This window comes from Rutidosis leptorrhynchoides, chromosome 11, assembly GCF_046630445.1.
Source record: "Rutidosis leptorrhynchoides isolate AG116_Rl617_1_P2 chromosome 11, CSIRO_AGI_Rlap_v1, whole genome shotgun sequence".
NCBI classification, from domain to species: Eukaryota; Viridiplantae; Streptophyta; class Magnoliopsida; order Asterales; family Asteraceae; genus Rutidosis; species Rutidosis leptorrhynchoides.
The window spans coordinates 148,727,406-148,871,584 of NC_092343.1; the positions used below are offsets into that span (position 1 = coordinate 148,727,406).

The 144,179-nt window shown below is 34.0% G+C and overlaps 1 protein-coding gene across 1 annotated transcript; it reads left to right on the forward strand.

Moving 5' to 3' along the window:
- Nucleotides 1-5,217: 5,217 nt before the first annotated feature.
- Nucleotides 5,218-6,760, forward strand: LOC139875053 (disease resistance-like protein DSC1). Its single transcript, XM_071862427.1, has 2 exons — nt 5,218-5,772; nt 6,419-6,760. The coding sequence occupies exons 1-2, from the start codon at nt 5,218-5,220 to the stop codon at nt 6,758-6,760; spliced, it is 897 nt and encodes a 298-aa protein (XP_071718528.1).
- The last annotated feature ends 137,419 nt before the right edge of the window (nt 6,761-144,179 follow it).

Genomic DNA, 144,179 nt, shown 5'->3' on the forward strand with positions numbered 1-144,179 from the left:
CAAAGTTTGAATATGAATATTACCTTGAATTAGAAAGATAACCTAATGTAAATAACAAAGGTTCCTTGATCTTAGATGATTACTTGGAATGGATTAGAAAGCTTGGAAGTAGACTTGCAAACTTGGAAGTATTCTTGATTTTTATGAAACTATACTTATGGAATTTATGAAGAACACTTAGAACTTGAAGATGGAACTTGAGAGAGATCAATTAGATGAAGAAAATTGAAGAATGAAAGTGTTTGTAGGTGTTTTTAGTCGTTGGTATATGGATTAGATATAAAGGATATGTAATTTTGTTTTCATGTAAATAAGTCATGAATGATTACTAATATTTTTGTAATTTTATGAGATATTTCATGCTAGTTTCCAAATGATGGTTCCCACATGTGTTAGGTGACTCAAATGGGCTACTAAGAGCTGATAATTTGAGTGTATATACCAATAGTACATACATCTAAAAGTCGTGTATTATACGAGTACGAATACGGGTGTATACGAGTAGAATTGTTGATGAAACTGAAGGAGGATGTAATTGTAAGCATTTTTATTAAGTAGAAGTACTTTGATATGTGTCTTAAAGTCTTTCAAAAGTGTATGAATACATATTAAAAAAACTACATGTATATACATTTTAACCGAGTCGTTAAGTCATCGTTAGTCGTTACATGTAAATGTTGATTTGAAACCTTTAAGTTAACGATCTTGTTAAATGTTGTTAACCCAATGTTTATTATATCTAATGAGATGTTAAATTATTATATTATTATGATATTATGATATATTAATATATCTTAATATGATATATATACATTTAAATGTCGTTACAACGATAATCGTTACATATAAGTCTCGTTTCGTAATTCTTGAGTTAGCAGTCTTGTTTTTACATATGTAGTTCATTGTTAACACACTTAATGATATATTTAAATATAATTTTTTCATGTTAAATATAGTGTATCAATATCTTAATATGATACATATGTATTTAGTAGACGTTATCATAACGATAATCGTTATATATATCATTTCGAGTTTCTTAACTTAATAGTCTCATTTTTATGTATATAACTCATTGTTAAAATACCTAATGAGATACTTAATTATAATAAAATCATGTTAACTATATATATAACCATATATATGTCATCGTATAGTTTTTACAAGTTTTAACGTTCGTGAATCACCGGTCAACTTGGGTGATCAATTGTCTATATGAAACTTATTTCATTTAATTAAGTCTTAACAAGTTTGATTGCTTAACATGTTGGAAACATTTAATCATGTAGATAACAATTTCATTTAATATATATAAACATGGAAAAGTTCGGGTCAGTACACTAACTGCCCAAGAGGCGTTGACGAAATAGATGGGAGTAGTCACTGTTAAGAGTGAAGAGGAGGCACTCTACGTCAATAAAGGGAAGTGGAATTCGAAGCAGAAAAATGGATGGAAAAAGACTGATGAAAAAGCTAAGACTCAAGATGGTGGCAAAAGTAGTCGATCAGATGAAGGTTCAAGTAAACAATTCAAAGGAAAGAAGTACGTACCAAGGTGTTATAACTGTCAGAAAAGAGGCCACCTGGTAAGGGATTGTCGATCTCCCAAAACTGAAGAAAGTAACACTGCCGAATCAAGAAACGATGATGAGTGGGATGTTGAAGCCTTAATGGTTACAACAGAGGAAGAAGAATTCTCGCTCACAACTTCAAAATCCAAACAGATCGATCATCATCATGATTGGATAGTCGACTCCGGGTGCTCGAATCATATGACCAGAGATAGAGAAAAGCTTCAAAACATGGTCAAATATAAAGGCAGTAGGGTTATTGTGACTACTAATAACTCAAAACTACCAATTGCTCACATTGGTAACACTGTTGTATTTTCGTCTCAAGGTGAAAATGAAGTTCCACTTGAAAACGTGTACCATGTTCTGGGCGTTACGAAAAATCTCTTCTATGTTTCACAAGTAACATCAGCTGGCCAATTCGTGTTGTTTGGTCCAGAAGATGTCAAAGTATACGAGAAGATTCAAGTGATTGGTGAACCAGTCATAAAGGGGAAAAGAAAAGAGTCGGTCTATGTAATGTCGGCTAAGGAAGCTTATGTGAACAAAACGAGGAAAAGTGATACGGTTGATCTTTGGCACATGCGTTTGAGCCATGTTGGCTATGATAAGCTAGATTTGATGATGAAGAACTCTTTGTTGAGAGGACTTCCAAAACTTGAAGTGAAGAAGGAGGTAGTGTGTGAAGGGTGTCAGTATGGGAAAGCTCATCAACTTCCATATGAAGATTCCAAGTTTAAGGCAAAAAGACCACTGGAGTTGATTCACTCTGACTTATTTGGGCCTGTGAAGCATGCGTCAGTTGGAGGCATGAAATACATGGTGACGTTTATTGACGATTACTCAAGGTATGTATGGGTATATTTCCTTAAACAAAAATCTGATGCACTGTCGAAGTTCAAACTGTTTAAGGAAGAATGTGAGACTAAAATCAGTGAGAAAGTGGCAAGTATACGAACTGATAATGGTGGTGAGTACGTTGCAACCGAGTTCGTTAATTATCTTCGTGATTGCAAGATACGACACTATTTTACGTGTCCCAATACGCCTCAACAAAATGGCGTATCTGAACGAAAGAATAGGCATCTAGCTGAGGTATGTAGAAGCATGATGCATGCCAAAAATGTGCCTGGGCGTTTTTGGGCAGAGGGTATGAAAACAGCAGCATACGTCACTAACCGAATCCCTCAACAACGATTAGAATATCTATCGCCTTATGAAAAACTATGGAAAACCAAACCATCTGTTAGTTATTTTCGTGTCTTTGGATGTGTGTGCTATGTATTTATCCCTGAACATTTGCGTAGTAAGATGGAAAACAAAGCCATCAGATGTATTTTTGTAGGTTACGAAAATTATCGAAAGGGCTGGAGATGTTGTGATCCATCATCAGGAAAATGCTATACATCCAGGAATGTTGTATTTGATGAAGCCTCTTCATGGTGGTCATCTAGCAATCAAGAGTTACCTTGTTCTGATATGATTAATAACGATGATAAGGAGTCACATGTTCAGCTTGTTTCAAAAGACAAACAAGTAGCTACTGATGATGAGAGTTGTGAAGATAGTAATCCATGGCAAAGTGGTGTACATCATGAAAGTGAAGAAGGAGAAGCTTCACAAACATTAAGAAGGTCAACACGAAACCGCAAACCAAATTCCAAGTATGCTAATGTCGCCTTAGTAATAGTTGAAGATGGTGAACCTGACTCGTTTGAAGTTGCAGTTCAAAATGCAGAGTGGATGAAGGCTATGATTGAAGAAATTGATGCCTTAAATCAGAATCAAACATGGGACCTAGTGCCAAAGCCAAACGATGTGAAACCAATTTCATGTCGATGGGTATACAAGATCAAGAGGAGAACAGATGGGTCGATAGATCGGTATAAAGCACGTTTAGTAGCTCGTGGTTTTTCACAGCAGTACGGGCTAGATTACGATGAGACATTCAGTCCAGTAGCAAAGCTTACAACTGTTCACGTGTTGCTTGCACTAGCAGCTAACAAAGATTGGAATCTATGGCAAATGGACGTGAAGAACGCCTTCCTACATGGCGAGTTAGATCGAGAAATCTATATGAACCAACCAATGGGATTTCAAAGTGAACAGAATCCGGAGTACGTGTGCAAATTAAGAAAGGCTCTCTATGGGCTTAAGCAAGCTTCACGAGCGTGGTATGGTAAAATTTCTGAATTTTTAAATCACAGTGGTTTTGTAGTTACTTCAGCCGATTCCAGTTTATTTGTTAAAGTAGTCGAAAAGAAAATTGTTGTGGTCCTTGTGTATGTGGACGACCTGATCATTACAGGTGATAATGAAGAAGAAATTCTTCAAATTAAGGAGAACCTGAGTATTCGTTTTCAGATGAAGGATCTCAGGTATTTGAAGCATTTTCTTGGTCTAGAATTAGAACGTGTTCATGATGGAATAATTCTCCATCAGAAAAAATATGCTACTGATCTGTTACAGAAGTTTGGATTGATGAGTTGTAAGTCAATTATAACGCCTTTAGAACTAAACATAAAGACGTGTGCTCATGAAGGAAAGAATCTCGAAGATGCTACAATGTATCTACAGTTAGTAGGTAGCTTAATCTACCTAACTCTAACCCGACCCGTCATTTCTTTTGCTGTTAGTGTGATGAGTCGCTATATGCAAAATCCCAAGAAGCCTCACTTAGAAGCTGTTCGTCGCATTCTAAGGTATGTAAAAGGTACACTTGGTCAAGGTGTTACATTCAAGAAAGGAAAAGAGTACAATTTGGTTGGGGTATTGTGACGCGGATTATGCTGGAGATCATGATACGCGAAGGTCTACTACTGGATATGTATTTATGCTTGGGTCAGGGGCAGTTTCATGGTGTAGCAAACGACAACCAACGGTGTCTTTATCAACAACAGAGGCAGAATATAGAGCAGCTGCAATGGCAGCCCAGGAATGCACATGGTTGTCACAGTTGTTTTCTGAATTACATCAAGAAATGTCAGAGGAAGTTATGTTATACTGTGATAATATGTCTTCGATTCGCTTAGCTGAGAATCCCGTATTTCATGCAAGGACGAAACACATCGAAGTACATTAGCATTTCATACGAGAGAAGGTGTTAAATGAAGAAATCCGATTGGAACATATTGGCACGAATGATCAGATAGCTGATATGTTCACAAAAAGTTTAGCCGGGAATAAATTTGAATACTTTCGTGGCAAACTAGGAATGAAGAAAGTTGGTGTTGAAGGGGAGTGTTAAAAACCATGTGCAACACCAAGTATTCATGATGACCAAGTCATGTTACTGGGAATATTCATGATGACCAACTCATGTTATTGGATCTCTAAACTATCTTATTTTATTTCAAGTTGAATAAGTATGGAGTGATGTGAGTAATTTATTTGTGTGATCTAGTCATTAAGTAGTGGAAGTAATTGAGTGATGTCTGTTATTTATCCTTTCTTTTGTAAGCCTCTTTTTCATTGTAAGCCTATTTAAAGGCACTATTTCGTCATGTTTAATATCAACAGAAAAGCACAACCTTTCAGTGCATTTACCTGTGTATATTTCCAATTTCATTAAGCAAGTATTACACGGTTGTTTAGTTTCATATTCAACAGAACTAAAATCAAGAAATTACCAGAAAACTTGGGGAATATGTCTAATTTGAGGAAGCTTGATGCAAGTGAAACGTTAGTAGAAGAAATTCCTTTGTCCGTTCATTACCTGAAAAGATTAAGACTACTAAGTGTTCATAGATGTCCACTTTCATCTCAAAGAAGAGGTTTTCTTTTCACAAATTTGGATATCCTATCAGACGGTATAAAAGAACTCGATCTAAGTTATTGCAATCTATCAGTGGTTCCTGATGGTATTGGTTTATTACATCGATTAATAAATTTGGATCTATCGGGAAACGATTTCATTTGTCTTCCCGCTAGCATCAGTCTCCTCTCAAATCTTAGAATGCTTTGTTTGAATAATTGCAAGAGGCTTCAGTTGCTACCTAAACTTTCGGTAGTAAATGAGGACACACTTTATGGACTTCAGATTCAATTCAATTACATTATATCGAAACAAGAGATTGATGTCTCCAAATTTCATGCAAGAAGCATCACTAGTCCAACAGTAATATGTTTAAACTGTCCTAAACTGGCAGAGAAAGAACGTGGCATTTTTGTCGCACAAGATATGTTAAACAGTTACCTTCAGGTATCAAACTTCAATTTCTTGTCATTAAATTGTGAGATGACATCAGGACCGTCTCATTACTTTGGAAGGCCCTGTGCGAGTTATAAAATGGGCTCTCATAAAAATTAAATTTTTCAAAATCCTCATCATCATGTTTTTATCAAATGCCTCAGTTTTCATGTCCGTTTAATACAAATTAGTGAAAATACGCCCCAGTTTTTGTATCCCGTTTTATAAAACGGCTCATTTTTAAAATTTTGGGCCCTTTCAAAATTTTAGGCCCTGTGCGATTGCTCCACCAGCACAACCTCTGAGACGCCCCTGGAAACCATCGGTATCAAACTTCAATATTCCTTGAGTACATTCCATGGATGGTGGAAAAATCGTCATAAATTGTGCGCTATGAAGTGTAAAAGTTTACTTTTTTGTCTTGTAAATAGCCCATCCACCTAAATTGACTAAAATAACCTCAACCATATATTTTTTCCATAAATTTAAAAAAGAGAGGATGAGGGTAAATTAGTCAATTTAGGTGGATGAGGCCACTGACCGTCTATGAACAAAATTAAGTAATGGATTAATAGTGTGTAAAAAAAAAAATTGGGGATGACCTTCTTAAATATTTGTGAACCCCACGGACCATTTATGAAATTTCTGATATATACAGTTATATACAAAATATTGGATTGCACCAGAAGCTGTATTTGAGATAATTGGTGCTGGAAGTGAAATTCCACCAGGATTCAAGCTTCTAAAACTGGACGAGAAATTTCAAGTTGAAGGCCCATGGGTCGGAGTGGCCATATGTGCTGTTATTGTGGGCCACCATTCTGCTGCATACATGGAAGCTAAGAACACGGTAACAGCTCATATTCGTGTTGGGGAAACATATCGGAAAATTTCTGTCCCCGTAAACCTTTTTGTAACAGGTTTGGAGACCCAATTGGTTTTCTACTCTACGGTTTTTGATGATCTCAAAAGAATTGTAGTAACATCTGAATTTGATTAACACAGATCTCATTTCAATAAATCTCAGCAACAAACATATAGCCTTTTTATGTAGCTATTTAAAAAAAAAAAAAAAAAAAAAAAAAAACTGTCTAGTAATTGCAAACTAAGTATACTTATATTATTTTGTTAATAATAACATGAGCAAACCAAATTTTTGTTTTTGAAAGGCACATGAGCTGATCAAATATAAATAAAGTTAGATTATGGCTATATAGGATAAACCGTAAACGTCACAAAAAATCTCATTTTCCAACATGTAAGCAAATGCGCAATGTACTTATTAAATGTTCAATGTGCACAATGAACTTTCAAATTATGTTTCAAGGTGCACCACCTGATACTGTACGTCTGCAAGTTTGAAACGATTTTCTCTGGGTTTTACCAGCTGTATGTTGCCCACCTTAAAAAGAAATTCGAATATACTTTTAGGCACTTTGAGTACATACAACAGGCTGATATTTTCACTTCTATTTTTTATACATCCACCATTTGTTTCATACTATCTTTCATATATATTCTCAAATAAATTATAATAAAAAGATTTTGTGTAATACGTTATTTAAGGGTATTTTAGGTAATCTGAGTGAATTAATCAAAATTTGTATTGGAAATATCAACTCCCTTACAAAATACACTATATACACGTGTACATTTTGGAAAGTACAACGGGTTCTTTTTTTTCTCCTCTTTTTTTTTTTCGAAGGCTAAAAATATTTTAAAATGGATTACAAACAAGGCCAGGGAATATCCTCAATCTGAAAACCAAATATAAGGAACAAAGCCAAATGCCACACAAAAGAATGCAGAACCAAAGTGACTAAACTACCTCATGTACAGAGCGAAATTCTCCCATTTTAAACCCCACAATTCAGCAACTTTGTCCAGACTTTTTAACTCTTAAACCAATGAGCTTGACTTTCATTTGCCATACAGTAGCTTCAATAATTAAACTGCTCAAGGTAAATAAAATTACCCTCATAAACAGCAGCAACCAAAACAATTTTCCTCTTTTAATATTACCCTCATAAATATATATTAATAATAGTGGTAATAGTAATACTACAGATAACTCAATTGGCCAACTACATGCAGTCTATAAATGTATATACGTAGTTGACACAATATATTACTAGTCCTTATATGATGGTTGCCAACTATGATATAACTGTATAATGCTCAAGGTAAATAAAATTGCAGATGGTGAATTAGTGGTTACTAAATGTGGAGTTCGATTTATACGTGATGAAAACATATCGCAGCTGAAGAGACATGAGTATTATACTAATATGGAGTTGTGCACAATGTTTCGAGCTACTTTCAGTCTTCCCTCTGATATGCAAACGTATGTAGGTGCTTGTGAAGCTGACTCAGACCTCCATTCGATCATCAGTGATCTTCTGAGCTGGAAAATAAATTTCATTCTTGATTATGGAAACCGACAAGATTCCTTGGATGGCATCCGTAAAATAGTTAAATGTCTAACTGAAATTAACCAAGAAGTTTTGACTGTATGCAAGGAAGAATTAAACCATAAACAATTATTTCCTATAGCTTATAACTTCTATCGAATTAGCTATGGAATATCTGAACTTTTCAACGATTTTATAAGGTTGCTGAAAGACGTATCTTATAGCTGGTTATGTGTAAAGTTAGCATTGGAACAAATTGTGGCAAAAGCAGAGCAGATGAGTGCAGCTACGAAGAGTTACTGTTGGGAAATTACGGTCAAACTAATTCCCACCACCCAGCCCAACAATAATAGTAAAGAAATAAGAACAATACACAACACAAGATTTAACATGGAAACTCCAAAACAGGAGAAAAACCACCGGCCCCCAAAGAGAGAAATACACTATATCACAAAATATTTAACTAATACGACTCTCAAACAAGAGTAAGAAAGAAAGAAATAATCAAATACTTAAAGTGTATTGATTGGTGCAATTCGGAAGTAATCCCATAAGCTCCTTTTATAACCAAAGAGATTACTTCCCACTCTTTCCATTCACCGATGTGGGACTAAGCAAAAAACATTTATTCTACTAGCCAAAAATCAAACCAACAAATCTCCACCTTTTGGATAGAAGAAGATAATCATGCTTCCACATTGCAAGGATAACCGATGTAGACGCTTCCTCGGCGACAACTTCAAGATCCTTATCTTCATGCCGTTGACATTATCTCCCAAGAGACAAAACTTGCATCTTCATCGAACATTGTCAAGACCCGACAATCATTGTCATAACAGACAATCATAACCCTTAACAGAATTATCATACTCCACCATAAAGAGTATAGCACTTAGAATATCACATTCCAAGCATTTTATATCGGCACATGTTGTATACCTAGCTGAACTGTTATGGTGCAACTTCCTGTTTGGCTTTTCTGGAAGTTTCATCAGCTACAACATCCGTTTCCACCACACAACCTGCATAAACGCCAAACCAATGCCCATGTGCAATTGTGGAACCGCTAACGAATATCCCTTTCCATGGTGGCGCGGACACATCATGAGGATGACGTGACTTCAGAAGAATTCGTCACTCTCCGTAACGACGGAGACAATGTTAGCATCTTTGGAACCATTTGCCGGATTAGCTCCACCGGGACAATTAACCCTTACATGCCCAGTCTTTCCGCACTTCCAGCATGTCAGATTCTTTCTAGAGTTTCTCTTCTGCCTATCCGAACACAACAGTACCGTAGCTTCTGATGGCGAGACTCCGTTACCTTCCAATCTTTTCTCCTCAGATAGGAGCTTGCTAGTAACATCTTCAAACTTCAACGTTTCTTTCCCGTACATTAGAATAGGTTTCATGTACTCATAGGATGATGATAAAGATAATATCAACCTCAAAGCTTTATCTTCATCATCCGTTTTAACTCCAATAGCCTCCAGTTCCGAAACAATACCATTAAGAATACTTAGATGATCTGAAATCTTTGAACCCCCATCCATACGCAGAGTATGAAATTGTGCTTTAAGACACAATCGATTTGAGATGCCCTTGCCCTGGTACAACTGCTCTAGTTTAACCCAAAGCTCATTTGCCGTTGATAACCCGTGCACATTTGCAAGCACGTTCTTTGCAAGACACAAACGAATCACACTTGCTGCCCTCAAATCCATATCATCCCATTCTTCTTCATCGAACTTACTGCTAGAATCACTGCCGGGAACAAAGGTGGGTTTATGTAACACCGGCCATTTTATTTTTATTTTTAAATACACAGCGGAAGACTTTATTAACAAACACAATATAAGTCACGTCATTACGTTTAAGTTTACACAACGGTGTTACGTTATCACAAAACATTATTTATACAAAAGTCCACATCAGAGTTGGGTTGTCAAACATGTCTTCTGCAATAGCACCCTTCCCGACTAGCAGCACCTAAACCTGCAAGGGGAGAATATGTGGGGGATTAGCGCACCGCTAAGTGAATGGAATCTATCTAACAGATATAGCTTAAGTCACACACAAGCTATATACTAACAACAACACATGCTAACTATCAACTAGCATACAATAAGACAATACGAGGATCGGCGGCTTGTACGAGCACACGACTCTCAGCTGATCGGGCCTGAGTCTACCTATAGTCCCTGCTACTCAATTCACAGTATAGTTATCCAGATGCAGGGGATGCATCATTCACACTATACTCCACAATCAGTAGCCTATGGACCCAACCTCCCCTAGGCACGGTTGACCTCATACGGACTCTAACCTCTCCTAGGCACGGTCTCGAGTCCCCAGTCTCCCTAGGCCCGACTGGTGCCATTCACACAGTGTACACATAATTCACATACAACATCAGGCATACTATATTATTCTAACATGGCAATTTCTACACTATGCATGGTAAAAGAGTCAACCACAGTAGCATGATATGCTACTTAAACTCTATCCGGAGATAGACCCACTCACCAATTACCAGCAACTGCTCAGTTATTATTTCTGAGCTTCCTCCTTGTCCTTATAACCTGAGAACAACACAAACAAAGTTAATATACATATTCAATAAATAATATAATCATTTCATATGATTAACTAGGTCATAACACCATATATTCATAATTTTATGAGTCTACATTATGACTCCATTCAATAATGGCATACAGGTGCGTGCAAAACACGACATACACACTAAAACTCCTTTTTCGACCTAAAAACAGTTTGATCTAGTTTCTTAAAAGTTCACCATTGAAAAGTACTCTTCAATACGATTCCAACGATATTTGATTCATCAAAAACGGAGTTACGGTTTGAAAGTTACGCCCGTTTCAATTTCATAAAAGGTACTGTAGCAAATAGTGACACTGTATCAACTCGGTACTGTAGCAACTCGGGTACTGTAATAACTCGGGTACTGTTGCAACTCGGTACTGTAGCAAATAGTGACACTGTAGCAAATAGTGACACTGTAGCAAATGTAGTGACCCGAACTTTTCCATGTTTATATATATTAATTGAGATTGATATTTACATGATTAAATGTTTCCAACATGTTAAGCAATCAAACTTGTTAAGACTTGATTAATTGAAATATGTTTCATATAGACAATTGACCACCCAAGTTGATCGGTGATTCACGAACGTTAAAACTTGTAAAAACTATATGATGACATATATATGGATATATATATATATAGTTAACATGATACTATGATAAGAAAACATATCATAAAGTATATTAACAATGAACTACATATGTAAAAACAAGACTACTAACTTAATGATTTTTAAACGAGACATATATGTAACGATTATCGTTGTAAAGACATTTAATGTATATATATCATATTAAGAGATATTCATACATGATAATATCATGATAATATAATAATTTAAAATCTCATTTGATATTATAAACATTGGGTTAACAACATTTAACAAGATCGTTAACCTAAAGGTTTCAAAACAACACTTACATGTAACGACTAACGATGACTTAACGACTCAGTTAAAATGTATATACATGTAGTATTTTAATATGTATTTATACACTTTTGAAAGACTTCAATACACTTATCAAAATACTTCTACTTAACAAAAATGCTTACAATTACATCCTCGTTCAGTTTCATCAACAATTCTACTCGTATGCACCCGTATTCGTACTCGTACAATACACAGCTTTTAGATGTATGTACTATTGGTATATACACTCCAATGATCAGCTCTTAGCAGCCCATGTGAGTCACCTAACACATGTGGGAACCATCATTTGGCAACTAGCATGAAATATCTCATAAAATTACAAAAATATGAGTAATCATTCATGACTTATTTACATGAAAACAAAATTACATATCCTTTATATCTAATCCATACACCAACGACCAAAAACACCTACAAACACTTTCATTCTTCAATTTTCTTCATCTAATTGATCTCTCTCAAGTTCTATCTTCAAGTTCTAAGTGTTCTTCATAAATTCCAAAAGTTCTAGTTTCATAAAATCAAGAATACTTTCAAGTTTGCTAGCTCACTTCCAATCTTGTAAGGTGATCATCCAACCTCAAGAAATCTTTGTTTCTTACAGTAGGTTATCATTCTAATACAAGGTAATAATCATATTCAAACTTTGGTTCAATTTCTATAACTATAACAATCTTATTTCAAGTGATGATCTTACTTGAACTTGTTTTCGTGTCATGATTCTGCTTCAAGAACTTCGAGCCATCCAAGGATCCATTGAAGCTAGATCCATTTTTCTCTTTTCCAGTAGGTTCATCCAAGGAAATTAAGGTAGTAATGATGTTCATAACATCATTCGATTCATACATATAAAGCTATCTTATTCGAAGGTTTAAACTTGTAATCACTAGAACATAGTTTAGTTAATTCTAAACTTGTTCGCAAACAAAAGTTAATCCTTCTAAATTGACTTTTAAAATCAACTAAACACATGTTCTATATCTATATGATATGCTAACTTAATGATTTAAAACCTGGAAACACGAAAAACACCGTAAAACTGGATTTACGCCGTCGTAGTAACACCGCGGGCTGTTTTGGGTTAGTTAATTAAAAACTATGATAAACTTTGATTTAAAAGTTGTTATTCTGAGAAAATGATTTTTATTATGAACATGAAACTATATCCAAAAATTATGGTTAAACTCAAAGTGGAAGTATGTTTTCTAAAATGGTCATCTAGACGTCGTTCTTTCGACTGAAATGACTACCTTTACAAAAACGACTTGTAACTTATTTTTCCGACTATAAACCTATACTTTTCTGTTTATATTCATAAAATAGAGTTCAATATGAAACCATAGCAATTTGATTCACTCAAAACGGATTTAAAATGAAGAAGTTATGGGTAAAACAAGATTGGATAATTTTTCTCATTTTAGCTACGTGAAAATTGGTAACAAATCTATTCCAACCATAACTTAATCAACTTGTATTGTATATTATGTAATCTTGAGATACCATAGACACGTATACAATGTTTCGACCTATCATGTCGACACATCTATATATATTTCGGAACAACCATAGACACTCTATATGTGAATGTTGGAGTTAGCTATACAGGGTTGAGGTTGATTCCAAAATATATATAGTTTGAGTTGTGATCAATACTGAGATACGTATACACTGGGTCGTGGATTGATTCAAGATAATATTTATCGATTTATTTCTGTACATCTAACTGTGGACAACTAGTTGTAGGTTACTAACGAGGACAGCTGACTTAATAAACTTAAAACATCAAAATATATTAAAAGTGTTGTAAATATATTTTGAACATACTTTGATATATATGTATATATTTTTATAGGTTCGTGAATCAACCAGTGGCCAAGTCTTACTTCCCGACGAAGTAAAAATCTGTGAAAGTGAGTTATAGTCCCACTTTTAAAATCTAATATTTTTGGGATGAGAATACATGCAGGTTTTATAAATGATTTACAAAATAGACACAAGTACGTGAAACTACATTCTATGGTTGAATTATCGAAATCGAATATGCCCCTTTTTATTAAGTCTGGTAATCTAAGAATTAGGGAACAGACACCCTAATTGACGCGAATCCTAAAGATAGATCTATTGGGCCTAACAAACCCCATCCAAAGTACCGGATGCTTTAGTACTTCGAAATTTATATCATATCCGAAGGGTGTCCCGGAATGATGGGGATATTCTTATATATGCATCTTGTTATTGTCGGTTACCAGGTGTTCACCATATGAATGATTTTTATCTCTATGTATGGGATGTGTATTGAAATATGAAATCTTGTGGTCTATTGTTACGATTTGATATATATAGGTTAAACCTATAACTCACCAACATTTTTGTTGACGTTTAAAGCATGTTTATTCTCAGGTGAATATTAAGAGCTTCCGCTGTTGCATACTAAAATAAGGACAAGATTTGGAGTCCATGTTTGTATGATATTGTGTAAAAACTGCATTCAAGAAACTGATTTCGATGTAACATATTTGTATTGTAAACCATTATGTAATGGTCGTGTGTAAACAGGATATTTTAGATTATCATTATTTGATAATCTACGTAAAGCTTTTTAAACCTTTATTTATGAAATAAAGGTTATGGTTTGTTTTAAAAATGAATGCAGTCTTTGAAAAACGTCTCATATAGAGGTCAAAACCTCGCAACGAAATCAATTAATATGGAACGTTTTTAATCAATAAGAACGGGACATTTCAGTTGGTATCCGAGCGTTGGTCTTAGAGAACCAGAAAATTTGCATTAGTGTGTCTTATCGAGTTTGTTAGGATGCATTAGTGATTCTGGACTTCGACCGTGTTTTCTTTAAAAATGATTGCTTAACATTTTTGTTGGAAACTATATATTTTTAACATATGAATATTATGTGATATATTAATCTCTTAACGTGTTTGATATTATATGATAGATGTCTACCTCTAGAACAAGTCCCATTGACTCACCTAATAATAATGAAGAGTCAAATGTAAATTGGAATGATTCGTGGACTGATTCACAAGTTCCCGAAGAGGAACCGGAAGAAGAGTCGGAACCGGAAGAAGAATCGGAACCGGAAGAAGAATCGGAACCGGAAGAAGAATCGGAACCGGTGGGGGAAATAATAAAACGGTTAAGTAAAAGAGAATCCTCAACCAACCGACCAAGGTTAATTATGGTCAATGGTGTTTCCGCCAAGGAAGCAAAATATTGGGAGGATTACCAATTCTCCGATGAATCGGATTCCGACGAGAATTCCAATGATGTTATAGAAATTACCCCAACTGAATTTAAAAAGGCAAAAGAAAATAATAAGGGAAAGGGCATAAAAATAGAGAAATCTAATTCCAACCCCGATGAACTTTATATGTATCGTCAACCCCCGAAGTCCTTAAGTTGTAACAATGACCCGGGAACCTCTAAACCACCAGGTTTTTCTAAACCAATGTGGACAACGACGGCTCGTATTAGGGGAACATCATATATCCCTAGAAACTTGGCAAAATGAACCAAAACCGAAGAAGAAGAAACGAGCGAGTCAGAATAAGATAGTTGTATTCGTGTGGTGTAATATATGTAATATAGTGTTCTTATGCTTTATGATATATGTAAAAATTGCTTGATTTAATAAGTATTTTTTTTATGAATCTAACTCTTGTCTATTTTACAGTTTAAAAACACAAAATGGATAGACAACCCAATATTTTAAGAGACCTACCCGGAGACATGATTGATGAAATCTTGTCTAGAGTCGGCCAGAATTCCTCGGCACAACTATTTAAGGCGAGATCAGTTTGTAAGACATTCGAAGAACGTTCCAAGAATGTCTTGGTTTATAAGAGACTTTCGTTTGAAAGATGGGGGATATCACATTGGGAAACCCATAAGTTACGATGTGTTTACTTTGACGCATATATTGCGGGGAACCCAAATGCTATTTTACGTAACGGGTTAAGAAATTATTTTGACTCAATATATCCGAATATTGGACTTCGTGATTTAGAAAAAGCGGCTAACATGCAACATAAAGAAGCATGTTATGCTTACGGATTAGTAATGTTTGCTTCTCACCAAAGTGAGAACAAGAACATCGGGCTACAACTATTAAACAAAACGTTCCCACAAGTGACGGAGTCGGTAATTGGAGTAAGAAATGAGGTTTTTAGATTGTTACGGGACTGTTGGACATTACGTAACCCTCGTCCCTTTGAAGACGTTACAACACGCTGTCTTATCAACGGCCATAACGGTTATGTTGCACAAGACCAAGGATGGGAAGTAGTCCTAGTAAAACCAGAATGCATGACTTGTTTCTGGACGTATGAATTACGTGTCTTTATTGCCTTTGCTGAACGACTTGTGTACTAGCTAGAATTATCTTCACAACTATCTTGTATCAAAGTTATTGTGTGCTATATTTCATGCTTTATGTAAAATAAGCGGTATTGTAAGTTTGTAAAATATTGTATAAAAGTTTGAACGCGAAATATTATTATAATCAGTTTTTCATATAGAATTGTAGTAGTTGAATTGTATATTAGCTACTAAGTATGAACTTAACGGGTAGGTACTACCCGAATTTAAACTTATAAAACGCTAATATGAAGAAAAAGCTTTTATAAATGAGTTCATATTATGCTACGAAATACTATTAACTACTCTTAATATTCTGTATGATTAACTTGTTCCATTTGACTATTTTGAAGGAAATGGCACCGACTACTCGACACACCGTGAATATGAATGAAGAGGAATTCCGTACTTTTCTAGCTTCAAACATAGCCGCAGTACAGGCTGCGCTACATACCAACAATAACCTTGGATCTAGCAGTACAGGAAATCGTATAGGATGCACCTACAAAGAATTCACTGCCTGCAAACCTTTGGAATTTGATGGAACCGAAGGACCGATCGGATTGAAACGGTGGACCGAGAAGGTTGAATCGGTGTTTGCCATAAGTAAGTGTACTGAAGAGGACAAAGTGAAGTACGCTACGCATACCTTCACAGGTTCTGCGTTAACATGGTGGAATACCTATCTAGAGCAAGTGGGACAAGACGATGCGTACGCACTACCGTGGTCAGCATTCAAGCACTTGATGAACGAGAAGTACCGTCCCAGAACCGAGGTCAATAAGCTCAAGACAGAACTTAGAGGGTTACGAACCCAAGGATTTGATATTACCACGTATGAAAGACGATTCACAGAATTGTGCCTATTGTGTCCGGGAGCATTCGAAGATGAGGAAGAGAAGATCGACGCGTTTGTGAAAGGATTACCGGAAAGAATCCAAGAAGATATAAGTTCACACGAGCCCGCCTCCATACAACAGGCATGTAGAATGGCTCACAAACTAGTGAACCAGATTGAAGAAAGAATTAAAGAACAGACTGCTGAAGAGGCCAATGTGAAGCAAGTCAAAAGAAAGTGGGAGGAAAATGGTGATAAGAATCACCAATACAACAACAACAGCAATCGCAACAATTATCCCAACAATCGCAACATCAATCGCAACTACAACAAACGGCCCAACAACAACAACAACAACAACAACAACAACAACTACAACAATCATCCCAACAACAATAATAACCGCAACAACAACAACAACAATCAGAAGCAGCTATGCCAAAGGTGTGAAAAGAATCACTCGGGGTTCTGCACCAAATTTTGCAACAAGTGTAAAAGAAATGGTCATAGCGCGGTGAAGTGTGAGGTCTACGGACCAGGGGTTAATAGAACAAAAGGAACAAATGGTGTCGGAACGAGTAATGGCGGAGCAAGTAGTGTCGGAGCAAGTTATGCCAATGTAGTTTGTTATAAATGTGGAAAACCAGGCCACATTATTAGAAATTGCCCGAACCAGGAGAACACGAATGGACAAGGCCGTGGAAGAGTTTTCAATATTAATGCGGTAGAGGCACAGGAAGACCCGGAGCTTGTTACGGGTACGTTTCTTATTGACAATAAATCTGCTTACGTTTTATTTGATTCGGGTGCGGATAGAAGCTATATGAGTAGAGATTTTTGTGCTAAATTAAGTTGTCCATTGACGCCTTTGGATAGTAAATTTTTACTCGAATTAGCAAATGGTAAATTAATTTCAGCAGATAATATATGTCGGAATCGAGAAATTAAACTGGTTAGCGAAACATTTAAGATTGATTTGATACCAGTAGAGTTAGGGAGTTTTGATGTGATAATCGGTATGGACTGGCTGAAAGAAGTGAAAGCGGAGATCGTTTGTTACAAAAATGCAATTCGCATTATATGAGAAAAAGGAAAACCCTTAATGGTGTACGGAGAAAAGGGCAACACGAAGCTACATCTTATTAGTAATTTGAAGGCACAAAAACTAATAAGAAAAGGTTGCTATGCTGTTCTAGCACACGTCGAGAAAGTACAAACTGAAGAAAAGAGCATCAATGATGTTCCCATTGCAAAAGAATTTCCCGATGTATTTCCGAAAGAATTACCGGGATTACCCCCACATCGATCCGTTGAATTTCAAATAGATCTTGTACCAGGAGCTGCACCAATAGCTCGTGCTCCTTACAGACTCGCACCCAGCGAGATGAAAGAACTGCAAAGCCAATTACAAGAACTTTTAGAGCGTGGTTTCATTCGACCAAGCACATCACCGTGGGGAGCTCCTGTTTTGTTTGTCAAGAAGAAAGATGGTACATTCAGGTTGTGTATCGACTACCGAGAGTTGAACAAACTTACCATCAAGAACCGCTACCCACTACCGAGAATCGACGACTTATTTGATCAACTACAAGGCTCGTCTGTTTATTCAAAGATTGACTTACGTTCCGGGTATCATCAAATGCGGGTGAAAGAAGATGATATTCCAAAGACTGCTTTCAGAACACGTTACGGTCATTACGAGTTTATGGTCATGCCGTTTGGTTTAACTAATGCACCAGCTGTGTTCATGGACCTTATGAACCGAGTGTGTGGACCATACCTTGACAAGTTTGTCATTGTTTTCATTGATGACATACTTATTTACTCAAAGAATGACCAAGAACACGGTGAACATTTGAGAAAGGTGTTAGAAGTATTGAGGAAGGAAGAATTGTACGCTAAGTTTTCAAAGTGTGCATTTTGGTTGGAAGAAGTTCAATTCCTCGGTCACATAGTGAACAAAGAAGGTATTAAGGTGGATCCGGCAAAGATAGAAACTGTTGAAAAGTGGGAAACCCCGAAAACTCCGAAACACATACGCCAGTTTTTAGGACTAGCTGGTTACTACAGAAGGTTCATCCAAGACTTTTCCAGAATAGCAAAACCCTTGACTGCATTAACGCATAAAGGGAAGAAATTTGAATGGAATGATGAACAAGAGAAAGCGTTTCAGTTATTGAAGAAAAAGCTAACTACGGCACCTATATTGTCATTGCCTGAAGGGAATGATGATTTTGTGATTTATTGTGATGCATCAAAGCAAGGTCTCGGTTGTGTATTAATGCAACGAACGAAGGTGATTGCTTATGCGTCTAGACAATTGAAGATTCACGAACAAAATTATACGACGCATGATTTGGAATTAGGCGCGGTTGTTTTTGCATTAAAGACTTGGAGGCACTACTTATATGGGGTCAAAAGTATTATATATACCGACCACAAAAGTCTTCAACATATATTTAATCAGAAACAACTGAATATGAGGCAGCGTAGGTGGATTGAATTATTGAATGATTACGACTTTGAGATTCGTTACCACCCGGGGAAGGCAAATGTGGTAACCGATGCCTTGAGCAGGAAGGACAGAGAACCCATTCGAGTAAAATCTATGAATATAATGATTCATAATAACATTACTACTCAAATAAAGGAGGCGCAACAAGGAGTTTTAAAAGAGGGAAATTTAAAGGATGAAATACCCAAAGGATCGGAGAAGCATCTTAATATTCGGGAAGACGGAACCCGGTATAGGGCTGAAAGGATTTGGGTACCAAAATTTGGAGATATGAGAGAAATGGTACTTAGAGAAGCTCATAAAACCAGATACTCAATACATCCTGGAATGGGGAAGATGTACAAGGATCTCAAGAAACATTTTTGGTGGCCGGGTATGAAAGCCGATGTTGCTAAATACGTAGGAGAATGTTTGACGTGTTCTAAGGTCAAAGCTGAGCATCAGAAACCATCAGGTCTACTTCAACAACCCGAAATCCCGGAATAGAAATGGGAAAACATTACCATGGATTTCATCACTAAATTGCCAAGGACTGCAAGTGGTTTTGATACTATTTGGGTAATAGTTGATCGTCTCACCAAATCAGCACACTTCCTACCAATAAGAGAAAATGACAAGATGGAGAAGTTAGCACGACTGTATTTGAAGGAAGTCGTCTCCAGACATGGAATACCAATCTCTATTATCTCTGATAGGGATGGCAGATTTATTTCAAGATTCTGGCAGACATTACAGCAAGCATTAGGAACTCGTCTAGACATGAGTACTGCCTATCATCCACAAACTGATGGGCAGAGCGAAAGGACGATACAAACGCTTGAAGACATGCTACGAGCATGTGTTATTAATTTCGGAAACAGTTGGGATCGACATCTACCGTTAGCAGAATTTTCCTACAACAACAGCTACCATTCAAGCATTGAGATGGCGCCGTTTGAAGCACTTTATGGTAGAAAGTGCAGGTCTCCGATTTGTTGGAGTGAAGTAGGGGATAGACAGATTACGGGTCCGGAGATTATACAAGAAACTACCGAGAAGATCATCCAAATTCAACAACGGTTGAAAACCGCCCAAAGTCGACAAAAGAGCTACGCTGACATTAAAAGAAAAGATATAGAATTTGAAATTGGAGAGATGGTCATGCTTAAAGTTGCACCTTGGAAAGGCGTTGTTCGATTTGGTAAACGAGGGAAATTAAATCCAAGGTATATTGGACCATTCAAGATTATTGATCGTGTCGGACCAGTAGCTTACCGACTAGAGTTACCTCAACAACTCGCGGCTGTACATAACACTTTCCACGTCTCGAATTTAAAGAAATGTTTTGCTAAAGAAGATCTCACTATTCCGTTAGATGAAATCCAAATCAACGAAAAACTTCAATTCATCGAAGAACCCGTCGAAATAATGGATCGTGAGGTTAAAAGACTTAAGCAAAACAAGATACCAATTGTTAAGGTTCGATGGAATGCTCGTAGAGGACCCGAGTTCACCTGGGAGCGTGAAGATCAGATGAAGAAGAAATACCCGCATCTATTTCCAGAAGATTCGTCAACACCTTCAACAGCTTAAAATTTCGGGACGAAATTTATTTAACGGGTAGGTACTGTAGTGACCCGAAATTTTCCATGTTTATATATATATTAATTGAGATTGATATTTACATGATTAAATGTTTCCAACATGTTAAGCAATCAAACTTGTTAAGACTTGATTAATTGAAATATGTTTCATATAGACAATTGACCACCCAAGTTGATCGGTGATTCACGAACGTTAAAACTTGTAAAAACTATATGATGACATATATATGGATATATATATATATATATATATATATATATATATATATATAGTTAACATGATACTATGATAAGAAAACATATCATAAAGTATATTAACAATGAACTACATATGTAAAAACAAGACTACTAACTTAATGATTTTTAAACGAGACATATATGTAACGATTATCGTTGTAAAGACATTTAATGTATATATATCATATTAAGAGATATTCATACATGATAATATCATGATAATATAATAATTTAAAATCTCATTTGATATTATAAACATTGGGTTAACAACATTTAACAAGATCGTTAACCTAAAGGTTTCAAAACAACACTTACATGTAACGACTAACGATGACTTAACGACTCAGTTAAAATGTATATACATGTAGTGTTTTAATATGTATTTATACACTTTTGAAAGACTTCAATACACTTATCAAAATACTTCTACTTAACAAAAATGCTTACAATTACATCCTCGTTCAGTTTCATCAACAATTCTACTCGTATGCACCCGTATTCGTACTCGTACAATACACAGCTTTTAGATGTATGTACTATTGGTATATACACTCCAATGATCAGCTCTTAGCAGCCCATGTGAGTCACCTAACACATGTGGGAACCATCATTTGGCAACTAGCATGAAATATCTCATAAAATTACAAAAATATGAGTAATCATTCATGACTTATTTACATGAAAACAAAATTACATATCCTTTATATCTAATCCATACACCAACGACCAAAAACACCTACAAACACTTTCATTCTTCAATTTTCTTCATCTAATTGATCTCTCTCAAGTTCTATCTTCAAGTTCTAAGTGTTCTTCATAAATTCCAAAAGTTCTAGTTTCATAAAATCAAGAATACTTTCAAGTTTGCTAGCTCACTTCCAATCTTGTAAGGTGATCATCCAACCTCAAGAAATCTTTGTTTCTTACAGTAGGTTATCATTCTAATACAAGGTAATAATCATATTCAAACTTTGGTTCAATTTCTATAACTATAACAATCTTATTTCAAGTGATGATCTTACTTGAACTTGTTTTCGTGTCATGATTCTGCTTCAAGAACTTCGAGCCATCCAAGGATCCATTGAAGCTAGATCCATTTTTCTCTTTTCCAGTAGGTTCATCCAAGGAAATTAAGGTAGTAATGATGTTCATAACATCATTCGATTCATACATATAAAGCTATCTTATTCGAAGGTTTAAACTTGTAATCACTAGAACATAGTTTAGTTAATTCTAAACTTGTTCGCAAACAAAAGTTAATCCTTCTAAATTGACTTTTAAAATCAACTAAACACATGTTCTATATCTATATGATATGCTAACTTAATGATTTAAAACCTGGAAACACGAAAAACACCGTAAAATCGGATTTACGCCGTCGTAGTAACACCGCGGGCTGTTTTGGGTTAGTTAATTAAAAACTATGATAAACTTTGATTTAAAAGTTGTTATTCTGAGAAAATGATTTTTATTATGAACATGAAACTATATCCAAAAATTATGGTTAAACTCAAAGTGGAAGTATGTTTTCTAAAATGGTCATCTAGACGTCGTTCTTTCGACTGAAATGACTACCTTTACAAAAACGACTTGTAACTTATTTTTCCGACTATAAACCTATACTTTTCTGTTTAGATTCATAAAATAGAGTTCAATATGAAACCATAGCAATTTGATTCACTCAAAACGGATTTAAAATGAAGAAGTTATGGGTAAAACAAGATTGGATAATTTTTCTCATTTTAGCTACGTGAAAATTGGTAACAAATCTATTCCAACCATAACTTAATCAACTTGTATTGTATATTATGTAATCTTGAGATACCATAGACACGTATACAATGTTTCGACCTATCATGTCGACACATCTATATATATTTCGGAACAACCATAGACACTCTATATGTGAATGTTGGAGTTAGCTATACAGGGTTGAGGTTGATTCCAAAATATATATAGTTTGAGTTGTGATCAATACTGAGATACGTATACACTGGGTCGTGGATTGATTCAAGATAATATTTATCGATTTATTTCTGTACATCTAACTGTGGACAACTAGTTGTAGGTTACTAACGAGGACAGCTGACTTAATAAACTTAAAACATCAAAATATATTAAAAGTGTTGTAAATATATTTTGAACATACTTTGATATATATGTATATATTTTTATAGGTTCGTGAATCAACCAGTGGCCAAGTCTTACTTCCCGACGAAGTAAAAATCTGTGAAAGTGAGTTATAGTCCCACTTTTAAAATCTAATATTTTTGGGATGAGAATACATGCAGGTTTTATAAATGATTTACAAAATAGACACAAGTACGTGAAACTACATTCTATGGTTGAATTATCGAAATCGAATATGCCCCTTTTTATTAAGTCTGGTAATCTAAGAATTAGGGAACAGACACCCTAATTGACGCGAATCCTAAAGATAGATCTATTGGGCCTAACAAACCCCATCCAAAGTACCGGATGCTTTAGTACTTCGAAATTTATATCATATCCGAAGGGTGTCCCGGAATGATGGGGATATTCTTATATATGCATCTTGTTATTGTCGGTTACCAGGTGTTCACCATATGAATGATTTTTATCTCTATGTATGGGATATGTATTGAAATATGAAATCTTGTGGTCTATTGTTACGATTTGATATATATAGGTTAAACCTATAACTCACCAACATTTTTGTTGACGTTTAAAGCATGTTTATTCTCAGGTGAATATTAAGAGCTTCCGCTGTTGCATACTAAAATAAGGACAAGATTTGGAGTCCATGTTTGTATGATATTGTGTAAAAACTGCATTCAAGAAACTGATTTCGATGTAACATATTTGTATTGTAAACCATTATGTAATGGTCGTGTGTAAACAGGATATTTTAGATTATCATTATTTGATAATCTACGTAAAGCTTTTTAAACCTTTATTTATGAAATAAAGGTTATGGTTTGTTTTAAAAATGAATGCAGTCTTTGAAAAACGTCTCATATAGAGGTCAAAACCTCGCAACGAAATCAATTAATATGGAACGTTTTTAATCAATAAGAACGGGACATTTCAGCAAATAGTGACACTGTAGCAAATAGTGACACTGTAGCAACTCGGGCACTGTAGCAACCCGGGTACTGTAGCAAACCGGGTACTGTAGCAAACTGGGTTTCGAAGATCTTATGATTTTTTCTCCAAAAACTTGATTTCTAAGTGTTTTTGACCAAATTTTAAGCACAAGAAAGTTACTAAACATATATACAATCTATTTCTAACATCAATTAAGCATAACAAACACCAAATATGAAGATTCAAGCTTAAAATCACACTTTTTATTCAAGAACACAAAAAACCCATTTATTCAAGAATCAAAGCAAGGATTCAAGTAAACAAACCTGATTAGATGATCACAAGGATGATATGAATCAATCCTTAAAGCCTTACAATCAAATTTCTAGCTTGGATTAATTTAGGATTTGTGAAGGATGAAAGAGTAGGTACGTACTAAATTTGGGAAATGTCTAGAAATGAGAATAAAAAAGACATTTACACTCTTAAATAGGCATTAAATCCCATACCCCACAACACACGGGTATTTATCAGTTATCTGATATCTTTCGCACAAGATTAGGTAGCCCAAACGAGGTCCAATTAAATAAACAAACCTGTTCTGGGACCCTTGTCACAAACTGGTCACAACACAATTATAATAAAACACTAATAAAATAATTAAAATAAAAGCACTTAAGACTAAGCATAAACCCTAAGGGCAAAATAGGCAACTTACAACTAGCCCGGGTTTCAGTCTGTTACAGTTTACCTTTCAATGCCTTGTGTAACCCGGACTGAATAAACACATCCTTGACTTGAACCTGCCATAAGCCAAAATTGATCCTCCCATCAAATTTCTCTACATCAAACCTCATTGGACTGAACTTCGACATCGTATACCAATCCTATAAACAACACTTTCTCTGATTTTGCTCACGTTTCGAATAGCCAAAAGATGTAGCAGGTAGCCAGGACCCTTTAAATCGGAAATTCACAACTCGCCACAAACAAATCCAACTATTACTACGAATCAGAAAAAATATTGTCTAACCAGATACCCTATACGATCAATAGAACTCGTTTCTGATGTGGACGATCCACTCCCGTGACAACCACAGAGCATACTCCGACTCCTATAACCGAGACCCCCGTCAAACCTGACGCTCTGATACAAGTTGTTGGGAAATTACGATCTAACTAATTCCCACCACCCAACCCAACAATAATAGTAAAGAAATAAGAACAATACACAACACAAGATTTAACGTGGAAACTCCAAAACAGGAGAAAAACCACCAGCCCCCGAAGAGAGAAATACACTATATCACAAATTGTTACAATGATATAGACGACTCTCTTAAGCCAACTACACTCTCCAAAATATTTAACTAATACAACTCTCAAACAAGAGTAAGAAAGAAAGAAATAATCAAATACTTAAAGTGTATTGATTGGTGCAATTTGGAAGTAATCCCATAAACTCCTTTTTATAACCAAAGAGATTACTTCCCACTCTTTCCATCCACCGATGTGGGACTAAGCAAAAAACATTTCTTCTACTAGCCAAAAATCAAACCAACAGTTACTACAACAACTCAATGATCTTGAAGCTCCTGGTGGTGTTAGTTTTTCTGAGAGCTTCATCACATCGGTTGCTCATATCTTTAAAGAAACAATTGTTTTCATAGGACACGTAAATGGAGAAATCAAAAACAATAAAGGGATGAGGTCAGTTATGAAATTGGCGAAAGTATCGAGTTTACTAGCTGGAGGAGTTTTCGGTATTCTTGCAACATACACGCGTAACAGCAAACTCTCACAAGAGATGAGAAACGTTACTTGTTATTCTACATGGCTTCATTGTCTCCATAGTATTTCATGCAAAAACGATGAATGGTTAGATGATTTATGTATGAAGAGAAGTTATGAAAGGGAGTTGCAGATTAACGACTTTTTTGGAAACCAAATTCTTCTACAAGAACTGAAAATCAAGATGGCTCGGTTTGATTGCATTAGTAAACAGAATCGGCAGGAGGTGATGATCGGAGTAGATATTCTTGAGAAGAAGATCGTTGATTTCTCAAAAACGATTGAAGACATGGGTTTACTTGCTAAAACGTATAAGCATGATATAAAGGAAGCAGGGGTAACACTGAATAAGTTTATTGCAAATGGTTATTTGAAGGTTAATAGATATGGAGTTCATTTTGGGCGTGATAAAGATGCATTAAATCAGGAACAAAATGAGGATCCCATTAGCGAACTAAAGAGCATTCTGTATCATGCTAGTTTATTTGTTCCATCTGATCTTGACTGGTATTTACATGAAGCTGATTTAAATCATTGTATCGTAAAGAATAGCAGTACAACAAGATTACTCTACTTCTACGGAATACAAGGAATTTCTATCGATTACATCCATAGGTTCAGTAAAATTTACATGAAATAAACAAGGAAGCTTTCATACTCCTAAATGAATGCAAAGAAGAATGGATGATGCAGGATTCAATTGTGTTGGGCTCTCGGGAATTGGTCTACAAAATTATATTGGGTTTGTTGGGCCACAAAATTATATTGGGCTTGTTGGGCCGCATTGCGATCGAGTTGGGATAGGATAGCAACACACAGAAGAAAAGAAAGAAGTCTGCTAAGGAAATAAAATAAGTCGCAGACTACATGATCAATTGGGATTTGGTTTCTTAATATTTAGTATTCTATATTTATCTTTTATATTATTTTTAATATTGAATTAAATGTTGCTTGTTCCTTAATTCATGGACAGGCTATATTATTTATATATACGTACCATGTAAAGGAGGATGAGGAGTTGTTTTTTATATATTGAATAAAAAGTGTCAAGCCTTTAGGCTTTTATTATTTTGGCGTATAACAGCCATTTTTGTCTTTTGTTATTGGCGTACAAAATAACTATCAAATTGTTATTTTCTGTTTGGCCACGATTTCTTCATTATTTGGTATCCAGAGCTCAGGTTTTGGCCAAACAATGTATCGCGGAGGTTATCGAGGAGGCTATTGCAGAACCGCCGACCGAGGCAGCGATGGAGATAATCGTAGACACGCCGAAAGAGGCAACGAAGATCCTCGAGACACAGAAATTGAACGATTATATAAGCGAATCGTCGAGTTGGAACTGAACCAACAACGATTTCCTGCGCGTTACGATTCGGAAAGAATCGATTCAGAATTCATTTATGATACTGAACCCATCTATGATACAGATGGTGAAGATGGAGAATCCATCTATGATACCGAACCCATCTATGATACTGATGGTGAGGTATCTTTTTCTTTTTTTGAATATGATTATGAAAGTGATTTGGAGGTAGTTACTAACAAAGACATCAACATGTCCAATGAAGATGTTAAAAATTTTTATTGCGAAGATGTTGATGTTATGAAAAAGGATTTGGAAAACATTTGTGTAGTTTTTGAGGATCGGTTAGATGTTCCAGTCATCCATATTGTAGACTCGAAGACGAGTCTTTTCAAAGAAGGGGAGAATGATGCAGGATTCAATTGTGTTGGGCTCTCTGGAATTGGTCTACAAAATTATGTTAGGTTTGTTGGGCCACAAAATTATATTGGGCTTGTTGGGCCGCATTGCGATCGAGTTGGGATAGGATAGCAACACACAGAAGAAAAGAAAGAAGTCTGCTAAGGAAATAAAATAAGTCGCAGACTACATGATCAATTGGGATTTGGTTTCTTAATATTTAGTATTCTATATTTATCTTTTATATTATTTTTAATATTGAATTAAATGTTGCTTGTTCTTTAATTCATGGACAGGCTATATTATTTATATATACGTACCATGTGAAGGAGGATGAGGAGTTGTTTTTTAAATATTGAATAAAAAGTGTCAAGCCTTTAGGCTTTTATTATTTTGGCGTATAACAGCCATTTTTGGCTTTTGTTATTGGCGTACAAAATAACTATCAAATTGTTATTTTCTGTTTGGCCACGATTTCTTCATTAATGGAGCTATACGCGGTTAAAAATGTAAGGATATTAGGACCCAAAACAACGCAAGTGATTCAACAAGATCACTCACCGATAGTAATTCTACAAGATTACTAACCCACTTAATGAACGAAAGATTATAAATGCAAGAAATGTAAATCGACACAAGAGATAACGTGGTTATATGCAATCGTTGTGATTGCTTTAGTCCACGGACCAACTAGAGAATGTATTTACTGAATATTTGTGGTGTGTTTACAATGAGTTACAAGAGGGTCTATTTATAGAATGATTTAAGGAGTAAGCTAAAAACAATTCCTTGAAGCTTCATGTGAGTTTCCTGACAGCTTCATGGAGGATACATGTGAGTTTCCTGGAATCTTCCCTCTAATTGTTTAAAGTTCTCCATATCTCCAACAATCTCCCACTTGGAGACTTTGAACAAACCCAACCTTCGTCAACCCAAAATATCAATGATCTAACCAAGAACGTTAAACCACCATTATACCGCCAAACTCCATTTGGGACACGCACACTCAACACATACTTCGGATGAGCTGACTTTCGATACAAGGTCTTCAACACTACTTGTTAGAATTGAAACATTAACTCTCTAATTCTCTAGTTGGGGTCTTCTCTCATCAATTCATTAGAAGACCAATTTTTATTCTTCTCAAGTGACCCCATCTCTTCTTTCATGGCAAGCTCCCATTGTATGGATTCTTTTGTCTTTCCTGCCTCAAAGTAACTTTCGGGTTCACCATTCTCGGTATAGAGCAAGTAGTTTGCTGATGGAGAATACCTAGGATTAGGTTTGGGCACTCTAGTCGAGCGTCTTAGTGTAGGAGCAACCGAAATGGTTGGACCAGTTTCATTTGTGTCCTCCTCATCACTAGAACTCGCACTATGTTCGGAATCATCACCGCTTTCCGAATCATTTCCATCATTAGCATTTTATGACGCCTCACCGTTAATTGGCAATTCATTGCTACCCGTACTCCTACTAGAACCTGCAAGATCATCAATAGAAACATCGTCAAAAGTAACATGACCCGGTTTAGGACTCCCCGTTTCCGGTTTGCCATAAACCGAATCTTCATCAAAGATAACATCACTAGAACGAATCACTTTTCTAGCCTCGTTATCCCAACAATGATAACCCATTTCATTCGACCCATAACCTATGAAAGTACACTTCTTTGACTTAGCTTCAAGCTTGTCTCTATCCGCATCTTTGGTCTTCACATAAGCATTACACCCAAAGATCCTAAGGTGATTATAACTCACCTTCTTACCTTGCCATTCTTCCTCGGGAATTCAGAAACCCAACGGTGTTGAGGGTCCCCTATTTATCAAATAAGCCGCCGTATTAACCGCATCTGCTGAAAACATCTTAGGCAAACCGGCATGTAGTCTCATACTCTTAGCCCTTTCATTTAACGTACGATTCATACGTTCGGCGACCCCATTGTGTTGCGGTGTTTCAGGTACTGTTTTCAACATTCTAATACCGAGCTTTGCACAATGGTCTTTAAACTCAAGACTACCATATTCCCCTCCATTATCCGACTTCAAGCACTTGACTTTCAAATTAGTCTCATTTTCTACCATAGCTTTCCACTTCACAAAAGTATTAAATACATCGGATTTAGCTTTAAGAAAATAAACCCATACCTTTCGAGTGGAGTCGTCAATGAAGGTGACATAATAGCGAGAACCTCCATGTGATTCTACATTGGTTGGACCAAATACATCCGTATGAACGAGCTCAAATTTCTCCAACTTAGGTGCATTCCCCAATTTCCCAAAAGTCACCTTCATTTGCTTCCCATATACACATGGTTCGCAAAACCCAAGTTCTACCTTTTTTAAATCCGGAATTCTCCCACTCGAAACAAGCATCTTCATACCCTTCTCACTCATATGCCCGAATCTTCGGTGCCATAGAGTTGATTCGGACTCAACATTAACCGTAGCAACCACCGTGTCTTCATCAAACACTTCAACCATATAAAGAGTTCCCCTTTTATGTCCACGAGCCACAATACTACTACCCTTAACCACCTTCCATTGGCGGTTTTAAAAAGTAACCGCGTTACCTTCATCATCTAATTGACCAACCGAAATAAGTTTTCTTTTTAATTTAGGAATGTACCTTACGTTTTTCAAGGTCCAATTAGAGCCAAGAGTAGTCTTCAATACAACATCTCCAATGCCCTCAATATTGAGTTGTTTGTCGTCCGCCAATCTCACCTTACCTTGATATGGACGAAAATTCTTCATCATGCTTTTGACATGAGTAGCATGAAACGAAGCTCCCGAATCCAAAATCTAAGACTCCATAGAATTTTCAACACTACATAAAAGTGCATCATCACTTTCTTCCACGGTCAAGTTCACACCTTTCGCCGGACCATTTTTACAATTCCTTTGAAAGTGCCCTTTTTGATTGCAACCACAACAAACAGCTTCACTTCTATCTTTCGATGGATACCTCTTCTTAGACTTCTTTCTACCCTTCTTCTCACCGCGATCAAATTTCCTACCACGGTTGTCGGTACTTAACAAGGAACCGGATGTCGATTCCCCAGAGTTTCTCCTACGAGTATCTTCACCAAGAATTAAATCCCTTATTCCTTCAAACGCTAGCTTAGTAGTTCTTGTAGAGCTACTAACTGTGGTAACCATACCCGACCAACTTTTCGGTAATGATGAAAGCAAGATTAGTGCCTTTAACTCATCATCAAAAACAATATCTACCGATGCTAACCTCGATATGATGTTGTTGAACTCGTTGATATGATCCGTTGCACTCGTACCTTCCTTCATCTTCGTATTGAACAATTGTCGCATGAGAAATACCTTATTAGAAGCGGTAGGTTTCTCATACATGTTAGAGAGTGCTTTCAAGCAAGCAAACGTCATCTTCTCATTCACAACGTTGTATGCAACATTCTTAGAAAGTGAAAGACGAATAGCGCCCAAAGCTTGATGATCCAAAAGCGTCCAATCGGCATCGTTCATGCTTTCAGGCTTGGTCTCTAATAGAGGTTGATGTAGCTTCTTTTGATACAAGTAATCTTCAATTTGCATCTTCCAAAAGCCAAAGTCTCTCCCATCGAATCGGTCGATTCTAAACTTTCCGTCTTCCGCCATCGTTCCCAAAGTCGAAACCTTGTGCTCTGATACCAGTTGTAAGGATATTAGGACCCAAAACAATGCAAGTGATTCAACAAGATCACTCACCGATAGTAATTCTACAAGATTACTAACCCACTTAATGAACGAAAGATTATAAATGCAAGAAATGTAAATCGACACAAGAGATAACGTGGTTATATGCAATCATTGTGATTGCTTTAGTCCAGGGACCAACTAGAGAATGTATTTACTGAATATTTGTGGTGTGTTTACAATGAGTTACAAGAGGGTCTATTTATAGAATGATTTAAGGAGTAAGCTAAAAACAATTTCTTGAAGCTTCATGTTAGTTTCCTGACAGCTTCATGGAGGATACATGTGAGTTTCCTGGAATCTTCCCTCTAATTGTTTAAAGTTCTCCATATCTCCAACAAAAAACTATGGTCTATAACTGTTAGAATTGTAGTGTATTTAGATTAAGTTATTAGTTTCAATTTAGATGTATTATAATGTTTATGATGTTGAGGGGGTGTTTTAGAAATTATAATGGAGAAGAGTTTTAGAAAGTTGAGTTTTTATTACTTGAAATTGTGTTGAGAGTTTTGTACATAGATTTTGCAAGGCCTCTTGGCTATTTATAGACTCCAATGAGTCGGTCATGAAGCTTCTAGCTACTACTAGTTCATGTAGCAACTTCTAGTAATTACTTTACAAATATCTACTACTAGTTCTAGTTAATTCTAATAAATATCTACTAAATACAATTAGTTAATTCTAGATTGCTCTAGAAATACATTAATATTTCAACACTCCTCCTTAATGTATTTCGATGTTACTCCGAGCATGTTACGTAGGAACTCGAACTTGGGTCTTGGTAGTGCTTTAGTGAAAATATCTGCAATTTGCTCCTCAGTTTTGCAGTATTTTAATTCGATGTCTTTTTTGGCACAGCTTTCTCGCAGAAAGTGATATTTGATGTCAATATGTTTTGTTCTGCCATGGAACACTGGATTCTTTGCCATCGCAATTGCAGACTTGTTGTCGCAAAATATCTTTGTAGCTTCGTCTTGTTTCTCGCCCATATCTTCTAGTATTCTTCTTAGCCATATAGCTTGATTAGCTGAGTTTGCGGCTGCGACGTACTCAGCTTCAGCTGACGATTGTGCCACAGTTTCTTGTTTCTTTGATGCCCATGAGAATACACCAGATCCAAGTGTGAATGTGTATCCTGAAGTACTTCTCATGTCATCCACCGATTCGGCCCAATCACTATCTGTGTATCCATGAAGCTTCGAGTCTGTAGTGGGCTTGTACCATATTCCATAGTCCATGGTACCTTGCAAGTATCTTAATATTCTTTTAGAAGCTCCATAATGTATCTGAGTAGGGTTTTTCATGTACCTGGATAGTAGACTCATTGCGTACATTATGTCAGGTCTTGTTGCTGTCAAATAGAGTAAGCTTCCAATGAGACTTCTGAATCTTGAAGCGTCTGCTTTCTCAGATCCATCTTCTTGTCTCATCTTCTCATTGGCAACTAGTGGCGTCGCTACGGTTTTACAACCGTATAGTTTAAACTTTTTCAGGAGATTTTCTGTGTATTTCTTTTGGCATATGAATATGCCTTCATTTTCTTGACTGATTTCGATGCCAAGAAAATAGCGCATCAAACCAAGGTCGCTCATCTCGAATGTTTTCATCATGTCTTCTTTAAATTCTTGTATCATTCTCTCATTGTTTCTCGTATATATAAGATCATCGACATATAAGGAAATAATGAGAGTGTCAGAGTTACCTTGGGTTTTGATGTAGAGTGTGGGCTCACTTTGACTACTCCTAAATCCTGAACTTGTGAAGTAGCTATCAATGCGGCTATACCAAGCACGTGGTGCTTGTTTAAGTCCATATAAGGCTTTCTTCAACTTTAGAACTTGATCTTCCTTTCCTTTCTGGATGAACCCTTGTGGTTGCTCTACGTATATTTCTTCTTTGAGAAATCCATTTAGAAAGGCAGATTTCACATCTAGTTGGTGAATCTTCCACCTTCGTTGAGCTGCTAGTGCTACAAGTGCTCTTATAGTATCCAGTCGTGCTACAGGTGCGAAAGTTTCGGTGTAGTCGACTCCAGGCTGTTGCGAGTAGCCTTTAGCTACTAGCCTTGCTTTGTGTTTTTGTATATAACCATCAGGGTTGAGCTTTGTTTTGTAAACCCACTTAACTCCAATGATTTCTTTATTTTCTGGAGGATCAACTAACTCCCATGTGTTGTTTTTCTCGATCATTCTGATTTCTTCGTTCATAGCAGCCACCCACTTTTCATCTTTGGATGCAACTTCATAGCTTTCGGGTTCAATAGTTGTGAAGTTGCAAGTCTCGTATACCTCTGTTAACTTTTTAACTCTTCCAGGTGTTGACTCTGGACTTGAATCGTCTTGCGCTAATGGTAGTGTTGCTGACGGAGAAGTTGGCGTAGTAGGGCTCGTTTCTCCGGTACTTTCATCTTGTTCAGACTGCTCCATTTGTAGTGGTTGTTGAGCTGGAGTTTCCATAGATATCTGCGGCAGATATGTTTGTTTTTCAACTTTGTCTTTCTCCCAGTTCCAAGAAGCGTCTTCATCAAACTCCACGTCTCGGCTAATCACGATGTTATTGGTCTTCAGGTTATAGACTCGGTATCCTTTTGACTGTGTGCTATAGCCCAAGAATATTCCTTTTTCTGATTTTTCTTGGAGTTTGTGACGTTTCTCCTTAGGAACATGGATGTAGCAAATACTCCCAAATGCTCGCAGATGTTTCGCAGACGGTTTCCTTCCGCTCCATACCTCTATTGGAGTCTTGTTTTCTACGGCTTTTGTGGGACATCGATTTAATATATATACAGCCGTGTATACAGCTTCAGCCCAGAAACTGTTTGGAAGGCCTTTTTCATGTATCATTCTTTTGGCCATTTCCATTACAGTTCTATTTTTACGTTCAGAGACGCCATTTTGCTTAGGAGCGTAACCAACAGTGAGTTGGCGTTTAACTCCTTCATCTTCGCAAAATTTATTGAATTGTGTAGAGGTGTATTCTTTTCCTCTATCACTCCTTAGTGTTTTTATATAATGGCCACTAGTCTTTTCTACGTAATTTTTGAATTTCTTGAATATCGTGAAGAATTCTGATTTTTCACGCATGAAATAAACCCACGTCATTCTAGAATAATCATCAATGAAGAGAATAAAGTACCTGTTTTGGTTAAGAGACGGGGTCCTCATTGGTCCACATACATCAGTGTGCACCAACTCTAGTATACCTTTCGCTCTCCAAGCTTTGTCACGAGGGAAAGGTTTTCGATGTTGCTTGCCCATCATACAGCTTTCACACGTGTCGGTGATCTCTTCTATGTTCGGCAAGTCTCTCATCATATTCTTCTGTTGGATGATTTTTAGTGCGTGAAAGTTAAAGTGGCCAAATCTTCGATGCCATAGCCATGATTCTTCAACTTGAACTTTCATGGCTGTGTCTCTGATATACTGCCAACGAAGCGGAAAATTTCGATTCTCCATTGGCACCTCGGCTATTAATTTATAATTGTTTTCCTTGTCACGAATAACACATGATTTGTCTTCGAAGAGTAAAGAGTAGCTGTGCTCCATCATTTGTCCAACACTTAGCAAGTTACTCGCTAAGCTTGGTACTAAAAGAACGTCATTAACAGATCGAGTGACGTTATTAGTTTGAACAGTTATCGTACCTTTGCCTTTAGTGTCAACAAGCGCTCCATTCCCTAGTTTGACGAGGGACTTTACGGAGGTGTTGATACTATCAAATAACTTTTCATCTCCTGTCATGTGGTTGCTGCACCCACTGTCGATCAACCAAGTATCGTCCCTCTATTTATTTGCGACATGGCAGGCATAGAATAACTGATTTTTGTTCTCCGGTATATCTTCACTTTCTTCCGTGAAGTTCGCTCGATGATTTTGTTTTAAACGACAATCTTTTTCTATATGCCCAAATCTTTTGCAGTTATTGCATTGTGGCTTTCCTTTGTGAAAACAATCTTTCTCCAAATGGTTTGTCCTTTTGCAAATACCACATGGAGGATAGGTTTTTCTTCTCGGATCGAACCCAGTTCTGGGTTTTTCTCCTCCTCTCGAATTTTCTTCAAAATTTCTTTTTCCCCCATTGTTTGATTTTTGAGACCTTATTTTGAGTTTAGACTGAAAGGTACTTTCGAGTGAGTTTTCACTACGCCGACTCAGTCTAGCCTCATATGCTTCAAGAGAGCCAATTAATTCCGTTACTGACAGAGTCTCGATGTCTTTTGACTCTTCAATAGCGGTAATGACATGATCGTATTTTTCGGTCATACTGATAAGTATCTTTTCTACGATCCTTTTGTCAGTTATATTATCTCTATAGGCTCTCATTTGATTTACTATTTCTTTAATTCTAGAATAGTAATCTTTTACGGTCTCAGTCTCTTTCATATTTAAATTTTCAAAATCCCGTCTTAGAGTTAGTAGTTTGACGGATCTTACCTTGACGTTTCCTTGAAATTCTTCTTGAAGGATCTTCCACGCCTCTTTGGCTGTCGTAGCTCCCATGATTCTTGGAAAGATAGACGGCGTCAAAGCTTGTTGGATGTAGCCCAGAGCGGCGGCATTTCTTACAACATTTTTGTTGTATTTTTCCTGTTCTTCCGCGGACAGAGTTCCGGCATCTTTCGGAGTTGTAAACCCGACTTCGACAATATTCCATAAGCTTTGTGCTTGGAAATATGTCTTCATTCGGATACTCCAAAAATCATAGTTGTCGCCATCAAAGATAGGGACGAGAATATTGTACGCACCAACGGTAGTCATGGTGTACTCGAACGAACGCCCAAACGGCTCTTGATACCACTTGTTAGAATTGTAGTGTATTTAGATTAAGTTATTAGTTTCAATTTAGATGTATTATAATGTTTATGATGTTGAGGGGGTGTTTTAGAAATTATAATGGAGAAGAGTTTTAGAAAGTTGAGTTTTTATTACTTGAAATTGTGTTGAGAGTTTTGTACATAGATTTTGCAAGGCCTCTTGGCTATTTATAGACTCCAATGAGTCGGTCATGAAGCTTCTAGCTACTACTAGTTCATGTAGCAACTTCTAATAATTACTTTACAAATATCTACTACTAGTTCTAGTTAATTCTAATAAATATCTACTAAATACAATTAGTTAATTCTAGATTGTTCTAGAAATACATTAATATTTCAATAATAACTACTATGAAATTTGATGTGGAAGTTACACACTTTATAGTAAATTTGTAGCGTTGCTTAAAGACGCATCACATAGTTGGTTGAGGGTAAAGTTGGTATTACAACAAATCGAGGTAAATAGTAGAACAGGTGAATTTACATATATGGAGATGTTACAGGAGCTAAGTGGTCTTGAAACTGCTACAAGTATCATAATTTCTTGTGATTATATCAAATCTTTTACTGAAATTTGTAAGCAAACAATTGCTTTTGCGAGAAAATTCAATGAAGAAATCCAAGGGTTTAAATCAGTGAAGGTGTTGGTGAAAGCATCAAGTGGAATGAGTGCATGTATTTTCTGTATGATGACTGCGTTTATTGATAAATATTTTCACTTGACACAGATGGAACATATAACTTTGGGTCAGATATGGTCACAGTTAACCTACATTTTTGCAAGTAATCGTGGTCTACGGGTTAATCTTAGTGGACACCATATGAAGAGAAATTATGATAGGGGTTTAAAGATATGGGAGTTCAACGAATGTGCATTTCTTTTACAAGAACTTAAGTTCAATAAGTCTCGCTATACTAATTGCCTTGCGGAAATAGATAAGCTTTTAAGGAAGATAGATCAGTTCTCAGAGACTATTAATGAAATGAGTATCCATGCTCATAATTGCAGTGATATACAAAAAGCAGGAGTCACTTTGGAAATAAGCTCCGGACTAGCTGTCAACAAGGAAACGGTAGACATGATGATCAAACTTAAACTCTGATTTTTTAGGCATAAAATTTGGGCATAAAAATTGGCCTAACGTCATATATATGTATACATTATCATATATGTATCATCTGCCAAATCTATTCAGGAAGTAGTTTGCGTTATATATAGTCTTTATATATATATATATATATAGGGGCAGGATCAATGGGAAGTAACCAATCGGGGGGAAGCGAGGGGAAGCAAAAAAATTTTTTTTTTTTCGTTTATTTTGGATTTTTTTTCCGGCATCAAGATCACACGAAAATATGAACATTTAGAAGAGACACTTCGTGATGAATGTTATTATTTAAGCGGGAAAACAATCGACAAAAATAACATTCAAGATAATATTGTTCGTGAAGAATATGAACGTTTTTTTTTTCCATGTTTTGTGAAGTAAAATTTAGCCCGATTTAGAGTTTAGGGTTTGGTGTTTTGGGTTTATTCCATAAACCCAAAACACCAAACCCTAAACCCTAAATTCTAAACCGTTCGTGTTAAAAACTCAATCTAAATCCTAAATCTAAACCCTAAATCTAAACCCTAAACCCTAAATTTCTAAACCCTAATATCTAAACCCCATAAACCCTAATATATAAACCCTAATATGTAAACCCCAATAGCTAAAACCTTAACATACGCTCGAAAAACACGATAATTGTTATATATTACTTCTTCGAGCGTTTTCCCACCAAAATAAAAACATTTGTCACAAAGTGTCTCTACTAAATGTTCATATTTTCATCTCATCTATAATGTTCGTGAACAAAGTTTTTTTCAAAAAACGAAAAAAAAAAGTTTTTGCTTTTCTCCGCTTCCCCCGATTGGTTACTTCCCTCTTGATCCTACCAATCTAAATCCTAAATCTAAACCCTAAATCTAAACCCTAAACCCTAAATTTCTAAACCCTAATATCTAAACCCCATAAACCCTAATATATAAACCCTAATATGTAAACCCCAATAGCTAAAACCTTAACATACGCTCGAAAAACACGATAATTGTTATATATTACTTCTTCGAGCGTTTTCCCACCAAAATAAAAACATTTGTCACAAAGTGTCTCTACTAAATGTTCATATTTTCATCTCATCTATAATGTTCGTGAACAAAGTTTTTTTCAAAAAACGAAAAAAAAAGTTTTTGCTTTTCCCCGCTTCCCCCGATTGGTTACTTCCCTCTTGATCCTACCAATATATATATATATATATATATATATATATATATATATATATATATATTGTCTGCTAATCTGTGTAGTTGATCAACACTAGTTTCAAGGTAATAGTGATATTAGTAGTTTGTCATTAAGATCATTCGTCTCTGTATTATATAAACTAATGGGGTATCTAGATATATAGTACGGAGTATAGTATATGAAGATGATTGTCATTTTGTAACATTGTTAGATATTTGTTGACATTTCATGCATTTTTTCATGTCCCATATTGATCCCTTGTTAATGGAGATGGACACTAGTTAAGAATGTTGTATCTGGAAATGAGCTATTGTGATGGAGTTTGATTAGTTTATTTCAATTTCGTTTGCAGATAATCAGAAACAGTTTGGATAAGTATATCTTAAGCAGTTAAAATTGTCTGGTTGTAGTTTAGAAAGGGCAAATAGCCCAAAACGATAACGTAAAAGCCAAAATATTCTATAAAAAAAATGTCACTTTTTCGATTGCCCGAAAAGAACTTTGATTTCAATTTGGAGCGTAGAAAGGATTCTAATTTAAATTTAAATCAATATTATTATAAATGTAATATTTGTCCACGAGTGCAACCACATAATCGTCACCTCATCGAACATGATGATTTGGCCGCCACATCATCATCTTATTAATTCTAGTCATTTTTCTGGTTAAAATTTTGTCTGAATTTTGAGGAAAAGGTTGAGGAGCTTGCTTTTTTATAAAGGCCAAAAATTGTATATATTAAAACACGCTCCCTACCAAAACGCTAAGAGAGAAATTACAACGGTGATTGGAGCCATAAGTTCCAATTGAAAACTAAATGGCCCCTATGTTTAAGCCATCTAAATGAATATAATCTAATTACATCAAATAAATTAACTCTATAACAAAAAGTTCATTAAAAACGATTCCGTTCCGAAGTCGCCATATAGCTCAAGCAAAAGTCACCACAATGGCAATAACGCGGTTCTTGGACAATAGACGTAGCGTAGTCGACCAGATCCAAGTAACAAGGTCTTCCCATGAAGAAAAAATGGGCAAACTGCATTCTGACCAATTACAAATCTTCCTCCAAATATCAATGGCCACCGGATACTCAAAATACAAATGAGATCGCCATTCAACACCATTGTTGCAAGCTGGACAAACAATGGAGTTGACCTCAATGCCTCTAGCGAAAGATTCCAGCGAAGGGGAAGAGCATCCAAATTTAAATGCCACCAAAACACATTCACTTTCCTAGGGAGAAACTTGAACCAACTATTTTTAACATTTAAGAATGGAAGGATTGCTCGATCAATTTTATCTCGAGCTGCCTTAACAGTAAACGTGAGATCCGAGTTAAGTGAACAGGCCCATCGATCATCTTTAGCCCGTAAGTTAACTCCCTGCAATTCGGTTCGTAGCGTATCAAGGTACTGCTCGTTACTCGCACCTATATTGTGTCGGGACCAAGACCACAACCAATTTCCGTTGACAGATTTGATCGCCACCATATCCTATTTGTTCAGATACAAATGAAATAAAGGATTGTACCTGGATGCCAAAGATGAATTACCAAGCCACAAATCATGCCAGAATCAAATATTACACCCATTTCCAACCTCGGTGAAAAAAGAGTTGGCTGGTAGCAAGTTATCCGAAAAACCTTGTTACACGTAGCTACTGAAAGGACCCGTCCTAATCCATCCGGACGAAGTCCATATCGATTATAAACGATTCACAACAGTTGATTACATCGCGAGGTACTTGACCTCTATATGATACATTTTACAAACTTTCATTTACATCGAAAGTTGACGGCATGCATACTATTTCATAATATATATCAAACTATAATTGACTAAACAATAATCTTGATGAACTCAACGACCCAAATGCAACGACTTTTGAAATATGTCATGAATGACTCCAAGTAATAACTCTAAAATGAGCAAATGCACAGCGGAAGATTTCTTTCATACCTGAGAATAAACATGCTTTCAAGTGTCAACCAAAAGGTTGGTGAGTTCATTAGTTTAACATAAATAATCATTTCATAATTTTAATAGACCACAAGATTTCATATTTTCCATTTCTCATAAACATACGTCCCATGCATAGAGACAAAAATATCATTCATATGGATTGAACACCTGGTAACCGACATTCACAATTTGTATATAAGAATATCCCCATCATTCCGGGATCCTCCTTCGGACATGATATAAATTTCGAAGTACTAAAGCATCCGGTACTTTGGATGGGGCTTGTTGGGCCCGATAGATCTATCTTTAGAGTTCGCGTCAATTAGGGTGTCTGTTCCCTAATTCTTAGATTACCAGACTTAATAAAAAGGGGCATATTAGGTTTAATAATCCAGCCATAGAATGTAGTTTTAAGTACTTGTGTCTATTTCGTAAAACAGTTATAAAAACAGCGCATCTATTCTCAGTCCCAAAAATATATATTGCAGAAGCATTTAAAAAGGGAATAATGAAACTCACGCATATAATTATTATAAAACAGTTAATAAAATATTTGCATGTATTCTCAGCCCCAAAAATGTAAAGAGTAAAAGGGGAGCAAATGAAACTCACAATACTGTGTTTCGTAGTAATTATGCATATGACGGCACTGAACATGTGCAGGGTTAGCCTCGGATTTACGAACCTATATCATGTATATATATCAACACATATAATTGTAATCGTACAAATTTATATATATGTAAATTTATTAGTTATATCATTTTTATATTAATAACCTATATGTTTCATATATTCTTTTTATATATTTAAAATAGAAACATTATTTTTGTTATGCTATAGGTATTAAATATATTTTTGAGTGTATATATATTCATATATCATTTGTTTGTTAAAATTATAACAATACTAAAATAAGTGTAGTAATGGTAAAATAATAATAATAATAATAATAATAATAATAATAATAATAATAATAATAATAATAATAATAATAATAATAATAATAATAATAATAATAATAATAATATTTATATTAATGATTATAATGATAATAACCATAATACTTATATTAATAAATAAATGAAATGATAAAATTAATAATAATAGTAATAATAATAATACTTGTGAAGTTAATAATAATAATACTCCGATTTACAATAAAATGATAAAATTAATGATAAAAATAATAATATTAATATTAATGATAATATTAACAAGAATAATAAAATGATAATAATAACAATTCTAATAATAATAATAAATATGAGTAATACTACCTTTAGAGGAGTTTATAAGCTTTTCCCAAAAAAATTGCCCAACACCGGGCTCGAACCCCAGACCTCTTCTTTACCGAAAACACTCCTTAACCGTTCCTCTACTTCCATCTTTCTATTTTAGTACACAATTTAATCCTATTTAATATACATTCGTGGCAATCCCAATTCCAAAAGCCCCAAATGCCTAATCCATTATTTTGAGGGTTGGATCATGAAGCCCAATTGAGAAATAATAATCGATCCATACCCAAAACAATATTACGGTCTCAGATCTTCACTACTAGGAGTAGATTCGAAACAGAAAGGAAAAAAAAATATATCGAGTGATGGTGTTGGATGCTCGACAGAAAATAAGGAAACAGATCATCGGTAATCATCATCCTTCATTATCCATCTACTCGTTACCCTAATCATAACCTAACTATCATTACTTGATTTCAAGGTATGCATCATCATAATCATCTATCAATCATTGTAGGATTCGATTATGGGTTTCAATCGATTTATACAAATCAAGGATATGTGTAAGTATTTCGATTTCCATTTAATGAAATTCATATGCTAGGGATCTTATTAAAGCAATTGAATTGTCTATGCTGAATTTATATACATAGATACGATTTTGTTGTTCATGTTGGATAATGAAATTGATTGTATGTTATGGATTAGGTTTGTTTTGTGATTGTGGTGATAATTTACAGCTGCCATAGCAGCTTAAAGCAAATGGTTGGGTGGTGATCTTTGTAATGTCTGAAACAGAATAATCGAACAAAACAATTGGGTTTTCAGGTGGTTATGGTTATTTGGGTGTGATTGATCAAACAGGAAACTGAAGCAGTTTATTGGTGGAGGATCTCGATGGTTTAAGACAGAACAAAAGGAGTGGCGATAGAGGCTGTTTGTGGAAGTGTTCGATGATGGTAGGTGGTGGTTATAATGGTGAATTTAGTGGTGACTTAATGAAGTGGTTAAAGTGGGTTGCGAGTTTAATCGTGATGATGAAAATGGTGTTCAAATATCACAGAAAATAGAAAGGATAGCAGGTGAGTAACAATAGTAATTGCATAATGAGTTTTCATTGTAGGTTTCTTTACTATTTTCTATGTTGATACATATAAGTAGTGTACAGATTACTTGATTACCTCGTTTAAGTTTTTGCAGGAAGAAAGTATGGTATAGGGATCATGATATGTATATGTGTATAGTATGTTGATGGTGATTTGTGGTGATTGAGGTCAAGTATGTGAGTGGGTGTTCAAAATGGTAGGTTTATGGTGGTGTTCAGCCCGTAACAAAATAGGAACATAATGGCAGCAGCAGCTGCAGTTCATCTTGATCGAAGATTCGTGGTGTTCGGATGGGTTTGAATGAATTGAAGAGCAACAATTGCAGTAGCAGACCATGTGATTTGATGGTGTCTGGTTATCGTGATGTTGGGCCAACCAAACCGTAGCAAACAGCAGCCTGTCGATTAATAGCAGCTAGAAACAAGCAATAGATCTTTAAGGTTTTTCTTGGATAATCGAATGGGTTGTTTGGGTGATGTTGAATTGGGTTCATATTCAAGAAGGTGGTGACTAGGGTGTTTTTAGAGGAAGAAGAAGTTGAAAGTTGTGTGTATGTGTTTATAAAACTATAAGCCATGTATATGTTTACATAAATATCCCAAATGATTGTAGTGAATTCTGTTTTAAAAGAAAAGAAGTAAAGGAAGTCAAAGTGATTCTTTGATCAAAAGGAAAACAACAAATTGATGACATAGTTTACAGTAAACAACGAAAAAATGGGTGTCGTGGGATTCGGTTGACAGAAAATAATAGAAAGGAAAGAAGATGGTTTTTGTTTTCTAACATACATGAGTGTATATGTATTATGTATATATATATAATATAAATAGATAAAGATAGACAATGAAAGATTGAGATAGATAACAGGAGGCATTTTAAAATCATTTGTAATGTGGATGGTTTGACTGTGGAAGTCGATGGTGGATTATAAGGGTGATCACTTTGGTAGTTATGAGTGTTAATATATGTCTGTATGTTATGTATTATATGCTATTATTTATATTTATATATTTTATATATCTTTAATAGAAATCATATATATAGATTCATAATAACCTATGTATTTATACATTTATATATATGTAATTATTTTAATAATAGTTTAATTATTCTAAGTATTAATTTACATTTTAAATTTCAATTAATTTAAAGTATACTTTATTAATTCAATATATTATATATGTACTTACATTTTTATTTATATATATACATATTTATTTACAAGCAATGGTTCGTGAATTGTTGGTAACAGTCGAAGGGTAAATGAATCCATGAAAATAGTTCACAAGTTTTGAGACTCATCAGTACAGACTTTGCTTATCGTGTCAAAAACATTTAAAGATTAAAGTTTAAATTTGATCAGAAATTCTCGGGTCATCACAGTACCTATCCGTTAAAGAAATTTCGTCCCGAAATTTGAGTGAGGTGGTCATGGCTAACAATAAAAATGTTTTCATGACGAATATGAGTTGATAAATAGAGTTTTATCATCATTGAATAATAATGATAAAATAATTCGATTATTATAAGAATACGAATGAAGCTATCGCAAAAGAGTGAATTGAAGAAAATAAGATTTTCTTTAGCTTTTGACGTAAACAGGGTTGAATTCCGGAATTCAAGGGATTTATAGAAAAACTTCGAAATCGAAAAGATTTGATTCTTCGGCGAATAAGGAGATTAAAATCTCTATAATTAAATACGGTGATCTACCTCGATTACTCTGTCTGATATTTTCATTATAAATTAAGCTCTTACGTTCCATTATTCTCACCACTCCTATACTCTCTTTCTTAGTTCTTACATCCAAAAGATTGTGAAAATGCTTAATCCCGTTCTAATCCTTATCCTTATCCTTACTATCACAATAATCATTCTCCTTTTCCAACTTCCACCGGAGGAATCTGTTTTCTTCTACTTCGCCCTTGGGGTTATAGTGTTTTTAATTCTCCCGTGTATTTATGTTTCGATAAACATTGATATACACCGTTTGTAGTTTATGTGTTGTTATCGGGCTTTATATCTTCCCTTATACTTCGAAGTCCTTGCTCCTGCTTTCTATAATCATTGTCATCCCCAGTTAATACTCCTGTCATAACCCGACCTTAACCATAAGGACGAATACAATAACATATGATTTCATCGCGAGGTATTGACCTCTATATGCGACGTTTTTCAAAAACTGCATTCGTTTTTACAATACAAACCATAACTTTTATTACAAATACAAGGTTTAAACAAGATAATAATGATTATCGTTTAGCGATAATCTTAGACTTACAAACTTTACATGTGATAATAACAATACGACTTCCAACATATTTTACATTACAAATCCTCCGATATGCAGTTTTATTTTTAACACAAATATGCATACTTAAGATCTTGCTTAAATTCAACATGTTGCAGCGAAAGCTTTTAGTTATCACCTGAGAATAAACATGCTTAAAACATCAACATAAAGTTGGTGAGATATAGGTTTAATGCCGGCAGCGTTATGAATATAGACCACAAGATTTCATATATAAACGTTTTAATAAAAATATTCTAAGTTGTTGAGCACTTGATAACCATACTTAACATTTAATCAACGTCGCATATTCTCTTTATTATGAAATCTTACTACACCGTACCGAGTGTAGTCACCGAAACGAAGTACTGTGCAACCGTTGAATACTGGTCTTCCAGTCCGGTTGGGTTGTCAGGCCCGATAGATCTATCAACAGGATTCGCGTTTACAATACCGCATGTAAATAGTAGTTACCAAGTTACAGGGAGATATGCCAGTGGTACAACTCAACGTAGAATATATAATTTTAATCACTTGTGTCCATAACGTAAATCATAAAATGCATGTATTCTCATCCCGAAATATTTAGAGTTTAAAAGTGGGACTATATACTCACCTTTTCCTTGAAGGTATTTAACTCAACTTGGTCTCCGATAGATATCACGAACCTAACCATATATATAATATATCAACATATTTTCTTTTTAAGTAATCGTTACATATATATATACTTATAATACTTTTAATATTTTCTTAGTCCGTAGTTAGCAGTCTGTTGTTAATGGTCCACAATTAGTTGCTCAATAAAATAAATAAAGACCCCATCGTATTCGTATTGATCAGAATTAATCTCGACCCATGGTACCATGTTGTCAAATGACGTGTTGCGTACATAAAGTACCGTGTTGTCAGATGACGTGTTGCGTACAATCATGAGGTCTTATGATTAATCTTCTCGTGTTGTTTACGGGTAGTCCTGGAATATATAAAATCAAAACATAAGTAAATATATATTAAATATTATGTTAATTAGCCAAGATATGATTAATCCGATTTTGTCATAATATGATATATTACAGGTTTTGAAGTGTTTTAAAAATCAAATTAGAAGGATCTATTTAGTTTGCGAACAGGTTTGAAATCATTCAAACTATGTTCTTGTTGTTAAAAATTTTATAACGCAAAATAAGATAGCTATTTAAATATGAATCGAATAAGATTATGAATAAGGTTACTACCTCAAGTTACTTGGATAAAGCTACTGGAAAAGATAGAAAATAATCTTGATCAAACTTTCTTATGATGATTATAGGTTGTTCATGAAGCTAGTTCTTCATGAGTATTTGCATGAGTATTTACCGAGATTGTGAAGAACACTTAGAGTTCCTAAGAGTGTGTTTTTGGTTAGAGAAAGATGGTTGTAAGAATGAAATGAAAAACCAAGGTGATGGTGATACTTATAGGACAGTCTGGTTGTTGAGGGAACAAGGACAAATTATTGTGTTGAATTTTTGAGTAATAATGTATGCTAGCTTACAAATAAGATTCCCTCTTATCTAGGGGAGATCTAAGGCTGATAAGGATATTGATTTGATGTGTATTTACCAATAGTAAATACGTATAGATGATGTGTATGATACGGTAAAAGAAGCTCAAAATCGGGCTTTTAATTTGGGTCCAACCGGGCCAAAAATAAAATTTTAAGACATTTTTAATAAAGCAATGTTAGCCCAAAAAAAAATTTCCAAGCTGACCTGGCAGCTCGACCCCAGCCAGGGGCTCTGCCCCTTGGACCCCGCCATAATCAAGATAAGTTCAAACAAGTGTGCACTCCACACTTTCCCAAACTTGTTCGATATTTATCAAGATTATTTTGGTTACAAATTAATCCCATTACACTTAAATCATATTGGTGACACAAATCACAACACATTATAGATTGTAAGTATATATGTCAAAGAACGTTACATATAGTTATCGTTTTGAAAACTTAAGTTAGTGGTCTCAAAGTATACTTATAACTCATTGTTGTTAGTTCACAATGAAATGGTAAACCATCCTTAAATCATGTTAAATATGTATAGATATGTACATATACATAATCGTATAATTATCGTGTGTTATATAGTTCGTGATATCATCGGTCAAATTGGACTGTCAAACGTTGTGTAAAACTCTTTTCAAAAATATAGGTCTCAACAGTTTGGATTGCTTATCATGTTGGTAAGGTTTAATTTATGTAAATATTAATCTCATAAGTATAGAATGATCGGAAAATTCTGGGTCGTTACAGAAATACCATTCTCACCCTCATTTCCCGAATATCTCGTCATGATTACATACTATCTCAGATTCTAAACCTTATTCATTCGCTCGTTCCGACCGACAATCATCCCGGAATAATAAGAGAAGTCAACGAACTTCGCGCTCGAGTAATCAATTTGGAGAATATAGTGCAAAATTTACCAGCTTCAACAACATCATCGGCACCAACAGTACCATCAGTAACAGCACCAGTACCATCAACAATCCATGCCTCAACATCTCATTCTGTACCTCGAGTATAATTATCATTCTAGGAATCGTTCTACATCATTTATCTTCGTTCGACATGGCGATTATGTAATCTCTAATGTTTTAGAGATTATATATTCTTATTCTAATGGTAAATCAAATGAGTCTAATATCATATTGACTCATTAAATCCCTGACTACATCTGAAGAAAATATATATGTATATATGTTTTCATAAGGATTGTAATTAAAAATTCTTTTGTACAAACTGTTAATGGTGAAAATATTTTAACGGGTAGGTAATACCCGAGGAATATTTAGATTTCACATTAATAAGTTACACTGTACATTCTTCGAATCTGATTCAACAGTAATTTACTATCCTACTTACATCTACCGATATACGAATCCGTTCACCATAGAATAACCATTTTTATTCAATTTCATATTTGGATTTTGATTTATCAGAATCCGACAAGTGGCATAATGAAGAAAACATTGGACAAAATAAAATTTGTTAGAAACAAACAAATTAACTATGAGAAATTTTGTTAAGAATCCACGCTAACAAAATCCTAGCTAACTGTTCCTAGCTAACTGTTAATTCCTTATTACATTTTATTATCGCAATTTATCTATCGCAGTTTATTTATCGCAATTTATATTCTCGCAATTTTATTTATCGTCATTTAATTTCTGTTATTTATTTTACGCACTTTATTTATAGTCATTTAAATACTGTTATTTACGCATTTTAAATATCGGGACACGTATACAATGTTTTGACATATCATATCGACGCATCTATATATATTATTTGGAATAACCATAGACACTCTATATGCAGTAATGATCGAGTTAGCTATACAGGGTTGAGCTTGATTCTATAATAATATATATACTTTGAGTTGTGATCGAGTCTGAGACATGTACACGGGTCACGATACGTATTAATTAATTCGAATATTATATAGTAAACTATATATGAATTATTGGATTGTTAACTGTAGACTATCGACTATGGACTAATAACATTGGACAATTAAAATGAATTAAAATATTAATTATAACATACGAAACTAAACAATTCTTCAAGGTTGCCACTTAATTTTATCTTAAATCTCATTTGTATCTTGACGATTATAATCTGCGTTCAAACCTTTCACGATTCTTGAAAACACCTCAATTGAGAGAATGAACCAACCGCACTTCATCTACGGAAGTAATGATTGATACATATAGTTATACACCTGAAAAACTCTCGAAAACTGAGTAAACGTTTAACACGTATCTGTGCTAGCTCCTTTGGCTCTGCCCCTTGGACCCCGCCAGGGGTTGCCACCCCTTGGACCCCGCTTATCGGGGGCGCTGCCCCCGAACCCCCGTCATAATCAAGATAAGTTCAAACAACACTCCACACTTCCCCAAACTTGTTCTATATTTATCAAGATTATTTTGGTTACAAATTAATCCCATTACACTTAAATCATATTGGTGACATAAATCACAACACATTATGGATTGTAAGTATATATGTCAAAGAACGTTACATATAGTTATCGTTTTGAAAACTTAAGTTAGTGGTCTCAAAGTATACTTATAACTCATTGTTGTTAGTTCACAATGAAATGTTAAACCATCCTTAAATCATGTTAAATATGTATAGATATGTACATATACATAATCGTATAATTATCGTGTGTTATATAGTTCGTGATATCATCGGTCAAATTGGACGGTCAAACGTTGTGTAAAACTCTTTTCAAAAATATAGGTCTCAACAGTTTGGATTGCTTATCATGTTGGTAAGGTTTAATTTATGTAAATATTAATCTCATAAGTATAGAATGATCGAAAAATTCTGGGTCGTTACAACTCCCCCCTATTTGCTGCGATTTATACTCCAATTTCTATTTCGGAGCTTTGTCCCTTCATTTCCTCTTCTTGCAATTGGGCATCTCTTGTAATGGTCCAGAATTCGTATATATAAATTTCAGAATGAACATTGTTAATGTCCTAAGAAAGAAACGGTAATAGCACAATTTGACTTGTCATATTACCAGAATTCAAGAGAAAGATATAACTATCAAGAAAATATGTTCTTGATATGTTTACAGATTAGACAGAATGTAAGAGTCGTGTAACATAGCACATGATGACGTTATGATCTGTGAATCATCACATTCCATTTAGAAACTCAGCATGACTTACTGTAATATAATCACGTTGATCAAGTGTCATTATATTATACTAACTCATGCATCAGTTCCCAACATTACTTCAATAACATTCATATTTTAAGCTCGAAAGTTACAGAGTATAGAAACTAGCAGTTTCTATATGATGTAACACTGATAGCACGGAGAGATTAATGATTTTAGATAAGAATAGTTATGAAAATATCTTCAGAAATATGGAGGATAATTATAATGAAATATAAGATAATATCTTTGAATATCTAAGATCAGAGGATGATAGAAACTATTGTCTGCAAGGGTTTAGAGTAAGGAGCAAGATATTCACTAAAGACTTTAGCAGACATTGAATCATTTGGATTTTTTTTTTTTTGAAGTCAAACTTATTCTTTGTGGTTTGTCCCCGGCTTTCTTCATAGTTTCGCATAATCTGCTTTTCGGTACTAAATTTTCTATTAAATGTTTCCAATATAATGATACATAGGAAGCACGAAGAGGTATATAATCTCGGACGAGAATATTTATGAAAATATCCTCAGAAATATCGAAGATATTGATGATGATATTTTGGAATTTCTAAGTTCGATGGTTGATGGAGAAAGATTTTCCGCAAGATTTTAACATGACTTCGGAGCAAGATATTCTCTAAAGATTTCAACGGATCCAGAATTACCCGAATCCTTTGAATATAGGATTTGGTCCTTGTATTTGTCCTTGGTCTCCTTCATGGGTAGCTCAATCTGTTTTTCAATACCCAATTTTCTATCGAGCATTCCTAACACTCCTTTCTTTATCATCAAACTTTTGGCTGTTTAGACCACCTATCATTTTTCTGTTTCCTCTGCATTTAATGCTATGATATCTGAATCATCGGTTATTAATCCGAGGTGGTTTCAGGAGAATTGTGTTTAGATGATTAAACGCTGATGGTAACATGGTGGAATATGAAAGGTTCTCCAGTAACAATAAATGAGCATGCATATATATCAAGGTTATAATAAGACTAGTACGGTTGAAAAGATGAAGTTGACTTGCTGGAGCTGTGACAAAACTGGCTATCTCGATCAGGAGTTGCAAAGTTATTTTCGGTAATAATAACACTAAAGGAATTAGTACAGCTATGTGTTAAACGTTTACTCAGGTTCCGAGTGTTTTTCAGGTGAATAGCTATATGCATCAATCTTTTCTTCAGTAGATGATTTGTGGTTGGTTCATCCTCTAGATTGAGGCGTTTTCAAGAATTTATGAAGGATTTGAACGCAGATTGTAATCGTCAAGATACAAATGTGGTTTAAGGTGAATTCAAGTGGCAATCTTAAAGAATTGTTTAGTTTCATATGTTATAGTCCATATTTTAATTCATTTAAATTGTCCAATATTATTAGTCTACAGTCGATAGTCCACAGTTGACAGTCCAATAATTCATTTTCATATATAATTTAATATATAATATTCGAATTAATTAATACGTATCGTGACCCGTGTACATGTCTCAGACTCGATCACAACTCAAAGTATATGTATTATTGTAGAATCAACCTCAACCCTGTATAGAGAACTCGATCATTACTGCATATAGAGTGTCTATGGTGATTCCAAATAATATATATATATATATATATATATATATATATATATATATATATATATATATATATATATATATATATATATATATATATATATATATATATATATATATATATATATATATATATATATATATATATATATATATATATATATGCGTCGATATGATATGTCAAAACCTTGTATACGTGTCCCGATATTTAAAGTGCGTAAAATAAATAACAGAAATTAAATGATGATAAATAAAATTATGAGAATATAAATTGAGATAATTAAATTGCGATAAATAAAATGTAATCAGTTAGCTAGGAACAGTTAGCGTGGATTCTTAACAAAATTCTTCTCATAGTTAAATTGTTTGTTTCTAACAAATTTTATTCTGTCCAATGTTTTCTTCATTATGCCACTTGTTGGATTCTGATAAGTCAACATCCAAATATGAAATTGGATGAAAATGGTTATTCTGTGATGAACGGATTCGTATGTCTGTGGATGTAAGTAGGATAGTGAATGTGTAGTGACCCGAACTTTTCCATGTTTATATATATTAATTGAGATTGATATTTACATGATTAAATGTTTCCAACATGTTAAGCAATCAAACTTGTTAAGACTTGATTAATTGAAATATGTTTCATATAGACAATTGACCACCCAAGTTGACCGGCGATTCACGGACGTTAAAACTTGTAACAACGACATGACGATATATATATGGATATACATATGGTTAACATGAGATTATGATAAGTAAGTATCTCCATAAGTATATCAACAATGAGTTATATACATATAAACAAGACTACTAACTTAAGGATTTCGAAACGAGACATATATGTAACGACTATCGTTGTAACGACATTTAAATGTATATATATCATATTAAGATATATTAATATATCATAATATCATGATAATATAATAATTTAACATCTCATTAGATATAATAAATAATGGGTTAACAACATTAATTGAGATCGTTAACTTAAAGGTTTCAAAACAACACTTACATGTAACGACTAACGATGACTTAACGACTCAGTTAAAATGTATATACATGTAGTGTATTTAGATGTATTAAAATACTTTTGGAAGACTTCAAGACATATATCAAAACACTCATACTTAACGAAAATGGTTACAGTTACTTTCCCATTCTTTTCTTTCATCAAGAATTCTAGTCGTATTCTTACCCGTATTATTCACAGCTTCAAAACGTACTTACTATGGATATATACCAATAGGAACTAGCATGGGATTACACTCTTGATTATGTCAAGTATGACTAATCAATTTTAACTTATACCATGAGCTAGTCAACTAACTAGAACTCCTTTTAACCCCACTCACCACTCACCAATTACCACTCATCATTCACTCCATTTCACTTCCAATTCTCTTTCTAATTCTCTCTCAACACACACACACACACTATTATGAACGTATTTTTCCAGTAGTTAATCATCATCTTCATCAAAAATCACTTCAAGAATCAAGCTATAATCATCATAGGAAGAACACTTCAAGAACACTTCAAAAATCCCTTCAAGTTTACTAATTTACTTCCAAGCTTTCTAATCCATTCCAAGTAATCATCTAAGATAAAGAAACCTTTGTTATATACAATAGGTTATCTTTCTTATTCAAGGTAATATTCATATTCAAACTTTTATTCAATTTCTATAACTATAAACTATCTTAATTCGAGTAAAAATCTTACTTGAACTTGTTTTTGTGTCATGATCCTACTTCAAGAACTTTCAAGCCATCCAAGATCCTTTGAAGCTAGATCATTTCTTGTCACTTCCAGTAGGTTTAACTACTAAACTTGAGGTAGTAATGATGTTCATAACATCATTCGATTCATATATATAAAACTATCTTAGTCGAAGGTTTAAACTCGTAATCACTAGAACATAGTTTAGTTAATTCTAAACTTGTTCGCAAACAAAAGTTAATCCTTATAACTTGACTTTTAAAATTAACTAAACACATGTTATATATCTATATGATATGCTAACTTAATGATTTAAAACCTGGAAACACGAAAAACACCGTAAAACCGGATTTACGCCGTCGTAGTAACACCGCGGGCTGTTTTGGGTTAGTTAATTAAAAACTATGATAAACTTTGATTTAAAAGTTGTTATTCTGAGAAAATGATTTTTATTATGAACATGAAACTATATCCAAAAATTATGGTTAAACTCAAAGTGGAAGTATGTTTTCTAAAATGGTCATCTAGACGTCGTTCTTTCGACTGAAATGACTACCTTTACAAAAACGACTTGTAACTTATTTTTCCGACTATAAACCTATACTTTTCTGTTTAGATTCATAAAATATAGTTCAATATGAAACCATAGCAATTTGATTCACTCAAAACGGATTTAAAATGAAGAAGTTATGGGTAAAACAAGATTGGATAATTTTTCTCATTTTAGCTACGTGAAAATTGGTAACAAATCTATTCCAACCATAACTTAATCAACTTGTATTGTATATTATGTAATCTTGAGATACCATAGACACGTATACAATGTTTCGACCTATCATGTCGACACATCTATATATATTTCGAAACAACCATAGACACTCTATATGTGAATGTTGGAGTTAGCTATACAGGGTTGAGGTTGATTCCAAAATATATATAGTTTGAGTTGTGATCAATACTGAGATACGTATACACTGGGTCGTGGATTGATTCAAGATAATATTTATCGATTTATTTCTGTACATCTAACTGTGGACAACTAGTTGTAGGTTACTAACAAGGACAGCTGACTTAATAAACTTAAAACATCAAAATATATTAAAAGTGTTGTAAATATATTTTGAACATACTTTAATATATATGTATATATTGTTATAGGTTCGTGAATCAACAGTGGCCAAGTCTTACTTCTCGACGAAGTAAAAATCTGTGAAAGTGAGTTATAGTCCCACTTTTAAAATCTAATATTTTTGGGATGAGAATACATGCAGGTTTTATAAATGATTTACAAAATAGACACAAGTACGTGAAACTACATTCTGTGGTTGAATTATTGAAATCGAATATGCCCCTTTTTATTAAGCCTGGTAATCTAAGAATTAGGGAACAGACACCCTAATTGACGCGAATCCTAAAGATAGATCTATTGGGCCTAACAAACCCCATCCAAAGTACCGGATGCTTTAGTACTTCGAAATTTATATCATATCCGAAGGGTGTCCCGGAATGATGGGGATATTCTTATATATGCATCTTGTTAATGTCGGTTACCAGGTGTTCACCATATGAATGATTTTTATCTCTATGTATGGGATGTGTATTGAAATATGAAATCTTGTGGTCTATTGTTACGATTTGATATATATAGGTTAAACCTATAACTCACCAACATTTTTGTTGACGTTTAAAGCATGTTTATTCTCAGGTGAATATTAAGAGCTTCCGCTGTTGCATACTAAAATAAGGACAAGATTTGGAGTCCATGTTTGTATGATATTGTGTAAAAACTGCATTCAAGAAACTGATTTCGATGTAACATATTTGTATTGTAAACCATTATGTAATGGTCGTGTGTAAACAGGATATTTTAGATTATCATTATTTGATAATCTACGTAAAGCTTTTTAAACCTTTATTTATGAAATAAAGGTTATGGTTTGTTTTAAAAATGAATGCAGTCTTTGAAAAACGTCTCATATAGAGGTCAAAACCTCGCAACGAAATCAATTAATATGGAACGTTTTTAATCAATAAGAACGGGACATTTCAGTTGGTATCCGAGCGTTGGTCTTAGAGAACCAGAATTTTGAATTAGTGTGTCTTATCGAGTTTGTTAGGATGCATTAGTGAGTCTGGACTTCGACCGTGTTTACTTGAAAAATGATTGCTTAACAAATTTTGTTGGAAACTATATATTTTTAACATGTGAATATTATGTGATATATTAATCTCTTAACGCGTTTGATATTATGTGATAGATGTCTACCTATAGAACAAGTCCCATTGACTCACCTAATAATAATGAAGAGTCAAATGTAAATTGGAATGATTCGTTGACTGATTCACAAGTTCCCGAAGAGGAACCGGAAGAAGAGTCGGAACCAGAAGAAGAATCGGAACCGGAAGAAGAATCGGAACCGGATGAAGAAATAGAACCGGTGGGGGAAATAATAAAACGGTTAAGTAAAAGAAAATCCTCAACCAACCGACCAAGGTTAATTATGGTCAATGGTGTTTCCGCTAAGGAAGCAAAATATTGGGAGGATTACCAATTCTCCGATGAATCGGATTCTGACGAGAATTCCGATGATGTTATAGAAATTACCCCAACTGAATTTAAAAGGGCAAAAGAAAATAATAAGGGAAAGGGCATAAAAATAGAGAAATCTAATTCCAACCCCGATGAACTTTATATTTATCATCAACCCCCGAAGTCCTTAAGTTGTAACAATGACCCGGGAACCTCTAAACCACCAGGTTTTTCTAAACCAATGTGGAAAATGACGGCTCGTATTAGGGGAACATCATATATCCCTAGAAACTTGGCAAAACGAACCAAAACTGAAGAAGAAGAAACAAGCGAGTCGGAATAAGATAGTTGTATTCGTGTGGTGTAATATATGTAATATAGTGTGCTTATGCTTTATGATATATGTAAAAATTGCTTGTATTAATAAGTATTTTTTTTATGAATCTAACTCTTGTCTATTTTACAGTATAAAAACACAAAATGGATAGACAACCCAATATTTTAAGAGACCTACCCAGAGACATGATTGATGAAATCTTGTCTAGAGTCGGTCAGAATTCTTCGGCACAACTATTTAAGGCGAGATCAGTTTGTAAGACATTCGAAGAACGTTCCAAGAATGCCTTGGTTTATAAAAGGCTTTCGTTCGAAAGATGGGGGATATCACATTGGGAAATCCATAAGTTACGATGTGTTTACTTTGACGCATATATTGCGGGGAACCCAAATGCTATTTTACGCAATGGGTTAAGAAATTATTTTGACTCAATATATCCGAATATTGGACTTCGTGATTTAGAAAAAGCGGCTAACATGCAACATAAAGAAGCATGTTATGCTTACGGATTAGTAATGTTCGCTTCTCACCAAAGTGAGAACAAGAACATCGGCCTACAACTATTAAACAAAACGTTCCCACAAGTGACAGAGTCGGTAATTGGGGTAAGAAATGAGGTTTTTAGATTGTTACGGGACTGTTGGACATTACGTAACCCTCGTCCCTTTGACGACGTTACAACACGCTGTCTTATCAACGACCATAACGGTTATGTTCCACAAGACCAAGGATGGGAAGTAATACTAGTAAAACCAGAATGCATGACTTGTTTCTGGACGTATGAATTACGTGTCTTTATTGCCTTTGCTGAACGACTTGTGTACTAGCTAGAATTATCTTCACAACCATCTTGTATCAAATTTATTGTGTGCTATATTTCATGCTATATGTAAAATAAGCGGTATTGTAAGTTTGTAAAATATTGTGTAAAAGTTTGAACGCGAAATATTATTATAATCAGTTTTTCATATAGAATTGTAGTAGTTGAATTGTATATTAGCTACTAAGTATGAACTTAACGGGTAGGTACTATCCGAATTTAAACTTATAAAACGCTAATATGAAGAAAAATCTTTTATAAATGAGTTCATATTATGCTACGAAATACTATTAACTACTCTTAATATTCTGTATGATTAACTTGTTCCATTTGACTATTTTGAAGGAAATGGCACCGACTACTCGACACACCGTGAATATGAATGAAGAGGAATTCCGTACTTTTCTAGCTTCAAACATAGCCGCAGTACAGGCTGCGCTACATACCAACAATAACCTTGGATCTAGCAGTACAGGAAATCGTGTAGGATGCACCTACAAAGAATTCACTGCCTGCAAACCTTTGGAACTTGATGGAACCGAAGGACCGATCGGATTGAAACGGTGGACCGAGAAGGTCGAATCAGTGTTTTCCATAAGTAAGTGTACTGAAGAGGACAAAGTGAAGTACGCTACGCATACCTTCACAGGTTCTGCGTTAACATGGTGGAATACCTATCTAAAGCAAGTGGGACAAGACGATGCGTACGCACTAACGTGGTCAGCATTCAAGCACTTGATGAACGAGAAGTACCGTCCCAGAACCGAGATCAATAAGCTCAAGACAGAACTTAGAGGGTTACGAACCCAAGGATTTGATATTACCACGTACGAAAGACGATTCACAGAATTGTGCCTATTGTGTCCGGGAGCATTCGAAGATGAGGAAGAGAAGATCGACGCGTTTGTGAAAGGATTACCAGAAAGAATCCAAGAAGATATAAGTTCACACGAGCCCGCCTCCATACAACAGGCATGTAGAATGGCTCACAAACTAGTGAACCAGATTGAAGAAAGAATTAAAGAACAGACTGCTGAAGAGGCCAATGTGAAGCAAGTCAAAAGAAAGTGGGAGGAAAACGGTGATAAGAATCACCAATACAACAACAACAGCAATTACAACAATAATCGCAACAATTATCCCAACAATCGCAACATCAATCGCAACTACAACAAACGGCCCAACAACAACAACAACAACAACAACAACAACAACAACAACTACAACAATCATCCCAACAACAATAATAACCGCAACAACAACAACAATCAGAAGCAGCTATGCCAAAGGTGTGAAAAGTGTCACTCGGGGTTCTGCACCAAATTTTGCAACAAGTGTAAAAGAAATGGTCATAGCATGGCGAAGTGTGAGGTCTACGGACCAGGGGTTAATAGAACAAAAGGAACAAATGGTGTCGGAACGAGTAATGGTGGAGCAAGTAGTGTCGGAGCAAGTTATGCCAATGTAGTTTGTTATAAATGTGGAAAATCGGGCCACATTATTAGAAATTGCCCGAACCAGGAGAACACGAATGGACAAGGCCGCGGAAGAGTTTTCAATATTAATGCGGCAGAGGAACAGGAAGACCCGGAACTTGTTACGGGTAGGTTTCTTATTGACAATAAATCTGCTTACGTTTTATTTGATTCGGGTGCGGATAGAAGCTATATGAGTAGAGATTTTTGTGCTAAATTAAGTTGTCCATTGACGCCTTTGGATAGTAAATTTTTACTCGAATTAGCAAATGGTAAATTAATTTCAGCAGATAATATATGTCGGAATCGAGAAATTAAACTGGTTAGCGAAACATTTAAGATTGACTTGATACCAGTAGAGTTAGGGAGTTTTGATGTGATAATCGGTATGGACTGGTTGAAAGAAGTGAAAGCAGAGATCGTTTGTTACAAAAATGCAATTCGCATTATACGAGAAAAAGGAAAACCCTTAATGGTGTACGGAGAAAAGGGCAACACGAAGCTACATCTTATTAGTAATTTGAAGGCACAAAAACTAATAAGAAAAGGTTGCTATGCTGTTCTAGCACACGTCGAGAAAGTACAAACTGAAGAAAAGAGCATCAATGATGTTCCCGTCGCAAAAGAATTTCCCGATGTATTTCCGAAAGAATTACCGGGATTACCCCCACATCGATCCGTTGAATTTCAAATAGATCTTGTACCAGGAGCTGCACCAATAGCTCGTGCTCCTTACAGACTCGCACCCAGCGAGATGAAAGAACTGCAAAGCCAATTACAAGAACTTTTAGAGCATGGTTTCATTCGACCAAGCACATCACCGTGGGGAGCTCCTGTTTTGTTTGTCAAGAAGAAAGATGGTACATTCAGGCTGTGTATCGACTACCGAGAGTTGAACAAACTTACCATCAAGAACCGCTACCCACTACCGAGAATCGACGAATTATTTGATCAACTACAAGGCTCGTCTGTTTATTCAAAGATTGACTTACGTTCCGGGTATCATCAAATGCGGGTGAAAGAAGATGATATTCCAAAGACTGCTTTCAGAACACGTTACGGTCATTACGAGTTTATGGTCATGCCATTTGGTTTAACTAATGCACCAGCTGTGTTCATGGACCTTATGAACCGAGTGTGTGGATCATACCTTGACAAGTTTGTCATTGTTTTCATTGATGACATACTTATTTACTCAAAGAATGACCAAGAACACGATGAACATTTGAGAAAGGTGTTAGAAGTATTGAGGAAGGAAGAATTGTACGCTAAATTTTCAAATTGTGCATTTTGGTTGGAAGAAGTTCTATTCCTCGGTCACATAGTGAACAAAAAAGGTATTAAGGTGGATCCGGCAAAGATAGAAACTGTTGAAAAGTGGGAAACCCCGAAAACTCCGAAACACATACGCCAGTTTTTAGGACTAGCTAGTTACTACAGAAGGTTCATCCAAGACTTTTCCAGAATAGCAAAACCCTTGACTGCATTAACGCATAAAGGGAAGAAATTTGAATGGAAGGATGAACAAGAGAAAGCATTTCAGTTATTGAAGAAAAAGCTAACTACGGCACCTATATTGTCATTGCCTGAAGGGAATGATGATTTTGTGATTTATTGTGACGCATCAAAGCAAGGTCTCGGTTGTGTATTAATGCAACGAACGAAGGTGATTGCTTATGCTTCTAGACAATTGAAGATTCACGAGCAAAATTATACGACGCATGATTTGGAATTAGGCGCGGTTGTTTTTGCATTAAAGACTTGGAGGCACTACTTATATGGGGTCAAAAGTATTATATATACCGACCACAAAAGTCTTCAACACATATTTAATCAGAAACAACTGAATATGAGGCATCATAGGTGGATTGAATTGTTGAATGATTACGACTTTGAGATTCGTTACCACCCGGGGAAGGCAAATGTAGTAGCCGATGCCTTGAGCAGGAAGGACAGAGAACCCATTCGAGTAAAATCTATGAATATAATGATTCATAATAACCTTACTACTCAAATAAAGGAGGCGCAACAAGGAGTTTTAAAAGAAGGAAATTTAAAGGATGAAATACCCAAAGGATCGGAGCAGCATCTTAATATTCGGGAAGACAGAACCCGGTATAGGGCTGAAAGGATTTGGGTACCAAAATTTAGAGATATGAGAGAAATGGTACTTAGAGAAGCTCATAAAACCAGATACTCAATACATCCTGGAACGGGGAAGATGTACAAGGATCTCAAGAAACATTTTTGGTGGCCGGGTATGAAAGCTGATGTTGCTAAATATGTAGGAGAATGTTTGACGTGTTCTAAGGTCAAAGATGAGCATCAGAAACCATCAGGTCTACTTCAACAACCCGAAATCCCAGAATGGAAATGGGAAAACATTACCATGGATTTCATCACTAAATTGCCAAGGACTGCAAGTGGTTTTGATACTATTTGGGTAATAGTTGATCGTCTCACCAAATCAGCACACTTCCTGCCAATAAGAGAAGATGACAAGATGGAGAAGTTAGCACGACTGTATTTGAAGGAAGTCGTCTCCAGACATGGAATACCAATCTCTATTATCTCTGATAGGGATGGCAGATTTATTTCAAGATTCTGGCAGACATTACAGCAAGCATTAGGAACTCGTCTAGACATGAGTACTGTCTATCATCCACAAACTGATGGGCAGAGCGAAAGAACGATACAAATGCTTGAAGACATGCTACGAGCATGTGTTATTGATTTCGGAAACAGTTGGGATCGACATCTACCGTTAGCAGAATTTTCCTACAACAACAGCTACCATTCAAGAATTGAGATGGCGCCATTTGAAGCACTTTATGGTAGAAAGTGCAGGTCTCCGATTTGTTGGAGTGAAGTGGGGGATAGACAGATTACGGGTCCGGAGATTATACAAGAAACTACCGAGAAGATCATCCAAATTCAACAACGGTTGAAAATCGCCCAAAGTCGACAAAAGAGCTACGCTGACATTAAAAGAAAAGATATAGAATTTGAAATTAGAGAGATGGTCATGCTTAAAGTTGCACCTTGGAAAGGCGTTGTTCGATTTGGTAAACGAGGGAAATTAAATCCAAGGTATATTGGACCATTCAAGATTATTGATCGTGTCGGACCAGTAGCTTACCGACTTGAGTTACCTCAACAACTCGTGGCTGTACATAACACTTTCCACGTCTCGAATTTGAAGAAATGTTTTGCTAAAGAAGATCTCACTATTCAGTTAGATGAAATCCAAATCAACGAAAAACTCCAATTCATCGAAGAACCCGTCGAAATAATGGATCTTGAGGTTAAAAGACTTAAGCAAAACAAGATACCAATTGTTAAGGTTCAATGGAATGCTCGTAGAGGACCCGAGTTCACCTGGGAGCCTGAAGATCAGATGAAGAAGAAATACCCGCATCTATTACAAGAAGATTCGTCAACACCTTCAACAGCTTAAAATTTCGGGACGAAATTTATTTAACGGGTAGGTACTGTAGTGACCCGAACTTTTACCTGTTTATATATATTAATTGAGATTGATATTTACATGATTAAATGTATCCAACATGTTAAGCAATCAAACTTGTTAAGACTTGATTAATTGAAATATGTTTCATATAGACAATTGACCACCCAAGTTGACCGGCGATTCACGAACGTTAAAACTTGTAACAACGACATGACGATATATATATATGGATATACATATGGTTAACATGAGATTATGATAAGTAAGTATCTCCATAAGTATATCAACAATGAGTTATATACATATAAACAAGACTACTAACTTAAGGATTTCGAAACGAGACATATATGTAACGACTCTCGTTGTAACGACATTTAAATGTATATATATCATATTATGATATATTAATATATCATAATATCATGATAATATAATAAGTTAACATCTCATTAGATATAATAAACAATGGGTTAACAACATTAATTGAGATCGTTAACTTAAAGGTTTCAAAACAACACTTACATGTAACGACTAACGATGACTTAATGACTCAGTTAAAATGTATATACATGTAGTGTATTTAGATGTATTAAAATACTTTTGGAAGACTTCAAGACATATATCAAAACACTCATACTTAACGAAAATGGTTACAGTTACTTTCCCATTCTTTTCTTTCATCAAGAATTCTAGTCGTATTCTTACCCGTATTATACACAGCTTCAAAACGTACTTACTATGGGTATATACCAATAGAAACTAGCATGGGATTCCACTCTTGATTATGTCATGTATGACTAATCAATTTTAACTTCTACCATGAGCTAGTCAACTAACTAGAACTCCTTTTAACCCCACTCACCACTCACCAATTACCACTCATCATTCACTCCATTTCACTTCCAATTCTCTTTCTAATTCTCTCTCAACACACACACACACACACACACACTATTATGAACGTATTTTTCCAGTAGTTAATCATCATCTTCATCAAAAATCACTTCAAGAATCAAGCTATAATCATCATAGGAAGAACACTTCAAGAACACTTCAAAAATCCCTTCAAGTTTACTAATTTACTTCCAAGCTTTCTAATCCATTCCAAGTAATCATCTAAGATCAAGAAACCTTTGTTATATATAGTAGGTTATCTTTCTTATTCAAGGTAATATTCATATTCAAACTTTGATTCAATTTCTATAACTATAAACTATCTTAATTCGAGTAAAAATCTTACTTGAACTTGTTTTTGTGTCATGATCCTACTTCAAGAGCTTTCAAGCCATCCAAGATCCTTTGAAGCTAGATCATTTCTTGTCACTTCCAGTAGGTTTACCTACTAAACTTGAGGTAGTAATGATGTTCATAACATCATTCGATTCATATATATAAAACTATCTTAGTCGAAGGTTTAAACTCGTAATCACTAGAACATAGTTTAGTTAATTCTAAACTTGTTCTCAAACAAAAGTTAATCCTTCTAACTTGACTTTTAAAATTAACTAAACACATATTCTATATCTATATGATATGCTAACTTAATGATTTAAAACCTGGAAACACGAAAAACACCGTAAAACCGGATTTACGCCGTCGTAGTAACACCGCGGGCTGTTTTGGGTTAGTTAATTAAAAACTATGATAAACTTTGATTTAAAAGTTGTTATTCTGAGAAAATGATTTTTATTATGAACATGAAACTATATCCATAAATTATGGTTAAACTCAAAGTGGAAGTATGTTTTCTAAAATGGTCATCTAGACGTCGTTCTTTCGACTGAAATGACTACCTTTACAAAAACGACTTGTAACTTATTTTTCCGACTATAAACCTATACATTTTCTGTTTTGATTCATAAAATAGAGTTCAATATGAAACCATAGCAATTTGATTCACTCAAAACGGATTTAAAATGAAGAAGTTATGGGTAAAACAAGATTGGATAATTTTTCTCATTTTAGCTACGTGAAATTGGTAACAAATCTATTCCAACCATAACTTAATCAACTTGTATTGTATATTATGTAATCTTGAGATACCATAGACACGCATACAATGTTTCAACCTATCATGTTGACACATCTATATATATTTCGGAACAACCATAGACACTCTATATGTGAATGTTGGAGTTAGCTATACAGGGTTGAGGTTGATTCCAAAATATATATAGTTTGAGTTGTGATCAATACTAAGATATGTATACACTGGGTCGTGGATTGATTCAAGATAATATTTATCGATTTATTTTTGTACATCTAACTGTGGACAACTAGTTGTAGGTTACTAATGAGGACAGCTGACTTAATAAACTTAAAACATCAAAATATATTAAAAGTGTTGTAAATATATTTTGAACATACTTTAATATATATATATGTATATATTGTTATAGGTTCGTGAATCAACAGTGGCCAAGTCTTACTTCTCGACGAAGTAAAAATCTGTGAAAGTGAGTTATAGTCCCACTTTTAAAATCTAATATTTTTGGGATGAGAATACATGCAGGTTTTATAAATGATTTACAAAATAGACACAAGTACGTGAAACTACATTCTATGGTTGAATTATTGAAATCGAATATGCCCCTTTTTATTAAGTCTGGTAATCTAAGAATTAGGTAATAGACACCCTAATTGATGCGAATCCTAAAGATAGATCTATTGGGCCTAACAAACCCCATCTAAAGTACCGGATGCTTTAGTACTTCGAAATTTATATCATATCCGAAGGGTGTCCCGGAATGATGGGGATATTCTTATATATGCATCTTGTTAATGTCGGTTACCAGGTGTTCACCATATGAATGATTTTTATCTCTATGTATGGGATGTGTATTGAAATATGAAATCTTGTGGTCTATTGTTACGATTTGATATATATAGGTTAAACCTATAACTCACCAACATTTTTGTTGACGTTTAAAGCATGTTTATTCTCAGGTGAATATTAAGAGCTTCCGCTGTTGCATACTAAAATAAGGACAAGATTTGGAGTCCATGTTTGTATGATATTGTGTAAAAACTGCATTCAAGAAACTGATTTCGATGTAACATATTTGTATTGTAAACCATTATGTAATGGTCGTGTGTAAACAGGATATTTTAGATTATCATTATTTGATAATCTACGTAAAGCTTTTTAAACCTTTATTTATGAAATAAAGGTTATGGTTTGTTTTAAAAATGAATGCAGTCTTTGAAAAACGTCTCATATAGAGGTCAAAACCTCGCAACGAAATCAATTAATATGGAACGTTTTTAATCAATAAGAACGGGACATTTCAGAATGAACGTTGAATCAGATTCGAAGAGTGTACAGTGTAACTTATTAATGTGAAATCTAAATATTTCTTCGTGTATTACCTACCCGTTAAAATATTTTCATCATTAACAGTTTGTACGAAAAAAATTTCAATTACAATCTTTATGAAAATATACTTACATATATATTTTCCTCAGATGTAATCATGGATTTAATGAGTCAATATGATAATAGACTCATTTGATTTACCGTTAGAACAAGAATATATAATCTCTAAAACATTAGAGAATACATAATCGCCATGTCGAACGAAGATAAATGATGTAGAACGTCATGTAGAACGATGATTATACTCGAGGTACAAAATGAGATGTTGAGGCATGGATTGTTGATGGTACTGGTGCTGTTACTGATGGTACTGTTGGTGCCGATGATCTTGCTGAAGTTGGTAAGTTTTGCACCATATTTTCCAGGGCTACAACTCTAGCACGAAGTTCGCTGACTTCTTGTATTACTCCGGGATGATTGTCGGTCGGAACAAGTGGATGAATAAGGTTTAGAATTGTGGATAGAATATAATTGTGATGAGATACTCTGGAAATGAGAGAGAAAATGGTGTCTCGAACAGGTTCGCCGGTAAGTGCTTCAGGTTCATCGTCAAGAGGGTAATTTGGTTGGTGAAAAGGATCGCCTTCTTTGCGTCTCCATTGATTAAGTCGACTACGAACTCCTAAGATGAATTGGGGATGGATGATTGGTTGATTCATTCCAGTGACACTGCTTTCAGAGCTTAGGTGAAACTCCATATCGGAATAGCTATCGGAATCCGAGGAATTTGAACTGGTTGAGGGATTCATCTCGTACGATCAGATGAAGGATTTTCGATAAGAAATAGATTATAGGATGTAGATTAGTACCCTGCAATACATAATTTACATATGCATATATAATACTAAAATCCCATAAGTTACGGAGGGATCTACGGAAGCTGTCAGGCAAAGGTAACAATAAGAGATACGCTAAGATATGAATTTAGCAGATATGCTAAGATATGAATTTTGTCTATACACTAATCATGCAATCAATGCAATAAGATGTGTCTAGACTAAGGATGATAAGCAAGTGATTCTCTAAGAATGATAAGCAAGTAATTTTCGACACGAAATGATAAGCAAAACTTTTAACATGGAGACACGGTCGAAGTCCAGACTCACTAATGCATCCTAACGACTATCAGTTAGACACACTAATGCAAGACCCGGTTCTCTAAGACCACCGCTCTGATACCAACTGAAAGGACCCGTCCTAATCCATCAGGATGAAGTCCATATCGATTATAAATGATTCACAACAGTTGATTACATCGCGAGGTACTTGACCTCTATATGATACATTTTATAAACATTGCATTCGTTTTTAAAAGACAAACTTTCATTTACATCTAAAGTTGATGGCATGCATACTATTTCATAATATATAAAACTATAATTGACTAAACAATAATCTTGATGAACTCAACGACCCAAATGCAATGTCTTTTGAAATATGTCATGAATGACTCCAAGTAATAACTCTAAAATGAGCAAATTCACAGCGGAAGATTTCTTTCATACCTGAGAATAAACATGCTTTCAAGTGTCAACCAAAAGGTTGGTGAGTTCATTAGTTTAACATAAATAATCATTTCATAATTTTAATGGACCACAAGATTTCATATTTTCCATTTCTCATAAACATACGTCCCATGCATAGAGACAAAAATATCATTCATATGGATTAAACACCTGGTAACCGACATTCACAATTTGTATATAAGAATATCCCCATCATTCCGGGATCCTCCTTCGGACATGATATAAATTTCGAAGTACTAAAGCATCCGGTACTTTGGATGGGGCTTGTTGGGCCCGATAAATCTATCTTTAGAGTTCGTGTCAATTAGGGTGTCTGTTCCCTAATTCTTAGATTACCAAACTTAATAAAAAGGGGCATATTCGGTTTAATAATCCAGCCATAGAATGTAGTTTTAAGTACTTGTGTCTATTTCGTAAAACAGTTATAAAAACAGCACATGTATTCTCAGTCCCAAAAATATATATTGCAGAAGCATTTAAAAAGGGAATAATGAAACTCACTCATATAATTATTATAAAACAGTTAATAAAATATTTGCATATATTCTCAGCCCCAAAAATGTAAAGAGTAAAAGGGGAGCAAATGAAACTCACAATACTGTGTTTCGTAGTAATTATGCATATGACGGCACTGAACATGTGAAGGGTTGGCCTCGGATTTACGAACCTATATCATGCATATATATTAACACATATAATTGTAATCGTACAAATTTATATATATGTAAATTTATTAGTTATATCATTTTTATATTAATAACCTATATGTTTCATATATTCTTTTTATATATTTAAAATAGAAACATTATTTTTGTTATGTTATAGGTATTAAATATATTTTTGAGTGTATATATATATTCATATATCATTTGTTTGTTAAAATTATAACAATACTAAAATAAGTGTAGTAATGGTAAAATAATAATAATAATAATAATAATAATAATAATAATAATAATAATAATAATAATAATAATAATAATAATAATAATAATAATGATGATGATGATGATATTTATATTAATGATTATAATGATAATAACCATAATACTTATATTAATAAATAAATGAAATGATAAAATTAATAATAATAGTAATAATAATAATACTTGTGAAGTTAATAATAATAATACTCCGATTTACAATAAAATGATAAAATTAATGATAAAAATAATAATATTAATATTAATGATAATATTAACAAGAATAATAAAATGATAATAATAACAATTCTAATAATAATAATAAATATGAGTAATACTACCTTTAGAGGAGTTTATAAGCTTTTCCCAAAAAAATTGCCCAACACCGGGCTCGAACCCCAGACCTCTTCTTTACCGAAAACACTCCTTAATCGTTCCTCTACTTCCATCTTTCTATTTTAGTACACGATTTAATCCTATTTAATATACATTCGTGGTAATCCCAATTCCAAAAGCCCCAAATGCCTAATCCATTATTTTGAGGGTTGGATCATGAAGCCCAATTGAGAAATAATAATCGATCCACACCCAAAACAATATTATGGTCTCAGATCTTCACTACTAGGAGTAGATTCAAAACAGAAAGGAAAAAAAAAATATATCGAGTGATGGTGTTGGATGCTCGACAGAAAATAAGGAAACATATCATCGATAATCATCATCCTTCATTATCCATCTACTCGTTACCCTAATCATAACCTAACTATCATTACTTGATTTCACTGTATGCATCATCATAATCATCTATCAATTATCGTAGGATTCGATTCTGGGTTTCAATCGATTTATACAAATCAAGGATATGTGTAAGTATTTCGATTTCCATTTAATGAAATTCGTATGCTAGGGATCTTATTAAAGCAATTGAATTGTCTATGCTGAATTTATATACATAGATATGATTTTGTTGTTCATGTTGGATAATGAAATTGATTGTATGTTATGGATTAGGTTTGTTTTGTGATTGTGGTGATAATTTACAGCTGCCATAGCAGCTTAAAGCAAATGGTTGGGTGGTGATCTTTGTAATGTCTGAAACAGAATAATCGAACAAAACAATTGGGTTTTGAAGGTGGTTATGGTTATTTGGGTGTGATTGATCAAACAGGAAACTGAAGCAGTTTATTGGTGGAGGATCTCGATGGTTTAAGACATAACAAAAGGAGTGGTGATAGAGGCTGTTTGTGGAAGTGTTCGATGATGGTAGGTTGTGGTTATAATGGTGAATTTAGTGGTGACTTAATGAAGTGGTTAAAGTGGGTTGCGAGTTTAATCGTGATGATGAAAGTGGTGTTCAAATATCACAGAAAATAGAAAGGATAGCAGGTGAGTAACAATAGTAATTGCATAACGAGTTTTCATGGTAGGTTTCTTTACTATTTTCTATGTTGATACATATAAGTAGTGTGCAGAGTACTTGATTACCTCGTTTAAGTTTTTACAGGAAGAAAGTGTGGTATAGGGATCATGATATGTATATGTGTATAGTATGTTGATGGTGATTTGTGGTGATTGAGGTCAAGTGTGTGAGTGGGTGTTCAAAATGGTAGGTTTGTGGTGGTGTTCAGCCCGTAACAAAACAGGAACATAATGGTAGCAGCAGCTGCAGTTCATCTTGATCAAAGATTCGTGGTGTTCGGATGGGTTTGAACGAATTGAAGAGCAACATTTGCAGTAGCAGACCATGTGATTTGATGGTGTCTGGTTACCGTGATGTTGGGCCAACCAAACCGTAGCAAACAGCAGCCTGTCGATTAATAGCAGCTAGAAACAAGCAATAGATATTTAAGGTTTTTCTTGGATAATCGAATGGGTTGTTTGGGTGATGTTGAATTGGGTTCATATTCAAGAAGGTGGTGACTAGGGTGTTTTTAGAGGAAGAAGAAGTTGAAAGTTGTGTGTATGTGTTTATAAAACTATAAGCCATGTATATGTTTACATAAATATCCCAAATGATTGTAGTGAATTCTGTTTTAAAATAAAAGAAGTAAAGGAAGTCAAAGTGATTCTTTGATCAAAAGGAAAACAACAAATTGATGACATAGTTTACAGTAAACAACGAAAAAATGGGTGTCGTGGGATTCGGTTGACAGAAAATAATAGAAAGGAAAGAAAATGGTTTTTGTTTTCTAACATACATGAGTGTATATGTATTATGTATATATATAATATAAATAGATAAAGATAGACAATGAAATATTGAGATAGATAACATGAGGCATTTTAAAATCATTTGTAATGTGGGTGGTTTGACTGTGGAAGTCGATGGTGGATTATAAGGGTGATCACTTTGGTAGTTATGAGTGTTAATATATGTCTGTATGTTATGTATTATATGCTATTATTTATATTTATATATTTTATATATCTTTAATAGAAATCATATATATAGATTCATAATAACCTATGTGTTTATACATTTATATATATGTAATTATTTTAATAATAGTTTAATTATTCTAAGTATTAATTTACATTTTAAATTTCAATTAATTTAAAGTATACTTTATTAATTCAATATATTATATATGTACTTATATTTTTATTTATATATATACATATTTATTTACAAGCAATGGTTCGTGAATCGTTGGTAACAGTCAAAGGGTAAATGAATCCATGAAAATAGTTCACAAGTTTTGAGACTTATCAGTACAGACTTTGCTTATCGTGTCAAAAACATTTAAAGATTAAAGTTTAAATTTGATCGGAAATTCCCGGGTCATCACAGCTACAATGTTGCACCATGTACTGTTATATCCATGAGTGAAGTCGAAAACGTCTTCATGAATAGCTTTCACTAGCTTGACCCACAAGTCATCAGAGTTATTTAAATACTGCCATTTCCATTTGAGAATTAGAGCTAAGTTGAAAGAATTTAAACTCCCAACTTCGAGACCACCAAAATCAAAAGGGGAAGAATAGAGTCTCAACTAACCTAAGCCATCTCCTTATTAGAGTTACTAACACCCCAGAGAAAATGAGATCTAATGGATTCAAGTCATTTTAGAATCGTAAATGGACATCTGAAAATCGATAAAAGGTATATACCAAGGCTACCCAAGACAGATTTAACTAACGTCAACCTACCAGTGGATAGCAGAAGACAATCTTTCTAAAGGGAAAGTTTCGATCTGAATTTATCAATAAGAGGAGCCCAACTCGACACCCTTTTCATGTTAGCACCGATAGGAATACCAAGGTGATTAGAGGGAAAAACACCTGCACTACACCCGCGATCGTTAGCAAATTTTTCAACTTCAGAATTGTGAACACCAATACCAAACACGTGTGATTCTGTCACGTTAATTTATGACCCGGAACCTTGTAAAAAACATCAAGAATGAGTAGAATGTGATGCAGTTCGGTTCTATGCCATTCGGATAATATAAAGACATCGTCAGCGTAAAAAAAATGTGACAATCGAATCTCGCCAATATGAATACCACGAATTAATTTGAGTTTCGTAGCTCGACGGAAAGCAAGATAAATCCCTTCCATGACGATAATGGAAAGAAACGGGCTAAGTGGGCCGCCTTGACGAAGTCCCTGTTCTATAGAAAACTCCCGAGTCGGGCTACCATTAACTAACACGGAAGTTTTGGTCGATGCTAAACAACCGCTAATCCATTTCACCCATGCCTCCCCGAAACCAAGAGGACACCATAAAAAATAAATAATTCCAATTCACAGAATTATACGCTTTCTCAAAATCAACTTGGAATAGTAAAAGTTTCTGGTTCTTATTCTTGTACCATGAGATAATCTCGCTGAGCATCAACGGACCATCTAGGATTTGGCGACCAGAAATGAATGCATACTGATCCGGAGAAATGATTTTATCAATAACCAAAGCAAGTCGATTAGTAAGAAATTTCGTGATGATCTTATAGAAAAATCTCACTAATAAAATCGTACGAAAATCATTAATAAGGACATGATTACTAACTTTAGGGATTAGAGTGAAAATGCAGAGTTGGCGCAATGAGGCATAATACCAGTAGCAAAAAATCTGCACAGCTCGGTACATATGTCGTCTTTAAAAATACCCCAAAAGTGTTTCAGAAACCGAAACGAAAAACCATCGAGACCGGGAGCTTTAGAACTAACGCAATCCCAAACTGCGTCCTTAATTTCCATGTCATCGAAGTCTCGTTCCAAAAAAAGAATTATCAGAAGAGGATAATGTGTTGTGGGCGATATATTACCGAATCCAACATCACATTTCACGGCCGCAAACTTTTGTTTAAAATACTCGAAGAATCTATCTTTAATGGAAACCGGATCATCAACCCAAGAACCATCCACAATCAAACCTTGTATGTGTTGTTGACGTCTTTTGTGTTTAAGAGAACAATGAAAAAATATGGAATTTTCGTCACCTTCTACGTCCAATTTAATCCTAGACTTTTGCAAGGAATCCATTGCATCTAGTTTTATAATTTCCTCTTTTTCATGAAATAAAACATTACGCTTGTTAATCGTTTTAGTAGATGCCGAACTTGCATATATTATGATGTCCAGATTATCAATTTCTAATGATAACTCTTTCAAACGAGTATGTTCAGCGGCTCGTGAGTTACGGATCCATGCCCTTAATTTTATAACAACCCTGCTTTTCTCGTCACTTTTGTTAACTGTCCGTTAGTTGATTTAACAGCGATTAGTTGACTTTTTATGTGTTTAAGTGTATTAAATGCATACGTGATCCTTAGAGGGTTATTTATGTGACAACCCGGAAATTTTCAACCAAATTTAAACTTTAATCTTTATATGTTTCTGACACGATAAGCAATATTTGTTAAGTTAAATTGCAAGAATTTTAAACTATGTTCATACATTCATTCAACCTCGACCAAGTTCCAACGATTCACGAACCATTAAATGAATATGATTATATATGTATATGTGTATATATATTATAACTTGAAACGTAAACAAAATATTAGATTAAATACTTTATATGATTGTATCTGTTTCAAAATGTTTATCAATGGAATTAGAAGATAAGATCAAATGATTGAATTATCAGATATATTGAATTATGATTACAAGTCTCTGTTGAAAGGCCCACGTTGATTTGAGAAATCTTTCCATTTTAACAATATTCGGAAAATGGTAAAGTGATTTATAAATAAGAACAAATTATCAATCATTGAGAACTAGACAAAGGATAGTGGAAGATTGAATCTCATAAAGACTCGATTGATCTATTTAGTTTCAAATGTACAAAAACGTTTTCAGTTTAAAAAGAACTTTATTATTAAAACGTATATAACTTTTATAAATATCTAGAACCACTTTTGATAACTCATTACTTAACTAGTATGATAAAGATAACGATATTTATATTTTATTTTATTAAATATATATAACGATTTAAATTAATATTATATATATTTATACTCGTATTATACGTACATAGTTTTATACTTTTACTATAATTAAACTTTACCTTTACTTTATTTTTAATTTACTTTAACTTTAATAATTCACTTTAATAATTCATACTTTAATAATTCACTTTAATAATTCATACTTTAATAATTCACTTTAATAATTCATACTTTAATAATTCACTTTAATAATTCACACTTTAATAATTCACTTTAATAATTCATAATTTAATAATTCACTTTAATAATTCAAAAATCTATTATAAATAGAATTCAATATGTTTCATTATTTCATAGAAACTTGAAAATATTTTTCTCTAAACTCTCTCAATCGATTTACATATATATATATACTCCGTATTATTTCAAGATATTATTAGTATACATAAAATATTACGACGGAGTGCTGTTCGAGTGATTTCGAAATTATTTTTCGAGTAGGATAGGATTAAGGAAATTATGGGTTATAGCTATGGAGGTGATTGAGTATGGTTCATGGGTATGCTCGTGAGGTCAATATAGTGTTTATCATTTCCGTTACGTCTACGTACCTTTCCTGCAATATTGAATCTCAATATTGATACGTGAGTACTTATAATTTAACTTTTACATACTAATAGTGTATCCCTGACTAGTGCTCGAATATTTAGGATTATGCATGCTTGTACTTTTGATATTGCCCTTAGACAGGTTAGGTTGAATATTGAATTAGTTACACTTGCGGTTGAGATAAGGTATAAGATATGCATGTCCTTGGAAAGCTAGCAAAAAATTAAGGACTTTTCCTTTAGATATCGAATGGTTTTGATGAACGGATTAGAAGTTATAATCAATTAAATTTTTGATATTTTTATTAAAAATGATTATTATTATCGTCGTTTTTATCGTCGTTCTAGTTTTATCTTATTATTATCATTATTATTATCTTTATCAATAAAAGGGATTTATCATTAAAAATTGTTATTTTTTTATTATTACTATCGTTATTATCGTTAAAGTTATAATTAGTATTATTATTATCCAATTATTATTATTATTATTATTATTAGTATTATTATTATTATTATCATTATTTATATGTATATCATTATTTAAAAATGGTTATTGTTATTGTTATTATTATTATTACTATATTATCATTAAGATAATTATTAGTATTATCATTAATAATGTTATAGTAACTATCATTATTAATATTAGTGTAATTAAAACAAATATTTGTAACACCTAATTATTTTGATTACTATTATTATCATTATTATGAACACGATATAAAAGACGATTAAAAGCTATTAAATGAAACGATTAGGAAATAATGAGTAAGAGTATCATGATGAAATTAAAATATTATAAGATATTGATTTAGATAAAATTATCGTTCTTATTATTTTTATCATTACTATTATTATTAAAAGTATCGTTAGTATTAAAACTATCATTTTAACAAAAATTATCATTTTAATAGAAATGTCACTGTTACTATAAAATATCATTATTATTATTATTTTAAATAGAATTATTATTTTAAAGATAATATTAAAAATTATTGTAAATATTAAAGTTATCATAATTAGAATTATCGTTTTATCATAATGTCATCTTAGTAATTATAAATATTGATATATTTTTATAATAATAATTATTATTAAAAAATAATACAACTTTTACTTACTATCATTATAGATATTATTTTATCAAATAAATATGTGATACAAACATATTTTACTGCGTGTAATAACTTACTTTAATAATACCTATCATATTATCTTTATGATATTAAATGAACCCTATAAATTTTATTACTTAATATATATAAAAGTATATTATATTATATAAATTTAATATAAAATTTTATTTATTAATAAATAAATTATATTATTTACTCTAATAAATCTTTTAAAAATATTTAAAAATATAAAACGACGATATTTAAACTATATATTAATCATGTATAGATTTTTGGAAATTATTTTGAGTCAAATTTACTTTTGTTGACTTTTGCATATTAGTCTCGAGCATTAGGATTGTGGTACACTATGACTTGACCTAATTTGTTAGACAAATATTGACCAACACATAATTATATATAATTAATTTAGGTTTGTGAATCCGAGGCCAACCTTGCACTTGTTCAATGACGTTATATGTATATTTTTACTACGAAATACAGTATGGTGAGTTTCATTTGCCTTTTTACCCTTTATATTTTTGGGACTGAGAATACATGCGCTTTTATAAATGTTTGACGAAATAGACACAAGTAATTGAAACTACATTCTATGGTTGAATTATCGAAATCGAATATGCCCTTTTTTATTAAAGTCTGGTAATCTAAGAATTAGGGAACTGTGACGACCCGAAAATTTCCGACCAAATTTAAACTTTAATCTTTATATTATTCCGACACGATAAGCAAAGTTTGTTAAGTTAAATCTCAAGAATTTTAAACTGTGTTCATACATTCATTATAACCTCGACCAAATTCTGACGATTCACGAACCGTTATATATAAATAGATATGTATATGCATATATATATATTATAACTTGAGAATATTAATAAAGTATTAAACGTATAATACCTTACACGAACATATTTGTTTCAATATGATTTTCGATGAAATTAAAAAAAATATATTAAATGATTGAATTATCAGAAACATTGAATTATGATTACAAGTCTCTGTTGAGAGGTCCACTATGATTTGAGAAAAGCTATTCCTCTTAACGATATTCAGAATAATTTGTAAAGCTATTTATAAATAAAAACAAAAAGTGTCATTTACGAAAGTTAGACAAAAGTTAGTGGAGAATTGGTTTCCATAATATTCTATTAATTTAGTTTCAAAAGTACAAAAAACATTTTCAGTTTAAAAAGAACTTTATTATTAAAACGTATATATCTTTTATAAATATCTAGAACCACTTTTGACAACTCATTACTTAACTAGTATGATAAAGATAACGATATTTATATTTTATTTTATTAAATATATATAACGATTTAAATTAATATTATATATACTTATACGCGCATTATACGTATATAGTTTTATACTTTTACTAAACTTTAATTTTACCTTTACTTTAACTTTAATAATTCATACTTTAATAATTCAATTTAATAATTCATACTTTAATAATTCACTTTAATAATTCATACTTTAATAATTCACTTTAATAATTCACTTTAATAATTCACTTTAATAATTCAATTTAATAATTCAAAAATCTGTTATAAATAGAATTCAATAGGTTTCATTATTTCATAGAAACTTGAAAATATATTTCTCTAAACTCTCTCAATCGAATTACATATATATATATTCTTCGTATTATTTCAAGATATTATTAGTATACATAAAATATTACGACGGAGTGCTGTCCGAGTGATTTCAAAATAGTTTTTTTGAATGAGTCGAAGCTAAGGAAATTATGGGTTATAGCTATGGAGGTGATGGGTATGGTTCATGGGTATGCTCGTGAGGTCAATCTAGTGTTTATCATCTCCGTTGCGTCTACGTACTTTCCTGCAATATTGAATCTCAATATTGATACATTCGTGAATCCGAGGCCAACCTTGCACTTATTAAATGACGTTATATGTATTTTTACTACGAAATACAGTATTGTGAGTTTCATTTTCTCCCTTTTATATATATTTTTGGGACTGAGAATACATGCGCTGTTTTTATAAATGTTTTACGAAATATGCACAAGTACTAAAACTAATTCTACGTGGGTTTAAACCAGAAATATACCCTTAGCTTGGTAACATTAAACTACTTGTCTATGTACGATAGGCGCGAATCCTAAAGATAGATCTATTGGGCCTGACAAACCCCATCCTGACTATGGGATGCTTTAGTACTTCAAGGTTATTTTAAACACACCTGATCTGGTGTACTTCAGAGGGTAAAACATGAACGTTAAGGCTTGTTACCGGGTGCCTACAACTTATAGAATACTTTTATACACTTGCGAGTGTACATATATTTATAAACGGTAATCTTGTGGTCTATTAATATATTGAAATGATTGTTATGATAAACCTATGAACTCACCAACCTTTTGGTTGAAACTTTAAAGCATGTTTATTCTCAGGTATTAAAGAAATCTTCCGCTGTGCATTAGCTCATTTTAAGGATATTACTTGGAGTCATTCATGGCATATTTTGAAAGACGTTGCATTCGAGTCATTGAGTTCATCAAGATTATTATTAAGCCAATTATAGTTGGATGTATTATGAAATGGTGTGCATGCCGTAAACTTTCGTTGTAAAGAAAGTTTGTCTTTTAAAAACAAATGCAATGTTTGTAAAATGTATCATATAGAGGTCAAATACCTTGCGATGTAATCAACTATTGTGAATCATTTATAATGTATATGAACGGGTCCTTTCAGTTGGTATCAGAGCGGTGGTCTTAGCGAACCAGGTCAGCATTAGTGTGTCTAACTGATAGTCGTTAGGATGCATTAGTGAGTCTGGACTTCGACCGTGTCTGCATGTCAAAAGTTTTGCTCATCATTTTTGTCGGAAATTATCTGCTTATCATTCTTAGTCTAGACACATATTATTGCATTGATTGCATGAATAGTGTATAGACAAAATTCATATCTTAGCGTATCTGCTAATTCATATCTTAGCGTATCTGTTACTGTAAATTTTGCCTGACATATTTCGTAAATTCCTCCGTAATCTACGAAACCTTTTGCTCTATATAATTAGAATACCACCCGATAGCCGGAAAATCATTGATAATGCTAAAAACGAACATATATTTCATAGCATTATTCCTCAAGAAAGACAAGCTTTTAGTTGCAATTGTTCTATTTACAAGTGATATTCGTTTAAATAATAAAAGGTGAAGACAAAAGACAGATTCGACGATTTGAAGACGCAAACGACCAAAAAGCTCAAAAGAACAAAAGACAATCAAAAAGGTTCCAATTATTGATAAGAAACGTCTCGAAATCACAAGAGTACAAGATTCAAAACGCAAAGTACAAGATATTAAATTATACGCGAGGACGTTCGAAAATCCGGAACCGGGACTAGAGTCAACTCTTAACGCTCGACGCAACGGACTAAAAATTACAAGTTAACTATGTATATAAATATAATATAATATATAATTAATTATATTAATTATATATATATTATATATATATATTATTAAAACCGTCGGCAGCCAGAAACTCCAAGGGTGTAAAGTGAAAATACCTCTCCGCGACTCGCGGAGTTTGAAGGCTATTTGGCCGCGAGTCGCGGAGCCCCAAAAATCATTCCTGGCTATAAATCAACCCGAATTCTGATCAAAATATCATCATATTTTTCTTCTCTTCATACGAAGTAATATATATTTATATTTATAATTTATATTTTAATTTTAATTATAATTCTAATAATAAGGGTATGTTAGCGAATGTTGTAAGGGTGTAAGTCGAAATTCTGTCCGTGTAACGCTACGCTATTTTTAATCATTGTAAGTTATGTTCAACCTTTTTATATTAATGTCTCGTAGCTAAGTTATTATTATGCTTGTTTAAAACGAAGTAATCATGATGTTGGGCTAATTACTAAAATTGGGTAATTGGGCTTTGTACCATAATTGGGGTTTGGACAAAAGAACGACACTTGTGGAAACTAGACTATGGGCTATTAATGGGCTTTATATTTGTTTAACTAAATGAAAGTTTGTTAATGTTAATATAAAGATTTACAATTGGGCGTCCCTATAAATTACCATATACACTCGATCGGACACGATGGGCGGGGTATTTATATGTACGAATAATCGTTCATTTAACCGGACACGGGAATGGATTAATAGCCACTAGAATAATTAAAACAGGGGTGAAATTACATTCAAGGGTAATTGGTGTAATTGTTAACAAAGTAGTAAAACCTTGGTTTACACGCAGTCGATAACCTGGTGTATTCATTAAACAAAGTATTAAAACCTTGTTACAATTCGAATCCCCAATTAGTTGGAATATTTATCTTCGGGTATAATAATAATTTGACAAGGACACTTGCAATTTATATTTATGACTGATGGACTGTTATGGACAAAAACCAGACGGACATATTGAATAATCCAGGACAAAGGACAATTAACCCATGGACATAAAACTAAAATCAACACGTCAAACATCATGATTACGGAAGTTTAAATAAGCATAATTCTTTTATTTCATATTTAATTTCCTTTATTTTATATTTAATTGCACTTCTAATTATCGCACTTTTATTTATTGTTATTTTATTTAATCGCACTTTTAATTATCGTACTTTTAATTATCGCAATTTAATTTTATCACATTTTTATTATTCGCAATTTCATTATCGTTATTTACTTTACGCTTTAATTTAAGTCTTGTATTTATTTTATATTTACATTAGGTTTTAACTGCGACTAAAGTTTTAAAATCGACAAACCGGTCATTAAACGGTAAAACCCCCCTTTATAATAATAATATTACTTATATATATATATTTGTATTTTTATAAAAGTAAACTAATATAGCGTTGAGCTTTGTTTAAAGATTTCCCTGTGGAACGAACCGGACTTACTAAAAACTACACTACTGTACGATTAGGTACACTGCCTATAAGTGTTGTAGCAAGGTTTAAGTATATCCATTCTATAAATAAATAAATATCTTGTGTAAAATTGTATCGTATTTAATAGTATTTCCTGCTAAAATTATAAACTATTTTATATACACCTCGTTCGACATCAAGTATTTTTGGCGCCGCTGCCGGGGATTATCTTAAAAACCTGAAGCGCAACGCTAATATAAAAAAAAAAAAATTTTTTATCTACTTTTATTAAAAGTCGTTTTTGTAAAAATTACGTTTTAATCATTCAAAAATATAAAAAAAAAAAAACAAAAATATAAGTATTTTTAGGATTTTGTTAAATATTTAAGTTTTATAAGTTTCTTTATCTTTATTTTAATTTATAAAAATATAAATTTTATTAAAAATCGTTTATTTAAACTAAAAACAGAAAACAAAATAAAAAAAAAAAAAAAATAAAGAAAAAACGCGTAAAAACAAAACCTGTCAACTGATTTCTGGAACCCCGCGACTCGCGGGGTTTTCCTCTTTATTTACCGCGACTCGCGGAGGGCTTCTGACACACGGACAAAAACCCTAAAACCGCATTAATCACGGGTTATTATTTATTATTATTATTTAAACATTATTACTATTATTATTATTATTAGATTTAATTTTACTTTTTATTTAATTTGTTGTATTTTGTTAAATTAGTTTTAATAAAATTGTATTATTTGTAGTTTTATTAAATAAATAATATAAAAATAATATTTTTATAAAAATTGTACTTTTTACAACTTTTTGTATATTTTTATATTTTGTACCTTTTTAATCGTTGTAGCGTAATATTTGTATTTTTTAGCTCATAATTAATTTTAAACTTAGTTTTAGCTATAGTTATTTTTACTCCTAGATTTTTAGGCTTTGCCGTAGAATTCCTTAAGTGCTTTTTCTTTAGACTAAGATTTAGGTGCTTTAGAATTTTGCGACGCCTTTTTTAAGTTTTAGTTTCTTTTTAAGTTATTTCCATTTGGGATTTAGTTTTTCCTTGTAAGCTTTAATATTTTTAGAGACCTTTTACTATGTACCGATTATCATTCCAATTAGTAATTTCAATTTGCGATTATAATTTTAAGTTAGTTGTAGTAATAAGGTTAGGTTAGTTAAGTATTTTTCAGTTTTTTTTTTTAAGTTTCTTTTATTTTTCCGTCACCTTTTATTTTTCAACCATTTTTTCTTTTTCGACATTTTTCGACGCGCAATCTTTTTCTCTCTTATTTCTCGCCATTCTAGTTTTTAGGACTTAGAATTTTTTCTACTTCTTATCTAAATTTCTTAAAATTACGAAAATTTATTTTAAGTGGTTAAATTGATAGACATCAAAATTTTCTGGTTCGTAGTAATAGTTGGATTTGTACGTGGACCGGGTTATTGGAGCCAAACAGTCCTCAATTATATTGAGACCAAACGAATCCTGCCCCTCTGCTGCATCTTTTGGCTATTCGAAACGTGGGCAAAATCAGAAAAGTCTATTGATTGGATAACTTATTATAATTTTTCTTTCCTTTTAAAAACTAATAGGATATTCTGTGAATGCACCGAGCAAGACGTTCATCACCTTTTGTACGTTCACCACCTGTAACTCGATCAAGACATTTAACAAATATAACCGCCGTTGATTTTTCTTTAGAATCGTCATCCAGTCGACCAAGTACTTCAGTTCAAATTTCCGATAATCCATTTTTTGAAACAAACCTCACAATTGAGAATCCAGAAAATATTCAGGAACGGTTCATAGATCCTGAACCATTAAACTTTCCTCCGGAACCACCAATCATTCAAACAGAGATTGTTGAGGAACGAACTATTAAATCAGAATCATCTAGTGATACCGAGTCAACAAATTCAATTATGGAGAATCTGGAACCTTTAAGTATGGAAGACCGAATGAGAGCTAAACGCACTGGCCAAGGTCACGCAATTACTCATCCAGACATTAATGCGCCAGATTATGAAATCAAAGGACAAATTCTACACATGGTGACTAATCAATGCCAATTTAGTGGTGCGCCGAAGGAAGATCCAAATGAACATCTACGTACCTTTAATAGGATCTGCACACTATTTAAAATACGAGAAGTGGAGGATGAACAGATATATCTCATGTTATTTCCCTGGACTTTAAAGGGAGAAGCCAAAGATTGGTTGGAATCGTTACCTGAAGGGGCGATCGATACATGGGACGTTTTAATTGATAAATTTCTTAAACAATTTTTTCCTGCATCTAAAGCCGTAAGACTTCAAGCAGAAATTGTTACGTTCACACAGAAGCCAAATGAAACTCTATATGAGGCGTGGACAAGATATGGAAAGTTGTTAAGAGGATGTCCGCAACATGGTTTAGACACCTGTCAAATAGTACAAATATTTTACCGAGGATGCGACATCACTACAAGAAAAGACATAGATATAGCAGCTGGTGGTTCTATTATGAAGAAAACCGAAACTGATGCTTACAAAATTATTGATAATACTGCTTCCCACTCACATGAGTGGCACCAAGAAAAAGATATCATTAGATCATCTAAAGCAGCTAGAGCCGATTCTAGCCATGACTTAGATTCCATTTCCGCAAAGATAGATGCTTTCGAGAGACGAATGGAAAAGATGACTAAAGATATTCATGCTATACGAATTAGTTGTGAGCAGTGTGGAGGACCACATTTGACAAAAGATTGTCTCAGTATTGAATTAACAATGGAACAAAGAGAGAATATTTCATACATAAACCAAAGGCCTGGAAATAATTATCAGAATAATTATCAACCGCCAAGACCGATTTACAATCAAAACCAGAATTATAACCGAAATATTCCATACAACAACCAACAAGGTCCTAGCAATCAACAAGTATCCAATAATACTTATAATCAGCAAAGACCGAATTTTCAAAACAAACCACCACAACAAACCGATGATAAAAAGCCGAATTTAGAAGATATGATGACGAAGCTAGTTGAAACTCAAACGCAGTTTTTCACATCTCAAAAACAAACCAATGAACAAAATGCTCAAGCATTTAGAAATCAACAAGCTTCTATTCAAAATCTGGAACAAGAAGTAAGTAACCTAGCAAGGTTAATAGGTGAAAGAAAACCGGGAAGTTTACCTAGTGATACAAATGCTAACCCCCGGAATGAAACAGCTAAAGCTATTACCACAAGAAGTGGTACAACACTTAAATCACCTGAAATACCTGTTACTTCTGATGAAACTATTCCTACTCCACAAGAACCACAACCTGATCAAGATAAGGAAAAAGAACCGGTAGTTGAAAAGGTTAATGAAGATAACACAGTTAAAGATAAACCTTATGTTAAACCATACCAACCACCACTTCCTTATCCGAGTAAAATGAAGAAAGAAAAACTTGAAGCCGAGCAATCCAAATTCTTGGATATGTTTAAACAGATAAATGTAAATCTTCCTTTCATTGATGTAATTTCAGGAATGCCAAGATATGCTAAATTCTTGAAAGATCTAATCACGAATAGAAAGAAAATGGAAGAACTCTCGGCTGTTACTATGAATGCTAATTGTTCAGCAGTGCTGTTGAATAAGATACCAGAAAAACTATCTGATCCAGGAAGTTTCACAATTCCATGTTTTCTGGGTAGTCTTAGTTCAATAGAAGCATTGGCAGACTTAGGTGCTAGTATAAATCTAATGCCGTATTCACTATACGCTAAACTAGACCTTGGAGAATTGAAACCAACCAGAATAAGCATACAACTAGCCGATAGATCAATAAAATATCCTAGAGGGATAATGGAGAACATGCTAGTTAAAGTTGGTACTTTAGTATTTCCAGTAGATTTTGTTGTTCTAGACATGGAAGAAGATTCTCAAGTTCCTCTCATATTAGGAAGACCATTCTTAAACACGGCTAAAGCAATGATAGACGTGTTCGGTAAGAAACTGACCCTAAGTATAGAGGATGAGAGTGTTACCTTTTCAGTTGATAGAGCAATGCAACAACCACAATCTGCAGATGATACATGTTATTATATTCAAACTATAGATGCACATGCAGAATTATTAGAAGAATTTCCAGAATTACAAGGAACGGGAGAATGTTCTTTAGGAGAAGGAAATGAACCAATTGATGAAGCTGAAATGTTAGCTACACTTATAGCTAATGGATATGAACCAACAACAGAAGAAATTCAAATGCTAAAAGAAGAAGACAGATATCGATATAAATCATCGATAGAAGAACCTCCGAAATTAGAGTTAAAGCCACTTCCAAACCATTTGGAATACGCTTATTTACATGGTGAATCTGAATTACCTGTAATAATATCGTCTTCTCTTAATGAAAATGAGAAATCACAACTCATTTCTGTGTTGAAAGCTCATAAACCAGCCATTGCATGGAAGATTCATGATATTAAAGGAATAAGTCCTTCGTATTGCACACATAAAATCCTTATGGAAGAAGGTCATAAAACGTATGTGCAACGCCAACGAAGACTAAATCCTAATATGCAAGATGTAGTTAAAAAGGAAATCATTAAACTGCTAGATGCAGGTTTGATATATCCAATTTCTGATAGTCCATGGGTAAGCCCAGTTCAATGCGTGCCGAAAAAGGGTGGCATGACTGTCATCACAAATGAGAAAAATGAGCTTATTCCTACTAGGACTGTAACAGGATGGCGTGTATGTATTGATTATAGAAAATTAAATGACGCCACCAGAAAAGATCACTTTCCCTTACCTTTCATAGATCAAATGTTGGAAAGATTAGCCGGAAATAGTTACTATTGTTTTCTAGATGGATTTTCCGGATATTTTCAAATTCCAATAGCACCCGAGGACCAAGAGAAAACAACATTCACGTGCCCTTATGGTACTTTTGCTTACAAAAGAATGCCATTTGGACTTTGTAACGCCCCTGCAACCTTTCAAAGGTGTATGATGGCGATTTTTCATGACATGATAGAAGAATGCATGGAAGTATTCATGGATGACTTTTCAGTCTTCGGTGATACATTTAAATCATGTCTAGTTAATCTGGAACGAATGCTAATTAGATGCGAAAAATCAAATCTAGTACTTAATTGGGAGAAATGCCATTTCATGGTTAAAGAAGGCATCGTTCTTGGACATAAAATTTCAAAAGATGGAATTGAAGTGGATAGAGCTAAAGTAGATGTAATTGCTAAACTTCCACATCCCACCAATGTTAGAGGAGTTAGGAGTTTTCTAGGGCATGCCGGTTTTTACCGACGTTTCATAAAAGATTTTTCTAAAATTGCCACTCCTATGAATAAACTCCTAGAAAAGGATGCGCCATTTATCTTTTCAGATGAATGTATCAAATCTTTTAATATTCTTAAAGAAAAACTCACTAATGCACCGATCATGATAACACCAAATTGGAATCTACCATTTGAACTAATGTGCGATGCAAGTGATTTTGCAATGGGAGCCGTTTTAGGACAAAGGATTGAAAAACGATTTCAACCTATATATTATGCTAGTAAGACATTACAAGGAGCACAAACGAACTATACAACTACTGAAAAAGAACTCCTTGCTATTGTCTTTGCTTTTGACAAATTTCGATCATATCTCGTTCTAGCAAAAACGGTGGTCTATACCGACCATTCTGCTCTTAGATACCTATTTTCAAAACAAGATGCTAAACCAAGATTAATCCGTTGGATTTTACTCTTACAAGAGTTTGATATTGAAATCCGAGATAAAAAAGGAGCAGAAAATCTCGCCGCTGATCATCTTTCTCGTCTTGAAAATCCCGAATTAGAAGTTCTAAATGAATCGGCCATACAAGACAACTTTCCTGATGAATATCTATTGAAGATAGATTATAAAGAAATCCCATGGTTTGCAGACTATGCAAACTACTTAGTTTGTGGATTCCTTGAAAAAGGATTATCGTACCAAAGACGAAAGAAATTCTTCAGTGATATAAAACACTATTTCTGGGAAGATCCACATCTGTTTAAAAGTTGTCCCGATGGAATAATACGCCGATGTGTATTTGGAGATGAAGCTAGTAAAATTTTAAACCATTGTCACACAGGACCAACAGGAGGGCATTATGGGCCTCAACTAACAGCAAGAAAAGTTTATGAAGCTGGATTCTATTGGCCTACAATTTACAAAGACGCACACCTTCTTTGCAAATCCTGTGATGCATGTCAAAGGGCCGGAAAAATAAGTCAACGTGATGAAATGCCACAAAATGTCATCCAAGTATGTGAAGTATTTGACATTTGGGGTATTGACTTTATGGGTCCATTTCCAAAATCTCATAATAATCTATATATACTCGTAGCCATTGACTATGTATCTAAATGGGCGGAAGCACAAGCTCTCCCAACTAACGATGCACGAGTTGTAGTCAACTTTTTAAAACGTCTTTTTGCAAGGTTTGGAACACCGAAAGCTTTAATAAGTGATCGGGGTACTCATTTCTGTAATAATCAACTTGAGAAAGTTCTTAAAAGATATGGAGTAACTCATAAAATCTCCACCGCATATCATCCACAAACAAGTGGACAAGTTGAAAATACCAACCGAGCTTTAAAACGTATTCTAGAGAAAACCGTAGGATCAAATCCGAAGGAATGGTCCATTAAATTGGAGGATGCACTCTGGGCTTTTAGAACAGCCTACAAAACTCCAATTGGAACCACACCTTTTAGACTTGTGTATGGAAAAGCATGTCATCTTCCAGTAGAAATTGAACACAAAGCATTTTGGGCTTTGAAGACATGTAATCTTGATTTACATGAAGCCGGACGTCTACGATTAAGTCAACTAAACGAATTAGAAGAATTAAGACATGAAGCATACGAAAATTCGTTAATCTATAAAGAAAGAACGAAGAAATGGCATGATAAAAGAATCAGAAGTTCAAAAGAATTCAAAGAAGGAGACAGAGTTCTTCTTTTCAATTCACGATTCAAGCTATTTCCTGGAAAATTGAAATCAAGATGGTCTGGACCATTCATAGTCAAAAGAGTTTTCCCATACGGAACGATAGAATTGATAAATTCAAATGGGATTGAATTTAAAGCTAATGGTCACAGAGTTAAACATTACATACATGGTCCGATGGAAGTCGACAACGAAGTTAATCACAATTTCGACACCACAGCTAACTAAGTGTGGGGAGAATCAAGTCTTTAAAGGATAATATGTATTTCTGTTAGAGTTAGATTGTCTGTTTTCGTTTAGTTCTCGAAAATGGAACACGTATGGTCTTTCCCTAGCAGACCCTAAAGAACTAGTCTTCTCCCCCCATTCTGAATTTTTATTTTTTTTAGGTTTTTACAAAATGAAGACTGCCTGTGAATTAAACCATGGTCTAATGCTACACGCTTTGATCACTAAAAGAAATAATGACATACTACCGAGTGAATTAGTATCAGTAATCAGAGAAAGAATGGACGGAGTTAGAAAAGGATCCAGATGCGAAGATAATAAGTTACAATTTGGTAAAGGAAAATCAAAATCCGCAGCAAAAAGAAGAGCACGACACCTAGAAAAATGTCACAAATGCGGAAAATGGTCACATGGAGGTAAATGTTCAAATAATCAAACCTATTCAAATACCGAATTTGTTACTTTATGCAGAGACGGACCGTTCATATGTTTAGAAGAAAAGACAATGAATGCTCGAGGTTACGCCTATGCAGCAATGGAAGATCAATTAAACCGACTATCTTATGAATATAATAGATCATATAACTAAGAAATCTATTTCACAGGTATGTCTGTACAGTTTTTATTTTTATTTTTATTTTTAACCTTTTGATAATAAACGCTAATTTGTTCGCTAAAAAGTATTAAATTGGTATTAAATAAAATTAGGTTTGGCGACCGAAATTATTGATATCCTTCAAAAATTTATTACATCACTGCGAAATTTAACGTTTATTCTTAAGGTATAAATATCTTTAATCAATCAACCGAAAATATTTCAAAAATTCGTCATGAGTTAAATTAGGTCTTGGAACCGAAATTACTTTACCGAAAAGAGGGGCGCATATTTTTGATAATATTTGATTGATTAAAGTGGGATAAAAAGACAAAAAGATTTTTAATTTTATTTTTACCATATTTTTAAAAAATTAATATTTAAATCTTAAATTAATATTGTAAACTTTGTAAAAACAATATTTTTAAAATTGTAAATATTTGAAAAATTAATATAAGTTTGGTATGAATTTATGAATTTTTAAATTAAGTTTGGTGTGAATTTTTAATTTTTAAAATATGAAATTTTAATTTTATGCATTTCAAATTTTAAGTTTGGTGTGAATTTTTAATTTTAATTTTGAATTTTATATTTAAGTTGTGTGAATTTAAAAACAAAAATTTACTTTATCTCATTAAGTTAAAAATATGATTTTAAAATTCGTCGTAAGTTGAAGACTAGGTCTTTGAACCGAAATTGCTTTACCCGAGGGAGGGACGAGAACTTTTATTATCATTATTTTTAATCTTATTGATTTAAAGTATGCCAAAAACATTGAAAAAACCCAAAAATCTTAGCTTTTAAAACAATCGCTACAAAAAGACAAATTTTAAAATTTTGTCGAAGGACGGACTAGGACATCGATCCGAAACGACCTCGTCCTAAATAACAAGGGAAACAAAATTTTAAAATTAATTTCTTAATTGTTTTATAAGTTAAAGATTATAAAGATTATAAAAAAAAAAAAAAAAAAAAAAAAAAAAAAAAAAATAATAATAAACTCCGCGACTCGCGGAGTTTGCAGTGCAAACCTCCGCGACTCGCGGAGGGACAAAATTACAGAAAAAAAAATAAAACAGCTGCACACGATCAGTCTCTCCCACACACACAAAAACAACCCGAACAAACTGCGAAAAAACCCGAGAAAACCCACAAAAATCATCCCAAAAACTCGATTTTTCACCGTTAATCTTCAAATTTTTCACTACAATCATGTTGAGAAGGATGATATCTAGGAACTACTCAAGAAAACAGGTACAATTACACCCCAAATCACCTTTAAATCCGAATTTTAGTGTGTTCTTGAGCATATTTTCATAATTTGAATTTTGTTAATTTTTAGTGTAATTAGTGTTAAATTGTTAGTATATTATGCATGTATAACCTAGATTGATGCTTGTTAACATGATTTGAAGCCAAAAACTTCAAAATCTTTAGAATCTAGGGTTTGTGTTCTTGAGCAATTTGGGGCTTTTTGATATAAACAGGTTATGGCCGATTTTTGTCATGAATTATTGCTAAATTGAGTAGTGTAACATGTCTAGGTAGTTAAAAGATCCAAACTTTAAGCCTAAACATGATTTTGAGAATTAAAGTGGACTTTTTCAAGTCCAAAATTCATGAACTTGATTTTTGAAAGATAATGCCATTTGAGACTTGTTTATTTGCTAGTAATGATTATTTTGACATGTTATTTGAGTTGAATGCTTATGAACTTGGCGAAAATTTTCGTATATGCTTATTTGAAAAAGTGTAGAATTGATAAAAATGTGAAAATAAGCTTAAGTTTGATATAAATTGATAATGTCATTGTAATTATTTTGATTGATGATTTTGCTGACACTAATGCATATTTGGATGCACAAAATTTGTGTTTGATGTGTTTTGCAGAATGAAAGGGGTGAATCTTCATCCCAAGCCCGCCATGCTCCTGCTGAGAACTTGGAACAACAGGAGGTAGATAACTACTACAAGCAGGATGTACCTCATCCAGTCATGACCTTTTCAGATATGCACTTGGAACAGTTGCACCCGAACCTACGATTTGACAGACTTTGGATAGATTATCCAAAATATCAACGGGGTTTGCATACTCTTCACTCAAAGGTTGTTGAGGTACCGAGGGTCATAGAATGGGGACCCTTGGAAGCTGTAGAATTGGCCGGGCCAATTAGGGAATTACTGATACAGAGGTATGGTAATTCTTCTTTTAATGACTGGATATGTTTATTCACCATACGCAGACCTGTATATAAAGTATGGTGTGAAGAGTTGTTATGTAGTATAGAGTTGAATGATCGGGTAGCCAGTTTAACCGATCGTTCTTTTATTAGATTTTTGTTAGGCGGTTCGATGCGCCACATGTCTTTACTGGACATGGCTCAGGCTTTACGTATATATACGCCTGAGGAATTAGCGTCTGCCGATTGTAGAGGATTGATACTAAACGGTAGGAAAATAGATGAAAATTTTGATACACACGGTGTGTGGAGTCAAATGACAAGCCATCACCGTTTTAAAGGGGGAAACTACTCTTATTTGGATATAGATAGAGCCGAATTAAGAGTAATACATAGGTTTTTAGCTAACTCGATTACACAAAGGGGTAAAAACAAAGAAAAGGTAAATGAACAAGATTTGTTTTACCATATGTGTATTCGAGACCCACACAGCGCTGTAAGTATACCATATTGTGTGGGTTATTATTTATCAGCTATGGTTCGAGGGATGCGTCCACATAGCATAATAGGGGGTGGTATTTTTATTACTTTGATTGGTGAATATCTCGGTGTGGATATAAGTCGGGGGGGATTATTAGTAGAAGAGCCGGAACCCCGCGACACTATAGGTTTAAATGTGTACCATGGTGCGAAAGTTTTGAAGCGGCGAAACAACGCCGCAGTACGATACAATGGTAGACATCCACAGGTAGAGAGAAACCAGGAACAAGGTAATGTAGGAGGGGGGCAAGAAATGCATAGGTTTATAGCTTCTCAGGAATACGAAAATGCTAGACAGAGAGCATTTGAAGATTGGCAAGTTCATCAGAACCAGATCATAGCGCATTGCCAACATATAGGTAGAAACTATATTCCTACACCGAAACCCGTCTTCCCTCCTTGGTCGATAGAGATGCAGCCACCATATCCTACGTATGACCCTGCCGAGGCATTCTATAGCACTTATGGTTATGCGTGGAACCCCTATTGGTACCAATATCATCCTTAGTTTACTTATTTTTATTTTTATTTTGTAATTTGTAATTATTGATATGTTTAATATTTTTTTTTGTTAATATTGTAATCATTTTTATAATTATCTAACTTTTATTCTTAGATTTTAATAATTTTTGAATGTGGGGTAATAAACCAAACTTCAAAAATATGTATATATGTTTGCAGTTTATCTTATGTACACAACAGGGTAAAACAACGCATTTTCAAAGACTGGCATTAAGTTCAGCAAAAGCAACTAATTTTGACGACAATGATGCAAAATGTATGTGAAATAACAACAAGACGGAATGAACAAATGACGTGCACCATTTATCATTCAGCAAACAAACGCCAATATATTTGGAAACTTTGGTAAAAATTTAATCATTTTCACACAAATCACCCTCAATAATTTAAATTGTTACTGATTTCTTGCAAATGAGGGCATTGCAAGATCTTAAGTGTGGGAAGGGGTTAAATTCTTTCGGATTTTAAAACTTTTACTTTATACACTTGGTTACCATTAAAAATACTAGTAAAGCAGTAGTTGTATTAGAATCTAGTGCTCTCTGATAAAAAAGAACAGCCCTAGTCTTATATACTGACTACCCAATTCTAGTAAAATTTTTCAAAATTTTCAATTAAATGAATTAAAATCATGTTTATACATATTTATGAACGATAAAACTAGGTTTTAACACCGAAATTATTGTTACCTCGGAAAGGACATAAATTGAGAAACAAACTAAAATGTTAAAATTCATTTAAAATGGAATAGAGGACGATAAAAAGAAAAATAAAAAGCCAAGTGTGGGAAAATTTACCAAGTTATTTTAAACATATGCCACATATATTTGTAACAAATAACTGAAAATACTTTTGCTTTGGACTAAACTAAACTGTTTTACCCAATGAAAGAAAAGAAGAGATGGATCTACACGATGAATCAATTCCATCATTAAAAGGAAGTAAAGTCTTCCGAAAAAGACACGCGCTTCTTGATTTAGGTCATGAAGTTGTCGTTCAGACCAGCTGTAGGTTGACGAAAAATCTAGAAAAGTCATCACTAAAATCAGCTGGAAATCCACGGACCTCAGCATTAAACAGGGTCGCCAAGTGGTCAGATTTATCCTAACCATGAGAAGGATTTATCTCGTACAATGGGGGGGCACCGTGCAAATTAGCTGGATAAGACTAATAAATCAGATCCCCAGAAAGGATAATCTCCTTAAAGATTAAAAATCAGCTTTTAAGACTGATATTACTCAATCCTAGAGATTGACCTTAAAGATTGAGAATTCAAACTCATGGAATTCAATGATATCTAAACTCGAGCTTGAACGAGAAAATATTTTGATCAAAAATACAAACCGATTTGTTTTCTGAAAACCCTATTTTCAATGCGTTCATTACCATTGAACGTAAAATCCTAGGAATTCACCTGGAATTCATTAGGTCACCTGAACTAAATCGGGTGTCAACCGTAAGAACGGTGGTTGCATAACATGGTCAAAGACAGGACTTTGTGCCAGACCGAAAAATTATAAGGGTGAGCTTTACTATTGCTCCTACCAAGGATAGTAATTGCGTCCGACAAGTTATAGACCATAATCAAAAGCATGTCACGGGACATTGCCTTAACAGTTGCTTGTTCAACGCTTTCCTTTACAACCGGACGGTAGTTTGCCGAAAGGTAATATACGGAACAAGTAAACTGGACGTGTTGCTTTCCAAATACAAGGTTAGCAAGTGGGTGACACAAAACCGCAAGTTTTGAGCTAAAATTTTCAAATCTGAAACCCACCAAACCCACAAATATTTTGCAAACACCGGTAAAGGGTTATTCCGGAAAACTTATCTAGGGTAAAAAACTAGATTTAATTTCCAAAAGATCAAATGTTTTCATAAAGATCCAATTTCCTTAATGGATCTAAATTTTTATAGTCATGTGGGACTGTAAACCATATCGTTACTACCATTGTTTATACCGCCGTATAGAAATCACTGATGTACAAAGTGTGAAGAATAAAAAAGTGATTCTAGTATTTCAAGACGATATTGCTTGAGGACAAGCAACGCTCAAGTGTGGGAATATTTGATAATGCTAAAAACGAACATATATTTCATAGCATTATTCCTCAAGAAAGACAAGCTTTTAGTTGCAATTGTTCTATTTACAAGTGATATTCGTTTAAATAATAAAAGGTGAAGACAAAAGACAGATTCGACGATTTGAAGACGCAAACGACCAAAAAGCTCAAAAGAACAAAAGACAATCAAAAAGGTTCCAATTATTGATAAGAAACGTCTCGAAATCACAAGAGTACAAGATTCAAAACGCAAAGTACAAGATATTAAATTATACGCGAGGACGTTCGAAAATCCGGAACCGGGACTAGAGTCAACTCTTAACGCTCGACGCAACGGACTAAAAATTACAAGTTAACTATGTATATAAATATAATATAATATATAATTAATTATATTAATTATATATATATTATATATATATATTATTAAAACCGTCGGCAGCCAGAAACTCCAAGGGTGTAAAGTGAAAATACCTCTCCGCGACTCGCGGAGTTTGAAGGCTATTTGGCCGCGAGTCGCGGAGCCCCAAAAATCATTCCTGGCTATAAATCAACCCGAATTCTGATCAAAATATCATCATATTTTTCTTCTCTTCATACGAAGTAATATATATTTATATTTATAATTTATATTTTAATTTTAATTATAATTCTAATAATAAGGGTATGTTAGCGAATGTTGTAAGGGTGTAAGTCGAAATTCTGTCCGTGTAACGCTACGCTATTTTTAATCATTGTAAGTTATGTTCAACCTTTTTATATTAATGTCTCGTAGCTAAGTTATTATTATGCTTGTTTAAAACGAAGTAATCATGATGTTGGGCTAATTACTAAAATTGGGTAATTGGGCTTTGTACCATAATTGGGGTTTGGACAAAAGAACGACACTTGTGGAAACTAGACTATGGGCTATTAATGGGCTTTATATTTGTTTAACTAAATGAAAGTTTGTTAATGTTAATATAAAGATTTACAATTGGGCGTCCCTATAAATTACCATATACACTCGATCGGACACGATGGGCGGGGTATTTATATGTACGAATAATCGTTCATTTAACCGGACACGGGAATGGATTAATAGCCACTAGAATAATTAAAACAGGGGTGAAATTACATTCAAGGGTAATTGGTGTAATTGTTAACAAAGTAGTAAAACCTTGGTTTACACGCAGTCGATAACCTGGTGTATTCATTAAACAAAGTATTAAAACCTTGTTACAATTCGAATCCCCAATTAGTTGGAATATTTATCTTCGGGTATAATAATAATTTGACAAGGACACTTGCAATTTATATTTATGACTGATGGACTGTTATGGACAAAAACCAGACGGACATATTGAATAATCCAGGACAAAGGACAATTAACCCATGGACATAAAACTAAAATCAACACGTCAAACATCATGATTACGGAAGTTTAAATAAGCATAATTCTTTTATTTCATATTTAATTTCCTTTATTTTATATTTAATTGCACTTCTAATTATCGCACTTTTATTTATTGTTATTTTATTTAATCGCACTTTTAATTATCGTACTTTTAATTATCGCAATTTAATTTTATCACATTTTTATTATTCGCAATTTCATTATCGTTATTTACTTTACGCTTTAATTTAAGTCTTGTATTTATTTTATATTTACATTAGGTTTTAACTGCGACTAAAGTTTTAAAATCGACAAACCGGTCATTAAACGGTAAAACCCCCCTTTATAATAATAATATTACTTATATATATATATTTGTATTTTTATAAAAGTAAACTAATATAGCGTTGAGCTTTGTTTAAAGATTTCCCTGTGGAACGAACCGGACTTACTAAAAACTACACTACTGTACGATTAGGTACACTGCCTATAAGTGTTGTAGCAAGGTTTAAGTATATCCATTCTATAAATAAATAAATATCTTGTGTAAAATTGTATCGTATTTAATAGTATTTCCTGCTAAAATTATAAACTATTTTATATACACCTCGTTCGACATCAATCATTTCATATCGAAAAATTCTTTATTCAATCGTACGAAATGGAATTCGTCATTAGTTCAAGTCCCTCGGATTCCGAATTGGAATCCCACTCAAGTTCCGAAAGCAGTGTGACTGGAATGGATCAACCAATTAGTCATCATCTATTCTGGATGAATTGGGGATGGGTTCGTAGCCTCATTAATCATTGGAGACAAGAAGAAGGTGATCCCTTCCATCTACCACATTGCCCTCTTGGCGAAGAACCTGAAGCACTTACCGGCGAACCTATTCGAAACACCATTTTCTCTCTCATTTCCAGAGTATCTCGTCATGATTATATACTACACCAAATTCTAGATCTTATTTATCCGCTCGTCCGAACCAACAATCACCCCGGTGTAATAGAAGAAGTCAACGAGCTTCGCGCTCGGGTAGTGGCTTTGGAGAATATGGTGCAAAGGTTACAAACACCAGCAGCAGCACCAACAACATAACCAGTACCACCATCAACAACATCAACAGTACCATTACCACCACCAACAACAACCGCATCGCAAACCTCAACTTCACAATCTGTCCCATGAGCATCGACGTCATACGCCCTGTAGATACTAAGGAATACCACAACGATGAAGTATTGATTCATAACTTCATTGGGAAAACATTCTATGACGATTATGTAATTTCTAAAGTTTAGAAATTATCTATCCTAGCCTTAACCATAAATTAAGTGAGTTTAATTTAATATTAACTCATTAAATCAATATTACATCTGAAGAAATATACACATATATTTCTATAAAGACTGTAATAAAATTCTTTTGTACAAAATATTAATTGTGACAATTTTTTTTAACGGGTAGTTAATACCCGAGAGATATATAAATTCACAATTAATATGTTACATTCTTCGAATCTGATTCAGCAAATCCTCCATTATACTCCCTACTTTCACAACAATATACATTCTTTTATAGAAATCAAAACAACCATACTCATTCAAAAATCTAATTACATATTCTGATTTTGAAATCGTCGAATTCAATTCAAGTTATAACCGGTATCATCACTCTTAGATTCTTACATCTTTCAAAGCTATACTTTAACTTCAAAACTGTGTTAGAACATCGTATGTATATTAACGATTATAATCTGTGTTCAAGCCCTTCGAAATACCTGAAGACACTTCAAATAATGAACAATCGAGATGATGATCCAACCACATGTTATCCACAGTTACGTACCTTAAAAACTCTTGAAACCAAAGTCATAATTTAACATGTATCCATGTCAGACCTTTTGGCATTTACTAGCTAAAATAACTTTTCAATCCCTTCTAAAAATAGACGATTTTGTCACAGCTCCAGCAAACCAACTTCAATTGTTCAATCGAATAAGCCTTATTATAATGATTACCTCTTCATCAATATTACCGGGGAACCTTTCATATCTCGCCACATTAGCAGTAAACTTATTAATAACTTCATTGATCTTTGACTTTCCGAAAAATCTTTATATTTATCAAAACCTCATCATTTACTCATCTGCATCTTGTAACGAGAATTGCCATACGAATCATCGAAAATTAGCAATCAGTATTTTGAAATCTCGCAGCATGTCTACGCCAACAATTATATGTGTCTATCTTCTGGACTTATATACTTTGAATGTGAAGTTTCTGAAAAACACCCTAAACTGCGAACTAGTTCTCGAAATACTGATGAAGCAGCAAAAACTATAAACGACCTTAACAGTAAAAAGTTTGATGATAAAGAGTAGTGTGTTGGCAAAGCTCAGAAAAAGAGAATATTTGGTACTGAAAAATACGGATTGAGCAAACCATGAAGAAGGCTGTGGATAAATCACAAGGACGAAATCTACCTTCAAAGAATCCAAATGATTCCGTGTCTGCTGAAGTCATTATCGAATACCTTGCTCCTGACTCTAAACCCTTACGGACAATATTCTTCATCATCCTCTGATATTAGAAATTTTAAGATATCATCGTATCTTTCATTATAAATATCCTCCATATTTCCGAAGATATTTCCATAATTATTCTTATCTGAAATCATTTACCTCTTCGTGCTGTCTGTATTACATCATAAAAGAAACTATTTTAGTTTCTCAATTCTGAAACTTTCGAATTTAAAATAGGAATATTTTTGAAGTAGTGTTGTGAACTGAAGCATGAACTAGTATAATATAATGACACTTGATCAACGTGATTATATTACAGTAAGTCATGCTGAGTTTCTAAATGGAACGTGATGATTCACAGATCATAACGTCATCATGTGCTATGTTACACGACTCTTGTATTCTCTTTAACCTCTAAAATATCAAGAAAATATTTCTTGATGATTCGGCCTTTTTCGAGGTATTCTAGTAATTTGACAAGTCAAGATCGTGCCATTACAATTTCCTTCTTAGAACATTAACAATGTTCATTCCGAAATTCATATATGCGAATTCTGGACCATTACAAGCGGTGCTTAATCGCAAGAAGAAGAAACGAAAGGACAAAACTCCGAAATAGAAATTGGGGTATAAATCGCAGCAAATAAAAGAGAGCATTAATTGGGGATGACAATGATTATAGAAGAAGTAAGGACTTTGAAATATAAGGGAAGATATAAAACCCAACAACAATCCAGAAATCACAAACCGTATATATCAATGCATATAGCAATATAAAGACACGGGAGAACTAAAAACACTATAAAATCAAGAGTATAGTAGAAGTAAATAGATTCTTTCGGAGGCAGATGAAAAAGAAGAGCGACAGATATGAAAGTGAGGAGTATATCAAGAATCAGCACTAGATGAAGCATATTGACAAATACTTTAAAATATGAGTTGAGAAGGTGTGAGTTGTAAGAAAACAAATGAGGTGGATTTATAGTGAAATATCCAACAGAGAAATCAAAATGGATTATCGCATTAATTCGAAGAGGATCATAATTTCCTTAATCGCCGAATAATCAAATCCAATATAGATTACAAAGATTTTCTTTTCGGAGATCAATCGTGATGACGTCAAAAGATACGACGAATCAATATTATCTTATTTCATTCATTTACGATAACTTCACTCATACGTTTCTATTAATCGAATTATTTTATCCATTCTTATTGAACATGATAAAACTCTATAATCGTTATAATAACATTCTCATTGTTAGTCATGATGACTTCTATCAAATTTCGGGGACGAAATTTCTTTAACGGGTAGGTACTGTGACGACCCGGAAATTTCCGACCAAATTTAAACTTTAATCTTTATATTATTGCGACACGATAAGCAAAGTTTGTTAAGTTAAATCTCAAGAATTTTAAACTGTGTTCATACATTCATTATAACCTCGACCAAATTCCGACGATTCACGAACCGTTATATAAAAATAGATATGTATATGTATATATATATTATAACTTGAGAATATTAATAAAGTATTAAACGTATAATACCTTACACGAACGTATTTATTTCAATATGATTTTCGATGAAATTAAAAAAATATATTAAATGATTGAATTATCAGAAACATTGAATTATGATTACAAGTCTCTGTTGAGAGGTCCACTATGATTTGAGAAAATCTATTCCTCTTAACGATATTCAGAATAATTTGTAAAGCTATTTATAAATAAAAACAAAAAGTGTCATTTACGAAAGTTAGACAAAAGTTAGTGGAGAATTGGTTTCCATAATATTCTATTAATTTAGTTTCAAAAGTACAAAAAACGTTTTCAGTTTAAAAAGAACTTTATTATTAAAACGTATATATCTTTTATAAATATCTAGAACCACTTTTGACAACTCATTACTTAACCAGTATGATAAAGATAACGATATTTATATTTTATTTTATTAAATATATATAACGATTTAAATTAATATTATATATACTTATACGCGTATTATACGTATATAGTTTTATACTTTTACTATACTTTAACTTTACCTTTACTTTACTTTTATTTTACTTTAACTTTAATAATTCATACTTTAATAATTTAATTTAATAATTCATACTTTAATAATTCACTTTAATAATTCATACTTTAATAATTCACTTTAATAATTCACTTTAATAATTCATACTTTAATAATTCACTTTAATAATTCACTTTAATAATTCACTTTAATAATTCAAAAATCTGTTATAAATAGAATTCAATAGGTTTCATTATTTCATAGAAACTTGAAAATATATTTCTCTAAACTCTCTCAATCGAATTACATATATATATTTTCTTTGTATTATTTCAAGATATTATTAGTATACATAAAATATTAAGACGGAGTGCTGTCCGAGTGATTTCAAAATAGTTTTTTTGAATGAGTCGAAGCTAAGGAAATTATGGGTTATAGCTATGGAGGTGATGGGTATGGTTCATGGGTATGCTCGTGAGGTTAATCTAGTGTTTATCATCTCCGTTGCGTCTACGTACTTTCCTGCAATATTGAATCTCAATATTGATACGTTCGTGAATCCGAGGCCAACCTTGCACTTATTAAATGACGTTATATGTATTTTTACTATGAAATACAGTATTGTGAGTTTCATTTGCTCCCTTTTATATATATTTTTGGGACTGAGAATACATGCGCTGTTTTTATAAATGTTTTACGAAATAGGCACAAGTACTAAAACTAATTCTACGTGGGTTTAAACCAGAAATATACCCTTAGCTTGGTAACATTAAACTACTTGTCTATGTACGGTAGGCGCGAATCCTAAAGATAGATCTATTGGGCCTGACAAACCCCATCCTGACTATGGGATGCTTTAGTACTTCAAGGTTATTTTAAACACACCTGATCTGGTGTACTTCAGAGGGTAAAACATGAACGTTAAGGCTTGTTACCGGGTGCCTACAACTTATAGAATACTTTTATACACTTGCGAGTGTACATATATTTATAAACGGTAATCTTGTGGTCTATTAATATATTGAAATGATTTTTATGATAAACCTATGAACTCACCAACCTTTTGGTTGACACTTTAAAGCATGTTTATTCTCAGGTATTAAAGAAATCTTCCGCTGTGCATTAGCTCATTTTAAGGATATTACTTGGAGTCATTCATGGCATATTTTGAAAGATGTTGCATTCGAGTCATTGAGTTCATCAAGATTATTATTAAGCCAATTATAGTTGGATGTATTATGAAATGGTGTGCATGCCGTCAACTTTCGTTGTAAAGAAAGTTTGTCTTTTAAAAACGAATGCAATGTTTGTAAAATGTATCATATAGAGGTCAAATACCTTGCGATGTAATCAACTATTGTGAATCGTTTATAATGTATATGAACGGGTCCTTTCAGGAACAGACACCCTAATTGACGCGAATCCTAAAGATAGATCTATTGGGCCTAACAAACCCCATCCAAAGTACCGGATGCTTTAGTTCTTCGAAATTTATATCATGTCCGAAGGAGGATCCCGGAATGATAGGGGATATTCTTATATGTATCTAGTTAATATCGGTTACCAGGTGTTCACCATATGAATGATTATTTTTGTCTCTATGCATGGACGTATATTTATGAGAACTGGAAATAAAATTCTTGTGGTCTATTAAAATGATGGAAATAACTGATTATGATAAACTAATGAACTCACCAACCTTTTGGTTGACACTTTAGAGCATGTTTATTCTCAGGTGTTAAAGAAATCTTCCGCTGTGCATTTGCTCATTTTAAAGATATTACTTGGAGTCTTTCATAGCATATTTCGAAGAATGTTGCATTCGAGTCATTGAGTTCATCAAAGATTATTATTAAATCAATTTATAGTTGGATAGTGGATATTATGAAATGGTATGCATGCCTGTCAATTTTCGATGTAAAGAAAGTCTGTCTTTTAAAAACGAATGCAATGTTTGTAAAATGTATCATATAGAGGTCAAATACCTCGCAATGTATTCAATTATTGTGAATCGTTTATAATGTATATGAACGGGTCCTTTCAGTTGGTATCAGAGCGGTGGTCTTAGTGTATCAGGTCTGCATTAGTGTGTCTAACTGATAAGTCAATAGGATGCATTAGTGTGTCTGGACTTCGACCGTGTCTGCATGTCAAAAGTTTTGCTTATCATTTTGGGTCAAAAATTAACTACTTATCATCCTCAGGAAATTACCTGCTTATCATTTTTAGTCTAAGACACGTCTTGCTGCATTGATTGCATGAATAGTGTATAGACAACAATTCATATCTTAGCATATCTGCTAAATCATATCTTATCGTATCTGTTACTTTAAACTTTGCCTGACATATCCCGCAAAGTCCTCCGTAATCTACGAAATCTTTTGATCTATATATATATATATATATATATATATATATATATATATATATATATATATATATATATATATATATATATATATATATATTCTATATAATTAGAATACCATCCGTTAGCTAAAATCATTTCATATAGAAAAAAAATCCTTTATCCAATCGTACGAAATGGAATTCGTCATCAGTTCAAGTCACTCAGATTCCGAAATGGAATCCCATTCAAGCTCCGAAAGCAGTGTGACCGGAATAGATCAACCAATCAGTCATCACCTATTCTGGATGAATTGGGGATGGGTTTGTAGCCTCCTCAATCATTGGAGACAAGAAGAAGGTGATCCCTTCCATCCACCACATTGCCCTCTTGACGAAGAACCTGAAGCACTTACCGGCGAACCTGTCCGAAACACCATTTTCTCGCTCATTTCCAGAGTATCTCGTCACGATTATATATTACATAAAATTTTAGATTTTATTTATCCGCTCGTCTGAACCGACAATCACCCCGGTGTAATAGAAGAAGTCAACGAGCTTCGCGCTCGGGTAGTGGCTTTGGAGAATATAGTGCAGAGATTACAAACACCAGCAGCAGCATCATCAGCATAACCAGTACCACCATCATCAACGCCAAAAGTACCATTACCACCTCCAACCACAACCGCGTCGTAAACCTCAACTTCACAATTTGTCCTACGAGCATCAACGTCATACGCACCATAGATACCAAGGAGTACCAACAACAATAACTGACGAAGTATTAATTCATAACTTCATTGGAGAAACATTTCGCGGTGATTATGTAATCTCTAAAGTCTTAGGGATTATCTAATCTAGCCCTAACCATAAATCAGTTAAGCGAACCAAAATGATAGAAGGAAGAGTAGAAACCCTGACAAAAATGGTGTGTGATTAACAAGCTAAACTTGCTTTACCAACAGCATCAACAGTACCGTCAGCATTACCAGCATCGTCAGTACAGTCAACATCCGAATCGACAACACCGATAACATCACAAACTCCGTCAGTTCAAGAATCACTGTGGACATCATTACGAATCAATAACGTGTATATTGTATCAACGACTTATGAAGAATTAACTCATTCCCTCTGAAGAAATTATATGTATATTATATATATATATATATATATATATATATATATATATATATATATATATATTTTGAAATAAATCTTTCCGTGCTAAGCTATTGTGTGTGAATCTTAACTACTCGGTTAATTCATATTACAAATATGCAATAATGTACGTCCTTCGGCCGCAACTTAACCAGCATTAACTACAATCTCTGTCGCAATTCAACAAATTCCAATTCATAATAAATCGAGTATATATTTGATTTTACACTTCATCATCGATGTACCCGAAACTTTTCAGATAACGTCATTCGTACTTTGCGAAATTCACAAGAATTCCACGAACCGAACATCATACATCAACAAATAACGAAGTATTGATTCATAATTTCAATGTCATTAAAGAAATACTGCGTAAAAGTTATGTACTTTTTAAAGCCTTTAGGAATTATTCAATTCTAGTTTCAACCGTAAATCAAATGAGTTTAATTTAACATTAACTCATTAAATCTATGTTACATCTGAAGAAAATATACATATATATATTTTCATAAAGACTGTAATAAAATTCTTTTGTACAAAATATTAATTATGAAATTTTTTTTAACGGGTAGGTAATACCCGAGAGATATATAAATTCACAATTAATATGTTACATTCTTCGAATCTGATTCAGCAAATCATCCATTATACTCCCTACTTTCACAACAATATACATTCTTTTATAGAAATTAAAACAACCATACTCATTCAAAATTTAATTACATATTCTGATTTTGAAATCTCAAAATTCAACTTGAGATATGACCAAAATCATCACTCTTAGATCCTTACATCTTTCACAAGCTATATTTTGACTTCAAAACTGTGTTAGAACATTAAATGTATGTTAACGATTACAATCTGTGTTCAAACCCTTCGAAAATTTCTGAAGACACTTCGAATGATGAGCAATCGAGATGATGATCCAAACACATGTTACCCACAGTTATGTACCCGAAAAACTCTTGAAACCAAAGTAAAAGTTTAAACAACGTATCCGCATCAAATTCTTTGGCATTTATTAGCAAAAATAACTTTGCGACTCCTATTCAAAGTAGCCAGTTTTGTCACAGCTCCAGCAAGTGAACTTCAACTTTTCAGTCAGACTAACCTTATTATAACCTTGAGATATACACCATCGTTACCAGGGAACCTTTTACATTCCACCACATTATTAGCAGATGTACCAACAACTTCATTACCCTTTGACTTTAGCCTCTCCAAAAAGTCATTATAATTATTCATTGAAACCCCATCATTTACTCATTCGCATCTTGTAATGAGAATTGTCATACGAATCATTGGGAATTAGCAATCAGTATTTTGAAATCTCGCAGGATGTCTACACCAACAGTTATATGTGTATATATAATGTCTATCTTCTGGACTTAATTTGAATGTGAAGTTTCTGAAAAACACTCCAAACTACGAATTGGTTCTCCGAAAATGGAAAAAAAAAATGCTGATGAAGCAGCAAAAACTATAAATGACTTTAAACGGTAAAAGCTGGATGATAATGATGAAGTGTGCTGGCAAAGCGCAGAAAAAGAGAAGTTTTGGAACTGGAAAACGGATTGAGCAAAGTAGGAAGGAGGCTGTGGACAAATTACAAAGACTGAACCTGACTTCAAAGGATCCAAATGATTCAGTACCTGCTGAAGTCATTAACGAATACCTTGATCCTGACTCTAAACCCCTGCGAACAATATTCTTCATCATCCTCTGATATTAGAAATTCTAAAATATCATCATATCTTTCATTATAAATATCCTCCATATTTCTGAAGATATTTTCTCAATTTTTCTTATTTGAAATCATTTACCTCTTCGCGCTATCTGTATTACATCATAAAAGAAGCTATTTTAGTTTCTAAATTCTGAAACATTCAAGTTTAAAGTAGGAATATTTTGAAGTAATGTTGGGAACTGAAGCATGAATTAGTATAATATAATGATACTTGATCAATGTGATTATATTACAGTAAGTCATGCTGAGTTTCTAAATGGAACGTGATGATTCACAGATCATAACATCATCATGTGCCATGTTATACGACTCTTGTATTCTATTTAACCTCTAAAATATCAAGAAAATATTTCTTGATGATTCGGCCTTTTCCAAGATATTCTAGTAATTTGACAAGTCCAGATCGTGTCATCACAATTTCCTTCCTAGAACATTAACAATGTTCATTCTGAAATTCATATCTGTGAATTCTGGACCATTACAAACGGTGCTTAATCGCAAGAAGAAGAAACGAAAGGACAAAATTGCGAAATACAAATTGGGGTATAAATTGCAGCAAATAAAAGAGAGCATTAATTGTGAATGATAATGATTATAGAAGATAGAAGCAGAGACTTTGAAATATAAGGGAACATATAAATCCCAACGACAAACCAGAAATTATAAACCATATATATCGATGCATATAGCAATATAAAGACACGGGAGAACTAGAAACACTATAAACCCAAGAGTATAGTCGAAGTAAATAGATTCTTCCGGCGGTAGATGAAAAAGAAGAATGAACGATATGAAAGTTAGAAGTATATCGAGAATCAGAACTGGATGGAGCATATTGATGAATACTTTAAAATATGAGTTGAGGGGGAAAGAATAGAAGGTGATGAAACATGACTAGGAACTTAGAAATCAACAGATTTAACTCACATAATGGCAGAATAAGTGAATCAAACCCTCTAGTGAATAGGCTAAGTTTTTTTTTGATTAATTTAGTCAAACCACAACTAAATCAAGTGTGATTAGATCAACACCTAGAGCTATTATTCACCACCTGGGTGATTTGGACTGAGAGAGAATCGGAGGAGCTCACTAGATCTGAGTGTGTGTAACAAATGAGAGGCTTAACCTAAAATGAAGAACATAAGACTTTATATACCCCTGCTGTTGACTCACCCATACGATTCATTCATCACACGTATGAGTTGGCTTCATCAGCCGTACGGGTGATCACTCACTAATGTTTTCTCATTTAGGTTGTAATTGTGACTTAGCTCAGCATCAACCGTGCGTATGAGCCTGTCAGCTGTACTAGTGAGGCTTCACTCGTACATCTGACTAAGTCTAACATAGTCAAACATCTAAATCTCGTTCCTGCAGTTCCTGTAACCACATACAAACACATATAGGATAATAACGAGCAATCATGGTGGCCTGTAAACTGTTGTACCTGCAATGGACTTGGGTAGATGTCTAGGGACTTGCATAAAATGCATCAACAGAAGGTGTGAGTTGTAAGGAAACGAAGGAGGTGAATTTATAAGAAAATCTCCGACAGAACAATTAAAATGGACGATCGCATTTAAAGCGGATCCTAATTCCCTTGATTACCGGAGAGTCAAATCTTATTAAGAAGATTTTCTTCAAATCCCTTGAAATCTGGGAATCAATCATATCTACGTCAAATGATAAAATGAATCTACACTTACTCATTTCACTCTTCTATGTTAGCTTCATTCGTACTCTTCATATAAATGGATTGTTTATCCAAATTATTCGCTGATGATAAAACTCTAATTTTCAGCCCGTATGCATCATGAAAACATACTTATTATCATTCACGACCTTTCCACTCAAATTTCGGGACGAAATTTCTTTAACGGGTAGGTACTGTGACAACCCGGAAATTTCCAACCAAATTTAAACTTTAATCTTTATATGTTTCCGACACGATAAGCAATATTTGTTAAGTTAAATTGCAAGAATTTTAAACTATGTTCATACATTCATTCAACCTCGACCAAGTTCCAACGATTCACGAACCATTAAACGAATATGATTATATATGTATATGTGTATATATATTATAACTTGAAATGTAAACAAAATATTAGATTAAATACTTTATATGATTGTATCTGTTTCAAAATGTTTATCAATGGAATTAGAAGATAAGATCAAATGATTGAATTATCAGATATATTGAATTATGATTACAAGTCTCTGTTGAAAGGCCCACGTTGATTTGAGAAATCTTTCCATTTTAACAATATTCGGAAAATGGTAAAGTGATTTATAAATAAGAATAAATTGTCAATCATTGAGAACTAGATAAAGGATAGTGGAAGATTGAATCTCATAAAGACTTGATTGATCTATTTAGTTTCAAACGTACAAAAACATTTTCAGTTTAAAAAGAACTTTATTATTAAAACGTATATAACTTTTATAAATATCTAGAACCACTTTTGACAACTCATTACTTAACTAGTATGATAAAGATAACGATATTTATATTTTATTTTATTAAATATATATAACGATTTAAATTAATATTATATATATTTATACGCATATTATACGTACATAGTTTTATACTTTTACTATACTTAAACTTTACCTTTACTTAATTTTTACTTTACTTTAACTTTAATAATTCACTTTAATAATTCATACTTTAATAATTCACATTAATAATTCATACTTTCATAATTCACTTTAATAATTCATACTTTAATAATTCACTTTAATAATTTATACTTTAATAATTCACTTTAATAATTCATACTTTAATAATTCACTTTAATAATTCAAAAATCTATTATAAATAGAATTTAATAGGTTTCATTATTTCATAGAAACTTGAAAATATTTTTCTTTAAACTCTCTCAATCGATTTGCATATATATATTTACTCCGTATTATTTCAAGATATTATTAGTATACATAAAATATTACGACGGAGTGATGTCCGAGTGATTTAGAAATTATTTTTTGAGTAGGATAGGATTAAGGAAATTATAGGTTATAGCTATGGAGGCGATTGAGTATGGTTCATGGGTATGCTCGTGAGGTCAATATAGTGTTTATCATTTCCGTTGCGTCTACGTACCTTTCCTGCAATATTGAATCTCAATATTGATACGTGAGTACTTATAATTTAACTTTTACATACTAATAGTGTATCCCTGACTAGTGCTCGAGTATTTAGGATTATGCATGCTTGTACTTTTGATATTGCCCTTAGACAGGTTAGGTTGAATATTGAATTAGTTACACTTGCGGTTGAGATAAGGTATAAGATATGCATGTCCTTGGAAAGCTAGCGAAAAATTAAGGACTTTTCCTTTAGATATCGAATGGTTTCGATGAACGGATTAGAAGTTATAATCAATTGAATTTTTGATATTTTTATTAAAAATGATTATTATTATCGTCGTTTTTATCGTCATTCTAGTTTTATCTTATTATTATCATTATTATTATCTTTATCAATAAAAGGGATTTATCATTAAAAATTGTTATTTTTTTTATTATTACTATCGTTATTATCGTTAAAGTTATAATTAATATTATTATTATCCAATTATTATTATTATTATTATTATTATTATTATTATTATTATTATTATTAGTAGTATTATTATTATTATTATCATTATTAATATATATATATATCATTATTTGAAAATGGTTATTGTTATTGTTATTATTATTATTACTATATTATCATTAAGATAATTATTAGTATTATCGTTAATAATGTTATAGTAACTATCATTATTAATATTAGTGTAATTAAAACAAATATTTGTAACACCTAATTATTTTGATTACTATTATTATCATTATTATGAACACGATATAAAAGACGATTAAAAGCTGTTAAACGAAACGATTAGGAAATAATGAGTAAGAGTATCATGATGAAATTAAAATATTATAAGATATTGATTTAGATAAAATTATCGTTCTTATTATTTTTATCATTACTATTATTATTAAAAGTATCATTAGTATTAAAACTATCATTTTAATAAAAATTTTCATTTTTATAGAAATGTCATTGTTACTATAAAATATCATTATTATTATTATTATTTTAAATAGAATTATTATTTTAAAGATAATATTAAAAATTATTGTAAATATTAAAGTTATCATAATTAGAATTATCGTTTTATCATAATGTCATCTTAGTAATTATAAATATTGATATTTTTATAATAATAATTATTATTACAAAATAATACAACTTTTACTTACTATCATTATAGATATTATTTTATCAAATAAATATGTGATACAAATATATTTTACTACGTGTAATAACTTACTTTAATAATACCTATCATATTATCTTTATGATATTAAATGAACCCTATAAATTTTATTACTTAATATATATAAAAGTATATTATATTATATAAATTTAATATAAAATTTTATTTATTAATAAATAAATTATATTATTTACTCTAATAAATCTTTTAAAAATATTTAAAAATATAAAACGACGATATTTAAACTATATATTAATCATGTATAGATTTTTAGAAATTATTTTGAGTCAAATTTACTTTTGTTGACTTTTGCATATTAGTCTCGAGCATTAAGATTGTGGTACACTATGACTTGACCTAATTTGTTAGACAAATATTGACCAACACATAAATATATATAATTAATTTAGGTTCGTGAATCCGAGGCCAACCTTGCACTTGTTCAATGACGTTATATGTATTTTTACTACGAAATACAGTATGGTGAGTTTCATTTGCCTTTTTACCCTTTATATTTTTGGGACTGAGAATACATGCGCTTTTATAAATGTTTGACGAAATAGACACAAGTAATTGAAACTACATTCTATGGTTGAATTATCGAAATCGAATATGCTCCTTTTTATTAAAGTCCGGTAATCTAAGAATTAGGGAACATACACCCTAATTGAGGCGAATCCTAAAGATAGATCTATTGGGCCTAACAAACCCCATCCAAAGTACCGGATGCTTTAGTACTTCGAAATTTATATCATGTCCGAAGGAGGATCCCGGAATGATAGGGGATATTCTTATATGTATCTAGCTAATGTCGGTTACCAGGTGTTCACCATATGAATGATTATTTTTGTCTCTATGCATGGGACGTATATTTATGAGAACTGGAAATGAAATTCTTGTGGTCTATTAAAATGATGGAAATAAATGATTATGATAAACTAATGAACTCATCAACCTTTTGGTTGACACTTTAAAGCATGTTTATTCTCAGGTGTTAAAGAAATCTTTCGCTGTACATCTGCTCATTTTAAAGATATTACTTGGAGTCTTTCATAGCATATTTTGAAGAACGTTGCATTCGAGTCATTGAGTTCATCAAAGATTATTATTAAATCAATTTATAGTTGGATAGTGGATATTATGAAATGGTATGCATGCCTGTCAATTTTCGATGTAAAGAAAGTCTGTCTTTTAAAAACGAATTCAATGTTTGTAAAATGTATCATATAGAGGTCAAATACCTCGCAATGTAATCAACTATTGTGAATCGTTTATAATGTATATAAACGGGTCCTTTCAATTTAATTAATATGGGTTAATATTAATCGATAAAAATGTTTCAGATAAAAGAAATACGATAAAAACGTTACGGTTTGAATAACGACAAAAACTGCTTTTCAAGCAACGAAACACTCGGGTTTATTTTAATAATTATTTTAATAATTATTAACTTTTCAAAATATTTAATTTATTGGGTTTTTAATAAATTAAACGTTTGGATGCGTTTTAACGATCGGTTTAGCGTTTCGGGCCTTCGGTACGTTTAAACGGCACTTGAAACGAGCCACAAATACACGCTTTTGCAAAACACGAGCCTGGGAGTATCACCCATGGGCCATTCGGCCGACCCCACTCCCCTCCCCCCTTAAATTTTGATTTTTAGCTTAATTGAGGGACTTGTTTGTAATTAGTGATAATTAAACCCTAGTATGTGAGACTTGTTTAACCTAAACACTCTTATAACCTTCACACAAAAAGCTGTAGTCGATCCCTCTCCTCGCTCCCAAACCATCGACATCATCATCATCACCATACCTTCAATTTTTGACTTTTTGATTAAACCTCAAACACAAAGATTGCAATTCCGTTCGTCCTCTACGTATAGGTGTAATTTATTTGGCGATCTAAGGTATAATTTTACAAACCCTACCTCTAAAAATTTCTGATTTGATAAAGTTTTATAGTTTATGTTGGTCAATTGCTCGATTCATCGCGTTTGTATGTTTTGTTAGTCGTTAATTTGATCGTATTGATTGTTTCATGTGAAAACCGAATTGTTTATTGATGATACTGATATGATGGGCTTTTTCTGTAAATTATAATTATTTAGATGGAAAGCGGTCAAAAAATTAATAACGTTAGGCTCAAGAATCAATGGATTTCGTTATCGTATGCTCTAGATATGTTAAATCAAAGTTTTGTTGCAATCTTTCCATGAATCCGAATTTTCTGAGTTGTTTTCTTTGTGAATTATGTTATAACATGTTAAACATTGTATATATGACTCAAAAACACTAAAGTTAGACTAGGATTTCATGCGATTTGGATTTGTATAATTTCCGGTAGCTTAATTGAATGAACATGAAAAACTGATTAGATCATTATCTTGAAATTGGCTTTTTAATTCATTTGCAATGAGTTGATGATTTAGGTCTTTGAATTTCTGGAAAATTCACATGTTATAGTTAACTTTCATTTATGTCTTGCATCATTTGGATTTGTGAAACTTGAGTAATATGCGAATCGAAATGGTAACCTGAATTCAGTCCAAATCTGTAACGTATGTACCTCTAGCCTTATAGCATGAGTTGTGTACCTTTTGAGATCTTGGCCTTTTGGATATTGAAACTTTTTATGTTCTATGACTTATGTCTAGTTTATGTCAAGTCATTAAAACTGATCCATTGTGCACACTAAGGCCATATTTTTGATGACTTCTGATTTGAGCTGAAACAGAACGTCCAACTTGATTGAATTAACTGTACATACTGGCTAAACAAAAATGTCTAGATTTTGGATATGTGGTAATTTGATTTGTTCTTGAACCATTTCCACTGACCTTGCATCAATTTCATGTCCCTAGCTCCGGTTATAGCGAAAACGAGATTGGTGCGCAGTCAGAAACTGATTTAGTGAACAATAAATGCGTCCATTTTGAAACCTGACTTGTAGATATCGTATGAGACCCTGCTATTGCTTTTTGGAACCTTTTTTATGTGTAGTTAAGTTCTGTAGCTTTTCAAACTACAATGTATTATGTGCTATGATATCTTGTGCATTGTTTACAACTTGTACATGAACGTTATGCTAGACGATAAACTGTGATCGCGTATTTGACTAATTATGATCTGAAATGTGTTAGTTGACTTAGGTTTGATATGTTGACCAAAATTTGACATGAACCTACTGATGTTGACTTTAGTTGACCACTTTGACCAAGTTTGGCTTTTGGTTTGACTTGGGTTGACTTTGTTTGACTTGCATGAATTAGTTGACTTTTACTTTGAAACGAGTCGAGTCGAGCAATAAGACAACTTACTCTATGAAACCACTGTTTTATAAGACATAAATAATGACCAACCTATATACGTATACTTAGGTTGCTATACTCGGATATAAACTATACAAGTTATTTGCTTACTTTGTTCAAGAGCTATCCAAAGGTGAGTCTACAATCCCACTTTTACTTGCTGTTTTTGGGATGAGCTATCCAAGTTATACGCTGTTACTTATACATTTTACAAATGCTTTTATGTTTGACACAAGTACTTATTATACATATTGAGTTTTGTTCACAAATCCCCTAGCTTGAATACTTTTATTACCTTCGGGTAAGCACAATTTAGATGGACAAATCCGTTAGGTTAGACAAACCTCACCCAAACAATATTAACTGTGGTGCATTTTCTTTGAACATTAAATACACCCAAACAAAAGTATAACATTTTTATGGGGTAAAGGGAGTGTAGTGGTTTCTATACTCTAGTCATTGCTAGTATTCGGGTGCTCATGGATTATGTAACATTTTGCAACTTCGGGTTGTGCGTATTAAAATCTTGTGGTCAAACACGATTAAACTAATTTCTGATAACTGTTTTTTTTCAGATACTGCTATATTATTAAACCTGTAGATTCACCAACATTATTGTTGACCTATTTTTGCTGTTTGTATTCTCAGGTCCTTAAGAGGTATATGCTTCCGCTGTGTTTGATGATCTGGTCTGGCCGAGGAGTCAGCATGTTTTAATAAGGACAAATATTACTTTCGCATTTAAAACTTTTGCATCTGTTTAATACTATTAGCTTGTGGTTACTATCACAATAGTGTTACTTATTTTGGATTTATTGACTTATGTTTTGAAAGTCAAGTTCTTAATAAAATTAAATGTGATTGCTTTGAAACGTCTCATATAGAGGGCGTAACTATTAACTGTGGGACCTAAAATTAACATGCCGTCAGATGGGAATTTGGCGGAGTGTTATAGATGGTATCAGAGCTAATGGTTCATAGGGAATTAGGATCTGCATTAGTGTGTCTAATCGAGTCATTGGAACACTTTAGCGAGTCTAGACTACGACCGGGACTTAGTCATTAGATGATTACTTAACACTTTGTGATTAACTAATCTGTTTTACTATCTGTTCTTAACTATTTAGATAGATGTCGCAGGCTTCAGGAAACACAAGCAATTCAAGTGTAACACCCGTACCGGCACCTGCTCCGGACCCTTTAATCTTGCACCTCACCAGATACCCAATCACCCTGTCAATCTTCTTGCCATGGACTTGATCTACACCAGCAGGAACCTGCATGTACGTGATCGAGTTAATGCTCTCAGTGACGCTATGCGAACTTATCCACATCCTAATGTGATTGACAGGTTGCGGGAAAGAGTTAGATCTATGAATGACTATTTATATGAGATCGAGGCGAGGTTCTCCGACCTAGAGGAACGAACGGAAGAACAGGCTACTAGGATCACCGCACTCGAGGTAGAACTAGCTAAGTCTGAGAGCGATGGACCTGCCTTTCATACCCGACAGAAGAGGAAGTAAAGGGTCGAGCTTTCTTTTCTTCTTTCTCCACCATTCTTTCCACTATTTTATTCTGCATATGACTTACCGGGTGATTTAAACCAGGCTACTAACACTTGATGTTTACTTTGATGGTTTTTTACTTTTGGGATTTTTTTTATAATAATAATAATGGAGGATTATTTTATTATTTTTGAATAATTATTTATCTCTATATTGCATGTTATGACTTATTGTATCTATTTAACTGCAATACAAGATGATTATAATATTCTACATTATGTGTTTATGTACACTACTACTACTACTACTACTATTGATGTCACTACTTGGTACCACTGCTATCACTACATGACACTAGTATCACTGCTATCACTACTATCACTAGTGACACTACTTTCACTACTATCACTACTATCACTACGGTCACTACTTATTACTAATAGTGCTACTTAACACTACTTCTCACTACTACGAATCTCTTCGTACTATTATTATTTACTAGTCTTCAACACTCGTTGCTAGTATATTTTTATATAGCGTTGTTTTGACACTGACCAAGTGTATTTTCTGTGTTGAAGATGCCTCCGAAGGAATCAACAGATGCTCAGATCAGGAGAATGGTCGCTGAAGGTATTGCAGCCGAGAGAGCTGATCTACTCCGAGAGTTCAACAAAATGCGCAACAATAATGGAGTTCAAAACAACAACCGTGACCAAGGCGGACCGTGCAACAACAACGATCAAGGCCGTGGTGGATGTTCTTACAAGACATTCACTAGCTATAACCCGCAATCTTTTAATGGAATTGAGGGACCAGTTGGTCTCAACCGTTGTTTTGAGAAGTTAGAATCTGTTTTCCGCATCAGTGGGTGTAATGATGCTAATCGAGTGGGTTTTGCTACGGGCACACTGTCTAACAGTGCGCTCACTTGGTGGAATAACTATGCACAATCCTTGGGTCATGATCAAGCTTATGCCTTACCCTGGGAAACTCTGAAACATCGAATGATAGAAGACAACTGTTCGCGTAATGAGATTAAGAAGATGGAACTTGAGTTCCGTGGGTTGAAGTTAGGTGGTACTGATCTCACTGGTTATAACAAGTGATTCTTCGAGTTCGTTTTGATGTGTCCTGAAATGGTCACACCTGAGGCTCGTAAGATCGAGCAGTATATTGATGGACTGAGTGAGAATATTCAAGGTGGGGTTACTACGTCCAAACCCGTTACTGTACAATAAGCTATTGATATGGCGAGCCTATTACTGGACCAGATTACCCAGCGAGGAAAGGGTACTACTGGGAATGAAGTTAAGTCGAATGATGGTAAGAGGAAATTGAATGGTGGACAAGATAAGAGTTATAATCAACAACCATTGAAAAAGCAAGATTCTTACAGTAGCGACACTAGGGTCACAGGAGCTAACTCTAGGTATAAGGGTAAAAAGCCACAGTGTCAAACGTGTGGCAGACATCACTCTGGAACCTGTACTGCTGTAATCTGTGACCGATGTAAGAAGTTTGGCCATTTGACTAAGGACTGTAAAGTGAATCTCAACAACAACACCAACAACAGCGCTGCGAGCAATGCAAATAACCCTGGTAATGCTAGAAATTGTTTTGGTTGCGGACAACCGGGTTATTTCAAAAAGGATTGTCCCAAGAATAACAATGGAACTGCTCGAGGCCTGGCATTCAACATCAACTCTGTAGAAGCTCGTGATGATCTGAAGCTAGTCACAGGTACGTTCTTACTCAATGATCAACATGTTTATCTTTTGTTTGACACTGGTGCTGATAGAAGTTTTATATCTAAGGATATTTGTCACAACATTAAGAACCCTGTTTCTCCCTTAGATAATGTGTATTCCGTAGAAGTAGGAAATGGTAACATGATGAGAACCGATAAAATTTACCGTGGTTGTACTTTGAAGTTAGAGGGTAAACCTTTCGACATTGACGTGATACCTATTAAACTGGGAAGTTTTGACCTTGTGCTTGGAATGGATCGGTTACCTGATAACCAAGTCGAGGTGGTCTGTGACCTAAAGGCTATTTGTATTCCTATTGCCAACGATGAACCTATGATGATATATGGAGAAAGGAGCAGCTCACAGCTACATCTCATTAACTGCTTGAAGGTTCAAAAGTATGTGAGAAAGGGATGTATCGCATTTATGGCTCACGTAAGCCAAGTTGTATCTGAAGAAAAGAGACCCGAAGATGCTCCTATAGTTAAGGATTTTCTCGAAGTATTTCCTGAGGAACTACCTGGTCTCCCACCGCATCGGGAAGTTGAATTTCAGATCGATTTAGTGCCAGGGGTGGCACCTGTGGCACGAGCATCGTATAGACTTGCACCACCAGAGCTACAAGAGTTTTCTAGCCAATCGCAAGAGTTGTTAGACAAGGGATTTAAACGACCGAGTTCTTCACCTTTGGGAGCTCCGGTCTTGTTTGTTAAGAAAAAGGATGGGTCGATGAGATTATGTATCGACTACAGAGAATTGAACAAGTTTACAATCAAGAATCGGTATCCGCTACCGAGGATTGATGATTTATTTGATCAACTACAGGGATCTAGTTGTTACGCGAAGATTGATTTGAGATCAGGATATCATCAGTTGAGAGTTAAAGAAGCTGATGTCCCGAAGACGGCGTTTAGAACACACTTTGGACAGTATGAGTTTACAGTAATGCCGTTTGGTTTGACGAACGCACCAACAGTGTTCATGGATCTCATGAACCGTGTGTGTAAGCCATACCTAGATAAATTCGTCATTGTGTTTTGATATCGGGCAAAAAGTCACGTTTTTACCCCCTAAATTAAGCCCTAAAATAATAAAGATTAAAACTTTGTTGGCAAAATTATCGCTTTTTCAGTTGATTTTGTAGATTAAGTAATTACAAAGGCGATGCAAAAAGAATCAAGTAAAACGGAGCTAAAACGAAGATTCTAGAGCGAAAACGGTGAAAGACAAGAAATCAAGTTACGATCCAGTGAATCAAGGCTGACCAGCACCAGATACGGCCTGCCATACAGGCTGCCATACGGGCTGCCAGTATGGAGTACGGCCTGCCACACGGCCCAGCAAACGCCCCCAAAAAAGGCCTGCCAGCTATACGGCCTGCCAAATACGGGCCACCATACGGCCTGCCATACGGCCAGCCAGCCGTATTTTGGCAAAAACCTGGTCTATTTAAAGGGCCTTCTCCATCCATTCCAACACACACTCAACTTGCAATTCAATTTATATTTTCAATCTTTTAGTTAGTTTTTAGTAGTAGTTAGCTTAGCTTTTGTTTTCCGGAGGATATCCCGGCGAGTCCCTGCGATCTCGGGCAGATTTGTTCGGCATTTTCAGGTTTTTATCCGAAATGCTTGTCTTTGTATTAAACATGTATTCTTACCTTTTATGTTTAATAATGCGTTCTGATATTGCCATGATAGCTTAATTTATCTGTATGTTGCCATGATAGAAGTTTGGGTTAGCGTAATTATGTTAATATAGTACGATTACTGTTATAATACTGAACTAGGAAGTCTGATAGATTTGTATGCTAGCATCTTAAGGATTGGCCAACTTAGGTTGTGATCAGGACTTGTCCAGCTATATGAAATTAGCTACTTCATAGGATTAAGACTCCTGGTTATATTGTATCTGAAGATTCTATGAACTCGTTATGGCCGGAGTTCCAGAGAGGCATCTAATGCACTTTCAGGACACGGAACCTAGGAATTGAGACATGAATGACCTAGTATGCCTATTGACTGTTCCGAAGAGACCTCTTAGGAGCTGTTAAGATCTAGTTAGTGCCTTTGCTATATGACCCAAGCCTATTGCATGTTCTTGTCTGATTGTTGCCTTAGGTCTCAGTCATATCAACTGTTTAGGTATTTATTAGGTTTCTATCTGCTTTACTATCAGTATATTAACTGTAATGATGTATAATGTTTGATTTGTTGTGATCTCATTAGTATGATGAAATGGTTATTAGTTTTCATTTAAGGTTTTGCCAACTTAAACCGACGGACTCCTTCCGTTTGTGATCAGTGTTCAATCAACACGGAACGTTGTTATTCAGTTACCTAAACTGATAACGAGGGTTAGGATTAGAGCTTAACTCACTAATTAACCTAGTACTTTACTGAGGATAACCTCCGAGGTATTGTTACACTTCAGTTATACGACCAAGTGACATACTTCTCACTGCTCAAAGAGAACTCCGAGAGTTCAGGGATAAGTAGGTCTATGTAATTGGCTCATCCAACCATATCTACATCAATCCAAGCATAGTCTTAACATAAGCATAATTACCTTCCCCTAGCCCAATACTAATATCTTGGTCAACATTTCCCTGATCTGCATACTCCGGATATCCTTCCACTTTATTTACTTTTCTGCATTTAGGACCTTTAGCTAAAATCAACTACTATCTTTTATCCAGCTAATTTAACTAAAAGACAATTATCCACTTAATCTTCAATTTGTTAATCAGCATAAAATTCGACACTAGGTTAACTTACACCTTCTACACCTTAGAAAGTAAAAGTAAATTTAGGCCCCGCAAAATATAAATAAACGAAGACACTGTGTGCTACCGAATCGGACATTCTGTGACCTAACGACACCGCACAAATAAAAACCATCCGTTAGTGGCATATCAGTCTGTCTCTTCTTGGCGCTGCTGCCGGGGATCGAATATTTTGATCGAGAAAGATTTTAAACAGACAACGTATTGTTTGGTGGTGTCTAAGAAAGACAATTATACACGGACTTGGTTGTTGGATTTTCCGAACAGTCTCCAATTATATTGGAACCAAAAGGATCCTGCATCTCCGTAGTCGGCCTGGCCACCTCGATACGAGTAATCTGTAAGAAGTCCTATCAGTTAAGATATCCGATCTGGTTAGCGACCGAATTACAAGAATAATTGTTTTTATTAAATTATCGATCCTTTTAGTAAATTAATATTTTCTAAAAGTTACTTTTAAGACTTTTTAAATAGAAAATCTAAAAAAATAGAACAGCAAGATACCCTTGCTTCTATGCATAAGTCATGCTTAGAGGAAAGAGGAGGACCAATCACCTTAGGAACCGAGAAAATTCCTGAAATCAGTTCACACGTGATTAAACTAGTCAGTATGATCTGTAAATTTCAAGGATTACCGACTGGCGATCCTAACTTTCATATAAACAAATTTATCAGTCTGGTTGACTCTTTTAAGAAGGAATCAAACGAGAAAAATATTTTAAAACTTCATCTTTTTTAATATTCACTTTCTGCACACGCTTCAGCATAGTTTGACGCACTGAACCCGAATTCAATCCGTACATTGGAGGAATTAGCCACTAAATTTCTAAACAAATTTTATCCACCCTCCCTACAAACCTGTTTAAGAAATGACATCACAAACTTTTCTCAAAAAGATAATGAGTCATTGTGTCTAGCATGGAATAGAGTAAAGATGATGCTTAAAAGATGTCTGAATCATTTGTTAAGTAGGGCAGACATAATTTGTACGCTTTACAATCGTTTGACCAAGGATGATAAGTCTCTCCTAGACATGACCTCGCAAGGCAATTTCATGTCCAAAACAGTAGACGAAGCATGGAATCTCTTGGACACAATAGCTGCACAACAGGAAGATTGGAACAATGAAGCTGATAAGAAGGATGACGTCCTCGCTCATACGGTAAAAATGCTGGAAACCAGGTTACAAGATCTCACCCTCACTCTTCAAAGTTTACAAATTCCTAAGAACTCCGATGCTACTAGAACCAATCTAAGGTATCCTTACCCTAGATGGGCACACAAACAGCAAAATAGCTCGGATCATAATATAATATTCCCGTTGCACAAACCTACTCTCCACTCTAAGGAAATTTTAGTTGAATTTATGAAAAAGCAATACGTGATAAACCTTCAAGTCATAGAATGCCAAAACAAGTTCGACACTTTGATAAAGACTTTTGAAGAGCTAATCATGAATTTTCAGCTTACGCTTAAACGAATAACCACTAAAATTGATATAGAGTGTAGTGAGTTTGATGCCCTAGTAATTACTAGAGGAGGGAAAGAAACAACTGTTAATATACCCATACAAGATTTTTCCGATAAGGAACCTGTGCCAATTGACCCAGTCGTCAATCCACCGGAACCTATCTCTCCTAAGGCTCCGGAAATTATTTCGCGCGCCCACATACCTTTCCCAGGTAGGCTTAGGAAGGAAAAACAAGAAGCACAATTTGCTAAGTATTGGGATATTATTAAGAATTTGTATTTAAATGTACGTCTAGTAGATGCTTTAGTAGAAATGCCGAACTGCGCTAAATTTTTCAAAGAACTGCTTTCAAATAAAAAGAGATTAAGAGAGATTGTAATGACCCTGGATTTTCCAACTTTTATTTATTAATAATTATTATTATTAATACTTGTGATTAAACGAATGTATGTTATTACATTAAATGTTGCCATGATTGCCCGTACTTGACTTTAAATGCCCGAAACGTCTTTGTGACACATAAAACTTTCACGAATAATATTTTTTTAGAATATTATTTACATTCATGATTAAGTTTTATTAATCATTTTAATTAACTAAGGTTATTAGTTAATTACTTGGGCTTTGTTAGATTTAATTGTTAATTAATGGAACTTGGGCTTTAATTAATGGTAGTGGACTTAAAGAGCCCACCCTACTTCCTTAGTGGACTTATTAGCCCATACTTACATGTAAGTAACCCATTTAAGTTTAACTAGATAGTTTGTTACACTTGGAATCTAGTTGCTTGATACTTCCCATGTAAACACCCTTATTAACCTCCTTTTTAGTCAAATGCATGTAAAGAACTAGTAGACAAACTCTTCCTCCCTCCCCCTTGTAGAAACCGTAGGTTGTGATGGGAGTAAAGGGAGGCTTGGTTTCATTTCTTTGTATTACTTGTTGCTAGTTTCCTTTCATTTTATCACACACACTTACTTGCACTTTTCTCACATCTCACTTTTCTCTCAAGATTGTAAGTAACTTGAACATTTTCTCTCTTCCTTCCTTGAGTAAAAACCGAACCAAAGACTCCTCATCATCATTCTTTTGTTGATTGTTACTTGTCTTTGATTATTGTTACTTACTAGTTGTTGTTGTTCTTCACTAGTTACAAGAATCAAACTCTTTAGTTTATTCTTCTTTTTATCTTGTATTTACAAGAACACACAAGGACTTAACTTACTAGTTATGTTCTACATATAATGTTTGAAAGAAAGAAAGTCATGTGTTGTAAGACATACTTGAAGTTCATGAAGTAAACTTAAAAATTTACTTCCGAAAGATCAAGACTTAGGCTTAAATCTTTAAAGTATGAACAACCATGACATATTAACTTGTTTACTTAGCTTATTTCTTCATTTTCTTGCTTATTAAAATCGTGATTTTGGTTGTTAATAGTCAAGTGTTACTAGTTAACTTTGATCTCATTTTTCTTGAACAAAAGTTAACTTTAAAAGTTCAAGAACATGTAAGTAAGCTTTCTTTAATTATAACTTTGTACACTTATGTTAGATCTAGACTTTTGAGTCATGGATCTTCAAGATCAAACTAAGAACTATGTTCTACATCTTAAGATCTTGATTAGTTAGTTATTTTCAAGTTTATAGTTCTACATTTCTTTTATATTTCATGTATGTGTTAAATCTAAGACTTTGATGTAACTTTGGTTCATCAAAACACTTGCAACACTTGATTGTGTTGTGCTACACATCTTAGACTTGCACTTGGGTTATGATGGTCAAAACTTGGTAAAGATTATGTAAACCCATCAACAAGTTATACACTTAAAGCTATATGCATCAAGGATGAGAACCGTGATGAACATCAAGCACCAAAACCCACTGGAACCTACTGTTTTTCTGTTTCTGGGTCTGATCAGTAAGACCTGGGCTGCTGTAACTATGATTTTCAGATAACTCTGTTCGAGTAGATAACTTTTCATATAGGACTCGTCTTAATCCGAGTTACGGTTTAGGATTTATGGCCCTCCGATTGTCACTATGTCCTTTTAACGTTGTGCAGAAATTTCTGACCTACTCGCACTTCGACCGTCACCACGGTCAAACGAAGATAATTTTGCTTCTGTAAATTTTATCACACTTAAAGGACTCATAGACGGAGCCATGTCCACTAGTCTCACCTTATTTCAGTAGGTATTGAGGCCGTGGTGACTGACCGAACTCTGTCTTTGTTTCAAACTCTTTTCATGAACGAAACTTACTTTGCACCTTTTGTTTAATGATGAATGATGATGACCCTTAAGACCTTATTTACATACTTTTAAACCTATTCGGACAATTTACTGACTTAGTACTATTTGACTTAGGTTTAGGACTTTCTGGACCTACGTATTTGCTTATTTCCCGAGTCATACTTTACCGCTACTTTATCATTGTGAGTTATAGCATTTTCTTTTTACTTTAACTTATTTTGGGAACTAAGAATACATGCGGATTTTATGTTTAACATACTAGGCACGAGTACTTAAACTTTATATGTGTGGATTATACAACGACATAAACATTCTCTTTAGCTCGGTAACGTTTAATCATTGGTTTTTGAACCATGAACGCGAATCTTAGATATGGATCCATAGGGTTTGACATCCCCACTCGGGCTAGTCGCGCTAGCATTTAACGAGTGTTTAATACTTCGTAAACATACGCACTTTCCAAGTGTACTTTCAGAGGGTGATATACTATTAAACGTTAAGTTAGTTACCGAGTGCCCACGGTTGAGCATATACTTAAACATACTGATTTGGATTACTGTTTTGAAACGCTCTTTGTAGCACTGAAATCTCGTGGCCTACCTTACATTACTATTATACTTAAACTATAGCTCACCAACATTCGCGTTGACTTTTTTAAGCATGTTTTTCTCAGGTGCTTAAGGTTTGCTTGCTTCCGCTGTGTACTAGTCTTGCTGTAGACACCCGCTGCTTTAGAGATGTCACTGCATGAACGTTTACTTGCATTCAAACATTACTACTTTTGAACTATGATTTGTAACGACCTTAGGGTCACGTACTATTACCTATTGCTTTTGTTCATTGAAGCATACTTTTGATGTAAAACATTTGACGTTAGTTATGATGTCACCTTTTATCATGAATGCAAACTTGTTTTGAAAACGCATATAGTGTTTGACCTTGTAATGATCATGTTGATGATGGTCCGTACATGTTGATTTAGTACGGGGCATCACATTTGGTATCAGAGCATTGGTTGTAGGGAATTAGGATGCATTAGTGAGTCTAAGACCGACCCGAGTAGGATTCACTAATAGGACTAATCTACAACTTGCTAGTTTACTTATTTCTGCAGAACCTGCTGCATGCTACTGTTATACTACTGCATACCACCGCTTACTTCTACTGCTGCATGAGCTTACTGCATGCTACCATTTCCTTTTACTACTATGTAAACTCGATGTATGTTTTTGTTTACTCTCGCTACTGCATGCTGCCATCTGCTTTTAGCATGTTACTTCGGTATGATACTGTTACTATTTGCCATGCTACGTGCTGTTGTAAACGATCTAGGCTGCTGTATTGTTATGCCTGATTACGCTCTTGCTACATGCCTACTATTCGCTATACCAACTTGGAGAACTTATCCTTCCCAGTTCAGATGTTTTCCTGAACTACTTTCCCACTCATTTAACCCTAAGAACTAGTAGTGTAATCCACATGTTACTACTGCTCCACCGTTCCAGAGATCGAAACATTACTTCACATAATCTAGAAGATTATTCAGTTGACACATATCCTGTACGCTTGCATGACCGTCACTTAACTCTTTCATTCTTCACCACTGCTCGACGATCTAACGACACTTTTGGACTTAAGTCCCTAACACTCCTAGACATTGGATAAGTTGGGAGGACATCTCCTCTCACAAGGTCATAATACCTTCTACTGATGCTCAAACACATCGTATTACTACTTGCTACACGTACAACCCGACATGAGACCCTAATTGAATATCTAGAAGGAACCTAACAACGTTACCTAAATCCGAACCTTTGAAGAAACTTCAGGACACTTAGGCATTAATACATGATCTCCGGAACCTACGCACCCACATCGAGAAACTGTGAGATTAGTTATGTCAATTCTGTTTGGAGATGGCATAGATAAAGCACCGTTAGATGAAATTGTGTATAATTGGAAGTGATCACGTTACATTAACCATATGGAATGGTATTGGAATGAAGGCACGATTTAGTACAATATAATGACGTCGGGCCAGCGTGATTATATTGAAGTAAATCATGCAGAAGTTCCAATGTTACTACATGAGGAATATGGGGTGATCCAGGGAAAATTTTGTAAGGAATCAATTGAGCATACACATTGTAGCCTGTTAAAGGTAGGGAAAGAATAACCATGTAGCCAAGATACTGTACAAGAGGGGTCTTGATTGCAGAATTGATAACCCGAAAATTTGCTATAGATATCGACACCCTGGACATTTAAGGAAAAAGTTCTCACATAGGAAAAACTTTAAAATTTCCTGCGGTAAAGCAATCGTTATGGGGACTTGCATGGATCCTGATTTTAGTTAGGGTACGTTTCATCACAACGTTTTATTGTCTCAAGGCTGTTTAATATTGGAGCGATAGAAACCTTATATGTAAGAACCTTAGTGCTACGACTAATAAGCCATTAACAACCATGAGGGTTAAGTATTCTATAGGGCAAGCAAATGGTAAGCTGAGGAAGATAGAGGAATAATTTAAGGTAGTACTTTAAGATTAACAGGTGGGTCATTTGGAAATGACCTCATATTAACCAAACTTGGGAGTTTTAATGTAGTAGTTGAAAAGGATTAGTTACCTACACACAGGCATATGCTATTTGAGAAGATTGACACAATTTTCACGGCAGTATAATAAGATTGGATGCAATAGTTGGGATGAACTTTAAGATTAACCTAATACACATCAAGTTAGGAAGCTTTGATGAAATAGTTGGAACGAACTGACTTTCAAGGATGAAAGTGGAATTCATTTATAATGAGGAGAAATTATTCGTATACCTCGCAAGAATGGTGAAACTATTATGGGAAGAGATGTAGCCCGAAAACTGAACCTTATTAGTTACATGACAACAAGCCGAAATCCTACAATGGAAATGGGAAGAAATTCATCACTAAAGTACCAAAGACGATAAGGTGGTTAGGACATCATCTGGGTTATTATTGACCATCTCGCCAAATCTGCTCACTTTCTACCCGCAAGAGAAACTGATACAATGGACAAACTTGCACCGCGATACTTAAAGGAAATTGTATTCCGTCACTTCAGCAATTCAAATTCTATATTGAAGATTTCCCAAGAATCTCATTTGATACTCATTCTTACGCAACTCTAAATCCTAACTTATTACGAGGAATTTCTTATTCGATGATAACCACAACATCATCCTTCTTACCTCGATATTAGTCATACCAGTTCGAAATTTTCCAAAAATCAATGAGTGGTTAACTTTCATCCTCATGCCCTCCCATTCGTATCTCACTTATAAGCAACAACTTCACACTTAAGCATTTTTAGTCCAAGGATTTATGCCCTACTAATGGTCATCAACCACATTTAAATCTAACATTTTTCATTACCTCGTAACATTTTTGCTCAAATATCACCTGAAACTTAAAAAAAAAAAAAAAAATTCTTTTAATCGATCCTCATCCATCATTTTCCAATTTGTAACCACCGATATATGAAAATTTTGGTTGCCAAAAATTTTTCACCCACTATTTTACGGAACGATCCTCTCAAAGTTTTATAAAAGTAAATTATTTTATCTGCCATTCATGCGAATTTTTGAAATCGTATCCGTTATACAAAATTAAGTAAATGATTACTTATTTTTGACAAATACATATGAAACTTTACTTTCACTTTCACAAATCAAATCTTTTATTCAGAAGATATTATACTTTGAACGGTACGTGTTGTACATAACCCTAATTTACTAAGAACTTCGTTTCTTCTCTTACATTGTCACCGTAAACAATTTCTATGAAACTCTCGTTGCTTATTATATAAAACTTTTCGTTGCTTATCCGTATCCAAGTCATCATGGAGACCTTATAACCGACAAAATCGAGAGATTCAAGGCCTTCGGGCGTCCACTAACACTTAAACCATTCAAAACTATTGCATTATCCCATGGATTTATTTCACCACACCTGTTGAAACAATGCTCTTTCTTACATAGCTCTAAGTCCTGACTCATTCCAAGGGATTCTCATTTAGTGGTATTAATACCATCATTATTCCCACTTTAATACTAGTCATAACCTGTTTGGCACTTTGCAAATTCAAGAAGCAATTAACTTCTCATCCTCGTGCTCTATCCTTCGTACCTCACTTTTAGCAACGACTTCGCACGTAAATATTGTTGGCCCAAAGACTTGTGTCCTGATAATTACCAAGACTACATTTATGTCATTAGTTTTCATTACCTGGTAACTGGTCACCCGATGATTCAGAGCTTTTCCACTCAATCTTTTCCAACTCGTAACCTTTGCAATACGAAAAACTATGTTTATCAAAAATTTTATACGTTGTTTATTTGTGCGGTCCTCACAAGGTTTACAGACAATGAAAGTACTAAAAAATTTTCTGTCACTTATACGATTTATAAAATCATATATGTATAAATTTATACTTACTTATTTTGATACTAAAGTTATATCTTCAAATTATTTAAAAACCGCTCCTTTACCGAGTTATTCAACTTAAGTCAAATAGTTTTGTGCAAAATGGTACACGTTGTACCTACTTCTAAATTTACTAGGAACTTTGTTCCGTTTACGTTGTCACAACAAACGGTTAAAGGTTTTGTCTTTCAAAAATCCCTTAGTTGATTTTATTAAAGGTTTTCATATTAGACTACACCATGTATGGATCACACTTTTTCTCACCCTCTGTTAGAGATGAAACTTACTATTAAGATCTTTGTTAAAAACTCTTGAGCCACTTTGGATGGCGGTTTTATAAAATTTGTCAGAAAATCTTTGCACCCATAAAATGTTCTTTTTAAAGCTAGACATGACAAAAACGTGGGTCGATAAATCAGTTTTCTGAGGTACACTCATTCGTCACCCCATTGTAGGAAAGGTACTAGGTGGGTTACTGTTTTCAATACTTCACGGAAAATTACAACACCCTCGTAAATATCATCTCTATGAATCAGTATATTAAGGTACAAGAAATCACTTTTGGGATTATTTTCACTCGGAGTAAACCATTCTCTAGGACCAAGAGTTCACGTATCTTCTCATTCACTCGTCCCCTTAAGTACACGGATAAATTCAGAACGAACCACTCGAAGAGTTCACTCTCGCTCAAAGACCACACCTTTCGTGCGACTTTCTTTCGGAAATGTAATATAAGATACTTTGAGAACCTATGAATCTTGTTATCCCTTGGGAGGGGACTACTTAAAACATTTACGGCACTGATGTGGATACTCTATATGTTCCTTCCTTCATTGGTTGCAACTGTATGTTGCTCTAGTTAACGTTAACCCTAACTTCAACATGTAACTGAAAGGATGAAGTTACATTATGGAACTGTGTTTTCATTTCATCCAAGGATAGGTTCACCTGCAGTATGGTAAACTAGGTGATGTTCCTTATTGTTCGTTCAGACTGTTCTGAAGACACTATGAATAATTATGGCTTGCAAGTTCGATTGGTCACTTTTAGCTAAGATTTCAATTCACTTATTTAAATGAAAAGTTCTTAAACATCGGATTCCTTATGCCTATTGCCTCCTTTCGAAATTAAGGGGTTTAGTAAAATCCGTGGCTATCACTATCCAGACATCAAATCGCATGGTTGTGATCACCATATTTTCCATCCTACCTGTCAGCTTTGTATTACGACATAAGCGCTCGATGTTTTAGATGAGTTTAGAAACATTCATTTCACGCATCCAGTTTACTGAAGGTGCCTGTAAGGCTAAGCACACCATCTTTCCTTTTGTGCATATACATTCAGATGACATACTCCTGTTAATCAGAAACGAAATCAATTTGTTGATTTCTTAGGACAAGAGACTTAATTAACGGCAGATTCCTATTCTTACTTTCATACACCGAAGTACCTTTCAAGGTAAATAACTTACTTCTGAGCCACGAGTCTCACGGAACTTTGATACGCCCCTTCTTGTTCGAATACGGTACCATTGTTGGTCACTCCTTAAAATTTTGGGACGAAATTTTCTTTAGCAGGTGGGTAATGTAACGACCCTGAATTTTCCAACTTTTATTTATTAATAATTATTATTATTAATACTTGTGATTAAATGAATGTATGTTATTACATTTACATGTTGCCATGATTGCCCGTACTTGACTTTAAATGCCCGAAACGTCTTTGTGACACACAAAACTTTCACGAATAATATTTTTTTTAGAATATTATTTACATTCATGATTAAGTTTTATTAATCATTTTAATTAACTAAGGTTATTAGTTAATTACTTGGGCTTTGTTGGATTTAATTGTTAATTAATGGAACTTGGGCTTTAATTAATGGTAGTGGACTTAAAGAGCCAACCCTACTTCCTTAGTGGACTTATTAGCCCATACTTACATGTAAGTAACCCATTTAAGTTTAACTAGATAGTTTGTTACACTTGGAATCTAGTTGCTTGATACTTCCCATGTAAACACCCTTATTAACCTCCTTTTTAGTCAAATGCATGTAAAGAACTAGTAGACAAACTCTTCCTCCCTCCCTTTTGTAGAAACCGTAGGTTGTGATGGGAGTAAAGGGAGGCTTGGTTTCATTTCTTTGTATTACTTGTTGCTAGTTTCCTTTCATTTTATCACACACACTTACTTGCACTTTTCTCTCATCTCGCTTTTCTCTCAAGATTGTAAGTAACTTGAACATTTTCTCTCTTCCTTCCTTGAGTAAAAAACGAACCAAAGACTCCTCATCATCATTCTTTTGTTGATTGTTACTTGTCTTTGATTATTGTTACTTACTAGTTGTTGTTGTTCTTCACTAGTTACAAGAATCAAACTCTTTAGTTTATTCTTCTTTTTATCTTGTATTTACAAGAACACACAAGGACTTAACTTACTAGTTATGTTCGACATATAATGTTTGAAAGAAAGAAAGTCATGTGTTGTAAGACATACTTGAAGTTCATGAAGTAAACTTAAAAGTTTACTTCCTAAAGATCAAGACTTAGGCTTGAATCTTTAAAGTATGAACAACCATGACATATTAACTTGTTTACTTAGCTTATTTCTTCATTTTCTTGCTTATTAAAATCGTGATTTTGGTTGTTAATGGTCAAGTGTTACTAGTTAACTTTGATCTCATTTTTCTTGAACAAAAGTTAACTTTAAAAGTTCAAGAACATGTAAGTAAGCTTTCTTTAATTATAACTTTGTACACTTATGTTAGATCTAGACTTTTGAGTCATGGATCTTCAAGATCAAACTAAGAACTATGTTCTACATCTTAAGATCTTGATTAGTTAGTTATTTTCAAGTTTATAGTTCTACATTTCTTTTATATTTCATGTATGTGTTAAATCTAAGACTTTGATGTAACTTTGGTTTATCAAAACACTTGCAACACTTGATTGTGTTGTGCTACACATCTTAGACTTGCACTTGGGTTATGATGGTCAAAACTTTTTAAATATGATGTAAACCCATCAACAAGCTGTACACTTGAAGCTATATGCATCAAGGATGAGAACCGTGATGAACATCAAGCACCAAAACCCACTGGAACCTACTGTTTTGCTGTTTCTGGGTCTGATCAGTAAGACCTGGGATGCTGTAACAATGATTTTCAGATAACTCTGTTCGAGTAGATAACTTTTCATATAGGACTCGTCTTAATCCGAGTTACGGTTTAGGATTTATGGCCCTCCGATCGTCACTATGTCCTTTTAATGTTGTGCAGAAATTTCTGACCTACTCTCACTTAGACCGTCGCCACGGTCAAACAAAGACGAGTTTGCTTCTGTAAATTTTATCATACTTAAAGGACTCATAGACAGAGCCATGGCCACTGGTCTCACCTTATTTCAGTAGGTATTGAGGCCGTGGTGACTGACACGAACTCAGTCTTTGTTTCAAACTCTTTTCATGAACGAAACTTACTTTACACCTTTTGTTTAATGATGAATGATGATGACCCTTAAGACCTTATTTATATACTTTTAAAACTATTTGGACGATTTACTGACTTAGTACTATTTGACTTAGGTTGAGGACTTTCCGGACCTACGTACTTGCTTATTTCCTTAGTCATACTTTACCGCTACTTTATCATTGTGAGTTATAGCATTTCCTTTTTACTTTAACTTATTTTGGGAACTGAGAATACATGCGGATTTTATGTTTTACATACTAGGCACGAGTACTTAAACTTTATATATGTGTGGGTTATACAACGGCATAAACATTCCCTTTAGCTCGGTAATGTTTAATCATTGGTTTTTGAACCATGAACGCGAATCTTAGATATGGATCCATAGGGTTTGACATCCCCACTCGGGCTAGTCGCGCTAGCATTTAACGAGTGTTTAATACTTCGTATACATACGCACTTGCCAAGTGTACTTTCAGGGTGTGATATATTATTAAACGTTAAGTTAGTTACCGAGTGCCCACGGTTGAGCATATACTTAAACATACTGATTTGGATTACTGTTTTGAAACGCTCTTTGTAGCACTGAAATCTCGTGGCCTACCTTAAATTACTGTTATACTTAAACTTTAGCTCACCAACATTCGTGTTGACATTTTTAAGTATGTTTTTCTCAGGTGCTTAAGGTTTGCTTGCTTCCGCTATGTACTAGTCTTGCTGTAGACACCCGCTGCTTTAGAGATGTCACTGCATGAATGTTTACTTGCATTCAAACATTACTACTTTTGAACTATGATTTGTAATGACCTTAGGGTCACATACTATTACCTATTGCTTCTGTTCATTGAAGCATACTTTTGATGTAAAACATTTGACGTTAATTATGATGTCACCTTTTATCATGAATGCAAACTTGTTTTGAAAATGCATATAGTGTTTGACCTTGTAATGATCCTGTTGATGATGGTCCGTACATGTTGATTTAGTATGGGGCATCACAGAGATAGTTAGCTTGCCCTTAAGTGAAGAATGCTCGTTAGTGTTACAACATGGAATTCTCCCTAAGTTAGGAGATACAGGAAGATTTGCGGTACCTTGCTACCTGCAAGATGTCCAAATTAGCAATGTGTTAGCAGACTTAGGAGCCAGTGTAAACCTAATGCCCTATTCGTTATTCAAGAAGCTAGGATTAAATGACTTAAGGCTAACCAGAATGACTATCCAACTTGTGAACAGATCAGTTTAGATTCCTAGGGGAATAGCTGAAGATGTCCTAGTTAGAGTGGATAAGTTCGCGTTTCCTGTTGATTTCGTCATTATGGACATTGAGGAAGACACGAAGGTCCCACTCATTCTTGGCAGACCATTACTAAATACTGCCAAGGCCGTAATCGACGTTCACGAGAAATCATTAAAGTTAAGGGTTGGAGGAGAAGAAATCACATTCAATGTTGATCGCCTCATGAACCATCCTAAGGAAGATGATGTGAATCTCTCTGATTCTTTTCAAGAACTCGTCAACGAATACCTGGAAGAGACAATGGCTATATGCAGTCAAGATCAAATTTCTAAGGATCTGTTCTTTACACCTCCTAAAGGAAATCTCGACAAACATTCTGCCATAGACCTTAGTCAACACATATCTCCCCTCTCTGAAAGTAACTTTCTTGGCAATACTATTCAAATAGTACCACTAGGACAAGGCATTCCTTTACCTCTATTAAGGAGAAGACCGAATGAAGAAACAGATTTCATTCCGGTATATCAGGAACCCCAATCAAGGGAAGACTGCGAGGAATTTCCCAAACCTACCTTCGAAACTAAAGAAGACGTTTCTGAAGAGGAAGCATTAAGAAGGAAAATTTCCAGAAATGAAGAACAGATAGCATCAGTGACCGCTACTGAAAAATCAAAATTCCAGGAGAAGTACGACTCGTTAGACCGAAAGGAGATAGCTACGATGAAGCCATCTATCGAGGAGCCTCCGGAATTGGAATTGAAGAAGTTACCCAACAATCTGGAGTATGCATTCTTAGATGGAGAATCGCAACTCCCTGTGATTATATCGAAAGACCTCACGCCACAAGAGAAGGTGAAATTGATTCAAGTTTTGAAATCACATAAGAAGGAAATTGCTTGGAAGATCTCCGGCATCAAAGGGTTCAGCCCTAACTATTGCACCCATAAGATCTTCATGGAAGATGATTTCAAACCATCAGTTCAGAGGCAAAGAAGGGTCAACCCTATGATTGAAGAAGTCGTCAAGAAAGAACTAATCAAACTTCTAGAAGCCGGTCTGATCTATCCCATCTCTGATTCACCATGGGTTAGTCCTGTTCAAGTGGTACCCAAAAAGGGAGGGACGACCGTAATTCAAAATGAGAATAATGAGCTTATTCCAACTCGGGAAGTCACCGGTTGGAGGGTTTACATAGATTATCGTAAACTGAATGATGCAACCCGGAAGGATCATTTTCCATTACTTTTCATTGATCAAATGTTGGAACGTCTATCAGGAAAGGAATACTACTGTTTCCTAGACGGTTTTTCGGCTACTTTCAAATTACCCTCGATCCAAAGGACCAAGAGAAAACAACCTTTACCTGTCCTTATGGAACATTTGCTTATCGACGTATGTCCTTCGGGTTATGCAATGCACTAGCTACATTTCAGCGATGCATGGTAGCAATATTCCACGACATGATTGAGCATTGTATGGAAGTCTTCATGGACGACTTCTCAGTCTTTGGTAGTACCTTTGATTCATGCCTTTCAAACCTTGACAAGATGCTCACCCGGTGTGAAGAGTCAAATTTAGTTCTAAATTGGGAAAAATGTCACTTCATGGTAAAAGAAGGGATTGTTTTAGGACATAAGATTTCGAAAGCAGGAATAGAAGTTGATAAGGCTAAGATTGAGACCATCACTAAACTTCCAGAACCTACCACAGTAAGAGCGGTAAGGAGTTTCCTAGGACACGCCGGTTTCTACCGACGATTCATTAAGGATTTTTCAAAGGTCACACGACCTCTTACTCATCTCCTAGGAAAGGAAGTCTCATTTGTCTTCAATGAAGAATGTCGAAAAGCATTCAACTATCTGAGAGAGCAACTAACACATGCGCCCATCATGATAGCTCCTGATTGGAGTCTACCTTTTGAGATCATGTGTGATGCGAGTGATTTCGCAGTTGGATCAGTGCTTGGACAACGGGTAGATAAACACTTTCATCCAATCTATTACTCAAGCAAAACCTTAACCAGAGCTTAAGAAGATTACACTACCACGGAAAAGGAGCTGCTAGCCGTAGTATTCGCCTTCGACAAATTTCGTTCCTATCTCATCATGTCCAAGACTACAGTCTATATAGATCATTCAACCCTCAAATATCTATTCACTAAGCAAGACGCGAAACCAAGACTCCTACGATAGATCTTACTCCTTCAAGAATTCGACATTGAGATTAAAGATAAGAAAGGAGCAGAGAACGTCGCAGCAGATCATCTTATTCGTTTGGAGAACCCAACGATGGAAAAACTTGCTGAACAAGATATCAGAGATAAATTTCTGGAAGGATAGCTTATGAGTTTAGGACAAACTCACATAAGATCACAATTTACTAACACTCCTTGGTATGCCGATATGGACAACTACCTAGTTGCCGGAGTAGTACAAAAGGGAATGAGTACCTCTAGAAGAAGGAAGTTCTTCAGGGATGCCAAGTACTACTACTGGGAAAATCCTTACCTGTTTAGAATTTGCCCTGATTAGATAATCAGGAGATGCGTAGATGAAAAACAAGCAGCAGGGATTCTTCACCAATGTCACCATGGACCAACTGGAGGTCATCATGGAGCAAATTTAACCGCGAGAAAAGTCTACGAATCAGGATTCTACTGGCCATCTATATTTCGAGATGCGCAAGAGCTTGTAAAGTGTTGCGACGCATGCCAAAGGCAAGGTAATATCTCTATGAAGAACGAGATGTCTTGGACTAATATCCAAGCTTGCGAGATCTTCGATATATGGGGATTAGACTTCATTGACCCATTCCCAAAGTCTAACGGGAAAGAATACGTCCTCGTAGCAGTAGATTACATCTCCAGATGGGTCGAAGCTCAAGCATTTCCGACTAATGATGCCAAAGTCATCATAAATTTCCTGAAGAGACTATTCTACAGATTTGGAGCTCCCCGCGCAATAATAAGTGATAGAGGCACACACTTCTGTAACACCCAGTTTATGAAGGTGATGCAACAATACGGAGTTACCCACAAAATGTCCACTGCCTATCATCCGCAGACCAACGGACAAGCAGAGGTCACGAACAGAGCACTCAAAAGAATTTTAGAACGAACTGTCGGCCATCATGGAAATAAATGGGCCGAGAAACTAGATGATGCTCTGTGGGCTTCCGAACTACTTACAAGAATCCTCTAGGAACTACACCCTACCGAATGATCTATGGAAAAGCTTGTCACCTTCCGCTAGAACTCGAATATAAAGCTCTCTGGGCACTGAAGACCTGCAACCTTGATCCCTCAGTTACTAAAAGACATAGGAAAATGCAGATGAACGAACTCGCCGAATTGAGAGATCAAGCATATGAAACGTCATACATCTACAAGGAACGAACAAAGCTTACGCATGATGCAAAATTGATCCCTACAAAGTTCGCCCCTGGAGATAAAGTTCTTCTCTTCAATTCTCGGTTCAAGAAGTTCGCGAGAAAATTTAGATCAAGATGGAGTGGCCCATACAAAGTTGTACACACTTTTCCACACGGAGCCGTGGAATTGGAAGGACCTACTGGTAACTTCAAAGTTAATGGCCACCGGTTGAAAGCTTATCTAGAAGACCACGATAAGGAGGAGCACCTCTTCTCCTTTGATACATTCTGAAGATCTGACAAGGAAAAGTCGAGCTGTAACGACTTGATAAACAAAGCGCTCTTGGGAGGCACCCCTTGCTTATCCTTTTTATTAATTATTTATTATTTTCATTATTTACGGTCTTAAGATATTATTTCGGTACTGATAATGCTAAAAACGAACATATATTTCATAGCATTATTCCTCAAGAAAGACAAGCTTTTAGTTGCAATTGTTCTATTTAAAAGTGATATTCGTTTAAATAATAAAAGGTGAAGACAAAAGACAGATTCGACGAATTGAAGACGCAAACGACCAAAAAGCTCAAAAGTACAAAAGACAATCAAAGAGGTTCCAATTATTGATAAGAAACGTCTCGAAATTACAAGAGTACAAGATTCAAAACGCAAAGTACAAAATATAAAATTGTACGCAAGGACGTTCGAAAATCCGGAACCGGGACCAGAGTCAACTTTCAACGCTCGACGCAACGGACTAAAAATTACAAGTTAACTATGTATATAAATATAATATAATATATAATTAATTATATTAATTATATATATATTATATATATATTATAAACCGTCGCCAAGAAAGACTCCAAAAGGGACTGAGCTGTAATTTCAAACTCCGCGACTCGCGGAGTTTGAAGGCAAAAATGCCGCAAGTCGCGGAGCCCCAAAAGTCGAAAATCCCTATAAAAGCAAACGAATTCTGATCGCAAGAATCACCAAAAATCCATCCATCTCTCTATCTATATCGTATATATTTATATTTATATTTTAATTTTAATTTTAATTTTAATTTTAATCCTAATAATAAGGGTATGTTAGCGAATGTTGTAAGGGTGTAAGTCGAAATTCTGTCCGTGTAACGCTACGCTATTTTTAATCATTGTAAGTTATGTTCAACCTTTTTATATTAATGTCTCGTAGCTAAGTTATTATTATGCTTATTTAATCCGAAGTAATCATGATGTTGGGCTAATTACTAAAATTGGGTAATTGGGCTTTGTACCATAATTGGGGTTTGGACAAAAGAACGACACTTGTGGAAATTAGACTATGGGCTATTAATGAGTTTTATATTAACTAAACAATACCTTGTTAATTTAATATACAAACTTATAATTTGACGTATTTATATATAACCACATACGCTTGACTGGGTACGGTGGGTGGGATATCTATAAATACCAATAATTATTCATTTTACCGGATACGGAACTGGATTAATAGTTAATAAACTTGTTGAAACAGGGGTGAATTACATTCAAGGGTAATTGGTGTAATTGTTAACAAAGTAGTAAAACCTTGGTTTACACGCAGTCGATAACCTGGTGTATTCATTAAACAAAGTATTAAAACCTTGTTATAATTCGAATCCCCAATTAGTTGGAATATTTGACTTCGGGAATAAGAATAATTTGACGAAGGCTTTCGCTCTTTATATTTATGACTGATGGACTATTATGGACAAATCCGTATGGACATATTAAATAATCCAGGACAAAGGACAATTAACCCATGGGCATAAAACTAAAATCAACACGTCAAACATCATGATTACGGAAGTTTAAATAAGCATAATTCTTTTATTTCATATTTAATTTCCTTTATTTTATATTTAATTGCACTTCTAATTATCGCATTTTTATTATTATTGTATTTAATTGCACTTTTAATTATCGTACTTTTTAATTATCGCAAGTTTATTTTATCGCATTTTTATTATTCGCAATTTCATTATCGTTATTTACTTGCAGCTTTAATTTAAGTCTTGTACTTATTTTTAATATTTTACATTTGGTTTTAACTGCGACTAAAGTTTTAAAATCGACAAACCGGTCATTAAACGGTAAAAACCCCCCTTTATAATAATAATATTACTTATATATATATTTGTATTTTTATAAAAGTAAACTAATATAGCGTTAAGCTTTGTTTAAAAAGATTCCCTGTGGAACGAACCGGACTTACTAAAAACTACACTACTGTACGATTAGGTACACTGCCTATAAGTGTTGTAGCAAGGTTTAAGTATATCCATTCTCTAAATAAATAAATATCTTGTGTAAAAATGTATCGTATTTAATAGTATTTCCTTGTAAAAATATAAGCTATTTTATATACACCTCGCACGACATCAAGTTATTTTTGGCGCCGCTGCCGGGGACTCTCTTAAACGCTGGAAGCGCAACGCTATATATATAAAAAAAAAAGATTTTTAGTTAACTTTTATTAAAATTCGTTTTTGTAAAAATACGTTTTAATTATTCAAAAATATAAAAAGAAAAACAAAAATATAAGTATTTTTAAGATTTTGTTAAATATTTAAGTTTTATAAGTTTCTTTATTTTTATTTTAGTTTATAAAAATATAAGTTTTATTTAAATATCTTTTATTTATATAAAAACAGAAAACAGAAAATAAATAAAAAATAAATAAAAACGCGTCGAATTTTAAAAAAAACTGTCATTTGAATTTCTGAACCCCGCGACTCGCGGGGTTTGCTTTATTGATTACCGCGACTCGCGGAGTTTCTCTGACGCCACTGACAGAACCCTAACTCTGCATTAATTACGGAGTATTTATTAATTATTATTATTATAAACCCTAATTATCTATTATTATTATAATTAAGTTTTATTTTAAAGTTTCTTTTTATTTAATTTGTTTTATTTAGTTTAATTAGTTTAATTAAATTGTAAAATTAATAGTTTTAATAAATAATTAATATAAAAATAATATTTTTATAAAAATTGTATTTTTTTTACAACTTTTTGTATATTTTTTTTCCCTTTTTAATCGTTTTAGCGTAATATTTGTATTTTTCGCTCATATTTAGTTTTAAACTTAGTTTTTGCAATAGTTATTTTTACTTTTAGATTTTTAGGCTTTGCCGTAGAATTCCTTAAGTGCTTTTTCTTTAGACTAAGATTTAGGTGCTTTAGAATTTTGCGACGCCTTTTTAAGTTTTAGTTTCTTTTTAAGTTATTTCCATTTGGGATTTAGTTTTTCCTGTTAGCTTTAATATTTTTAGACGACTTTTACCTATGTATCAATTATCATTCCAATTAGTAATCTCAATTTGCGATTATAATTTTAAGTTAGTTATAGTAATAAGGTTAGGTTAGTCAAGTATTTCTAAGTTTTATAAGTTTCTTTTATTTTTCCGTCACCTTTTATTTTTTAACCATTTTTCTTTTTCGACCTTTTTCGACGAACTCTTTTTCTTTCTTATTTCTCGCTATTCTAGTTTTAGGACATAGATTTTTATTCTACTTCTTATCTAAATTTCTTAAAATTACGAAAATTTGTTTTAAGTAGTTAAATTAATAGACTTCAAAATTTTCTGGTTCGTAGTAATAGTTGGATTTGTACGTGGACCGGGTTATTGGAGCCAAACAGTCCTCAATTATATCGAGACCAAATGAATCCTGCCCCTCTGCTGCATCTTTTGGCTATTCGAAACGTGGGCAAAATCAGAAAAGTCTATTGATTGGATAACTTATTATAATTTTTCTTTCCTTTTAAAAACTAATAGGATATTCAGTGAATGCACCGAGCAAGACGTTCACCACCTTTTGTACGTTCACCACCTGTAACTAGATCAAGACATTTAGCAAATATTACCACCGTTGATTTTTCTTTAGAATCGTCATCCAGTCGACCAAGTACTTCAGTTCAAATTTCCGATAACCCATTTTTTGAACTCGACCTCACAATTGAGAATCCGGAGAATATTCAGAGACGGTTCGTAGATCCTGAACCACTAAACTTTCCTCCGGAACCACCAATCATTCAAACAGAGATTGTTGAGGAACGAACCATTAAATCAGAATCCTCTAGTGATTCCGATTCAACAAATTCAATTATGGAGAATCTGAAACCTTTAAGTATGGAAGACCGAATGAGAGCTAAACGCACTGGCCAAGGTCACGCAATTACTCATCCAGACATTAATGCGCCAGATTATGAAATCAAAGGACAAATTCTACACATGGTGACTAATCAATCCCAATTTAGCGGTGCGCTGAAGGAAGATCCAAATGAACATCTACGTACTTTTAATAGGATCTGCACACTATTTAAAATCCGAGAAGTGGAGGATGAACAGATATATCTCATGTTATTTCCCTGTACTTTAAAGGGAGAAGCCAAAGATTGGTTGGAATCGTTACCAGAAGGGGCGATCGATACATGGGATGTTTTAGTTGACAAATTTCTTAAACAATTCTTTCCTGCATCTAAAGCCGTAAGACTTCAAGCAGAAATTGTTACGTTTACACAGAAACCAAATGAAACTCTATATAAGGCGTGGACTAGATATGGAAATTTATTAAGAGGATGTCCGCAACATGGTTTAGACACCTGTCAAATAGTACAAATATTCTACCAAAGATGCGACATCACTACAAGGAAAGATATAGATATAGCAGCTTGTGGTTCTATTATGAAGAAAACCGAAACTGATGCTTACAAAATTATTGATAACACTGCTTCCCACTCACATGAGTGGCACCAAGAAAAAGATATCGTTAGATCATCTAAAGCAGCTAGAGCCGATTCTAGCCATGACTTAGATTCCATTTCCGCAAAGATAGATGATGTCGAGAGACGAATGGAAAAGATGACTAAGGATATTCACTCAATACGAATTAGTTGTGAGCAGTGTGGAGGACCACATTTGACAAAAGATTGTCTCAGTATTGAATTAACAATGGAACAAAGAGAGAATATTTCATACATAAACCAAAGGCCTGGAAATAATTATCAGAATAATTATCAACCGCCAAGACCAATTTACAATCAAAACCAGAATTATAATCGAAATATTCCATATAACAACCAACAAGGTCCTAGCAATCAACAAGTATCCAATAATACTTACAATCAGCAAAGACCTAATTTTCAAAACAAGCCACCACAACAAACCGATGATAAAAAGCCGAATTTAGAGGATATGATGACAAAGCTAGTTGAAACTCAAACGCAGTTTTTCACATCTCAGAAACAAACCAATGAACAAAATGCTCAAGCATTTAGAAATCAACAAGCTTCTATTCAAAATCTGGAACAAGAAGTAAGTAACCTAGCAAGGTTAATAGGTGAAAGAAAATCGGGAAGTCTACCTAGTGATACAAATGCTAACCCCCGGAATGAAACAGCTAAAGCTATTACCACAAGAAGTGGTACAACACTTAAACCACCGGAAATACCTGTAACTTCTGATGAAGCTATTCCTACTCCACAAGAACCATAACCTGATCAAGATAAGGAAAAAGAACCGGTAGTTGAAAAGGTTAATGAAGATAACACAGTTAAGGCTAAACCTTATGTTAAACCATACCAACCACCACTTCCTTACCCGAGTAAAATGAAGAAAGAGAAACTTGAAGCCGAGCAATCCAAATTCTTGGATATGTTTAAACAGATAAATGTAAATCTTCCTTTCATTGATGTGATTTCAGGAATGCCTAGATATGCTAAATTCTTGAAAGATCTAATCTCAGATAGAAAGAAAATGGAAGAACTCTCGGCTGTTACTATGAATGCTAATTGTTCAGCAGTGCTGTTGAATAAGATACCAGAAAAATTATCTGATCCAGGAAGTTTCACAATTCCATGTTTTCTGGGTAGTCTTAGTTCAATAGAAGCATTGGCAGACTTAGGTGCTAGTATAAATCTAATGCCGTATTCACTATACGCTAAACTGGACCTTGGAGAATTGAAACCAACCAGAATAAGCATACAACTAGCCGATAGATCAATAAAATATCCTAGAGGGATAATGGAGAACATGCTAGTTAAAGTTGGTACTTTAGTATTTCCAGTAGATTTTGTTGTTTTGGACATGGAAGAAGATTCTCAAGTTCCTCTCATATTAGGAAGACCATTCTTAAACACGGCTAAAGCAATGATAGACGTGTTTGATAAGAAACTGACCCTAAGTATAGAGGATGAGAGTGTTACCTTTTCAGTTGATAGAGCAATGCAACAACCACAATCTGCAGATGATACATGTTATTATATTCAAACTATAGATGCACATGCAGAATTATTAGAAGAATTTTCAGAATTACAAGGAACAGGAGAATGTTCTTTAGGAGAAGGTAATGAACCAATTGATGAAGCTGAAATGTTAGCTACACTTATAGCTAATGGATATGAACCAACAACAGAAGAAATTCAAATGCTAAAAGAAGAAGACAGATATCGATATAAATCATCGATAGAAGAACCTCCGAAATTAGAGTTAAAGCCACTTCCAAACCATTTGGAATACGCTTATTTACATGGTGAATCTGAATTACCTGTAATAATATCGTCTTCTCTTACTGAAAATGAGAAATCACAACTCATTTCTGTGTTGAAAGCTCATAAACCAGCCATTGCATGGAAGATTCATGATATTAAAGGAATAAGTCCTTCGTATTGCACACATAAAATCCTTATGGAAGAAGGTAATAAAACGTATGTGCAACGCCAACGAAGACTAAATCCTAATATGCAAGATGTAGTTAAGAAAGAGATTATTAAACTGCTAGATGCAGGTTTGATATATCTAATTTCTGATAGTCCATGGATAAGCCCAGTTCAATGCGTACCTAAGAAGGGTGGCATGACTGTCATTACAAATGAGAAAAATGAGCTTATTCCTACTAGGACTGTAACAGGATGGCGTGTGTGTATTGATTATAGAAAATTAAATGACGCCACCAGAAAAGATCACTTTCCCTTACCTTTCATAGATCAAATGTTGGAAAGATTAGCCGGAAATAGTTACTATTGTTTTCTAGATGGATTTTCCGGATATTTTCAAATTCCAATAGCACCCGAAGATCAAGAGAAAACCACATTCACGTGCCCTTATGGTACTTTTGCTTACAAACACATGCCATTTGGACTTTGTAATGCCCCTGCAACCTTTCAAAGGTGTATGATGGCGATTTTTCATGACATGATAGAAGAATGCATGGAAGTATTCATGGATGACTTTTCAGTCTTCGGTGATACATTTGAATCATGTCTAGTTAATCTTGAACGAATGCTTATTAGATGCGAACAATCAAATCTAGTACTTAATTGGGAGAAATGTCATTTCATGGTTAAAGAAGGCATCGTTCTTGGACATAAAATTTCAAAAGAAGGAATTGAAGTGGATAGAGCTAAAGTAGATGTAATTGCTAAACTTCCACATCCCACCAATGTTAGAGGAGTTAGGAGTTTTCTAGGGCATGCCGGTTTTTACCGACGTTTCATAAAAGATTTTTCTAAAATTACCACTCCTATGAATAAACTCCTAGAAAAGGATGCTCCATTCATCTTTTCAGATGAGTGTATCAAATCTTTTAATATTCTTAAAGAAAAACTTACTAATGCGCCGATCATGATAACACCAAATTGGAATCTACCATTTGAACTAATGTGTGATGCAAGTGATTTTGCAATGGGAGCCGTTTTAGGACAAAGGATTGAAAAACGATTTCAACCTATATATTATGCTAGTAAGACGTTACAAGGAGCACAAACAAACTATACAACTACTGAAAAAGAACTCCTTGCTATTGTCTTTGCTTTTGACAAATTTTGATCATATCTCGTTCTAGCAAAAACGGTGGTCTATACCGACCATTCTGCTCTTAGATACTTATTTTCAAAACAAGATGCTAAACCAAGATTAATCCGTTGGATCTTACTCTTACAAGAGTTTGATATTGAAATCCGAGATAAAAGAGAAGCAGAAAATCTCGCCGCTGATCATCTTTCTCATCTTGAAAATCCTGAGTTAGAAGTTCTAAATGAATCGGCCATACAAGACAACTTTCCTGATGAATATCTATTGAAGATAGATTATAATGAAATCTCATGGTTTGCAGACTATGCAAACTACTTAGTTTGTGGATTCCTTGAGAAAGGATTATCGTACCAAAAACGAAAGAAATTCTTCAGTGATATAAAACACTATTTTTGGGAAGATCCACATCTGTTTAAAAGTTGTCCCGATGGAATAATACGCCGATGTGTATTTGGAGATGAAGCTAGTAAAATATTAAACCATTGTCACACAGGACCAACAGGAGGGCATTATGGGCCTCAACTAACAGCAAGAAAAGTTTATGATGCTGGATTCTATTGGCCTACAATTTACAAAGACGCACACCTACTTTGCAAATCCTGTGATGCTTGTCAAAGGGCCGGAAAAATAAGTCAACGTGATGAAATGCCACAAAATTTCATCCAAGTATGTGAAGTATTTGACATTTGGGGTATTGACTTTATGGGTCCATTTCCAAAATCTCATAATAATCTATATATACTCGTAGCCATTGATTATATATCTAAATGGGCGGAAGCACAAGCTCTCCCAACTAACGATGCACGAGTTGTAGTCAACTTTTTAAAACGTCTTTTTGCAAGGTTTGGAACACCGAAAGCTATAATAAGTGATCGGGGTACTCATTTCTGTAATAATCAACTTGAGAAAGTTCTTAAAAGATATGGAGTAACTCATAAAATCTCCACCGCATATCATCCACAAACAAGTGGACAAGTTGAAAATACCAACCGAGCTTTAAAACGTATTCTAGAGGAAACCATAGGATCAAATCCGAAGGAATGGTCCATTAAATTGGAGGATGCACTCTGGGCTTTTAGAACAGCCTACAAAACTCCAATTGGAACCACACCTTTTAGACTGGTTTATAGAAAAGCATGTCATCTTCCAGTAGAAATTGAACACAAAGCATTTTGGGCTTTGAAGACATGTAATCTTGATTTACATGAAGCTGGACGTTTACGATTAAGTCAACTAAATGAATTAGAAGAATTAAGGCATGAAGCATACGAAAATTCGTTAATCTATAAAGAAAGAACGAAGAAATGGCATGATAAAAGAATCAGAAGTTCAAAAGAATTTAAAGAAGGAGACAGAGTTCTTCTTTTCAATTCACGATTCAAGCTATTTCCTGGAAAATTGAAATCAAGATGGTCTGGGCCATTCATAGTCAAAAGAGTTTTCCTATACGGAACGATAGAATTGATAAATTCAAATGGGATTGAATTTAAAGTTAATGGTCACAGACTTAAACATTACATACATGGTCCGATGGAAGTTGACATTGAAGTTAATCATAATTTCACCACCCAAGAAAACCTTCAAAATGAAAACATAAATATGTTATCAACAACATATGAAAAATCAAAACTGGAATATAGGGAGGATTCAAATTTGAGTGATGAAGAAGAATTCCTATACAAACCTCCCATTCCAAGAAACGAAGAAAAATGTGAACAAGAAATTCAAATAGAAATGAAAGAACCAAGGAAAGAACACCCAAAAAAGGTTTACAAACCAACTCGACTTACTAAAGCAGGAGACCCGGGTGAATTTATCATTTCTTGCTTACTTAATGATGGTGCTGTATATAATGGACTCGCAGATTTAGGAGCAAGTGCAAATATTATGCCTCTTTCCTTATACAAAAGATTAGGCATGGGTAAATTAAAACCAACCAAAATAGGTGTTCAATCATTTGACCAAACCATTAAGCACCCGGTTGGAATAACAAATAATTTACTTGTTAACGTGGGAAGTTTGACCTTTGTTGAAAACTTCATAGTGATTAATATGGAGGAAAACCTTGATATTCCTCTAATTCTAGGTCGCCCATTTTTAGCAACCACCGAGGCATTCATTGATGTAAGAGAAGGTAGAATAACACTTAGGAATGGTGATACATCGATCACCTTTGTGAACCGAAAGTTTAGATCTCCACAAACCAAAACTGTTAGACCAATAAAAATGCATAAGTGTGGGGAAGATGAAGAAACACTTAATGATGATCCAATCACAAAGAATGCCGTTGATGATACGAAATTAGATGAACCCATTTTTAACAGTTCAACGAAGAAACTTTATAAATGGATTCACGATGCTAAGATTAAAGGAAACTTTAAGTTATATAACCGATTAATATCCAATTTATCGTCAAAAGAAAAGGCAATGTTAGTTGAATTTGTGAAAGTTAC

What these genes read in the sequence shown, in the direction of transcription:
- LOC139875053 (XM_071862427.1), top strand. Translation starts at nt 5,218, where the DNA reads ATGTCTAATTTGAGGAAGCTTGATGCAAGTGAAACGTTAGTAGAAGAA. An exon ending in TGTTAAACAGTTACCTTCAG is followed by an intron (nt 5,773 to 6,418) that starts GTATCAAACTTC and finishes TGATATATACAG; the next exon opens with TTATATACAAAATATTGGAT.